The sequence below is a fragment of the Mobula birostris genome, chromosome 13 (genome assembly GCF_030028105.1).
Source record: "Mobula birostris isolate sMobBir1 chromosome 13, sMobBir1.hap1, whole genome shotgun sequence".
Lineage (NCBI taxonomy): Eukaryota > Metazoa > Chordata > Chondrichthyes > Myliobatiformes > Myliobatidae > Mobula > Mobula birostris.
The window spans coordinates 100,153,531-100,296,791 of NC_092382.1; the positions used below are offsets into that span (position 1 = coordinate 100,153,531).

The window sequence follows — 143,261 nt, forward strand, 5'->3', positions numbered from 1 at the left end:
TTCCAATGACGACAGAAGAAATTACCCAGGAAGTGTCAGACGTCACAGGGCCAATCGACATGTGCAATTATATCGGGCAGCGCAGAATACTTCTTTTGAAAGCTGGACTTGAACGGTTCTCCATCCCAAAGCCCGCTCGTATCTATCCTGTGAATGATGATGCGTGAAACATATTGTCTTCCGCTGATGGTGCCATTGATCCCGCGTAAGTCAGGATAACAATTGTTCTGGGGAAGGTAACTCAGGTTCAGAGAACGGGCAAACATTTGTTGAGATAAATGAGGCTGTAATGGAATTTCTCCCTTGCAGGGATTCTGGCCGTTGACGTGGAGCAGTCGCCCCCTTCCCTGTCAGTTGGATTTGGAGAGTCAAGTACCGTCCAATGTACGCTGCTGAATTCGGACTATGATCATATGTATTAGTACGGACAGCGACAGGTCGGAGCAATAGAAGCTCTTTTCTATTCTGTTGGGAAAGATATAGTCAACAGTTACACGTCGGAATCCTACGCGGCAACAAGATCCAACAGTACTTTCTTTCAACTGGAACTAAAGAACGCCTCGCATTCTCACTGGGCCGTCTATTTCTGCGCCTGCAGTAGCGCACAGGGGTTGAGAAGTCGAGCCGTCTCTGGCAAAAACTGTTCTGCACAATTGCTGAAGGCTCAGAACCCGCTATTTCCCACCAGTAGGGGTCGCTGCGCATTGAGCTTCACTGACCGGGTCGCGGCCGCATAACACTGCAATTGCATTTTGATTCTTCCCATTCGCACAACCCAGTACGTAATGTCTAGAAATCAGATTAGTGAAAAAGGCAAGGATCCCTGAAGTAATTCAGAAACGCTTCCCAGAAAAACTCATAATTATACTTTTACTGGCAGTAGTTCCTGAACCTCTGATTAATTACCCAATCGAAACAAGTGTCTTTCCTACGTCTGTTTGCTCAACAATTAATGAAACTCTCGTTCAACACCAACTGCACTTCCAAATTCGCTCTTCTTCCGTATGTGATCTGAAGTGATGATCGGGTATGACGCGCAGGAAGTGACGCAGCCGTCAACCGGACAGTAGCATAGTCGTAGTCCAAACAGACAAGGCAAAGTGCTTCTCCTCAATGCTGGCATTCTGCTACACTTGATAGCAAAGCGGCTGGTGTCTGCCTGGGGCTGATGTTGGCATGTTGGACACATTGAATGCTATTGATCCCAAGTCAGTCAAAACATCATAGAATCATGGAGAGGGCTGGTGTTCGGCGGAGTTACGTATCGCGACATTTGCCGAGGTTTAGCTTGATAAAGGTTCCGAAATTCGGATCCTCCTTTACTACTCATGTCTCTCAACTGCAAGATCAGACCATCAATGTGGACGGCCGTCCCAGGCCCCTCTGTGTTTTGTCATTGAAATGATACATCCTCTCCGGCGGGCGGGATTAAACTTGGAAGTGTCTATTTGTATGTTTATCGGAGATACCGCAAAGGGGGTTCACTTCCGGGTTCTAAACGCTGATCAAATTCGGGTAAGTTGTCAGATATAGAACATAGAACATAGAATAGTACAGCACAGAACAGGCCCTTCAGCCCACAATATTGTGCCGACCCTCAAACCCTGCCTCCCATATAAGCCCCCACTTCAAATTCCTCCATATACCTGTCCAGTAGTCTCTTAAACTTCCCTAGTGTATCTGCCTCCACCACTGACTCAGGCAGCGCATTCCACGCACCAACCACTCTCTGAGTAAAAAACCTTCCTCTAATATCCCCCTTGAACTTCCCACCCCTTACCTTAGAGCCATGTCCACTTGTATTGAGCAGTGGTGCCCCAGAGAAGAGGCGCTGTCTATCCACTCTATCTATTCCTCTTATTACCTTGTACACCTCTATCATGTCTCCTCTCATCCTCCTTCTCTCCAAAGAGTAAAGCCCTAGCTCCCTTAATCTCTGATCATAATGCATACTTTCTAAACCAGGCAGCATCCTGGTAAATCTCCTCTGTACCCTTTCCAATGCTTCCACATCCTTCCTATAGTGAGGTGACCAGAACTGGACACAGTACTCCAAGTGTGGCCTAACCAGAGTTTTATAGAGCTGCATCATTACATCGCGACTCTTAAACTCTATCGCAATATAAAGATAAAGATATCCCGGTGTAATTTTTCATTCTGCTCTAAGTTTGTCTAATTGGCGCACGGCGCGTTTCTTTGCTATGGTACTTTTCACGTGCTGTTCATTAGTCCAATGGATGATATCTCGTTGGGACTTAGTAAGGATGGCCAGTAATTTTTAAGGGCACGTGTTCCTTCTCTCTGACTTTGCAGAATACCTGGTCGATTACTGAGAGAAAGTAATAGTCTAATAGATTTTCCACCTTGCAGGCGTTCTGGCCGTGTAGGTGGAACAGGTGCCTCCCTCCTTGTCAACTGGAGTTGGCGAGTCAGTCAACGTCACATCACGCTGCTCAATACTGACGGTAGCAATATGTTTTGTACAGTCAGAGACACGGCCGGGCAACAGAAGCTCTTATCTTCTCCACTGGGCAAGGCATCGTCACGAAGTACACAACCGAGTCCGACGCGGCCACGAGAACGAGCAGCACACTGTTCAAACTGGAAGTGAAAGGCGCCTCGCCCTCCGACTTCGATTTCTTCTTCTGCATTGGTATCAGCTCACAGAGCTAGACAAGCCGAATCTGGTTTGACATAAACCTTCTGCCTTATCGCTGGGAGCTTCATAAGCTGATTCACACCACTAGGGCGGCAGTAGCAGATTGCGTTTCACAACTCATTTTGTATCTGGCATAGAATCCATTTTACTCTGGTCCGGTATTGCTCAGCTCCGAGGCACAGGACCGTGCCTTTTATACACCTTTCCTTGCACTACACGCCTTCGCGTGTTTCAGCCTTCTTTAATTATCTCTGATCCATTGATAATCACATAGGACCAAAGTGAAGGTTGAGTCACAGGTGGACTGTCCGACGTGGGAAACATTTGACAACCACGACTTCATCTGTCAGAGCTTTTATAGAGCTGGGATGTGTCACGGGCGAACAGAACAAGAACGAGAATGGAGTTCTATGATTAAACGTTTATATTCAGTCATTTTGGATTATTTATCTATCTATGTACCTGTACATCTATCTATCTAACTGCCAATCTGTCTATCAATCTATCTATCTATCTATCTATCTATCTCACTGTCTATTGATCTATCTGTACAGACAGAATCGTGATGGTCGTTGACGTTCCATGTAGATGGGACAAATAAAGAAATCATCGATCATAATTTGCGAATTGAGATCTGTTAATTCAGACATAAATACTCAGATACATAAAGATACATATCAAGATAAATAAATAAAGTGATACACCGATAAGGAAGTTATGAGAGGTGTGAGCATTAGTAGGAACAATAGTCGGTGGGGGGAGAGAGGGAGAGAGGGAGAGAGAGAGAGTGAGAGAGAGAGAGAGAGAGAGAGAGAGAGAGAGAGAGAGAGAGAGAGAGAGAGAGAGAGAGAGAGAGAGAATGAGAGAAAGATAAAGAGTGAGAGCCCCGGGCCAACAGCTTCGAGCCTGCACTCTGCTCTCTCTGTACTAATCATCACTCAGAGCACTTTTCCAATTGATAACACCGGAATAGGGGATCTCCGTTGGCCAGTTCATCGATTCCTTCTTAGCCCAATGCCAGGCACCTGACAGGAACAATAACCTGTCTACTTCTGCTGTCCGTGTTCAGTTCGATTTCAACGTTTCATTCCATATTGAAATCCACCATGGCCGGCATAGGAAGGGAGAGAGAAAGAGAGAGAGAGAGAGAGAGCGCAAGAAAGAGAGATAAGGAAGAAGAGAATGCGACGAGTCAATCAACACTTGTCTATCGATGGGAGACGGATTTGGTAAGTCAAGAAAGTGCAATGATAACATGGCAAATTATAACTCCACATGCCTCGATTGTGATTGGCCAAAAGAAGCAGAGGGCGTGGCCATCCGTATCACCAATGACCATTTAGGTTACTGAGTTACATGACAAGCTGGACTGAAGTGAGTGGATTCATTGCTCCTGGACACAACACTTTCACTTGGGACGGAATAAACCTCCAGGGAAGATGTTCCTGTTTCTGCAACTGATCTTCGCCTTCCACTGTGAGGGATATTTGCTAATACACTTTTTCCTATCTTTTACTAGGATAATCATCGCTTCCTCTCGTCCTGTGCCTTTTCTGTCTCATTCTGCGCTTTTCTCCGTCCATTTCCATTCTCACTCTGATCTTTCTTCCTCGGAACCTCTCCATACCGACGGCTGCCCGAAAATACCCCAACTTCAGTCCTCCCCCTTCTATACTGTACTGTCGAGAGGAGCAGCAAAGCGGCTGATAGAATGTTCTAGTACAGACAGTACCCGGGACAGGGGCTGGATATTGTTCTACTCTATGGTTGCCGGCAACGTACAACCAAAGGGGCCGCTGTCCGGCTTTACCGCAGAGAGACCGAGCACCTACATCTTCAGGCTGAGATCCGTCGCATTGGACGCGAATTCGTCAGCCGTGTACTTCTATGCCTGGAGTGATCACATTGACTGGGTCAGACGGAGGAGCTGAACAAAAATCTCACCGACCTGATGTCATTCGAAGCGCGGGTGTGATCCTGTCCGACAGATGGCGCTGCGATACGGCCACTGAGAGAAATAAAGGGCGATGATATCGCACCTGCTCTTCTCATGTATTTCTCTTGCTAGACATTAAAATAGCTGTAACGATTCTACACACATATCGTCTTTTTTTGTTGTTTCGGTGAAAGCTTCCCTCCGATGATCAGACTGGTGAGAATTCAGACTGCATATTTGTTCTTCGTTACATGACCGTTTTGATCATAACTTCCCAGTGAGGCCAACAGAATTGTGACTTCCAACTATATGCAGTCTCCCTGCACTTACATCATGCCCATTCATCGCTCTGTGCATCATTCTGGGAATTACGTCAGCTGCTCTGACTCAGGCCTATCTCTGACGTAACGCGCCCCTTCTCTCTAATAGCTCGTTGAGGCTGCCTGACAAGACGAAGTCATTCTGTAAACAAAGTACCAAACTGAAAAGGTCATGAATAGTTAACAAGATAGACGGATTGATAAATGGACAGACAGAAAGAATGATAGAAAGATGGGCAGATAGATAGAAAGAAAGATAGATTTTTAGACAGATGGAAAAAAAGGACGGTCAGAGAAGACAGTCACAGCTCAGAGGTGATAAATGGTATTCAAGGACAGTAGACAGAGAGAGCATTAGACTGACAGTGAGACAGACACAGAAGGAGATGTTCAGTGCGCCCGACAAACAACTTCAGCTTATTTGTGACTGAGAAGCGTGCATGAAGGTGTAGGGGAAGAGAGAAATCATCGGCGGGGTGGCGGGGGGGGGGCGGGGTAGAGCAAGAAAGAGAGAATTCCGCTGGGGAGAGGTTTACGTGGGTATTCAGCTAATTTTGATCGGACGTACGCATTCGTTCCACCTGGTTCAGAGAAGAGCGAAGCGCAACTAAAACCGAACACTGACTCTGGGAAGAGCTGGTTGAGAGACGTTACTCTATGCCCTGTTTCCAACAAACAAGAAACGCGGGTGTGATTCAAGACGTCAAGTATTATCTATGGAGGAGAATAACCAGTCAATGTTTAGTACCGAAACATCACATCGGAACTGGAAGGGACTCTAGAATAATAAAGTATGGAAGGAAAAGGACCACAAGACAGTTGGTGATAGTTGAGGCCATTTGAGCGGGCAGTTGAGTGCGTATTGGAGAGGACACATTTTATCGGAAGCTGGAAGGGGGTACAGTACATGGAAGACATAGACGGTGGAAGAAGATTTCCGAGATGAGAGCAGAGGGGACACGGAGGAAAGGGGAAAAGGAGTGGAACCAGAGGTTGTAGATGGTTGGTGAAAATCAACAGACTAAGAGGCATATACTACAAAAAAATCACAGAATGAGATATAGTGTGGAGAGGAAGAAGTATTGAGGTAGTGATACGGCTAGACACGAGAGTGTTGGGTGGTCAAACTCGTGCAGCGGAAGCAACGCATCCCTCGAATGGGGGCAGGATTATAGAAGGGGCGTGTCTGATCGCTACTTCCGCAAATCCACCTACGTCACTGCGATATGTAACAAGCGGGGATGAAGTGAATGGATTCGTCTCTGCTGTGCGCAGCGCCTTCATCGCTGAGAGAATAAACCCGCCAAGGAAGATGTTTCTATTTCTGCAGTTCATCCTCGCCTTCCACTGTGAGTGAATTTGAACAAAAAAATATTCTTTTCATTTCTTTGCTACTCTCTTACTTTCAGATTCCCCTTACTTGCTTTACCTTCCAGTAGTCTTTGGGAATCTTTTTATATTTAGTTAAGAATCGTCGCAACCTCCCACTATCTTCCCTCAGCCGCCGCCTCTAAATTCCGTCCACCTCTCCAGCTCTCCCAACTTCAGTTCTTCTCTTTTCCCTCAATGCTCCCTCTTTTTCCTCTTCCCTGTTGACCAGGGTCTCCCTGTTCGTTCACCGCATTTTGCCACCCCCATCTCTTTTCCAGACGCGACCTCGGTAACCATCCACCAGATTCCGGCTGTCTCGGGAACTCCCGGCCAGAACGTGACCCTGCGTTGCACAGTGGACGGTATTATCAGTGATACTAACTGGTTGTACTGGTACCGACAGTACCCGGGAAAGGGTCCGGAGAACATGTTTTACTCGAACGCAGCTAAGTACGTCCAACCAGATAAAATGGTCGACGGCTTTACGGCGGAGCGACCGAAGAGCAACGAATTCCTCCTAAAGTCCGACAAACTGGAGGCGAATTCGTCGGCCGTGTATTTCTGCGCCTGGAGTATTCACGGCGGCTCAAAGTGACGGGGCAGCCGAACAAAAACCTCGCCGTCAGAAGAGTCTGAGCTGTCAGCAAAACAGGAAATACGACTCCTGTCAATCATTGGGTGGGAGGAGGGTCTATCTGTCAGGTGCTGCGCCGTTGCGGCCAATCAGTGAAAAATGGGGTGGAGGTATTTTCCCGTGGCATTTAATTTCCTCCCCTTATTAAACATTCACATAGGTGAATGTGATCCCCAATGCTCTTCCCCACACCTTCTTTCCTTGATTCTGCAGCCTAGGGTCGGAGACAGCCGGATAGTTAAGAAACAGGGAGAGATGGGAGAACAGCCGTAGGACACACCCCGGGAATGACAGAGCATGGAGTCCGAGGAAGGAACAGAGGGATATTGACGTTCACCAATCTCTGAAGATGACAGAATATGAGGGTGTTGGCGGATCTTGGGGGTTCTAGCATAAATAGTTTTCTCAGGCGGAATTTGGGGTGCGCATGGTTTTGGGGTTGTCGGCGTATACGGGCTGCTAGCCGATTTGCTAGCGTGTGCAGATCTGGAAATTTTGGTGTATGTCAGCGTGCCGGCCGATATATAGGGACCTGCTCCATGCAGAACACAGGGTATTTCATGTGGATTAGCTGCGATCTGGAAGTGCTTAGAATACAGATTCCAAATGCTTCGTCTGACGAAATAGGAGAGTCAACATGTTCCCGGTGTACTCTGGAACTCTCCAGCTTTCTGAGACAGGAGCTCTGCGACATGGAACAGGCTAACAACGGGGAGTTGCCGACGGACTAAAATGTCACATGTGGTTTGGAGTGCTGTCATTATTCAGAAAGATTCGTGTTTTCAATAAAAACTTGGTGAATTGTGGCCCCTCTTCTCAAACCGGATCTCTAGTATTGCGAAAATCCGAAGACGAAGGAGCATTGAAAACCAGCAAGAGAGAGATGTTGGGCGTGGAGAGGGTGACGGAATTGAGTAGAGAGATAGATAGATACAGAGCGTGTATGTGTGTGTGAGAGAGAGAGAGAGAGAGAGAGACAGAGAGAGAGAGAGAGACAGACAGAGAGAGAGAGAGAGAGAGAGAGAGAGAAAGAGAGAGGCAGAGAGAGAGAGAGAAAGAATTGGCTGCTTTAATTGGTGGAGCGTAACAACACATCCCTGAGATCGGATAGGTTCACAGAAGGGGCGTAGCTGATCGCTACTTCCGCAAGTCCACCGACGTCACTGATATCAGTAACAAGTGAATGGACTCGTCTCTGCCGCACACAACACTTTCATCACTGAGAGAATAAACCCTCCAAGGAAGATGCTTTTAATTCTGCGGTTGCTGCTCGCCTTCCAATGTGAGTGATGTTGACAAAAATATTATTTTTATTTCTTTGCTGCTCTCTTCATTTCGGATCCCATTCACGTGCTTTACCTTCCAGTAGTCTCCGAATATTTCTAAATTTATTAACGAACCCTCGCGTCCGTGCACGATATTACCTGCCGCCGCCTCTAAGTTCCGTCCTCCTCTCCATCTTTCCCAACTTCATTTCTTCTCTTTCCTTCCCTCAAAGCACCATCTTTCTCCCCTTCCCTGTTGACCCGGGTCTCCGTGTTCATTCACTGCCTTTTGCCACCCCCGTCTCTTTTTTCCAGACGGGACCTCGGTGACGATCCACCAGACTCCGGGATTCTCCGGAACTCCCGGCCAGAAGGTGACCCTGAATTGCACAGTAGAGGGCAGTGTCAGTGCTAGCGACTGGTTGTACTGGTACCGACAATTCCCGGGAAACGGTCCGGAGTACATGTTCTACTCGAACACAGCAAAGTACGTCCAACCCGGGGGAATGGTCGATGGTTTCACGGCGGAGAGACCGAAGAGGAACGAGTTCTTCAAGAAGTCTGACAAACTGGAGGCGAAATCGTCGGCGCTGTATTTCTGTGCCTGGAGTATTCACGACGGAACAGAGTGTCGGGGCAGCTGTACAAAAACTCTCTCGATCAGAAGGATCGTTGCTGTCAGGAAAACAGGAAACACGACTCCTGTCAATCATATGGTGGGAGGTGGGCCTATCGTTCAGTCGTGCGCGGCGCAGCGTCCAATCAGTGAAATAAGAGGCGATACTATTGTACCGCAGCTTTTTATTTCCCTTCTCTTCTAAAGCATCCAGTTGGGTGAATACAATTCGCACACTCGCCTTTCCAGTCTATTCTTCCTTGTCATTTCCGGTCTTTCCACACATCATCGGTCCGGGAGAACCAGAACCATTGACTGCGCCAATAATGTTCAGTCCCCAAGAAAAATTTCCCGCTCATGTCTTTTTTGCCTGTTGTTGGAAACAAAGAATACGAAGAATACCGCACGGATCCGGAACAGGGGAAACACGCGACCTAAGTGTTGGACAACCGTACTGTACATGGTGGGGAATGATGAGGAACAGAGGGACCGCGGTGCACTTCGTAGTAAAAAGACCGTGAACAGTGGGGAGTGTCGAGGGACAGGAGGACCTCGGTATACAGAGTAGGACACACATCGTAAATGGTGGAGAGTGCCGAGGGACAGAGGCACTCTGTTTTCAAGGGTTGGACACACACAGTGAGTGGTGGGGAGTGTCGATGGACAGATGCACTCTGCTTTCAAGGGTTGGACACACACAGTGAACGGTGGGGAGTGCCGATGGACAGAGGCACTCTGTTTTCGAGGGTTGGACACGAACCGTGAGTGGTGGGGAGTGTCGAGGCTGACATGACGTCAGTGTCGAAGAGCAGCAGATAAGCCGAGAATGCTGGGAAATGCCGAGGGACAGAGGGACCTCGGTGAACAGGGTAGGACACGCGGCGTGAATGGTGGGAGTGTGAAGGGACAGAGGGTTCTCAGTGTACGAAGATTCGGGAGGACCGGATAATAGGGATTGTCAGAGAGGGGGAGCGATAGGATAACAAGGAAGGGGCACACACTCTGTGAAGGATAGAGCACCGCGTACTTTGCAGGAACGACGGGATATTGATGGACATGCTCACCAATCACTGAAGGTGACAGGTTCTGGGTGTGTCGGTGGATCTGGCGATTTAAAACAGAGGAGAATCGTCAGGTGCAGGAAACCCGCAAAGCATGCAAAAGCTCCGCAAGCAGAATGCCACGTTGGAAAGGACTACATGTTTACGAAATAGTTAGAGATATCTTTTAGTAGTGTAGTTCTCTCAGTAACACGAGACGGACTGTTAACTGCTAATTGCTTATAACCAAAATGGCTTCTCTGTGATGTTATATTAAAATTAGTCATAGTCATAGTCATAGTCATAGTCATACTTTATTGATCCCGAAGGAAATTGATTTTCGTTACAGTTGCCCCAACCAAGAATAGAGTATAGATATAGAAATATAAACCCATAAATAATTAAATAGTAATATGTAAATTATGCCAGGAAATAAATCCAGGACCAGCCTATTGGCTCAGGGTGACTGACCCTCCAAGGGAGGAGTTCTAAAGTTTGATGGCCACAGGCAGGAATGGCTTCCTATGACGCTCTGTGCTGCATCTCGGTGGAATGAGTCTCTGGCTGAATGTACTCCTGTGCCCACCCAGTACATTATGTAGTGGATGGGAGACATTGTCCAAGATGGCATGCAACTTGGACAGCAACCGCTTTTCAGACACCACCGCCAGAGAGTCCAGTTCCATCCCCACAACATCACTTGTCTTACGAATGAGTTTGTTGATTCTATTGGTGTCTGCTACCCTCACCCTGCTGCACACAACAGCAAACATGATGGCACTGGCCACCACAGACTCGTAGAACATCCTCAGCATCAGTACCTTCAGCTACTGTTACCTGCTGAGAGAGGGGCTCTTTGTAACAACAATGTTTGTGTAATACAATGTGATAATGGAAATTGTATACATTTGTTAACCAATGTTCTGCTGTCTTGTATATGTATGCTGAGTTGGGGAGCACGGGCTTTTTCGGGAGGCGAGCAGAGAGGCTGGACTTGTGAGGATCGGCAGCGGTCTCAGGGCGGCGGATACCGGACCTCTGGGGTTTGGAAGGCGGCCGGAGTCTCGGAAAGACGTTGTGGATGGAACCGGAGGCGTGAGCTCCAACGTATTAAAATATTATGTGCACAGGACTGATAAGTTTCTTATTTGGCGCCTTCTCTTTTAGTTGTTGCTACTAACCCACCATCAAAATTTGCTTTAAAGTATAATTCTTCACTCGCATTTGGTATATTGTTTCATATTATTGTCGTGGCTGATTATTGGGTCACTCACACCTTCTCCGCACCAAAGCATTTGCACTTCTTGGCGGGGTCGAGAGCTATTCAACCTAGGCAACGGGATTCAGTTGGCGCAAAGGCCGTTACTGTGGATTATAAGCTCAGCAACAAGATGGCCGACAGAACAGCCCGCACTGTACTGGTCTACCACAGGTTATATGTTCTATGCTGTGTAACCTAATCCCATTTGTTATAAGCCAGTTGTTCTGACCTCAGTGCTTGAGAAGATGTTGGAATCAGTGATTAAGGATGTGGTTTCGGGGAACTTAGAGGCCCATGAAATCACAGGTGGCAGTCAGAATGGTTTCTTGCAGTGAAAAGCTTGCCTGACAAATTAGTTGCTCTTCATTAAATAAATAACCTTGACCAAGGAGAATTTTACATACAGTGTACTTTGATTTTCAGAAAGCCTTCGACAAGGTGCCACACATGAAGATGCTTACCATGAGCCAATGGTATTGCAGGAACAAGGCTCGCGTTGATAGAGTATTGAGTGATTGGGAGGAGGAAAAGAGTGAGAATAAATAGAGCCTCTCTGTTTGGCTACAGATGACTAGTGCTGACTGTATTGGGATTACTTCTTTATAAATTGTCTTTCAATGATTTGGATGACGGAATTGAAGGCTTTGTGTTCAAGTTAGCGGATAGGAGAAAAGACAGATACTTCTAAGGAAACATGGCGTCTACAGAAGGACACAGCCTGGATGGTGAAGAGGCAAATAAATGGCAATCTCGGAAAGTGTGCTGTCATGCATTTCGGTACAAGAACTAGAAATATTGACGCTTTTCTAAATGCAGAGGAAATTCAGGAATTCTGAGATCCAAAGGGACTTGGAGGTCCTTATGTAAGATTCCATAAAGGGTTAATTTGCCGCTTAAGTCTGGGCTGTGAAAGACAAATACGATGTTATCATTGATTTCGGGAGAAGCAGAATCTAAAAGCAAGGATGTGATGTTGAGACTTTATAAAACACTGGTGAGGCTTGACATGTGTTGCTGTGAGCTGTTTTGGGACCCTTACCTGAGAATGGAAGAGCTGAAATTGGAGAGAATCAAAGGAGGTGCACGAGAATGATTCCGACGTTTCGGAACGAGCCCCTTCATCAGGCGACGTCTGCTGTCAATCAGCGAGAGGATGTCGGATTGACGGGATGACAGATCAGACAACGGGCGCATGCGCGAGATCGCATCTTCGCACTTCATGCCTGCACTTGCTTAGGGATTCAACTCACTGAACCCAACCTGCGGCCAAATTCGACCCCTAAATAGAAAGAGTTAAATTTGATTCATGCTTGGTATATATAGTCTTGTTTACAGATCTTCTCTCTATACCTCTCTGCCTTTGAACTTGATCTGAGGGCGTCATGTGGAGACACAGAAAGCTACCACTAGGGGGCGGAAATGTATGTTATATTTTTCGAAGAGTATGAAAAGGGACAAGTTATTGGTGTAAGGTGAATTTTATGCTCGGCTCCTCATTATGAGAAAATAGAGACCCAGAGACTTTAAACAGTGAAATAAAGGAGGGACACAAGCAAAATGGTCCAATGTTGCTCCTTTTGTTACGGCCTTCTGTTCCATGTTCTATGTAAGATAAACCAATTTCCAAACATATGGCCCATATAATTTAGAGGACAGATAAAAAAAAACGAAGGGGTGCGTTTGCATGAAATGGTCAGATTGATTGCTGATTAGGTTCAAAAATCGGCGGAAGATCGAGTGGATGCCGGCTAGTCCGATCAACTGACGAAGCTATACGGGATGTCGCAACTTCGCAATTCATGCCTTGGGTGCTTTGAAATTCAACTCACTCAACCCCACCAGGCCGAAATCTTCACATCCGGCCCTGACAGGAAGAGTTGAATTTGATTCATGCTTGGTTTATCTACTCAAGAGAGTATCACAGAATAGCAGTTTGTAATAAAAATGATTTTAGCCTGGAACCTGGTAAGAGCATCAAGATGTGCAGGGGCACATATCCTTTAGGTTAGATACATCAGGAAAATCTGCTCTTCCTTCTTGGCCTGCTCTCTCTACCTCTCTGCTATTGAGCTCGATTGGAGGCTGAGCGACATGTGAAGGCACAGCCTGCTACCACTAGGGGGCGGAAAACGATTAAAGGCAACAAATTGTTTGTGTAAAGTGACCTTCCCTTTCGGCAGGGTCGCAACAAGCGCTAAGAGCCAGAGCTGGAAGGAAGGACATCGATAGAGAGAAAGAAAGCCTGAGAAAGAGAGAGATTTTCTACGGAGGGCTGACCTTGCAGGATACAAAGTGTTTCAGATGGTACAGTATGCGGTGCTCAGACCGACAGAACGTGAGCTGTGATCCACCATCTTTCACCGGTTTGTGTAGATTTCCGAAAAACACACACACACGGTGATCTAAACGGGGAGAGGGAGAGAGAGGGAGGGACGGGGACAGAGACAGAGCGAGTCGGTTGTGTGGCCACGCTTCTGGACAGGAAGCAAAACACCCCACGAATCGGGTTGGAGTATGGAAGGGGCGTGACCAATTGCTGCGTCCTCAAATCCACCTACGTCACTGAGATACGTAACAAACCGGATGGAAGTGAATGAATTCGTCTCTGCCGTCCGCACCATTTTCATCACTGAGAGAGTAAACCCTCCAAGGAAGATGTTCCTGTTTCTGCAATTCATCCTCACCTTCTGCTGTGAGTGAAAGTTCCCAAATATTATTATTTTTTTCATTCTCCGCTTGTGTCTTCCTTTCACGTCCCTTCCACTAGCTTTCCCCTTCCGTAGTCTCGGATTCATTCCATATTTATTTACGAGCCCTCGCGTCCGCAGACTATCTGCCTTCTACCTCCGACATTAAATTCCGATCTGATCTCCAAATGTCCCCTACCTCAGTCATATTTTTTGCGTCCTTCAGTGCACCTTGTTTATCCTCATCCCCATTGATCCGCGTGTCCGTGTTCATTCACCCGTTCAGCCAAATCCGTCTCTTTTTTCCCAGACGCGACCTCGGTGACGATCAACCAGACGCCAGCTTTCTCTGGAACTCGCGGCCAGAAGGTGACCCTGAGTTGCACAGTGGAGGGTAGCAGCAGTGCAGGTAATGAGTTGTACTGGTACCGACAATACCCGGGGAAGGGTCCGCAGAACTTATTTTACTCGAACACAGCTGAGTACGTCCAACCAGAGGGATTGGTCGACGGTTTTACGGCGGAGAGACCGCAGAGCAGCGAGTTGTTCCTGAAGTCCGACAAACTGGCGGGGAATTCATCGGCCGTGTATTTCTGCGCCTGGAGTGATCACGGCGGCTCAGAGTGACGGGGAAGCTGAACAAAAACTCTCACTGTCAGAAGTGTCGCTGTTGTCAGCAAAACAGGAAACACGACTCCTGTCAATCACATGCTGGGACATGTGTCAATCATTTAGTCGTGTGCGCCGTGGCGTCTAATCAGTGAAATCAGGGGCGATGCCATTGTACCGTAGTTTTTAATTTCCTCCTCTTCTGAAACATCCATTTGGGTGAAGAGACTCCACACACTCACCATTCTTCTTTCTTGGTGCTGTCTTCCCACACATCATCAGTCCGGGTAACTTTCAACGTATCCAAAGTATCAGAAACTTTGAGTGCGCTAATAATGTTCAGCTTCTGTGATCAATTTTCCCGTTAGTGGAAACACAGAATACGCGGGGGACTGGACGATTCAGGAACAGAGGAACCTCGGGGCATTAGGTTTTGATAAAAACACCGTAACTGGTGGGGAATACTGAGCAACAGAGAGGTCTCGGTAGAATAGGGTAAGACACATACCGTGATGGGTGGGGAGTGTCGAGGGTCAGAGGGACATCGGCGTACAGGGTAGGACACACAACGTGAATGGCGCGGACTGTGGAGAGACAGAGGGTTTTCTGTGTATAAAGATAGGAGGGGGCCGGATAATGGGGATTGTTAAGAACGGGGACAGGAAGGAAAACAAGGCTAGGGCACGCACCGTGAAAGGTAGAACACGGCGTACACTGGAGGAACAGAGCGATTTTAACGGATAACTGAAGACCTGGGGGTGTCGGAAAAACGAGGGGTTTTAAAAGGAAGGGAATCGTCAGATGCAGAAACCGGCAAAACTTGCAAAAACATGCAAACCTTTACACGGTTCTTTATTTTCTTCCCACACACCGGTCCGCGAGGATTGGAAATCTGAGTGCGTCAATAATATTCAGTCTCCAGGATCAATACCCCGCTCGTTGTCTCATTACTGGAAACTCAGACTGCTGGGATGGTGCGGAAACAAAGGGACTTCGGTTTATAAAGGTGTGATCTCAGGGGAGGGTCGAGTGACAGAGGGATCCCAGAGTACAACGATGCGGAGTGTCGAGGGAAAGGGGAACCTCGGTGTACGAGGTTTGAACACACACGATCAATGGTGGGGAGTGTCGAGGGACAGAGCGACCTCGGTGTAGGAGGGTGGGATACACACCGTGAATGCTAGGGAGTGCCGAAGGACAGAGGGACCTCATGTACATACACTGTGAACGCCGCCGACAGTCGAAGGGCAGAAGAACTTCGGAGTACAAGGGTAGGAGACAGCAGGTTAATGTTAAGAGTCAGGAGAGACAGTGGTACACACACGGTGAAGGGTACAACACGGTGTACTTCGGAGTATCATAATCAGCGATCACTGAATGTGACAGACTACACAGGATTTGGCGAGGGTGGGAGCCGCATCTGGGGTGCATGCGTATTTGTGGGAATCGGAGGAAATAGGGCTGCGAGAAGTAGGTGTGAGAATTGGGGCGCGGTCCCAACTGGTCCCCGTCCTCCTTCACATTTTCCCGTTCTGCGCCCTCGTCTCCTATCAGACTGTTTCTTCTCCAGCCATTGAAATTTCCCACCCACTTGGCTTCGTCTGTCATCTCACAGGCTGCATCGTTCCCCGTTCCTCACCTTTCAATTCAAGCATCTCTCCCCTTCCTTCTCCGTCCTGACGAAGGGTCGGCCGGAAGCGTCCATTGTTTGCTCTTTTCTATAGATGCTGACTGACTTGCTGCGGGCCTCCAACATTCTGCGTGCGTCACCTGCAATTATTTTCCAAACGGTCTCTTCCAATAAAAGAAAAACAAGTTAAAAATAAATCTCTCACCAATTTCGTACCTTCTTCACCCAGACAGACTCTACCGAATCTACCTCCACTCACAATTCTAAAGTTCGAGCAATTACATTAGATCGAGAAAACCCGCAAAAGTGTCCGTGGGAGACGAAACAAGAAGAATTAGATTCAGATCTTTTGCGGATGACCAGTAGCTCAGCGCCGGCGATCGGATTTCAATTTCCCCTTCTGGCTCTCAGGTGTGGGTTTCCCTGTGGTGCTTTTGCATTGCTGACAACGCCTGAACCTAAAGCCGATAAGGGAGGACTGAGCGACATTCAGGGGAATACAAGTAAATAATACAAAGGGAAAAAAAATCTATAAGGTCTATATTGAGCTGTATCTTTCCTCTTTTTTTATACGTTTCTATGCTTCGCATGGGAACAGAAAATTGGCTTGACATTGGTGGTAGTTTCTGTACCTCTGATTCCCTAGCCAATAAAACCAAGTGTATTTCTTACGTATGTTTCTACAACACCTACTGAAACTCTCGTTCGGCATCAAATATGCTTCCAACTTTGCTCTGCTTTCGGTTTTGAACTGTAAGGACATCGATGCGCAGGTAGTGACGCCGTCGACAAAAGGCCAATGAGATTCTGGTATTTAGATAAGAGACAACGCGTTTCTACTGAATACCGGCATTGCGCAGCACTCGATGCCAAAGTGAGCCGTTATCTCCTTCGGGTCGATGATGGCTTGTGGAACGCACTGCATCCTCCTGATTCTGCCGTTGATCCCAAGTAAGTCCAACCATCAGAGCTACACGGAAAGCGGTGTGATGTATTTGTTCGACGTAGGCAGTGCGGCACTGGCCCTCGTTTAGCTTGTTAGAGGGTATTAAATTTCAAACCCCTCCCGAGCTCATGATGCAAAATTCCACGGTAAGACCATCGATAACTGCCGGCCCTTTGGGTTTCGGAATGTAAATGACGTCCTCTCCAGGAAACGGGATTGAACGCAGAAGAGGGGACATGTCTTTCTGTGCTGTGCTGGGGGGCTGAGGCCCTGATCCTAAATAGGGATCAAATACCAGTGAGCTGCCCGATATTCCGGTTCAATTACCCATTCTGATCCAACGTCGGCTGATGTGAACCATAGTGGTTCAGGACTGTGACATTTCTCGCACGTTACTCACTAGTGATTGGATATCATCCCGTTGGGTTTTGCTGAGGGTGGCCAGTGGATTTTCTATACGCAGGTCCCTTCCTTTACTACATTTCCACAAATATCTAGTTGTTTGTCGACAGAAATTAGAATTTAATTGAATATCTGTCTTGCAGGGATTCTGGCCGCGTAAGGGCAGCAGTCGCCTTCCTCCCTGTCAATCGGAGAGGGAGAGCCAGCCAGCATCTCGTGTACGTTGCTAAACACGGGGTATCCAGCCATGTTTTGGTACAGACAGCGATCCGATCGGGCAATGAATGCTCTCTTCAATACTGTTGGGCAAGGTTCGGTGACGAACTACACATCCGCTTCCTTCACGGCGACAAGGCCCAGCAGCACTCTGTTTAAATTGCAACTGAGAGGGGCATCGCCCTGCCCCGCAGCCGACTACTACTGCGCTTGTAGTAGCGAACAGAACTTCAGATACCGAGTCTCCCACTACAAAAACCTCCCAGCTCATTGCAGGCAGGTTGACAGTTCCTGTTTCAACACTAGGGGGCAGCACTGGATGTTTTTTGACTTCCACTCTCTGTCTCGAACGGCTCCAGTAACCGTCGATATAACAGAGACAAGCGTCTTATTTGATAGGGCAGCTGGTCTATAGTTAGCAACAAGGAACGCACGCACAGTTCAGCGGATCTTGGAAACCTCTCTCACTGACGTATCTTTACGTCAGAAGAGCAAACAACGCAATCAAAGACTCCAGCCACCACTCGGACAGGGGACTCAGAACCCCAGATATGCATACTAACAGTCCCAAAGACAGCCCTCTTCCCGTTGTGATCCACCGCTGGGGTGGCTATCTTTACGGTAGCATGTGACATCATTATGGACAGTTGACCTCTCAATCAACTTCATTCGCCTGCACTGGTTTTCTCTGCAGCTTTTAAACTTTATCGATGTGTTATATTCTTCATCGCTGCCCTGTGTTCTGATTGAACGGCATGAAAGACACTGCATCATAGATGCTGCTTGGCATGCTGACCTGTGTACGTGGATGTTTTCGGATATTTGGAAAATTCCATCTACCACATAACATTCTGGTGCAATGGTACTCATCTGTCCTTGACAGCATTCCCGTTTAATTTGTTAGAGTCTGGTTGCTGGAGCATCCTCTCCCAATATACGGAAACTACAGCGACCTGTCGGTGCAGAAGAGAAAGCCATCGGTTGCTGTCCACCATCACTCGGAACTTGCTTATGTCCAAGGCAAAGGATCGGGCAGTGAAAATAACTTCTTTTTGCAAATCGCAGTAGAGCTATAAAACTTCATTAGAGAGACTTTGAACTTTCTTTACTGTGCCATGGCCTGTTCTTCATCAAGTTATGGTATTGTTGCACTGTTGTAACTATATGTTATAATTTTGTGTTTTTGTTAGTTTTTCAGTCTTTGTCTGTCCTGTGTTTCTGTGATATCACACCGGAGGAATATTATATCATTTCATAATGCATGCATTACTAAGTAACAAGTGCTGCCACTAGGGGGCGGAAATGCACTACATTAAAATTTAAGTTATATTTTTTCGAAGGGTATGAAAAGGGACAAGTTATTGGTGTTAGGTGAATTTTCTGCTTGGCTCCTCGTTATGAGAAAATAGAGAGCCAGAGACTTTAAACAGTGAAATAAAGGAGGGACATAAGCAAAATGGTCCAATATTGCTCCTATTTGTTATGGCCTTCGGTTCCATGTTCTATGCAAGATAATCCAATTTCCAAACACATAGCCCATATCATTCAGAAGTTAGATTAAAAAACGAAGGGATGCGTTTGTATGAAATGGTCAGATTGGTTGTTGATTATGTTCAAAAATCGGCGGAAAATCGAGTGGATGCCGGATAGTCGGATCAAATGACGAAGGTATACGCGACAACGCAAATTCGCAATTCATGCCTTTGGGAGCTTTGGGATTCAAGCCACTGAACCCCACCAACGCCCAAATCTTCTCATCCGACCCTGACAGGAAAGAGTTGAATTTGATTAATGCTTGGTCTATTTACTAAAGAGAGTATCACAGAATAGAAGTTTGCAATAAAAATGTATTTAACCTAGAACTTGGTAAGAATATAAAGATATGCAAGGGCAAACGTCCTTGAGCGTAGATACGGGAGTAAAATCTGCTCTTCCTTCCAGACCTGCTCTCTCTAGCTCTCTGCTATCCAGCTAGATCGGAGCCTGAGAGACATGTGAAAGCACAGCTTGCTACCACTAGGGGGCGGAAAAACAAGGGGATAAAAGTTATCTTACTTTTCTCGAAAGTTTCGAAAGGCAACAAATTGTTTGTGTAAAGTGACCTTACCTTTCGGCTGGGTCGCGACAAGCGCTAGAAGCCACAGATAGAAATAAGGACATGGACAGAGAGAAAGAGAGAAAGAAAGCCAAATACCGAGACTGAGAAAGAGAGCGATTTTCTGCGGAGGGCTGATCTTTGCAGGAAGCAAAGTCAATCAGAGGGTACAGTGTGCGGTCTTCAGAACGACAGAATGTGAATTGTGATCCGCCATCTTTCACCGAGTGTGTGTATTTCCGAAATTACAAACACTTGGGAGCATAAAAAAACACACACACACGGTGAGCTAAAGGGGGAGAGGAGTAAAGGAAGAGAGTGGGACGGGGACAGTGACCGAGAGAGTGTGTCGCGTGGACAAACTGCAAGACCGGAAGCAGCGCACCCCACGAATCGGGTTGGGGCATGGAAGGGGCGTGGCCAATCGCTACGTTCTCAAATCCACCTACGTCACTGGGATATGTAACAACCCGGATGGAAGTGAATAAATTCGTCTCTGCCGCCCGCACCTCTTTCATCACTGAGAGAGTAAACCCTCCAAGGAAGATGTTTCTGTTTCTACAGTTCATCCTCGCCTTCCGCTGTGAGTGAAAGTTCACAAATACTACTTTTTTCTCCCTGCCTCTCTTTTCCTTCCACTTGCTTTCCCCTCCGGTCGTCTCGGACTCATTCCTTTTGAATTTACGAGCGCTCGCGTCCGCAGACTATCTGCCATCTGCCGCCGCCATTAAAATCCGATCTCCTCTCCAAATGTCCCTTTCTTCAGTCATCTTTTTTGCTCCCTTCAGTGCACCCTGTTTATCGCCATCCCCATTGATCCGCGTGGCCGCGTTCATTCACCCGTTCAGCCAAGCCCGTCTGTTTTTTCCAGACGCGACCTCGGTGACGATCCAGCAGACGCCGGCTTTCTCCGGAACTGACGGTCAGAAGGTGGCTCTGAATTGCACAGTAGAGGGTAGTACAAGTATTAGTAACGAGTTGTACTGGTGCCGACAACACCCGGGGAACGGTCCAGAGAACATATTTTACTCGTCGACAACGAAGTACGTCAGGCCAGACGGATTGGTCGACGGTTTTACGGCGGAGAGACCGCAGAGCAACGAGATCTTCCTGAAGTCCGACAAGCTGGAGTCGAATTCGTCGGCCGTGTATTTCTGCGCCTGGAGTGATCACGGCAGCGCAGAGTGACGGGGCAGCTGTACAAAAACTCTCACCGTCAGAGAGTTCGCTGCTGTCAGCAAAACAGGAAACACGACTCATGTCAATCATATGATGGAGGTGGGTCTATCACTAGGTCGTGCGCGCCGTAGCGGCGAATCAGCGAAAGAAGGGGCGGTGGTACAGCTATTCACGTCCTCCACTGAAGCATTCAGATGGGGGAAGGGAAACCGCGCACCGATCTTCCCACTCAGCCTTCCCTGTGTGCAGTCTTCTCTCCGATCTTCAGTACGGGTTTTTCGTCACTTTTGAGTGTGACCGATATTGTGAGGAGAAACACATCGAACATGAACTCCTGAACTGAAGAGTCCTCCGAGGGCTGGGTGATGGACGAGGGATGCGCATGGGACTCCCAGATCTATCACGGAAAACGCAGAGGTACATGAACGCCAACCGATTCTCCACTGTCCTCACACCAGGGAGAGGAATGTTCTTCGAAGATCGGCCACACCTGAGGACAAAGTGAACGTCTGGCTCAGGACAGGGGACTCTCTCGATCAGATGTCGGCGGCCGATGCACCTGAAAGGGTGACGGGGAGAAGTGAGAAGGTAAAGGATCTCTTAATGAGAAACAGGACATTCTGCCCTATTCTGTGTGATATCTATTACCCGATTCAATTGTGATGGATCAGGAAGAGAGAGGTAAAGGTACACCCGCTACGAATATTCGGGGATGTCTTCCGGAAGTATTTCCGCTCCCATCCTCATCTGAGTGACAGCCCCGCAGCGGCGAATGGCTTTGATTGACAGCAATTTCCTAATATGCTGAGTGCAGCGCCCCCTATCTGTCGTAGGTGTGAAACACCAGCCTCACGCTCAATTCCTTCCCAGATCCCGACTAAACTTCGCAAACTCATCCAGGCAAGGTCTGTCTGGAGTTTTTACGTTCTCCCCGTGAAGGGCGCGTGTTTGCTCCGGGTGCTCCGGCTTCCTCCCACAGTCGGAGCTCGGTGAATTGGTCCTTTTGCCTTGCCATGTTCTTGGTCTCGGGTTAGGTTGCTGGTGTTCTGAGCGCTGTAACTAGTTGGGCTGAAAGGATCTGTACTGCACGGTGTTTTCAATGAAATAAACAGGAAATAAATATTCTCCCCGGTCTGACTACAGACGCTGCCTGCTCACTGACTGACAAGCCGGAGAAATTCTGCTTTGCTGATGGGATGTCCATCCTCGGAAACTCTCAAACTGTGAGCAGCGATGCTCTTGACCAGCTCCACCGTCGTCTGCCTGAAAATCCGTTAATACGCCAGGCGCAGGTATCAACGGCCGACGGATTCGCAAGGAGGCTGGAGGACTTCTGCCTGAAGTGGTTGCTGTTCTGCTTAAAACCGTCCGCTGTGCCCTCGAATTGCAAGTACAGAGCAACGGACGAGTAGAACAAGTATATCCGCAAATCAGAGTAACACGGAATAGATGTTTGTAAGAAACAATGATTTCAACCTGGATCCAGGTAAGTGCAAAAAGCTGGGAATGGACACATATTCTTGTGGTTTAATAGTGGGGAAGAATATAGTCTTCATTACAGATCTGCTCTCCCTACCTCTTTACCATTATTCTTGATCGCAGGGCGAGCGACGTTTGAAGGCACGGTCTGCTACCACTGGAGGGCGGAAAAGCACTGTGGTAAAATCTATGTTATATTTTTCAAGGGGTTAGGGTTAGAGTCTAATACAAAGGGTCAAATTATTTGTGTAAAGTTGGATTTTCTCCTCGGCTGCTTTGCAAGAAATCTTTAGAGACCAGAAACAGATGCTCAGGCAGAGAGAGAAAGAGAGAGATTGAATGCTGAAGGTTTCTCTGTACGGAACCCATGATGTTTCATAAGGTTAATCATGTGACCACATTATGAGAAACTATTGTGTTCAGAAAAACGGAGGTGATGTGCCCCCGTCTTCTTTCACCTGTTGTGTAGATTTCCGAACTTTAGGAGAATTGGGAGCTTAAATAATCCGAGGGCATATGAAGAAAGGGACAGGGAAAGCCGGGAAGCGCAACAGAGAGAGAGTACAGTGAACGTAGCGCGCCCTGGCGAAGGTCTCGGCCCAAAACGTCGACGGTACCCCTTCCTAGAGATGCTGTCTGGCCTGCTGCTTTACAAGCAACGTTTATCTGTGTTGCTTGAAATTCCAGCATCTGCTCATTTCCTCGTGTGTGAGAGAGAGTGTATAGTGTGGTCGACATGGTAGAGCAGAATCAGCACATCCCTCGAAACGGGTTGGAGCATGGAAGGGGCGTGGCCAACCTTTGCTTGCGTAACACACCTGCGTCACTGGTATAAGTAACAAACGGGGCTGGATTGAATCGATTATTTCTCTGCTGCTCGCACTATCATGACTGAGAGAAATATTCCTTCAAGAAGGATGTTTCTGTTTCTGCGATTCATTCTCGCCTTGCACTGTGAGTGAAAATTGACAAATATTATATTTCTTCTATCTCTGCCTGTGCCTCGCTCTGTCGTAGCCCCTAAATTTCCAACTGCTCTCGGGATTTTCCGACTTCAATCCTCCTCTTTGCTTCCCTAAATGCACCCTCCTTCTACAATTTCCCATTGACTGGCGTCTCCGTTTTTATTCACCACGTTCTGCGTCCGCCGTCTCTTATTTCCAGATGCGACCTCGGTGACCATCCTCCAGACGCCGGCTTTCTGCGGAACTGCCGGTCAGAAGGTGACCCTGAATTGCACAATAGAGGGCAGTACCAGTGCTACTAACTACTTGTACTGGTACCGACAATACCCAGGAAAGGGTCCGGAGAACATGTTTTTCTCGTCGAGAGCTAAGTATGTCAGGCCAGAGGGATTGGTCGACGGTTTTGCGGTGGAAAGACTGAAGAGCAATGAGTTCTTCCTGAAGTCCGACAAACTGGAGGCGAATGCGTCGGCCGTGTATTTCTGCGCCTGGAGTATTCACGGCGGCTCAGCGTGACGGGGCAGCTGTACAAAAACTTTCACCGCCAGAGAGTTCGCAGCTGTCCGAAAAACAGGAAACACGACTCCTGTCAATCATATAGTGCGGGTGGGTCTGTCACTCAGTCGTGCGCGCCGTAGCGGCGAATCAGTGAAAGAACGGGCGGTGGTACAGGTTTTCACGTCCTCCACTGAAGCATTCAGATGGGTGAAGAGAAACCGCGCACGGATCTTCCCACTCATCCTTCCCTGTGTGCAGTCTTCTCTCCGATCTTCAGTACGGGTTTTTCGTCACTTTTGAGTGCGACCGATAATGTGAGGAGAAACACGTCGAACATGAACTCATGAACTGAAGAGTCCTCCAAGGGCTGGGTGATGGAGGAGGGATGCGCATGGGGCTCCCAGATCTATCACTGATAAGGCAGAGGTACATGAACGCCAACCGATTCTCCACTGTCCTCACACCAGGGAGAGGAATGTTCTTCGAAGATCGGCCACACCTGAGGACAAGGTGAACGTCTGGCTCAGGACAGGGGACTTTCTCGATCAGATGTCGGCGGCCGATGCATCTGAAAGGGTGACGGGGATAAATGAGAGGTTAAAGGATCTCTTAATGAGAAACAGGACATTCTTCCGTATTCTGTGTGATATCCATTACCCGATTCAATTGTGATGGGTCAGGGAGAGAAAGGAAGAGGTACATCCGCTACGAATGTTCGGGGATGTCTTCCGTGTTTCCGATCCCATCCTCTTCTGAGTGACAGCCCCGCAGCGGCGACCGGCTTTGATTGATAGTAACACACATAAAAGTTGCTGGTGAACGCAGCAGGCCAGGCAGCATCTCTAGGAAGAGGTGCAGTTGACGTTTCAGGCCGAAACCCTTCGTCAGGACTAACTGAAGGAAGAGCTAGTATTGGTCCCTTTACATTTCCATGTTCTAGTTACTAATAAATATTATTAGTTCATAGCAATACAGGAATCCCCAAAGTGTTTTCCATCTCTGCTGGTTCTTTATTCCCGTCACGGGGTACGAGACACCACAGTCCGAGCAGGCGCAGGTTAGTAGCTGAATTGGACATTTTACCTCGTAATGTTCTTGGTCCAGGGTTAGGGTGCTGATTTTCTCAGCTGTGTTGCTCTTAGGGCGGAAAGGGTTTCTTCCGCGGTGTATTTCTAAATTAAAAAATCGCGAAATGAATTTTCCCACCGCACCCTTCTCTGACTGGCCGCTACACTGCGTCCTGTGACTACAGACGCCGCCCGCTCACTGATTGACAAGCCGGCGAAATTCTGCTTTGCCGACGGTACGTCCATCCCCGGAAACCCTCCCCCTCGAGACTGCGAGGGGTCTTGATCAACTCCTCCGTCGTCTGTCTGAAAAACCTTTCATACGCCAAGCGCAGAAATAAACGGCTGACGGATTCGCAGGGAGGCCGGAGGACCTCTGCCTGAAGTGGTTGCTGCTCGGCCTAAAACCGTCCGCCCTGCCCTCGAACTGCACGTACAGCGCAATAGACGAGTAGAACAAGTTCTGATGCCCCTTACCCGGGAAGGATATGCACCCGAACATGTCATTGCTGCTGACATCACCGCCCTCGACCGCACATTCTGGGACAACCAGTGCTGACCAAGAATGTGGTCTGACGTTGCGTAACCTTGGAGATAAGTTGGTTCTTCACGCCTTTCACCTCCGTGAACCAATCAGTGACGATACGCAAATCCTGCACTGGTCCATTCTACTCTCCCGTCTCCGTGCTCTGATGATTTGTGGAGGTTGACTTTGCTTTCATTCATTCTCTTTGTCTACCTCTATCCTACTCTCTCGCTTTTTCTGTGGATTTCGATACCTATCGGTCTGCCTATACAGATACCTCACTATCCAGGCCATACAACGTGGACGATCACGACCGTGACTGTCCTCGTCTACTTACGGAAGTGTTTTGCCATCGCCTTCCTCTGGGCAATGGCTCTACAAGACGGGAGACCACACTCATGTAAATACTCTCCCAAGGTTGCCTGCCTAGCGTCAGTACGTCCGTTGTCAGGACGTGATATACACTGACTTCACGTACGATTATGCGTCCGTGGTTACACCTGATGCCGATCGGGGCTGATCGAGTGCTACACCTCCGCCAGGGTTGACCTGCAGGTTATCGGAGGGAAGGAGCGTCTTTACCTTATTTTATATAAACGTATCTCCAATCTATCACCAGATTCTCTATCTATCTGCCGATCTATTTATCCATCCAATTTCAATCTGTTAGCCCTTCTCCTTGTGTTATTCTGCGTGATAGAATATTCGCTTACTGTCCCTCTGTTTATGTCTGCATTTGTGGTGTCGTTTGGCAATACATCTGCATTCGTTGAACTTGACCTTATTTCCGTCTTTGTGTTCGAAAGGTCCTCCCGTCTCTCTCCCACCCTCGTTCCCTCCCTATCCGCACCTGTGTCTGCTCCTCACGTCACTTCCCCTCCGTTATAAGCAGCTCTGCTTTCTGAACGTGTGCTAAATGGAAAGCGAACCGTGCTGTGCGGCGGGAGGAGCGGAAGGACAGTTGCCCTCAGTTGAACTGTAGACTGCATCTGTGCCCTGCATTCCCATCTCTGCGGTTGCTGCTGGCGCCCGCGTCACACAAACTGTGCCGTCAGTGGTTGTAAACCACAGGGTACACTGAGCCCCGATATCACATCCATCGTAATCCGGCCCGGACGATTAGCTTTGCAGAAGTGGCTGTACAATATCGTAGCCAGGCGGAAAGGTGGAAGGACATACTGAGATATAGGTAGAGAGATGGACAGACACTGAAATGAATAGATAGATAGATAGATAGATAGATAGATAGACAGACAGACAGATAGATAGTTAGGTAGACAGATAGACAGAGATGAATAGATAGATAGTATAAATAGAGAGATCGATAGATAGACAGACAGATAGACACATAGATAGATAGACAACCAAACAGATGGATAGATAGATAGACAGATCGATAGAGAGAGAGAGAGAGAGAGTGTGTGTGTGTGTGAGAGAGAGAGAGAGAGAGAGAGAGAGAGAGAGAGAGATATGCAGACAGACAGACAAAGAAACTACCAAAGAAGAGCGTGGATGTGCGGTAGAGGGGCGACATAGTTCAGTTGCAACGTTGTACAGAGAGGGATAAAGTGAGGGGGATGACATCTCATCACCAGTCAGAGAGTGTTGATGTGCATCTGGACGGATAAAGAGGTTCGAAGAAGATTCGTCGACGGAAGAATTGGGCGTGATCATTTCTGATTGATAGGACGATGTATCTCAATGCGATGGGGGGCCGCGGGATTGAAGCCTCGTCGCTCTTGCACTCAGCACTTCCAGTACAGAGGGAATTTACCTCTAAGACAGATGCATCTGATACTGCGACTGATTCTCGCCCTTCACTGTGAGTGCAACGTCTCCGTTCTTTAATTGTCTTGGCGTTTAATCTTTCCCTTCGCTTGCACTCGCCCTGCACCGCCGACTGTTCATTTGTCATGTGGACGTACATCACAGTAAAAGGCTCTTCTGGGCCAACACGAACGTGCTGACCAATTACACCCACGTGACCAATTAAGCCGTCATCCCTCATGTCCTTGCAATGCGGGAGGAAACCGGGACACCCGGAGGAAAAAACTTGCTCGGTCTGGGAGAGAAAGTCAGTACGGAGTGCAGCGGTAATCGAACCCGGATTCAGCAGCGCTGTAAAGCGATTACGCTAACCGCTAATTCTCCGTCTCATTCTTTCCTTGTCTCTACGATTCCCGTCCTGTTCGCGCTATCTTCCCGCTGAAGAACCCTCTCCATTATATCTAACTTCAACCCTTCTGCTTCAATTCCCTCTCTTCGCCGCATCTCTCCCCTTCCCTGCCTCTCCGAATGCTCGAGTTCATACGGCCCCTTCCGCTTCTTTCTCAGGCGCGGCCTCCGTGACGATCCACCAGTCTCCGTCTTTCTCCACGTCCCCGGGTATGGAAGTGGAACTGAAGTGCGCACTCGAAGGCGCTGCTGGCTCTGGTAACCCGTTACTCTGGTACAGGCAGTACCCCGGCAAGGAGCTTCATAACCTGATTTACTCTACGCTTGCCGATCACCTGGAATCAGCGGGGCCGGTGGACGGTTTTACCGCAGAGAGGCCGAATAATAACGAGTTCTACCTGAGGTCCTCCGGCCTGGAGGCGGAATCCTCTGCCGTGTATTACTGCGGCTGGCGTGATCACGGCGACACAGAGAGGCGACAGAGCTGAACAAAAACCTTCGAGTCTCAGGTGGTCCCGGCCACCTGCAGAAGCGGAAGTGCGTCAGCTGTCAATCAGTCAAGGGGTGGGTCGACTAGGCATAAGCAGCAGCATGGCTGCCAATGAAATTTGGATGTGGTTGAACTGTGCGAGATGTGGGCAGATGCATGGCAGATGCAGTTTAATATGGATAAATGTGAGGTTATCCACTTAGGTGGTAAGAACGGGAAGGCAGATTATTATCTAAATGGAGTCAAGTTAGGAAAAAGGGAAGCACAACGAGATCTAGGTGATCTTGTACATCAGTCACTGAAAGCAAGCATGCAAGTACAGCAGGCAGTGAAGAAAGCTAATGGCATGTTGGCCTTCATAACAAGGGGAATTGAGTATAAGAGCAAAGAGGGCCTTCTGCAGCTGTACAGGGCCCTGGTGAGACCACACCTGGAGTACTGTGTGCAGTTTTGGTCTCCAAATTTGAGGACGGACATTCTTGCTATTGAGGGAGTGCAGCGTAGGTTCACAAGGTTAATTCCCGGGATGGCAGGACTGTCATATGTCGAAAGATTGGAGCGACTGGGCTTGTATACTCTGGAATTTAGAAGGCTGAGTGGGGATCTTATTGAAACATATAAGATTATTAAGGGATTGGACACGCTGGAGGCAGGAAGCATGTTCCCGCTGATGGGTGAGTCCAGAACCGGAGGCCACAATTTAAGAATTAGGGGTAGGCCATTTAGAGCGGAGTTGCGGAAAAACTTTTTCACCCAGAGAGTGCTGGATATATGGAATGCTCTGGTTTACTGGTTTTTACAGTAAGTCTCCTACCTCACCAGAGAAGATGAGGAACGTTTTTAAACCAGCGGTCTTGGTCGTCGTAATAACTCTAGATACAAATTAGAACAAGTTCTTACAGGGAAAAGTTCCTCGGCCAATAATGTTCGGTCCTACCAAATTTACTGATAATACACTAGGATTTCAGATAGAACTCATTGCTATTTGGCCCCTCTGACGTGAACTCATCCTTCGAATTTTAGGCCTTGCGATTCCAGCTGCTGTTCTACAAAACACGATCTCCAAACCCTTTTCCTTTCCCTGGTACTGGCCGCAACGCACGAACGTATCAACGGTGTGCTTACTGCCCCCTAGAGTCACTTTAGCGTTATATCTCTCTAGGGTCAAACACAATAAAGCGGTGGATCGTCACCTGGATCGGCTGAGGAAAAGGGAAGGGAGACTGTGGAGACGGCGGAGGGGATGTTGGGGAGTGGGGACAGACACCAATTCCTGTCGGAGTGGGGACGGGGAGAAGCCAAAATTGCACATAAAAGTTGGCAAAAAAAGGGGATAAAGGTGACAGAGTTCGACATTGTCGACAGGCGCATGAAGACGGAGCCAGCGAATTCAACGCCAGATACAATATCGAACAGCGACCATAGAACATAGAAGTCCCTTTGGACCTCCGAACTAGTTTTTTCGTAATCAAATACCGTAAAACCGGCCTTCTTGGCTGTTCTTCTGGAATACAAGTTCTCCAGCCCCGTTTTCTTGTCTATTGTCTGCAAAGTGTAGCTACTGCCCTCTAGTGTCCGTTTACCCTTACTTTCCCACCGGGCGATGCAGGGAAAACCAAAGGATGGAAATGAGAAGGGAGGCGGAAGGGAGGGGTGATTGTTTGATTGTATAGGCATCCGTAAGTCTCATGAATTCTAGGGCGCAGGCCTAGGCGAGGTTGTATGAAAGACCGGCAGTTGCCTATGCTGCAATTCTCCCCTCTCCACGACACCGATGTTGTCCAAGGGAAGGGCACTAGGGCCGATACAGCTTGGCACCGCTGACTCTGCAGAGCAATGTGAGGTTAAGTGCCTTGCTGAAGGACACATCACGCTGCCTCAACTCTGGCTCGAACTGGCGACCTTCCGGTCACTAGACCGACGCCTTAACCACTTGGCCACGCACCTGTGTGGGATGCGTGTGGAGGGGTGAATAACCAGGGATTCCTGGGGGAATGGGGGCGTCGAGAAAAGATACAAAATTAGGCTAAAAAAGGAGGACAACAGTGACACAGTTTGAGAGGAGTCCGGAGAAGAATTGTAGTGTGAGATTGCGACGAAGCAAAGACAAAGAAGGAGACTGATGGAGTACGAGGGCAGTTCAGGGAGAAGGAGAAGAAAACAGAGAATCGCAGAGATTCAAATTAATTAACTATTTCACCGAGGTCGGAAGCGAGGGTCAATGGCAGTAACAAAAAAAAACTCTTTATTCGGGGTTAGTTCGCTCAATAGTGAATCCACGCAGGTCACACCTGCCATTACCTATCCCTGTGTAAAACACAGTTTTGTCCACTGGATCAGCCACGGCACTTCCTTCCATTAACTAAAACCAATCGTGCTTCATGTCTCCCTCCCTGTCTCCCCGCTGCATCCGCTCCTTCTCTATATCTTTTGGGACCCCTGTCCCCGCCCTTCCTCGGCGTCTGGGAGTCACTGCCGAGGCGCCGTCTCCCTCGCCTTCCTTTTGACTCCCTTCGTTCTGCCTCGCGTGTTTCTGGCTTTGTCACCTTCGGTCAGAATCATCCCCTCTTTTTACTTAATTAAATATCTCCCCATCTATCTTTCTGTCTGAATATCATCCATTCCATCCCCAAATGCAGTGTCTGCAACCTTACCTTTACCGTCCATGTTTCCTTCACACGGATTTGAATTTGAGAGTCGGACTTCGGGTGGAGTGTAGGTTAGGGGCAAAAGAACCATCAAATTTGGAGGAAAATGAGCTCGCAGGTGTGCAAATACGGAAAGAGTAGGAGAGAGCGAGAGACAGGGCAAAGAAGAGAGGAAATGAGAGAGAGAAAGTTTTGGCGTGGGAGGTTCAGTGCTGTGCGAAAGACAGTCATAGGATTTCAAATGATATGACTCCACAGAGCCCTGATCAAAACTTTACGTCGTGCAGACAAAGAGCAAAGTGAGGTAATACCAGCGATTGGATACAGAGAAGGAGAGAGAGAGGGGAGTGAGAAAGAGGGGGAGAGAGAAGGAAAGGGTAGGAAAGAGAGAGAGAAGGAAAGAGAGGGAGAGAGGGAAAGAGAGAATGAAAGAGAGAAAGAGAGATGGGGAGAGAAATGGAGGGAAAGAGAGACAGATAGAATGAGAGGAAAGAAAGAGTGAGAGTGAGAAGGAAAGAGAGAGAGAAGACAAGAGAGAAAAGGAAAAGAGAGAGAGATAGAGAACGAAGAGAGAGGGAGGAAGAGAGTGATGGAAAGGGACAGACAGAGAGAGAGAGAGAGAGAGAGGAAAGAGAGCAAGGGTGAGACTGCGAGGGAGAGCGGGGAGAGATTCAACAAAAGAACGGGACAGAACGTGAGCGGCAGAGAGAAAGGGTCGACAGACATTAAATAGACCATGTCCTAAATAGGACAAAGTATCCATCCGTGGCCAAAATTCTTATTTGCCCTAACTCAGCACTTCAAATCGATGCAGGGTTGGTTTGAAGTGAATATATTTCTGCCTTCTTACCTCCCCAAAATTAACCTCGACGAAAGATGCTCGCCTGGCACTGCTCATCGTTCCTTTGCAGTCTGCTTTCTGACTGTTTTCATTTCAGTTGCTCTACGCCTTCCCCATTGCTCCCTTTTCAATAAAACGAAGTATTGTTTGTAAAAATGCTTGGAGGTAAGATTAAGAAGGAAGAAGCGCCCCCTCCCCACACACCCCTCACCACCACTACCGTGCGAAGAGTATCGACTACCGGAGTGGATCGTTAACTCTACTTGGTTTGGCAGCCCAGCCAATTTAATGGCGGACTATGGTGCACCGTTAGGGTGGGCGGGCAAGTAGGAAATATCCACGCCCTCCCACCCAGAGGGTTAAAGATGGGACAACATCCCGTGTCCGCAGAAAACTGGTAGTTTTTCAGCTTCACCAATGGGCTGGTCGAGCCAACGGCGCCGCCGATCGAGTGGGACGTGTAAGGTCCTGAGAGCGGCCGCGCTAGGCTAGTTAACTAGCGTAATGCTTGATCTGTTCTATCCGGTAAACGTATTTTATAGTTCCATGTTTATGTCTATTTTGTCTCATCTTTGGGATTCGAAAATACTGTTTTTCACCTGCCGTCTCTTTTCCATATGCGTGTTCGCTGGCAAGGCATAAGACTCCGGCTTTTTCCCAGTCTCCCGGCAAGGAATGCCCGGTAGAGGAGGACATCAGCAGCGACGATGAAGTGGTCATGGTGCACGCAATATTCCTGAGCGGGGCCTCAGAACTTGTTCTACTCTGCCGTCACCAACCGTGTGCAGCCTCGGGGCACGGCGGACGGTTTTGCCGCAGAGCTACCGAGTGGCAGACAATTTCAGGCTGATATTCTGCGAGCTCTATGTGAATTTCTTCGGCCGGATTTCACGGCAGCTCAGTCAGAATGGGAAGCTGAAAAAAAACACCTCACCGCCTGAGGGGGGCGCTGTCGGCAGCAAAGGAGAAATTGCGCCGTCTGCGCGGGTGGGAGGGCGGATTGCGAATTAGACGCCGCGGTGTAGTCGCCAATCTGAGAATGTAAGTGTACGTTCGTTGAAATTGCGTTGCATACTGTTTTGTTCCTCTATGTTGCTTTTTAGCCGTCGCGCATTGATGAGAAATTGATCTGCGTCGATACCGCTAGTAGAGCTAATATCAGCAGCCTACCAAAGCAAGAGGATTGCTCACCTCTGACCACCACCAACATTTTTCTACTCATCGTCACTCACTTGCGTCAGCCGAACGCAATCCCTTTGCCGTCCTCTCTTTCCTCTCTTCGTCACTGCCCCTCTCGCTGCTCTCCGTGTCGGCCTGCCTCTCTACCCCTTGCATGCCCTCCTCCATGTCGGTATATCTACCTATCGATGCAACTGCATCGTCTCTGGTCATTGTCTGTCCCTTCTCCAGTGAGGTCTGGATGACCCGTCTGCAACGATCCGCGCACCCGTCTCTGTCGGCTTCCTTTCCTCTGTCTCTCTTTGCCTCGCATTCTTTTTGACCTAGGTGTCTAATATTCGCTCTGCTCCTCTGTCTGTGTTCTCCCAAGCAGCCGGTCTCCCATTCCTCCCTCGGTGTCGGCCTGATCAATTCAGTGCCGCTGCCTGACGACTGTCTGCATGGAAGTGTGTCTGTCTCGGAATCTAAGCCCTTCCCGCTGTCCATCAATAGATATGTGCTTAGTTATCATATCAATCTATCTACCCAACTATCTGTGCATGTCTGTATCTTTCTATCATCTATCTGCATATCATCTATCTATCTATCTATGTACAGTCTATATCAATCTATCTATCAATCGATCGATCGATCGATCTATCCATCTATCGATCTATCGGTCTGCCTATTTATCTATCTATCCATCTGAATATTTTTCTCCCTGCATACACTCAGTGGACTTTATTAGGTACACCGGTACACCTGCCCATTAATACAAATATCTAATCAGCCAATCATGTGACAGACTTTTGGCAAGGTACCCCATGCAAGGCTTACTGAGAAAGTAAGGAGGCATGGGATCTAAGGGAACATTGATTTCTGGATCCAGAACTGCCTTGCTCCCACAGGGCAAAGAGTGCTTGTAGCCGGGCCATATTCTACATGGAGTCCGGTGACCAGTGGTGTGCCTCAGGGATCTATTCTGGGACCCCTGCTCTTCGTGATCTTTTACAAATGACCTGGATGAGGAAGTCGTGGGATGGGTTAGTAAGTTTGCTGATGACACAAAGGTAGCGGGAGTTGTGGATAGCGTGGAGGGCTGTCAGAGATTATACAGCGGGACATTAATAGGATGCAAAACTGGGCTCAGAAGTGGCATATGGCGTTCAACCCAGATAAGAGTGAGGTATTTGATTTTGCCAGGTCAAATATGATGGCAGAATATAGTATTAATGGTAAGACGCTTGGCAGTGTGGAGGATCAGAGGGATCTTGGGGTCCGAGTCCATAGGACACTCAAAGCTGCTGCACAGGTTGACTCTAAGGTTAAGAAAGCATACAGTGCATTGGCCTTCATCAAACGTAGGATTGAGTTTAGGAGCCGAGAGGTAATATTGCAGCTATATTGGACCCTGATCGGGCCCCACTTGGAGTACTGTGCTCAGTTCTGGTCGCCTCACTATAGGAAGGATATAGAAACCATAGAAAGGGTGCAGAGGACATTTACAAGGATGTTGCCTGGATTGGGGAGCATACCTTATGAGAATAGGTTGCGTTAACTCAGCCTTTTTCCCTTGGAGGGACGGAGGATGAGAGGTGACCTGATAGGGGTGTATAAGATGATGAGAGGCATTGATCGTGTGGATAGTCAGAGGTCGTTCCACCCCCCCCCCCCCCCACGGGCTGAAATGTCTAGTACGAAAGGGTGCTTCGAAGTAGGTACAGAGGAGATGTCAGTGTTAAGTTTTTTTAAGCAGAGTGCGTGGAATGGGCTGCCGGCGACTGTGGTGGAGGCGGATTCAACTGAGTTTCTGGCTTGCGTTATAGGGTTTCTGTCTTTCTATGTAATGTGGAAGAAAGAGTAAAATAACCTTTGGCGTTTAATCGCTTGTTTGTGCTTGCAGACGGTATATCTATTTCATATCGGGACTTCCTATTTCTTTGTATAATGTGGTTTTGTGAAGCCTTCCCACCCCTATTAATCGTAGGTGAGTTGTTGACGGATCCCCCGCCTCGTTTCTCCTTCCAGTCTTGTTAACTGTTGTTCCGCCCTTCTCTCGCTGATGGGTTGGTTGTCATTATATGTGCGCATTCTCATTTCCCTCCTATTTATTTCTCGGTTTTTCACTCGCCTGCTGCCTGCACCACGTTTGTACTGTCGCTTTCTTCTCCATCTTTCCGTCCATCTACCGATCTGCATGTCAGTCTCTCTTAGGAATCACGTACCTATCCGACTGTCCATCTGCCTGCCTTGAGTTCTGATTACAAAGTCTGCCCCTAACATTGCGTTCCTGCCCTCAACCACACTGTTTGGTGTCGGACATTTCTTCTGCTATCTGTCTATCCTCCACATAACTCTCTCTCTCTCTTTCTGTCTCTCTCTCTCTCTCTCTCTCTCTCTCTCTCTCTCTCTCTCTCTCTCTCTCTCTCCCCCCCCCCCTACTTTGTCCCTCCCTCTCTCCGGAATGCCTATGGCTGCAATAGCGTCGCGCTAAACACTAGGTATTGTGCAGTGACACCACATAAGCGAGAGGCATTGAAGTGAAAATGTGCGCCCAGAGGATAAAAATATCAGTGCGATTACACTACATAAGTTGCGTGTTTCAACTCAGCAGTCTGAACTCTGCCGTTCTTAATCGCACCCAAGACTGACATCACTGATTTCATTGGTTAGCCGTCGCTGTACGCGGTGACGCCAGACGTCGGCTGTCGACGGGCGACGCATTTCCCCTTCAAATGACGATAGGCACCCCACAAGCACAGTGAGGATTTTTGTTAGGCTCCTCCGTCTCTCTGAGGCGCCGTACTCATCCCCGGCGCAGAAATACACGGTCGACGAATTCGCCTGGATGCCGGAGAACTTCAGATAGAACTTGTTTCGACTCGGTCTCTCCGCCGTGAGGCCGTCCACTGTGGCCACTGGCTGCACGTACTTGGGTATGCTCGAGGTGAAAAGGAGCTGGGGTCCTTTTCCCCGGTATTGTCTGTACCAGTAGAGATAATTAGTACTGTCGCTGCTCATCCCCTCTTCTGCGCATTCCAGCACCACCTTATCGCCGGGAGGAACGGAGAATGCCGGAGTCTGGGGAATCGTCACTGAATTGGCATCTGGGAAAGAGACAGAAATCGGAAGAAGATGAATAAACTTATTTTGCGGTGAATGTTGGGAAGGGGGCGGGAAGGAAAGTGAACAGAAGGCATCGGTGAAGGGCGGTAGTGTGAATCAACTTGGAGACCCCGGGCAGTGGAGGAGAACGAGTCAATGAGGGCGATTGAAGAGCGGGGACTTGGAACGGTGGGAGATAAAGAGGGAAGATGAATTGAGTTCTACAGGAATTGCGGACAAAGTTGGAGTAAGAATGACACTAGTCAGTATACACGGGTTAGATCACGTAGGGAAATGGGCGACGAAAGAGAGAAAAATAACTAACTATTTGCAAGTTTCACTCACGCTGGATGGAGAGGGTCAGTTGCAGGAACAGCAACATATTTCTGGGGCGTTTCTCCTCTCAGTAACGGAAGAGGCGAGAATTACAGCGATGAATCTTTTGCCTTTCATTTCGGTGGTTGCGTGTTTCCGTGAGATAGGCAGTTGGGATAGGGCACGCCCTCATCCACTCTGTCCCAATCAACGGCACGGACGAAACCCCGCCCACCAAGCTCGCTGGAACTCCTTCTCAATCCTCGCAGGTTTCTCTCGGCGAGCAAGAAAATGAGAAATCGACGTTTTGGGCGAAAGCTGTTCATCGGAGCCCATCAGTAACATCGTCAGAAATTCCTTTGCCTTCGAACCCCTATTCTAACTCTCACGTTCTCCATCTGCCTCTGAGTCTCTCTCTCTCTCTCTCTCTCTCTCTCTCCCCCCCCCTTTCTTATCTGAATTGTTTCTCTATCAGTCAATTCAGTCCATCTGACTTTCTACCTGTCTGCCTGTGTGCCCCACTGTATCAGCTAGATATTTTCAGGCAACGCACAGATCACCCTGGAGGAACGCTGTAGCTCAGACAGCTTCTACGGAACTGAATGAGCAGCCGATATTTCGGGCCGGGGTAAAACGTTGGGCAGAGGGGCAGGAGGTTTTCCGGAAGATGATGGATTAAGCCAGGTGTGCAGGAAAGAGGAATGGCTGGCGTGGTTGCATCTGACAGGAGAGGAGAGTGAACCATAGAGGACAGGGTAGGAGAAGGTCATTCAGAGGGTACTGAACGGCAGGTTGAGGGGGTGAAAGGTCAGAGTGGAGAAGAGGGCAGGCGGGGTGGAAATCTGTTTACCGGAAGGAGCAATCGATATTCATGCCTACAGGTTGGAGGCCACACAACCGAGATAGAAGTTAGTGCGCCTCCAGCATGAGGCTGCCCACATCCAGGCACGGGAGGAGACCATGGGCCGACGAAACCGTCGACAGTTCGGGCCGAACCCTTCTTCAGGTCTAGAGGGGAAGGGGGGAAGATGCTAGAATTAAAAAAAAGGGGGGAGGCGGGAAGTAGAAGGAGGATAGCAAGAGGTTGATAAGTGAAGCCGGGTGGACAAGAAGGATGAAGGATGAAGGGCTGCAGAGGAAGCTAGGAGGGGAGAGCGGACCATAGGAGAAAGGGGAAGAGAGGGGAACCATGGGAGAGGTGATCAGTAGAATACAGTAGACTAGTAGAATAGAGGATACAGGAGGAGCCTAACGGAAAGAAAATGGTGGGATTGACCTCACTGAACAGAAGCCGAATGATTCCTGTAATTATATTAAACATAACTTTGTACTGTTGCATATCATTATGACGTCAGAAATATTGATAAATAGATACTCGAGAATTTAAAAGATTCAATTACTTGCTGTCAGACACACCATCACAGCCTTTGCCAAGCAGAATCCTGATTCTATCGTAGAAGAGTCTTGGAGGATGGAAGGGGAAGGGCAATTGACTTTGCTGAATCAGATCAAGTGGATCAGGTAATCCTTGGCAGAGCTGTTCAGTGTAACAAATGCTTCGTCTGCAACAGCCTGGGTCCATGCAGTCTGTTAAACCATCAAGAAGGAAGCAGAAGTGAAATATGAGGGACTGGTCAGTAACAGTCAGAACAATAAGTCTTCATTTGTACAATTCTCAGAACTGTATATCTGGATGCAAGACAGCTCTGCTCAGATGATAATAATGAGGCATTTACTGTTTGCAGGTCCTCTCCACCACTGACCCCCTGATGATCTCTAACTCATGGACCTCCACTTTCCTCAGCCCTGTAGTCAATAATCACCTCTCTGATTTTGATGGCATTCAGTGAGATGTTGTTGTGGTGGGACCATTCAGATGGATGTACAATCGCCGTCCTAGATGCTGATTCGGTCCAGCCTGCGATACGGCCAACGTCAGTGGTGTCATCAGCCGATTTAAATACGGCGTTCGAATTGCCCTGGAGTCTCACTGTCATTAGTACAAAAAGCAAAGAGAGAAGCCAGGCTTCCAGACCCACTGCCTTTTACTGCGGCTCTGCTGATGGTGATTATGGGGTAAATGTTGCGAATCCGAACTGACAGGGGTCTATAAGTGAGTAATTCAATCTTTCAGTTTCCCAAGCAGCTCTTGAGACCAAGAGCATGAGGCTTGTTGCTTAATTTTGAGGTGATGATGGTATTGAATGGAGAGCTGTAGCGAGAGAAGCGCATCCTCACGTATGACTCTGCCCTGTCCCGATGTTCCACAGTTGAAGGAGGAGCCTATAAAATGACATCATCTGTAGACCTGGTGCAAGGGTAGACAAGTTGGAGTTTAGCCGAATCTTTCATGTATTTCATCACCAACCTCTCAAAGCGCTTCATCCCGATGGACGTGCAGGCTGCTGGACGACAGTCATCGAGGTAGGTTATCAGTTCTTCTCGGGTGCCCGTAAAATTAAAACCTACTCGGAGCAAATGGGTTTCGCAGACTGCCGACTGGAATGCTTAAAGATATCGGTGATCTCTCCAGTAAACAGGCTCAGGTACAAATTCTCCTCTCTGTCCGCAAGTCGGACTGGACAAGTTCCTATGTTCGATGGACTTCTGTTGCTAATTCCATCTCTGTGTGACACTGAATGGGACGCTGTTTAAGGATTGGGGGAGGACAACGTGTGAATATTTTGTCACTAGTTAAAGTGGTTTATTCGGCTGCCTGTGACTCTGCAGTGACAGGGAAATGTAAATCTACGGGGAGACGATGGAAGTAACAGCTGCAATTTCGTGGCACTCGGTGCCCCATTCCGACTCAGGACATTACCTAATGCTTTGTCTCAATATTATTTTCCCATTGGCTACGTGGCGCCAAGCGCGGTGACGTCAGTAGTCAGGTGTCGACTTGTGACGTATACCCTCCGCAGCTGACGACAGCCAAACCCACTCACACTGTGAGGTTTTTGTTCGGCGTCTCCGTCTCTCTGAGTCGCCGTGATCTCTCCAGGCGCAGAAATACACGGCCGACGAATTCGCCCGGAGGCCGGAGGACTTCAGATAGAACTTGTTGCTACTCGGTCTCTCTGCCATGAAGCCCTCCACTCCGTCCGGCGGTTGCACGTATTTGGCTATGCTGGAGGTGAAAAGGGCTTGTGGTCCGTTCCCCCGGTATTGTCTGTACCAGACGAGAGTATCATCACCACCACTGCTGCCAGCATCTACCGTGCATTCCAGCACCACGCCTTCGCCGGGACGGGCAGTAAATGCGGGGGTCTGGTGGATCGTCACCGGGTTGGCATCTGGAAAAGAGACGGGAAGGGGAAGAGTGTGAATTAACGCGGTTCATGTAGTAATGGCGACGTTGAGGTGGGGACGAAGCTGAATGGAAGGATAAGAAGAGATAGATGGAAGGACGTCACCGAGACATCATCTGATAAAAGAGCGGAACGGGGTGAATAGACATGGATACCGGGGGCAACTGAGAATGAATGGAAAAGGTAGATTCAAGGCTGGGGGACATTAAATTGTCGACAAAGTTGGAATGGGACGGAGAACAATCCGTTTCGATGGGATAGATCGTGAGGCAAATGAGAAAAGAAAGGGAGAATAATAGATAAATATTTGGCACATTTCACTCACAGTGGAAGGAGAGGATCAGTGGCAGCAACAGCAACATATTTTTCGGGCGGTTCTTCTATCCGTGATGGAAGAGATGCGTACAGCAGCAATGACGCTACTGCCTTCAAATTCACTCTCAACTTACGTGTCTCTCTGAAATAATGTTTCTTGCGCATTGGGGATTTGTCACGCCTCCTTCCTCTCTGATACAATCGGAGTGGTGATGTGTGTTAATTCCACCGCCCAATCCCCGCCCCGAATCTCGCTGCTGTTATTTCTCTCTCCTGACATCCTTCCAAACTCCTCTCTCTGTCTCTCAGAGTCGGATTTGTCCTCACTTGCTTGAACACGAGCTCTCCGTCCTCTCAGCCTCCTTCTCGCGTCATTTTTAATACCATTCTTGCTGACCCGCTCCCTGCTCGACCTCGATGTCGCACTCGATTGCCTTTTATACTTGTAAATTGATGTACGACCTCTCCTGCTGGACATCCCTCCCGACATATGTGACCTACCGCTTTTGTCTGTGTGTTTGTCTGTCTCTTTCTTGGCCTGTGTGCCTCTCCGTCCATCCGTTAATCGATCTGTCTATCTGTCTGTCATAATAACTGTCAGTCTAATGGTCTGTTTGACTGACTGTCTATTTGTCCAATTTGCTGTGAGATGTCCCTAATAACCCGTCGCAAATCAGACTGAATGGCGACCGAATAAATCTCTCTTTCTGCCCTGTTCCATCTTGCTGTTCCTCATGCCCGCCGCTTCCTTGACATAGACACACTCCCCAACTCTTTATTCACCTCTTTCTCTCTGCATCCGTCCATCTGTTCGTCTGTGAGACTGTCATCTCGGAATCTGACTGACCATGAAGAAAAGAGATGGGACTCAATACTGGGGCCGACCACAGCGCCCTGATCTCCGCGGATGCCCATGAGTTCGGTCATTCATCAATTGACCTGCAGGTGGCGCAGCGAAACCAGCTGTCGACTGTCGGTTAACAGCATTTTGTTTATGATTTGTGTGCTGGGGGAGGAATGATCTGCTAGTGAGTGATCGGCTGTCGCCGGGCAACGCGTTTGCCCTTTAAACGACGACAGGCAACCCCAGCGCCCACCCAGCTGTGAAGTTTTTGATCGGATCCCCGGTCTATCTGAGTCGCTGTGCTCACTCCACGCGCAGAAATACACGGCGGACAAATTCTCCTGGAGGCCGGAGGACTTCAGATAGAACTCGTTGCTACTCGGTCTCTCAGCCGTGAAGCCGTCCACTGGGTCCGGCGGCTGCACGGAGTTGGCTACGCTCGAGGTGAAAAGGGCCTGCGGACCGTTTCCCCGGTACTGTCTGTACCAGAAGAGATAATTAATATTGTCGCTGCTGATCCCCTCGACTGTGCATTCCAGCACCACCTTCGCGCCGGGGGGTGCAGAGAATGCCGGAGTCTGGTGAATCGTCACCTGGTGGCATCTGGAAAAGAGACAGAAATCGGAAGAGGATGAATATTGCATTTTGCGGTGAATTTTGGGATGTGGGGGGGAGGGGGAAGGAAGGTGAACAGAAGGCATCGGTGAAGAGCGGTAGGGTGAATCAATTTGGAGACCCGGAGCACTGGAGGAGAACGAGTCAATGAGGTCGATTGAAGAGCGGGGACTTGGATCGGAGGGAGATAAAGAGGGAAGATGAATATAGTTTCAATAGGAATTTCGGACAATGTTGGAGTAAGAATGACTCCAGTCAGTATACACGGGTTAGATCACGTAGGGAGATGGGCGACGAAAGAGAGAAAATAAACAATATTTTGCGAGTTTCACTCACGCTGAATGGAGAGGATCCGTTGCAGGAACAGCAACATGGTGGGGCGTTTCTACTCTCAGAAATGGAACAGGTGGGAACTGCAGCGATGAATGTTTTGCCTTTCATTTCACTCCTTGCGTATTGCTGTGAGATAGGCAGTTGGGATTCTCATTCTCTCTCTCTCTCTCTCTCTCTCTCTCTCTCTTTCTCATCTGAATTGTCTCTCTATCAATCAGTTCAGTCCATCTGACATTATACCTATCTGCCTGTGTGCCCCACTGTATCAGCTAGCTATTTTCAGACAACGCACAGATCATCCTGGAAGGACGCTGTAGCTTAGACAGCTTCTACGCAATTGAGTGAGCAGCCGATATTTCGGGCCGGAGGAAAACTTTGGGCAGAGGGGCAGGAGGTTTTCCGGAAGATGATGGGTTAAGCCAGGTGTGCAGGAAAGAGGAATGGCTGGCGTGGTTGCATCTGACAGGAGAGGAGAGTGAACCATAGAGGACAGGGTAGGAGGAGGTCATTCAGAGGGTAGTGAACGGCAGGTTGAGGGGGTGAAAGGTCAGACTGGAGAAGAGAGCTGGTGGGGTGGAAATCTGTTTAACGGAAGGAGTAATCGATATTCATGCCTTCAGGCTGGAGGCTACACAGCCGAAATACAAGTTAGTGCGCCTCCAACCTGAGGCTGCCTGGCACGGGAGGAGACCATGGGGCCGAGAAACCGTCGACCATTCGGGCCGAACCCTTCTTCAGGTCTAGAGGGGAAGGGGGAAGATGCTAGAATTAAAAAAAAGGGGGAAGGCGGGAAGTAGAAGGAGGATAGCAAGAGGTTGATAAGTGAAGCCGGGTGGACAAGAAGGATGAAGGATGAAGGGCTGGAGAGGAAGCTAGGAGGGGAGAGCGGACCATAGGAGAAAGGGGAAGAGAGGGGAACCATGGGAGAGGTGATCAGTAGAATACAGTAGACTAGTAGAATAGAGGATACAGGAGGAGCCTAATGGAAAGAAAATGGTGGGATTGACCTCAAGAAAAGCCGAATGATTAATTATATTAAACAATAACGTTGTACTGTTGCATATCATTATGACGTCAGAAATATTGATAAATAGATACTCTAGAGAATTAAAAAGATTCAATTACTTGCTGTCAGACAGACCATCACTGCCTTTGCCAAGCAGAAACCTGATTCTATCGTAGATGAGTCTTGGAGGATGGAATGGAAAGGGCAATTGACTTTGCTGAATCAGATCAAGTGGGTCAGGTAATCCTTGGCAGAGCTGTCCTGTGTAACAAATGCTTTGACTGCAACAGTCTAGGTCCATGCAGTCTGTTAAACCATCAAGAAGGAAGCAGAAGTGAAATATGAGGGACTGGTCAGTAACAGTCAGAACAATGTGTTCATTTGTACAATTCACAGAACTGTATATCTGGATGCAAGACAGCTCTGCTCAGATGATAATACTGAGCTATTTACTATCTGCAGGTCCTTTCCACCACTGACCCGCTGATGATCTCTAGCTCATGGAACTCCACTTTCCTCAGCCCTGTAGTCAATAATCACCTCTCTGATTTTGATGGCATTCAGTGAGATGTTGTTGTGGTGGGACCATTCAGATGGATTTCCAATCGCCGCCCTAGATGCTGATTCGGTCCACTCTGCGATACGGCCAACGTCAGTGGTGTCATCAGCCGATTTAAATACGGCGTTCGAATTGCCCTGCAGTCTCACTGTCATTAGTACAAAAAGCAAAGAGAGAGGGCAGGCTTCCAGACACACTGCCTTTTACTGCGGCTCTGCTGATGGTGATTATGGGGTAAATGTTGCGAATCCGAACTGACTGGGGTCTATAATTGAGTAATTCAATCTTTCAATTTCCCAAGCAGCTCTTGAGACCAAGAGCATGAGGCTTGTTGCTTAATTTGAGGTGATGATGTTATTGAAAGGAGAGCTGTAGCGAGAGAAGCGCATCCTGACGTATGACTCTGCCCTGTCCAGAGGTTCCAGAGTTGAAGGAGGAGCCAATAAAATGACATCAGCTGTAGACCTGGTGCAAGGGTAGACAAGTTGGAGTTCAGCCGAATCGTTCATGTCTTTTATCACCAACCTCTCAAAGCGTTTTATCCCGATGGACGTGTGGGCAACTGGACGACAGTCATCGAGGCAGGTTATCACGTTCTTCTCGGTCGCCGGTGGAGTTAAACCCAGCTCGAAGCAAATGGGTTCCTCAGACTGCCGACTCGAGAGCTAAAGATATCGGTGAACGCTCCAGTCAAAAGTCTCGTGTACAAATTCTCCTCTCTGTCCGCACGTCGGACTGGGCAATGTTCCAGGCGCAGAAATACACGGCCGACGAATTCGCCTGGAGGCCGGAGGACTTCAGAAAGAACTCGTTGCTACTCGGTCTCTCTGCCATGAAGCCGTCCACTCCGTCCGGCGGTTGCACGTATTTGGCTATGCTGGAGGTGAAAAGGGCCTGGGGTCCGTTCCCCCGGATTGTCTGTACCAGAGGAAAGTATCATCACCACCACTGCTGCCAGCATCTACCGTGCATTCCAGCACCACGCCTTCGCCGGGACGGGCAGTAAATGCGGGGGTCTGGTGGATCGTCACCGGGTTGGCATCTGGAAAAGAGACGGGAAGGGGAATAGTGTGAATAATCGCGGTTCATGGAGTAATTGCGACGCTGGAGTGGGGACGAAGCTCAATGGAAGGATAAGAAGAGATAGATGGAAGGACGTCACCGAGACGTCATCTGATAAAAGAGCGGAACGGGGTGAATAAACATGGATACCGGGCGCAATTGTGAACGAAGCAATAAGGTAGATTCAAGTCTGTGGGACATTGAATTGTGGACAAAGTTGGAATGGGACGGAGAACAATCCATTTCGATGGGTTAGATCGTGAAGCAAATGAGAAAAGAAAGCGAGAATAATAGATAAATATTTGGCACATTTCACTCACAGTGGAAGGAGAGGATCAGTTGCAGCAACAGAAACATGTTTTTTGGGCGGTTCTTCTCTCAGTGATGGAAGAGATGCGTACAGCAGCAATGACGCTACTGCCTTCAATTTCACTCTGCATTTACGTGTCTCTCTGAAATAATGTTTCATGCGCATTGGGGATTTGTCGCGCCTTCTTCCTCTCTGATACAATCGGAGTCGTTTTGTGTGTTAATTCCACGGCCCAATCCCCGCCTCCAATCTCGCTGCTGTTACTTATCTCTCCTGACATCCTTCCAAACTCCTCCCTCTGTCTCTTAGAGTCGGATTTGTCCTCACTTCCTTGTACGCGAGCCCTCCGTCCTCTCACTCTCTTGCTCCCGTAATGTTTAATTCCATTCTTGCTGACCCGCTCCCTGCTCGACCTCATATATATATGTATGTATGTAAATCTGTCCTCCCACTCGTTGATTGCCTTTTTACCCTTGTAAATTGATCTACTACCTCTCCTACTGTATATCCCTGTCAACATATGTGACCTACACCTTTTGTCTGTTTGTCTGTCTCTATGTTGGCCTGTGCGCCTGTTCGTCCAACCGGTAATCGATCTACCTATCTGTCTGTCAGAATGTATCTGTCCAATTTCGTGTGAGATGTCCCTAATTACCCGTCTCAAATCAGACTGAATGACCACCGACGAAAACTCTCTTTCTCCCTTGTTTCTTCTTGCTGTTCCTCGTCCCCGCCGCTTCCTTGACATACACACACTACCCGACTCTTCTCTGTTTCTCTCTGCATCCGTCCATCTGTTTGTCTCTGAGACTCTGATCTCGGTAACTGACTGACATTCAGGAGTAGCGGTGGTGAGACTCAATACTGGGGCCAACCACAGCGCCCTGATCTCCGCGGATACCCCTGAGATCCGTCATTCATCAATTGACCTGCAGATGGCGCAGCGAAACCAGCTGTCGACTGGCGGGTCACAGCATCTTCGTTATAATTTGTTGCTGGGTGAAGAATGATGTGCTGGTGAAAAGGAACGGTGTGAGGAACAGGGACAAAAATGAAGGAGGAGTGGAGTAAGATGAGAGCGTATTGCGAGAACTACTGTTCCTCTGTTCCAGTGTACTCCCTGCCATAGAGTTGTAAATCGACATCCCTCCGAGCGATAATATTCCCCAGCATTCATATAATTTCTCCTACCATTATAAACTGGCGTGGATCTGCACCTCGATATACCCCCTCTCTCTAATTCTAACCTGTGTGCTTTTCTTGTTCACTGAGTCCACCCTGTCCCTGGACACTTTCCAACCTTCATAGTGCGCGTCCTAACTTTACAACCCGAGGACCCTCTGTCACTTGATTCTCCCCGCCATTCATGGTCTGTCCGTGGTCCTTCTACACCGTGGGCCCGACACTCCGCACCGTTCACGGTGTGTGTCTTACGCTTGGACCCCGAGGTCCCTCTGCTCCCTCAGCACGTCCCGTCATAATATGTGTCCTTTTCTCGTACCCCCTCCCCCAGTCCCACTGTCCATCGATGCACCCAACATTCCAGGCGCGCGCTCCACATTTGCACACAGCGAGGTCTCTGTTCTTCAACCCTCCCCGCCATTTTCCTTGTGTCTCTACCCTCATACACAGTGGGCTCGGGTACTCAGCGAGGAAATTTGCGTGTTTATCATTCTGCTCGGCCGCCTGTCCGTCTGCTCATCTCTGAAAGTGACCCAGACTCAGCGACACAGCCGTAGCTACAAACAAATACAAACAGCTATATAGAGATAAAGATAGAGGGCCAAGGGGCGGGGTGGGAGGGGATAGAGAGTGCAAATATCAGCCGTTAAAGAAGCAGCAGGAAGGCGTGCCAGAGATAGACATGGGGAACACAAGAGAGCAGCGTACAACCACCTTATTGCTCGGGGAAGGACAGTTGGTACGTATCAGAAGGAACCGAAATGAACCAGAAATAGTCGAACATAATTGGTCGAAGGATGAAGGGGCGTTATTATTCCTTCGTTATTATTTTCTTCTCTTCGTCCTCACTACTGCACACGTGGCCCGGCTCGCTTCTGACCCCTTCCGTCGGTCCGTCCTCAACCCTACACGCTCACACACAGCCAGAATTCTCTCTCTCTCTCTTCTCTGTCATGTTAACTCGTCTCGCGCTTCTTTTTGGCATCTTCCTATTCTACCTTTCTCCTCTTTCTCCTCTTTCTCTACGTCTCCCTCTCCCCTCCGTTCTCTCTGTTTGTCGCCCTCTTCTTTCCCCTTCACCGGTGCACATCTGCTCTCCAAGTTACATTTCTCCATTACTCTCCCTGTTTGCTGCCTTTACCGACTCTCTTCACAGTCTGTTGCACTGTCTCTCACGCTGACGCTCTCTCTGCCCCTCTAACCACTTCCTCGCCCTCTCTTCATTTCCCGTTCATGCGTACCCCTCTGCTTCTCTCGGCATATCTGCATTCTACCTTCCGCCGTTTTCAAGACTCCCCCTCCTTGCTGACCATCTGCATCTGTCCGTTTCCTTTCCAGATGTCGGCTCGGTGACTCGAGAGTCTCTCCATTTTTCTTTACATCCAACTCTCCCGCCGCTCCCCGCGCTCCGTCTGTCCCCGAGCCTCTGATCCCCCAAATTCCAGATGTGGGGCGAGTTAAGCGAATGGTTTACCAGACGATGAACGTCGCAACGTTCAGTATCCTGACCTCGGCCTCCAGCATGATCAAAGAGACAGATGTAGAACACTGCATTGTGTCGGAAATCTTCACCGGCAAGTCTGCGTTTCTGTCTGACATACTGTGCAAATTTATATAACTCTGAACCGTTATAGTTGGAGAGCCTCTGTCTTCACTCGCAATTCATACCTACCCTCCGCAAATTAGATTATCCGCTGAGGGCCACCTGACGTCTCGCACCATCGCCGACTGTGGGGTATAAAACATTAGAAGGCCGGATATGAGTCACCGGCGGCAAGTGGAACGGCAGAGATCGGGACGCGGGACTGTGACGCAATCGGTAGCGCCACGGCCCTGCGCCTGATCTTTCCGTTTCTCTCGCCGAACCGCTCGGTTTCACTGTGACCGTAACAGATCAGACAGATTGTGGCCTCCGATGCACGGAGAGAAGTGAAGAGCAGGTGAGGGAGGAAAGTGAGGACGGAGTTCAAGAGAGGAAGATAGAAAGCAGAGAGAGGGTGAGAGAGAAAGGATGAGATAAAGATGGAAGTCGGAAAGACGGAAAGCGGGTGTGCAGAGGAAAGAGATGGAGAGGAGATGCGTGTGGGTGCTCGAGGGTCGGCAGATAAAATGACAGAGGATGAGTGGATCAGTGAGAGGGAGAGTCCGAGAGAGACAGCGAGAAAGGGAGAGAGAATTTTGCAGTGCAGAAAGCCACAAATTATATTTTTTTCCGAATCGGATCTTGACTCCCAAACTCGGTTCGTCGTATATTGTTCAGGAAGAATGGAAGAAGTTGGGAAGGTGAAAGGAACTGTGGTTTTCGGTCTCCGTAAAATCTCAAAAAGCCGAGAGATTTTTCAAATAGATAGGTAGACAGGCAGACAGACAGATAGACAGATAAGGAGATAGATTGGGAAAAAGGGAAACGAAAATCTGTGTATGGGGAGTTGGGGGGGGTGGGAGAGAGAGGGAGGGAAGGGAGAGAATGGGAAAAGGGAAAACGAGAGACGAAAATGAGTGTGTCGTGGGCTAGGGGAGAGAGTGAGAGTGAGAGAGGGAGAGAGAGGGTGAGAGTGAGAGAGAGAGAGAGAGAAGGGGGGGGGGAGAGAGAGATGGCGCTTTGCATAACCAAAGTTATTCTCCACAAATAATATCTGATAGGGTGAGGACTTGGGCAGGGATGACGAAAGTTCTCCAGGATTTGCATATCGCTTCTGATTGGTTGATTGTGGTCACGTGCGCGTCCAGCCAGCTGCATCCGCAAGCGCACATGTAAAACGGACCGCTCAGTCAGTCCTCCTCTGGTCCCGCTTCTGACCCCAAAAAGCGATGTTACTGTTACTGTCAGTCGTGCTCGGGTTTGAATGTAAATTAATATTTACAACCGCGTTTCTCTTCTTCCTCTTTTTCGCTTTTGCGGGGTTTTCTTGATCGCTATTATTTTCAGATCACGAATTCGATTCATGGCTTCTCTCCGTCCTCATTACGGCTAGCGTGGTCTCGATTGCTTCGTTACTCGCTCCGTCCATCCGTCCTCTCTCCTACACTCTCTATCTAACTCTCTCTATTCTCTCCATCAAACACTCTTTTGTCTACCCTCCGGTCTCTTCCTCTCTTTTCTCTCTTGTTAACTCGTCCAGCCCTATTTTTTGACATCTTGTTATTCTACCTTTCTCTGCTTTCTCAATATCTCCTTCGATTCTCTCTGTCTGTCCCCCTCTCTTTTAATCTTCACCCGTGCACATCTGCTCTCTCCTGTATCTCTCCATATTGCAATTTTCCATTCCTCTCCCTGTTTGCAGTCTTTAGAGACTCACTACCCGCTCTGCTGCTCTCTCTCTCTCACACTGACGCTCTCTCTGCCCCTCTAACTCTCTCCTCCCCCTCTCTTCCCTTCCCGTTCACTCGCACCCCTCAGCTTCTCTCGGCAGATCTGCATTCTACCTTTCGCCGTTTTCCAGACTCTCCTTCCTTGCTGACAATCTGCATCTGCCCCTTTCCTTCCCAGGTGTCGGCTCGGTGACCGTTGACCAGAGCCCGGCGGCCGTGTCGGGACGGCCCGGGGAAGAGATCGAGCTGAGATGCACCCTGGACAGCAGTGACGACAGGATGTACCGGTACAGACAGCAGCCCGGCAGGGAGATCCATATCCTGTTTTACTCCCTGAACAGCGCTCACGTCGACCCGAAGGTCCCGGTGGACGGGTTCACCGCGCAGAAAGTGAGCGGCAATCAGTTCCATCTGAAATCTATCCTCCAGCGGGCGAACCAGTCGGCCGTCTGCTACTGCGCCTGGAGTCTTCACAGTGACGCAAAGACCGGGCGTCGCTCGACAAAAACACTCGGCGTTCAAGCCAGTCAATTCTCCCAGCTGGGCTGCAGGTGCCTCGGCTGTCAATCGGGGGCGGTATTTCTGAGCGTTTTGCCGAGAGCAGTTAAATTAGTTTATGTTTTCACATCTGCCAACACAAATAAAAGAAACTATCTTTCATATGTTTCATAGAGATTAAACCGTATTCTACCTAAAACAAGGTAGAATAAGTTGAAAAAATAACGGAATGCAGAACAAAGTGTTATAGTTACGGAAGGAGTGCAGTGCAGGCAGGCCAGGGTCACTCTGTAGCCAAGCGTCCATCTGATGGATCAATAGTTTTATAACAGCGGGGTAGAGGCTGTCCTGCGCCTGCTAGGAGCTGCTTTCAGTTTTCTCTGTCTTCAGACCGACAGGAAAGGGAGAATGTGTGAGCGTGTGGTGTGGGCGGGGTCTTACATCTCCTAGTTCCGTCACCCCGCCGCCCCCACCCTCCAAGCTCGTTAAATTTACTTCCCTGCCCTGGTAGCTTTCTGAAAGTAGCTTTCCATCTTCCAGCAATAGATTTGCCCTGACTTCTCTGAACGAATATCCTCCATTCTCTACGATCCCTCGTCACTTACTCCCAGGTGTTTTAACCCATTTCTCGCTGACTTACTCTCTGTTCCTTCTGGTTGTCGCACTCAGCAATCGGTCGCTCGGTCAGTCAGTCTGGTCCATCTGACCAGCTAACTATCCGCCTGTGAGCCCTGATATTTCCTTTTCAGCAGCACACACAACATACTGGGGGAACTGATCAGGTTAGGCAGCATCTATGGGAATGGGTACACCGTCGACTTCTCAGTCCGACATCTTTCTTCAGTGAAAGGGGAAAGACGCCAAAATTCAAAAGGTGTCTGGAGGGCTCGGAGGATAGCTATAGGTGATAGGTGAAGCCAGGTGGGACGAATGATAAAGGGATACAGGGGAATACATCTGATAGGAGAGGAGAGTGGACCATATCGGAAAGGAGAGGAGGGCAGGCCCAGGATGCGGTGATGGCAGCTGAGAAGCGGTAAGATGCGAGACAGGGTCTTCAATATAAAGGCACTCAGGTGTTGGAGGCAGGACAGATCCACTGAAATTACAATATGGAGGAATTTCCTGTTGCAGACTCTCTCCACGTCTGATCTCCTGATATGCTGTGGCTCACAGAACTCCAGTTTCCTCCTCCTGTGGTCAATCATCTCCTCATTGGCTTTGATGACATTGAGTGAGGTGTTTGTGTTGGGGCACCATTCAGACGGATTTCCAATGGCCATCAAAATGCTGATTCATTACCACCTCTGATTGGGCCAACATCACTGGTGTTGTCAGCAAATTATAATATGTCTTTAGTACACAAAGCAAGTAGAACAAGCAGCCAAGCGCGAAGACGTCAGTTGCCAGGTGTCAACAGGCGACGCATACCCTCCGCTGCTGACGACAGCCAACCCCACAAACGCTGTAAGGTTTTTGTTCGACTTCTCCGTCTCTCTGAGTCGCCGTGATATCTCCAGGCGCAGAAATACACGGCCGACGAATTTGCCTGGAGGCCGGAGGACTTCAGATAGAACTTGCTGCTACTCGGTCTCTCCGCCGTGAAGCCGACCACTGGGGCCACGGACTGCACGGAGTCGGCTATGCTGGAGGAGAAAATGGCCTGGGGTCCGTTTCCCCGGTATTGTCTGTACCAGAAGAGATAATTAGTACTGCCGCTGCTCATCCCCTCGACTGTGCATTCCAGCACCACCTTCTCGCCGGGAGGAGCGGAGAATGCCGGAGTCTGGTGGATCGTCACTGAATTGGCATCTGGAAAAGAGACAGAAATCGGATGAGCATGAATAAAGCAACACACATAAAAGTTGCTGGTGAACGCAGCAGGCGTTGTTGTTTGCGAGGATGAATAAACGCATTTTGCGGTGAATTTTGTTAAGTGGGGCGGGGGAAGGAAGGTGAACAGAAGGCATCGGGGAAGAGCGGTAGGGTCAATCAACTTGGAGACCCGGGGCAGTAGAGGAGAACGAGTCAATGAGGTCGATTGAAGACCGGAGACTTGGAACGGTGGAAGATAAAGAGAGAAGGTGAATAGATTTCAATAAGAATTGCGGACAACGTTCGAGTAAGAATGACTCTAGTCAGTATACACGGGTTAGATCACGTAGGGAAATGGACGACGAAAGAGAAAAAAATAAATAACTATTTGCAAAATTTCACTCACGCTGGATGGAGAGGATCAATTGCAGCAACAGCAACATGTTCCTGGGCGCTTCTTCTCTCAGTAATGGCAGAGGCTAGAATTGCAGCGATGAATTTTTTGCCTTTCATTTCGCTCCTGACGTATCTCTGTAAGATAGGCAGTTAGGATAGGCCACGCCCACATCCATTCTGGCCAATCGGAAAGCAGACCTGTATCAAGTGCACCGCCGAATCCCCGCACCTCCCCCACCGCCCCCCTCCCCCAAGCTCGGTGCAGTCTCTTATCTTTCCTGTTAGTTTTCGGTGATGGATTCTCATGCCTGTAATAAGACCCGTTATCGGAGCCCATCCGTAACATCGTCATAAATTGCTGTGCCTTCGAACCCCCGTTCTACCTCTCACGCTCTCCATCTGCCTCTCCGTCTCTCTCGCTCTCTCTCTTCCCCCGCCCCACAGGATTTCCTCGCCTTCCTAATCCATAGGCGCACTCCCACTTTCCTTCCTTCTAACAGAGCATTTTCTCTCTCCCTCTCTCTCTGTCTCACTCTCTTTCTCCCCACCCTCTCCTTCTCACCCCTCTCTCTCTCTCTCCCTCTCTCTCGACCCACTCTCTTTCTCCCCTTTCTCTCCCGCGCCGACTCTCCCTCCCCTCTCTCTCTCCCCTCCTTACTCCCTTTTTCTCTCTCTCGCTCTCTGCCCCACTGACTCTCTCTCTCTGCTCTCTCTCTGTCTCTCTCTCCACCCTTCTCTCTTCCCCCTCCCCTCTCTGTCTTCCACCCTCCCCCCTCTCTCCCTCTCTCTCTCTCTCTCTCTCTCTCTCTCTCTCTCTCTCTCCTTTCTCTCGCTCGCTCTTACCCCCCCCCGCCCCCATCTGAGTTGTCTCTATCATCCAGCGACGCGGGTTCTGTGTCAGGAGTTTGTGAGTTTTTCCCGTCACGGTACAGTTTTCCTTGTCGTGCTCCAGTTTCCTCCCAAATTCCAACGACCTGCAGTTTAGTAGATGGTTTCGCCTTGTCCTACTCAGCAACCAGTCTCTCTGTCAGTCAGTCCAGTCCATCTGACTTTCTACCCATCTGCCCGTGTGCGCAGGTATATATTTTTAAACAACACACATAAAACGCTGGAGGTCAGACAGCTTCTACAGAAATGAATGGACAGCCGATATTTCGGGCCGGGATAAAAAGTTGGGCAGACGATTAAGCCAGGTGTGATGGAAAGACTCCTGACTTAACCCTGGAGTGGTATCCTTTGACAGGACAACAGAGTGGACCATAGTGGACAGGGTAGGGGGAAGGCATTTCAGGGGCAGTGAATGGAAGGTCTGCAGAGGTGAAAGGTCAGAGTGGAGGACAGAGCAGGTGGGCTGGAAGGAGTGATCGATATTCATGCCGTCAGATTGGAGGCTACACAGCTGAAATACGACTTATTGTTCCTCCAAACTTAGAGAGACTTAGGGCCTTGCTGGCCAATTATGGTATAGTGTCGGGCTACAAAATAAATTGGAATAAAAGTGAAAATCTACCTTTCGGTAAAGGAGAATATGCCCAATATCAATATGGTACTCAGTTTAGATGGGTAAAATTCAACCTGAAATATCTGGGGATTAAGTTTAATCGTAATTTGGATGATCTTTATAAACGTAATTATCTCCCCTTGCTGCGGAATGTCGAGGAGGACCTACGTAGGCGGATAAACCTTCCCAACACACTGATGGGCAGGGTAAACTGTATAAAAATGAAGATAATGCTGAGACTTCAATATATTTTTTTTTCAGTCTTTACCTATCCCACTACACAATAATTTTTTTTTAGGATTCTCAATGGACATATTCGTTTACTGTTATGGTCGGGTAAAATATCTAGAATCTCCATGGAAACGTTGACCTGGGACTATAAATTGGGAGGGTTAAAATTACCAGATTTAAAAAAATATTATTCAGCTTCACAAGCACGTTTTATTGCTTCTTTTTTTGATGAGACAACTATTCCTTCTTGGGTTACAATTGGCTTACATATGGTAGGAGAAGAGATGGCAGAGGAATTTATATAGAACTGGGACGCCAAATTAAATAATAAGAAAACAAATAATTCTCCACTGAGACAGGTAATTTATATCTGGGAAATAAATTAAACAATTTATGGGTCTAAAAAAGGAATATCCTCAAGGACGCCCCTATCTCAGAACAGATTAATACCCATGACTCTGGGTAATAATTTTCTAGTCACCTGGTATCAACACGGTATCAGGCGCATTGAAGATTGTTATAATCAGCAGAAGAAATTTCTGTCTTTTGAGGGACTGAAAAATAGATATAATTTATCTAATAACACATTCTTCTGCGATCTCCAATTACGATCTGTTTTGAGGGACTGTTTGGGTCCATCACTGACCGTACCAAGGTGCTCAGACATGGAGGCTCTAATTCGAAAGGGGAATACGACTAAACTTATTTCTAATATGTATTCTTTATTCCAGGAGCAATGCCCAAAGTTTGGTATGCACAGATCGAAGGAGAGATGGGAGTCGGATTTGGGCATTGTGATTGATCATCAATGTTGGTCACATCCACGTTTGGACAGTGTTACCATTCTTATCAACTCTAGACACAGAATGATACGTATTAATTTTTTACATCAGTTTTACCTCACACTAGAAAAAAATACATAAAAATAAACCAGAAATTTCTGGCAAGTGTTTCAGGAGCAGTAAAGATGTAGGCACCATTTTACATTCCACTTGGCTATGCACGAAACTGAGATCTTTTTGGATAGATCTCGGGGAGGTAATGGGAAAGTTTCTGGGGGTTGATTTCCCTCTAGACCCAGAATTGCTTCTCCTGCGGAACTTAGCAGTTTTAAAAGTTAACCTCCTCAGAAATAAATCCAAATTTATCAATGGCGTTGTCAGTAACCAGGAAATGCATAGCGGTTACATGGCAATCCGATTCCCTTGGTACATATTGATCGTTGGAATAAAGAATGGAAGGATAAGAAGAGACAGATGGAAGGACGTCATCTGATAAAAGAGCGGAACGGGGTGAATAGACATGGATACCGGGGGCAATTGAGAACGAAGCAATAAGGTAGATTCAAGACTGGCGGACATTGAATCGTGGACAAAGTTGGAATGGAACGGAGAACAACCCATTTCGATGGGTTAGATCGTGAGGCAAATGAGAAAAGAAAGCGAGAATAATAAATATATATTTGGCACACTTCACTCACAGTGGAGGAGGAGGATCAGTTGCAGCAACAGAAACATGTTTTTTGGGCGGTTCTTCTCTCAGTGCTGGAAGAGATGTGTACAGCAGCAATGACGCTACTGCCTTCAATTTCACTCTGAATTTACGTGACTCTCTGAAATAATGTTTCTTGCGCTATTAGGATATGTCACTCCTCCTTTCTCTCTGATCCGATCGGAGTGGTTTTGTCTCTTAATTCCACCGCCCAATCCCCGCCCCAAATCTCGCTGCAGTTGTTTCTGTCCCCTGACATCCTCCCAAACTCCTCTCTCTATCTCTTAGAGTCGGATTTGTCCTCACTTCCTTGTACGCGAGCCCTCCGTCCTCTCACTCTCTTGCTCCCGTAATGTTTAATTCCATTCTTGCTGACCCGCTCCCTGCTCGACCTCATATATATATGTATGTATGTAAATCTGTCCTACCACTCGTTGATTGCCTTTTACCCTTGTAAATTGATCTACTACCTCTCCTACTGTATATCCCTGTCAACATATGTGACCTACACCTTTTGTCTGTTTGTCTGTCTCTATGTTGGCCTGTGCGCCTGTTCGTCCAACCGGTAATCGATCTACCTATCTGTCTGTCAGAATGGATCTGTCCAATTTCGTGTGAGATGTCCCTAATTACCCGTCTCAAATCAGACTGAATGACCACCGACGAAAACTCTCTTTCTCCCTTGTTTCTTCTTGCTGTTCCTCGTCCCCGCCGCTTCCTTGACATACACACCCTACCCGACTCTTCTCTGTTTCTCTCTGCATCCGTCCATCTGTTTGTCTCTGAGACTCTGATCTCGGTAACTGACTGACATTCAGGAGTAGCGGTGGTGAGACTCAATACTGGGACCGACCACAGCGCCCTGATCTCCGCGGATACCCCTGAGATCCGTCATTCATCAATTGACCTGCAGATAGCGCAGCGAAACCAGCTGTCCACTGGCCGGTCACAGCATCTTCGTTATAATTTTTGTGCTGGGGGAGGAATGATCCGCTGGTGAAAAGGAACCGTGTGAGGAACAGGGACAAAAATGAAGGGGGGGTGGCGGAAGATGAGAGAGTATGCGAGAACTACTATTCCTCTGTTCCGGTGTACTCCCTGCCATATGGTTGTAAATCTACATCCCTCCGAGCTATAAAAGTCCCCAGCATTCATATAATTTCTCCTACCCTTATAAACTGACGTAGATCTGCACCTCGATATACCCCCTCTCTCCAATACTAACATGCCTGCTCTTCTTGTTCACTGAGACCCCTGTCCCTGGACACTTTCCAACCTTCATGGCGCGCGTCCTAACTTTACATCCCGAGGACCCTCTGTCACTTGACTCTCCCCACCATTCCTGGTGAGTCCGTGGTCCTTCTACACCGTGGTCCCTCTGTCTCCGGACACTCCTCACCGTTCACGGTGTGTGTCTTACGCTTGTACCTCGAGGTCCCTCTGCTCCCTCAGCACGTCCCGTCATAATATGTGTCCTTTTCTCATACCCCCAAGTCCCACTGTCCATCGATGCACCCAACATGCAAGGCGTGCGCTCCACATTTGCCCGCCGAGAGGTGTCTTTTCATCAACCCTCCCCGCCATTTTCCTTGTGTCTCTACCCTCGTACACAGTGGGCTCGGGTACTCAGCGAGGAAATCTGCGTGTTTATCATTCTGCTCCGCCGCCTGTCTGTCTGCTCATCTCGGAAACTGACACAGACTCAGCGACACAGCCGTAGCTACAAACAAATACAGACAAACAACTATATAGAGATAAAGATAGAGGGCCAAGGGGCGGGGTGGGAGGGGATAGAGAAGCAGCAGGAGCGCGTGCCAGAGATAGACACGGGGGACACAAGAGACTATTTCTGGTTCATTTCGGATCCTTCTGATACGTACCAACTGTCCTTCTCCGAGCAATAAGATGGTTGTACGCTGCTCTCTTGTGTCCCTCATGTCTATCTATGGCACGCGTTCCTGCTGCTTCTCTAACGGCTGACATTTGCACTCTCTATCCCCTCCCACCCCGCCCCTTGGCCCTCTATCTTTATCTCTATATTGTTGTTTGTCTGTATTTGTTTGTAGCTGCGGCTGTGTCGCTGAGTCTGTGTCGGTTTCTGAGATGAGCAGACAGACAGGCGGCGGAGCAGAATGATAAACACGCAGATTTCCTCGCTGAGTACCCGAGCCCACTGTGTACGAGGGTAGAGACACAAGGAAAATGCCGGGAAGGGTTGATGAAAAGACACCTCTCGGTGGGCAGATATGGAGCGCACGCCTTGAATGTTGGGTGCATCGATGGACAGTGGGACTTGGGGGTATGAGAAAAGGACACATATTATGACGGGCCGTGCTGAGGGAGCAGAGGGACCTTGGTGTACAAGCGTAAGACACACACCGTGAACGGTGTGAAGTGTGGGGAGACAGAGGAACCACGGTGTAGAAGGACCACGGACACACCATGAATGGTGGGGAGAGTCAGGTGACAGGGGGTCGTCTGGTTGTAAAGTTAGGACTCGCGCTATGAAGGTTGGAAAGTGTCCAGACACAGTGGGGGGGGGGGGGGCGGAGGCTCAGTGAACAAGAAGAGCAGACATGTTAGTATTGGAGAGAGGGGGTATATCGAGGCGCAGATCTATGTCAGTTTATAATGGTAGGAGAAATTATATGAATGCTGGGGAATATTATCGCTCGGAGGGATGTCGATTTACAACTCTATGGCTACAGAGGAACAGTAGTTCTCGCATACGCTGTCTTCTTCCTCCACTCCCTCTTCATATTTGTCCCTGTTCCTCACACCGTTCCTTTTCACCAGCAGATCATTCCTCCTCCAGCACACAAATTATAACGAAGATGCTGTGACCCGCCAGTCGACAGCTGATTTCGGTGCGCCATCTGCAGGTCAGTTGATGAATGACGGCTCTCAGGGGTATCCGCGGAGATCAGGGCGCTGTGGTCGACTCCAGTATTCAGTCCCACCTTCTTTCTTCGTGCGCACCGCTACTCTTCATGGTCGGTCAGATTCCGAGATGAGAGTCTCAGAGACGAACAGATGGAGGGATGCAGTGAGAAAAAGGTGAATATGCAGTCGGGGAGAGTGTGTATGTCAAGGAAGCGGCGGGCATGAGGAACAGCAAGAAGAAACAGGGCAGAAAGATAGTTTTTTCGGTCGCCATTCAGTCCGATCTGAGACGGGTAATTAGGGACATGTCACACCAAAGTGGACAGATAGACAGTCAGTCAAACAGACCATCAGACGGAGAGTTGTTCTGACAGACAGATAGTTGGATCGATTAAAGGATGGACGGAAAGGCAGACGGGCCAACATAGAGATAGACAAGCAGACAAAAGCGGTATGTCACATATATGGGGAGGGATGTCCAGTAGGGGAGGGAGTACATCAATTTACAAGTGTAAAAGGCAATCAAGGAGTGGCAGGACTGATATATCAGAGAGCCCGCGTTCAAGGAAGTGAGGACAAACCCGATTGTAAGAGACAGAGAAAGGAGTTTGGAAGGATATCAGGGGCGGGGAATCGGCGGTGGAATTAACACACATCACCACTCCGATTGGATCAGAGAGGAAGGAGGCGTGGCCAATCCAAAATGCGCATGAAACATTATTTCACAGAGACTCGTAAGTTCAGAGTGAAATTGAAGTCAGTAGCGTCATTGCTGCTGGACACATCTCTTCCATCACTGAGAAAAGAACCGCCCAAAAAACATGCTTCTGTTGCTGCAACTGATCCTCTCCTTCCACTGTGAGTGAAATGTGCCAAATATTTATCTATTATTCTCGCTTTCTTTTCTCATTTGCCTCACGATCTAACCCATCGAAATGGATTGTTCTTCGTTCCATTCCAACTGTGTCCACAATTCAATTTCCCCCAGCCTTGAATCTACCTTATTCCTTCGCTCTCAATTGCCCGGTATCCATGTTTATTCACCCCGTTCCGCTCTTTTATCAGATGACGTCTCGGTGACGTCCTTCCATCGATCTCTTCTTATCCTTCCATTCAGCTTCGTCCCCACCCCAACGTCGCAATTACTACATGAACCGCGTTTATTCACACTCTTCCCCTTTCCGTCTCTTTTCCAGATGCCAACGCGGTGACGATCCATCAGATCCCGGCATTTTCCGGACGTCCCGGAGAGGCCGTGGTGCTGGAATGCACGATAGAGGGTAGCAGCAGCGGCAGTGATGATACTCTCCTCTGGTACAGACAATACCGGGGAAACGGACCGCAGGCCCTTTTCACCTCCAGCATGGCCAAATACGTGCAACCGCCGGACGGAGTGGACGGCTTCACTGCAGAGAGACCGAAGAGCAACAAGTTCTATCTGAAGTCCTCTGGCCTCCAGGCGAATTCGTCGGCCGTGTATTTCTGCGCCTGGAAATATCACGGCGCCTCAGAGAGACGGAGACGCCGAACAAAAACCTCACAGTGTGAGTGGGTTTGGCTGTCGTCAGCTGCGGAGGGTATACGTCACAGGTCGACACCTGACTACTGACGTCACCGCGCTTGGCGCCACGTAGCCAATGGGAAAATAATATTGAGACAAAGCGTCGAGGTAATGTCCGGAGTCGGAATGGGGCACCGAGTGCCACGAAATTGCAGCTGTTAATTCCATCCTCTCGCCGTAGATTTACATTTCCCTGTCACTTCAGAGTCACAGACAGCCGAATAAACCACTATAACAAGAGACAAGATATTCACACTTTGTCCTCCCCCAATCCTTAAACAGCGTCCCATTCAGTGTCACACAGAGATGGAATTAGCAACAGAAGCCTATCGAACATAGGAACTTGCCCAGTCCGACTTGCGGGCCGAGAGGAGAATTTGTACCTGAGCCTGTTTACTGGAGAGATCACCGATATCTCTGAGCCCTCGAGTCGGCAGTCTGCGAAACCCATTTGCTCCGAATAGGTTTTAATTTTACGGGCACCCGAGAAGAACTGATAACCTGCCTCGATGACTGTCGTCCAGCAGGTCGCACGTCCATCGGGATGAAGCGCTTTGAGGGGTTGGTGATGAAATACATGAACGATTTATCTCCACTCCAGCTTGTCTGCCCTTGGACCAGGTCTACAGCTGACGTCATTTTATTGGCTCCTCCCTCAACTCTGGAACATCTGGACAGGGCAGATTCTCACGTCAAGATGCGCTTCTCTCGCTAGAGCTCTCTATTCAATACCATCATCCCCTCAAAAATAAGCAACAAGCCTCATTCCCTTAGCCTCAAGAGCTGATTGCGCAATTGAATGATTGAATTACTCACTCGTAGACACCAGTCAGTTCCGATTCGCCACGTTTACTCCAGAATCACCATCAGCAGAGCCGCAGCAACACGCAGTTTGTCTGGAAGCCTGTCTTCCCTCTTTGCTTTTTATATAATGACAGTGAAACTCCAGTGCAATTCCAATGCCGTATTTAAATCGGCTGATGACACCGCTGACGTTGGCCGTATCGCAGGTTGGCCCGAATCAGCGTACAGGACGGCGATTGGACACCGTCTGAATGGTCCCAGCACAACAACATCTCACCCAATGTAATCATAATCAGAGAGGTGATTATTGACTACAGGGCTGTGGAAAGTAGAGTTCCATGAGCTAGAGATCATCAGGAGATCAGTGGTGGAGAGGACCTGCAGATAGTAAATCGCTCAGTATTATCATCTGAGCAGATCTGTCCTGCGTCCAGATATACAGTTCTCTGAATTGTACCAATGAAGCTTTATTGTTCTGTCTGTTACTGACCAGTCCCTCATATTTCACTTCTGTTTCTTTCTCGATGGTTTACCAGACTGCATGGACCCAGGCTGTTGCAGACGAAGCATTTGTTACACTGGACAGCTCTGCGAAGGATTACCTGACCCACTTGATCTGATTCAGCAAAGTCAATTGCCCTTCCTGTTCCATCCTCCAAGACTCTTCTACGAGAGAATCCGGTTTCTGCTTGGCAAAGGCAGTGATGGTCTGTCTGACAGCAAGTAATTGAAGCTTTTACATTCTCTAGAGTATCTATTTATCAATATTTCTGACGTATTAATGATATGTATAAGTACAAAGTTATCACTGTTTAATATAATTACAGGAATCATCCGACTTTTCTGCAGTTAAGTCAATCCCACAATTTTCTTTCCATTAGGCTCCCCCTGTATCCTCTATTCTACTAGTCTTCTTGTTTTCCTCTGTAAAACATTAGCTTACAGAGTTATTTCCATAAATCATTTTATTTGTTCTAACCTGCCATTAGAAAAAATACTCTGTTGGCCTTTCAGCTGCTGATCACCTCTCCCATGGTTGCCTCCTCGTCCTCTTTGTCTTATGGTCGGCTCTCCTCTCCTATCTTCCTCTCCAGCCCCATATCCTCTTATCCACCCGGCTTCACCCATCACCCTCTTGCTATCCTCCTTCTACTTCCCCCCTCCCCCATCTTTTTATTCTGGCATCATCCAACTTCCCCTCCAGACCTGAAGAAGTGTTCGGCCCGGATGGTCGACAGTACGTGCCAGGATGCGGGCAGCCTCAGGCTGGAGGAGCAATAACTTTTATTTCGGCCGTGTAGCCTGCAACCAGAACGCATGAATATCGATTACTCCTTCCACCCAACCTGCTCTGACCTCCACTCTGACCTTTCACCTCTTCTCACCTTCCTTTCACTGCTCTCGAAATGCCTTCCTCCTACCCTGTCCACTATGGTCCACTCTGCTCTCCTATCAAATGCAATCACGCCAGACCTTCGTCTTTCATATACACCTGGCTTAACCCTCTGCCCAACTTTTATCCCGGTCCGAAATATGGACTGTTCATTCATTTCCGCAGAAGATGTCTGACCTCCAGCGTTTTATGTGTGTTGTCTAAAAATAGATATCTGCGCACACGGGCAGATGGGTAGAAAGTCAGACGGACTGGACTGACTGACAGAGGGAGTGGTCGCTGAGTCGGACAAGGCGAAGCCATCTAGTAAACCGCAGGTCTTTGGCATTTGGGAGGAAACCGGAGCACCGCAGGGAAAGCTGCACCGTGACGGGAAAATCCCACAAACTCAGCACGAACAGCGTAGGAAATAGAACCCGCGTCGCTGGTGCTGTCAGCGTTAGGCTACGTTGGCGCCCTAATTTCTCCTCTCTTCCTTCTTTCTGTCCCCTGCACTGCAAGTCTACCCCCATGTATCTCATTCCTCTCCCTATCTGCACTCACTCCTCCTGACTTGCTCTCCTCCCTCTATCTCTCTTCACACTCTTCCCCGAAGTCTTATTCATTCTCCCTCCAGTTCTTCTCTCAGCTCTCTCACATCTCTACACGTCTACGCCTCTTCATCATTCCCCCTTTCCTCAATACCTTCTGTCTCTCACTGTTCTGTCCATTGCGACTCTCTGATTCTTATTCCCCAAATCGTCTACGCTCAGTCTCGGTTTCCCTCCTTTTTCTCGCCCTCTCTGCCGAATCTTTTAATGTCGTCCCGAAAAATGGACTCTTCATTCATTTCTATAGCTGCTGACTGGCCTGCTGATTTCTCCAGGAGTGTGTGGAAAGAGAGGGGGTGGAGAGAGGGAAACAGGGAGGAAGAGATAGAGATTGGTGAGAGAGAGAGGGCGAGAGAGGGGGGAGAGAGAGTGAGATGGAGAGAGAGAGAAAGAGAAGGGAGAGAAGGAAACGGGGGAGGGGGGAGATAGAGAGAATGCCATGTTATAAGGAAGGAAAGGGGAGGAGGAAGGCGAGGAAAGCCTGTCGGGGTTGGGGGGGGGGCATAGAGAGAGAGAGAGAAACGGAGAGAGAGAGAGAGAGAGAGAGAGAGAGAGAGAGAGCGAGAGAGAGACGGAGAGGCAGATGGAGAATGGAGAGCGTGAGAGGTAGAACGGGGGTTCGAAGGCACAGCAGTTTCTCACGATGTTACTGGGGTGCTCCGATAACGAGTCTTATTACATGCATGAGAATACATCACGGAGAGGAGATAGAAGTACAGAAATCTACCAGGATAGAGGAGCGACTGCAACGAGCTTGGGGGAGGGGGGTGGTGGGGGAGGTGCGGGGATTCGGCGGTGCGATTGATACAGGTCTGCTTTCCGATTGGGCAGAGTGGATGTGGGCGTGGCCTATCCTAACTGCCTATCTCACAGAGATACGTAAGGAGCGAAATGAAAGGCAAAAAATTCACCGCTGCAATTCTCACCTCTGCCATTACTGAGAGAAGAAACGCCCCACCAACATGTTGCTGTTCCTGCAACTGATCCTCTCCATTCAGCGTGAGTGAAACTTGCAAATATTTATTTTAGTTTTCTCTCTTTCGTCGCCCATTTCCCTGAGTGATCTAACCCGTGTATACTAACTAGTGTCATTCTTACTCCAACTTAGACCGCAATTCCTATTCAACACTATTCATTCTCCTTCTTTATCTCTCTCCGTTAGAAGTCCCCACTCTTCAATCGCTCTCATTGTCTCATTCTCCTCCACTGCCCCAGGTCCAAGTTGATTCACCCCACCGCGCTTTTCCGATGCCTTCTGTTCACCTTCCTTCCCCACTTCCCCAAACGGCCTGTCGTCGTTTGAAGGGGAAACGCGTCGCCCGGCGACAGCCGATCATTCCACCCTCAGCACACAAATCGGAAACGACGATGCCGTGACCCGCCAGTCGACAGCTGGTTTCGCTGCGCCATCTGCAGGTCAACTGTGGAATGACGGATCTCAGGGGTATCCGCGGAGATCAGGGCGCTGTGGTCGGCCCCAGTATTCAGTCCCATCTCCTTTCTTCATGCGCACCGCTACTCTTCATGGTCAGTCAGTTACCGAGATCAGAGTCTCAGAGACAAACAGATGGACGGATGCAGAGAGAAAGAGGTGAATAAACAGTTGGGGAGAGTGTGTATGTCAAGGAAGCGGCGGGCATGAGGAACAGCAAGAAGGAACAGGGCAGGAAGCGAGTTTTCTTCGGTCGCCATTCAGTCTGATTTGAGACGGGTAATTAGGGACATCTCAGACGACATTGGGCAGATAGACAGTCAGTCAAACAGACAATTAGACGGACAGTTATTCTGCAAGACAGATAGTTGGATCGATTAAAGGATGGACGGAAAGGCAGACGGGCCAACATAGAGATAGACAAGCAGACAAAAGCGGTATGTCACATATATGGGGAGGAATGTCCAGTAGGGGAGGGAGTACATCAATTTACAAGTGTAAAAAGCAATCAAGGAGTGGCAGGACTGATATCTCAGAGAGCCCGCGTTCAAGAAAATGAGGACAAACCCGATTGTAAGAGACAGAGAGAGGAGTTTGGAAGGATATCAGGGGCGGGGAATCGGCGGTGGAATTAACACACATCACCACTCCGATTGGATCAGAGAGGAAGGAGGCGTGGCCAATCCAAAATGCGCATGAAGCATTATTTCACAGAGACTCGTAAGTTCAGAGTGAAATTGAAGTCAGTAGCGTCATTGCTGCTGGACACATCTCTTCCATCACTGAGAAAAGAACCGCCCAAAAAACATGTTTCTGTTGCTGCAACTGATCCTCTCCTTCCACTGTGAGTGAAATGTGCCAAATATTTATCTATTATTCTCGCTTTCTTTTCTCATTTGCCTCGCGATCTAACCCATCGAAATGGATTGTTCTTCGCTCCATTCCAACTGTGTCCACAATTCAATTTCCCCCAGCCTTGAATCTACTTTTTCGCTTCATTCTCAGTTGCCCCCGGTATCCATGTTTATTCACCCGTTCTGCTCTTTTATCAGATGACGTCTCGGTGACGCCCTTCCATCTATCTCTTCTTATCCTTCCATTCAACTTCGTCCCCACCTCAACGTCGCAATTACTCCATGAACCGCGTTTATTCACACTCTTCCCCTTCCCGTCTCTTTTCCAGATGCCAACGCCGTGACGATCCACCAGACCGCGGCATTTTCCGCCCGTCCCGGCGAGGCCCTGGTGCTGGAATGCACGATAGAGGGTAGCAGCAGCGGCGGTGATTATCTCCTCTGGTACAGACAATACTGGGGAAACGGACCCCAGGCCATTTTCTCCTCCAGCATAGCCGACTCCGTGCAGTCCGTGGCCCCAGTGGTCGGCTTCACGGCGGAGAGACCGAGTAGCAGCAAGTTCTATTTGAAGTCCTCCAGCCTCCAGGCAAATTCGTCGGCCGTGTACTTCTGCGCCTGGAGATATCACGGCGACTCAGAGAGACGGAGACGCCGAACAAAAACCTTACAGTGTTTGTGGGGTTGGCTGTCGTCAGTAGCGGAGGGTATGCGTCGCCTGTTGACACCTGGCAACTGACGTCTTCGCGCTTGGCTGCTTGTTCTACTTGCTTTGTGTACTAAAGACATATTATAATTTGCTGATGACATCACTGACGTTGGCCCAATCAGAGGTGGTAATGAATCAGCATTTTGATGGCCATTGGAAATCCGTTTGAATGGTGCCCCAACACAAACACCTCACTCAATGTCATCAAAGCCAATGAGGAGATGATTGACCACAGGAGGAGGAAACTGGAGTTCTGTGAGCCACAGCATATCAGGAGATCAGACGTGGAGAGAGTCTGCAACAGGAAATTCCTCCATATTGTAATTTCAGTGGATCTGTCCTGCCTCCAACACCTGAGTGCCTTTATATTGAAGACCCTGTCTCGCATCTTACCGCTTCTCAGCTGCCATCACCTCATCCTGGGCCTCCCCTCCTCTCCTTTCCGATATGGTCCACTCTCCTCTCCTATCAGATTTATTCCCCTGTATCCCTTTATCATTCGTCCCACCTGGCTTCACCTATCACCTCTAGCTATCCTCCGAACCCTCCAGACACCTTTTGAATTTTGGCGTCTTTTCCCTTTCACTGAAGAGTGGTGTCGGCCGGAGAAGTCGACGGATTACCCATTCCCATAGATGCTGCATAACCTGATCAGTTCCGCCAGTATGTTCTATGTGCTGCTTAAAAGGGAATATCAGGGCGCACAGGCAGATAGTTAGGTGGTTAGGAAGACCGGACTGACTGACAGAGCGACCGATTGCTGAGTGGGACAACCAGAAAGAACAGAGAGTAAGTCAGCGAGAAATGGGTTAAAACATCTGGGAGTAAGGGAGCGAAGGATCGTAGAGAATGGAGGATGTTCGTTCAGGGAAGTGATGACAAATCCAACACTGGAAGATGGAAAGCTACCTTCAGAAAACTACCAGGGCAGAGAAGCGACTTTAACGAGCTTGGCGGGTGGGGGCGGCGTGGTGACGGAACTAGGAGATGTAAGACCCCACCCACACCACACGCTCACACATCCTCCCTTTCCCATCGGTCTGAAGACGCAGAAGACTGAAAGCAGCTCCCAGCAGGCGCAGGACAGCCTCAACCCCGACGTTATCAAACTATTGATCCATCAGATGGACGCTTGACCTCACAGTGACCCTGGCCCGCCTGCACTGCGCTCCTTCCGTAATTACAATACTTTAGTCTGCATTCCGTTATCGTTTCAACTTACTCTACCTTGTTTTAGAGAGAGTACGGTTTAATCTCTATGAAACATATGAAAGACTGTTTGTTTTATTTGTGTTGGCAGATGTGAAAACAGAAACTAATTTAACTGCTCGCGGCAAAACGCTCAGAAATACCGCCCCCGATTGACAGCCGAGGCACCTGCAGCCCAGCTGGGAAATTTGACTGGGTTGAACGCCGAGTGTTTTTGTAGAGCGACGCCCGGTCTTTGCGTCACTGTGAAGACTCCAGGCGCAGAAGTAGACGGCCGACTGGTTCACCCGCTGGAGGGTGGACTTCAGATGGAACTGATTGCCGCTCACTCTCTGCGAGGTGAACCCGTTCACCGAGACCTTCGGGTCGACGTGCTTGCTGTTCAGGGAGTAAAACAGGATATGGAGCTCCCTGCCGGCCTGCTGTCTGTACCAGTACATCCTGTCGTCGCTGCTGTCCACGGTGCAACTCAGCTCGATCTCTTCCCCGGGCCGTCCCGACACGGCCGCCGGGCTCTGGTCAACGGTCACCGAGCCGACACCTGGAAAGGAAAGGGGCAGGTGCAGACTGTCAGCAAGGAAGGAGAGTCTGGAAAACGGTGAAAGATAGAATGCAGATCTACCGAAAGAAGCAGAGGGGGGCGAGTGAACGGGAAGGGAAGAGAGGGGGAGGAGAGAGTTAGAGAGGCAGAGAGAGCGTCAGTGTGAGAGAGAGTGTAGCAGAGCGGGTAGTGAGACTCTAAAGACCACAAACAGGGAGAGGAATGGGAAAATGTAACATGGAGAGATACAGGAGAGAGCAGATGTGTACGGATGGAGGTTAAAAGAGAGGGGGACAGACAGAGAGAATCGAAGGGAATATTGAGAAAGTAGATAAAGGTAGAATAACAAGATGCCAAAAAATAGGGCTGGACGAGTTAACAAGAGAGAAAAGAGAGGAAGAGACCGGAGGGTATACAAAAGAGCGTTTGATGGAGAGAATAGAGAGAGTTAGATAGAGTGTGTAGGAGAGAGGACGGATGGACGGAGCGAGTAAAGATGCAATCGAGATCACGCTAGCCGTACTGCGGACGGAGAGAAGACATGAATCGAATTCGTGATCTGAAAATAATAGCGATCAAGAAAACCCCGCAAAAGCGAAAAAGAGGAAGAACAGAAACGCGGTTGTAAATATTAATTTACATTCAAACCCGAGCACGACTGACAGTAACAGTAACATCGCTTTTTGGGGTCAGAAGCGGGACCAGAGGAGGACTGACTGAACGGTCCGTTTTACATGTGCGCTTGCGGATGCAGCTGGCTGGACGCGCACGTGACTACAATCAACCAATCAGTAGCGATATGCAAATCCTTGAGCGTTTCGTCATCCCTGTCAGATATTATTTGTGGAGAATAACTTTAGTTATGCAAATCGCCATCTCTCTCTCTCTCTCTCTCTCTCTCTCTCTCTTTGGCTCTCTCTCTCTCTCCTCCCCACCCACCACACTCAGATTTTCATTTTCCTTTTTCCCAATCTATCTACTTATCTGTCTATCTGTCTGTCTGCCTGTCTATCTATCTACTTGAAATCTCTCAGCTTTTTGAGACTTTCCGGAGACCGAAAACCACCAGTTCCTTTGACCTTCCTAACTTCCTGAACGATATACGACGAACCGAGTTTGGCTGTCAACATCCGATTCGGTAAAAAGTAATTTGTGGTTTTCTGCAATGCAAAATTCTCTCTCCCTTTCTCTCTGTCTCTCTCAAGCTCTCCCTCTCATTCATCCACTCATCCTCTGTCAGTTTATCTGCCGACCCTCGAGCACCCACACGCAGCTCCTCTCTATCTGTTTCCTCTGCACACCTGGTTTCTGCCTTTCTGACTTCCATCTTTATCTCTTCCTTTCTCTCTACCCTCACTCTCCTTTCAATCATCCTCTATTGAACTCCGTCCTCACTTTCCTCCCTCACCTGCTCCTCACTTCTCTCCGTGCATCCGAGGCCACGACCTGTCTGATCTGTCAGGGTCACAGTGAAACCGAGCGGTGCGGCGAGAGAAACGGAAAGATCAGGCGCAGGGCCGTGGCGCTACCGATGACGTCACAGTCCCGCGTCCCGATCTCTGCCGTTCCACTTGCCGCCGGTGCCTCATATCCGGCCTTCTAATGTTTTATACCCCACAGTCGGCGATGGTGCCAGAGCTCAGGGGGCCCTCAGCAGATCATTCAATTTGCGGAGAGTGGGTATGATTTGCCAGTGAAGACAGAGGCTCTTCAACTATAACGGTTCAGAGTTGACCTTTGCACTCTCTATCCCCTCCCACCCCGCCCCTTGGCCCTCTGTCTTTATCTCTATATAGTTATTTCTCTGTATTTGTTTGTAGCTACGGCTGTGTCGCTGAGTCTGTGTCAGTTTCCGAGATGAGCAAACAGACAGGCGGCGGAGCAGAATGAGAAACACACAGATTTTCTCGATAAGTACCCGAGCCCTCTGTGTACGAGAGTTAGAGACATAAGGAGAAGGGCGGGGAGGGTCAATGAAAAGACACCTCTCGGCGTCCAAATGTGCAGCGCACGCCAGAGAATGTTGGGTGCATCGATGGACAGTGGGACTGGGGGGTATGAGAAAAGGACACATATTATGACGGGCCGTGCTGAGGGAGCAGAGGGACCTTGGTGTACAAGCGTAAGACACACACCGTGAACGGTGTGAAGTGTCGAGAGACAGAGGAACCACGGTGTAGAAGGACCATGGACACACCATAAATGGTGGGGAGAGTCAGGTGACAGAGGGTCCTCTGGTTGTAAAGTTAGGACTCGCGCTATGAAGGTTGGAAAGTGTCCAGACACAGTGCGGGGGGGTGGTGGCGGGGGCTCAGTGAACAAGAAGAGCAGACATGTTAGTATTGGAGAGAGGGGGTATATCGAGGCGCAGATCTATGTCAGTTTATAATGGTAGGAGAAATTATATGAATGCTGGGGAATATTATCGCTCGGAGGGATGTCGATTTACAACTCTATGGCTACAGAGGAACAGTAGTTCTCGCATACGCTGTCTTCTTCCTCCACTCCCCCTTCATATTTGTCCCTGTTCCTCACACCGTTCCTTTTCACCAGCAGATCATTCCTCCTCCAGCACACAAATTATAACGAAGATGCTGTGACCCGCCAGTCGACAGCTGATTTCGGTGCGCCATCTGCAGGTCAGTTGATGAATGACGGCTCTCAGGGGTATCCGCGGAGATCAGCGCCCTGTGGTCGGCCCCAGTATTCAGTCCCACCTTCTTTCTTCGTGCGCACCGCTACTCTTCATGGTCGGTCAGATTCCGACATGAGAGTCTCAGAGACGAACAGATGGAGGGATGCAGTGAGAAAAAGGTGAATAAGCAGTCGGGGAGTGTGTGTATGTCAAGGAAGCGGCGGGCATGAGGAACAGCAAGAAGAAACAGGGCAGAAAGATAGTTTTTTCGGTCGCCATTCAGTCCGATCTGAGACAGGTAATTAGGGACATGTCACACCAAAGTGGACAGATAGACAGTCAGTCAAACAGACCATCAGACGGAGAGTTGTTCTGACAGACAGATAGTTGGATCGATTAAAGGATGGACGGAAAGGCAGACGGGCCAACATAGAGATAGACAAGCAGACAAAAGCGGTATGTCACATATATGGGGAGGAATGTCCAGTAGGGGAGGGAGTACATCAATTTGCAAGTGTAAAAGGCAATCAAGGAGTGGCAGGACTGATATATCAGAGAGCCCGCGTTCAAGGAAGTGAGGACAAACCCGATTGTAAGAGACAGAGAGAGGAGGATATCAGGGGCGGGGAATCGGCGGTGGAATTAACACACATCACCACTCCGATTGGATCAGAGAGGAAGGAGGCGTGGCCAATCCAAAATGCGCATGAAGCATTATTTCGCAGAGACTCGTAAGTTCAGAGTGAAATTGAAGGCAGTAGCGTCTTTGCTGCTCGACACCTCTCTTCCATCACTGAGAAAAGAACCGCTCAACGAACATGTTGCTGTTGCTGCAACTGATCCTCTCCTTCCAATGTGAGTGAAATGTGCCAAATATTTATCTATTATTCTCGCTTTCTTTTCTCATTTGCCTCACGATCTAACCCATCGAAATGGATTGTTCTTCGTTCCATTCCAACTGTGTCCACAATTCAATTTCCCCCAGCCTTGAATCTACCTTATTCCTTCGCTCTCAATTGCCCGGTATCCATGTTTATTCACCCCGTTCCGCTCTCTTATCAGATGACGTCTCGGTGACGTCCTTCCATCGATCTCTTCTTATCCTTCCATTCAGCTTCGTCCCCACCCCAACGTCGCAATTACGACATGAACCGCGTTTATTCACACTCTTCCCCTTTCCGTCTCTTTTCCAGATGCCAACGCGGTGACGATCCACCAGATCCCGGCATTTTCCGGACGTCCCGGAGAGGCCGTGGTGCTGGAATGCACGATAGAGGGTAGCAGCAGCGGCAGTGATGATACTCTCCTCTGGTACAGACAATACCGGGGAAACGGACCGCAGGCCCTTTTCACCTCCAGCATGGCCAAATACGTGCAACCGCCGGACGGAGTGGACGGCTTCACTGCAGAGAGACCGAAGAGCAACAAGTTCTATCTGAAGTCCTCTGGCCTCCAGGCGAATTCGTCGGCCGTGTATTTCTGCGCCTGGAAATATCACGGCGCCTCAGAGAGACGGAGACGCCGAACAAAAACCTCACAGTGTGAGTGGGTTTGGCTGTCGTCAGCTGCGGAGGGTATACGTCACAGGTCGACACCTGACTACTGACGTCACCGCGCTTGGCGCCACGTAGCCAATGGGAAAATAATATTGAGACAAAGCATCGAGGTAATGTCCGGAGTCGGAATGGGGCACCGAGTGCCACGAAATTGCAGCTGTTAATTCCATCCTCTCGCCGTAGATTTACATTTCCCTGTCACTTCAGAGTCACAGACAGCCGAATAAACCACTATAACAAGATATTCACACTTTGTCCTCCCCCAATCCTAAAACAGCGTCCCATTCAGTGTCACACAGAGATGGAATTAGCAACAGAAGCCTATCGAACACAGGAACTTGCCCAGTCCGACTTGCGGGCCGAGAGGAGAATTTGTACCTGAGCCTGTTTACTGGAGAGATCACCGATATCTCTGAGCCCTCGAGTCGGCAGTCTGCGAAACCCATTTGCTCCGAATAGGTTTTAATTTTACGGGCACCCGAGAAGAACTGATAACCTGCCTCGATGACTGTCGTCCAGCAGGTCGCACGTCCATCGGGATGAAGCGCTTTGAGGGGTTGGTGATGAAATACATGAACGATTTATCTCCACTCCAGCTTGTCTGCCCTTGGACCAGGTCTACAGCTGACGTCATTTTATTGGCTCCTCCCTCAACTCTGGAACATCTGGACAGGGCAGATGCTCACGTCAAGATGCGCTTCTCTCGCTAGAGCTCTCTATTCAATACCATCATCCCCTCAAAAATAAGCAACAAGCCTCATTCCCTTAGCCTCAAGAGCTGATTGCGCAATTGAATGATTGAATTACTCACTCGTAGACACCAGTCAGTTCCGATTCGCCACGTTTACTCCAGAATCACCATCAGCAGAGCCGCAGCAACACGCAGTTTGTCTGGAAGCCTGTCTTCCCTCTTTGCTTTTTATATAATGACAGTGAAACTCCAGTGCAATTCCAATGCCGTATTTAAATCGGCTGATGACACCGCTGACGTTGGCCGTATCGCAGGTTGGCCCGAATCAGCGTACAGGACGGCGATTGGACACCGTCTGAATGGTCCCAGCACAACAACATCTCACCCAATGTAATCATAATCAGAGAGGTGATTATTGACTACAGGGCTGTGGAAAGTGGAGTTCCATGAGCCAGAGATCATCAGGAGATCAGTGGTGGAGAGGACCTGCAGATAGTAAATCGCTCAGTATTATCATCTGTGCAGATCTGTCCTGCGACCAGATATACAGTTCTCTGAATTGTACCAATGAAGCTTTATTGTTCTGTCTGTTACTGACCAGTCCCTCATATTTCACTTCTGTTTCTTTCTCGATGGTTTACCAGACTGCATGGACGCAGGCTGTTGCAGACGAAGCATTTGTTACACTGGACAGCTCTGCGAAGGATTACCTGACCCACTTGATCTGATTCAGCAAAGTCAATTGCCCTTCCTGTTCCATCCTCCAAGACTCTTCTACGAGAGAATCCGGTTTCTGCTTGGCAAAGGCAGTGATGGTCTGTCTGACAGCAAGTAATTGAAGCTTTTACATTCTCTAGAGTATCTATTTATCAATATTTCTGACGTATTAATGATATGTATAAGTACAAAGTTATCACTGTTTAATATAATTACAGGAATCATCCGACTTTTCTGCAGTTAAGTCAATCCCACAATTTTCTTTCCATTAGGCTCCCCCTGTATCCTCTATTCTACTAGTCTTCTTGTTTTCCTCTGTAAAACATTAGCTTACAGAGTTATTTCCATAAATCATTTTATTTGTTCTAACCTGCCATTAGAAAAAATACTCTGTTGGCCTTTCAGCTGCTGATCACCTCTCCCATGGTTGCCTCCTCGTCCTCTTTGTCTTATGGTCGGCTCTCCTCTCCTATCTTCCTCTCCAGCCCCATATCCTCTTATCCACCCGGCTTCACCCATCACCCTCTTGCTATCCTCCTTCTACTTCCCCCCTCCCCCATCTTTTTATTCTGGCATCATCCAACTTCCCCTCCAGACCTGAAGAAGTGTTCGGCCCGGATGGTCGACAGTACGTGCCAGGATGCGGGCAGCCTCAGGCTGGAGGAGCAATAACTTTTATTTCGGCCGTGTAGCCTGCAACCAGAACGCATGAATATCGATTACTCCTTCCACCCAACCTGCTCTGACCTCCACTCTGACCTTTCACCTCTTCTCACCTTCCTTTCACTGCTCTCGAAATGCCTTCCTCCTACCCTGTCCACTATGGTCCACTCTGCTCTCCTATCAAATGCAATCACGCCAGACCTTCGTCTTTCATATACACCTGGCTTAACCCTCTGCCCAACTTTTATCCCGGTCCGAAATATGGACTGTTCATTCATTTCCGCAGAAGATGTCTGACCTCCAGCGTTTTATGTGTGTTGTCTAAAAATAGATATCTGCGCACACGGGCAGATGGGTAGAAAGTCAGACGGACTGGACTGACTGACAGAGGGAGTGGTCGCTGAGTCGGACAAGGCGAAGCCATCTAGTAAACCGCAGGTCTTTGGCATTTGGGAGGAAACCGGAGCACCGCAGGGAAAGCTGCACCGTGACGGGAAAATCCCACAAACTCAGCACGAACAGCGTAGGAAATAGAACCCGCGTCGCTGGTGCTGTCAGCGTTAGGCTACGTTGGCGCCCTAATTTCTCCTCTCTTCCTTCTTTCTGTCCCCTGCACTGCAAGTCTACCCCCATGTATCTCATTCCTCTCCCTATCTGCACTCACTCCTCCTGACTTGCTCTCCTCCCTCTATCTCTCTTCACACTCTTCCCCGAAGTCTTATTCATTCTCCCTCCAGTTCTTCTCTCAGCTCTCTCACATCTCTACACGTCTACGCCTCTTCATCATTCCCCCTTTCCTCAATACCTTCTGTCTCTCACTGTTCTGTCCATTGCGACTCTCTGATTCTTATTCCCCAAATCGTCTACGCTCAGTCTCGGTTTCCCTCCTTTTTCTCGCCCTCTCTGCCGAATCTTTTAATGTCGTCCCGAAAAATGGACTCTTCATTCATTTCTATAGCTGCTGACTGGCCTGCTGATTTCTCCAGGAGTGTGTGGAAAGAGAGGGGGTGGAGAGAGGGAAACAGGGAGGAAGAGATAGAGATTGGTGAGAGAGAGAGGGCGAGAGAGGGGGGAGAGAGAGTGAGATGGAGAGAGAGAGAAAGAGAAGGGAGAGAAGGAAACGGGGGAGGGGGGAGATAGAGAGAATGCCATGTTATAAGGAAGGAAAGGGGAGGAGGAAGGCGAGGAAAGCCTGTCGGGGTTGGGGGGGGGGCATAGAGAGAGAGAGAGAAACGGAGAGAGAGAGAGAGAGAGAGAGAGAGAGAGAGAGAGCGAGAGAGAGACGGAGAGGCAGATGGAGAATGGAGAGCGTGAGAGGTAGAACGGGGGTTCGAAGGCACAGCAGTTTCTCACGATGTTACTGGGGTGCTCCGATAACGAGTCTTATTACATGCATGAGAATACATCACGGAGAGGAGATAGAAGTACAGAAATCTACCAGGATAGAGGAGCGACTGCAACGAGCTTGGGGGAGGGGGGTGGTGGGGGAGGTGCGGGGATTCGGCGGTGCGATTGATACAGGTCTGCTTTCCGATTGGGCAGAGTGGATGTGGGCGTGGCCTATCCTAACTGCCTATCTCACAGAGATACGTAAGGAGCGAAATGAAAGGCAAAAAATTCACCGCTGCAATTCTCACCTCTGCCATTACTGAGAGAAGAAACGCCCCACCAACATGTTGCTGTTCCTGCAACTGATCCTCTCCATTCAGCGTGAGTGAAACTTGCAAATATTTATTTTAGTTTTCTCTCTTTCGTCGCCCATTTCCCTGAGTGATCTAACCCGTGTATACTAACTAGTGTCATTCTTACTCCAACTTAGACCGCAATTCCTATTCAACACTATTCATTCTCCTTCTTTATCTCTCTCCGTTAGAAGTCCCCACTCTTCAATCGCTCTCATTGTCTCATTCTCCTCCACTGCCCCAGGTCCAAGTTGATTCACCCCACCGCGCTTTTCCGATGCCTTCTGTTCACCTTCCTTCCCCACTTCCCCAAACGGCCTGTCGTCGTTTGAAGGGGAAACGCGTCGCCCGGCGACAGCCGATCATTCCACCCTCAGCACACAAATCGGAAACGACGATGCCGTGACCCGCCAGTCGACAGCTGGTTTCGCTGCGCCATCTGCAGGTCAACTGTGGAATGACGGATCTCAGGGGTATCCGCGGAGATCAGGGCGCTGTGGTCGGCCCCAGTATTCAGTCCCATCTCCTTTCTTCATGCGCACCGCTACTCTTCATGGTCAGTCAGTTACCGAGATCAGAGTCTCAGAGACAAACAGATGGACGGATGCAGAGAGAAAGAGGTGAATAAACAGTTGGGGAGAGTGTGTATGTCAAGGAAGCGGCGGGCATGAGGAACAGCAAGAAGGAACAGGGCAGGAAGCGAGTTTTCTTCGGTCGCCATTCAGTCTGATTTGAGACGGGTAATTAGGGACATCTCAGACGACATTGGGCAGATAGACAGTCAGTCAAACAGACAATTATACGGACAGTTATTCTGCAAGACAGATAGTTGGATCGATTAAAGGATGGACGGAAAGGCAGACGGGCCAACATAGAGATAGACAAGCAGACAAAAGCGGTATGTCACATATATGGGGAGGAATGTCCAGTAGGGGAGGGAGTACATCAATTTACAAGTGTAAAAAGCAATCAAGGAGTGGCAGGACTGATATCTCAGAGAGCCCGCGTTCAAGAAAATGAGGACAAACCCGATTGTAAGAGACAGAGAGAGGAGTTTGGAAGGATATCAGGGGCGGGGAATCGGCGGTGGAATTAACACACATCACCACTCCGATTGGATCAGAGAGGAAGGAGGCGTGGCCAATCCAAAATGCGCATGAAGCATTATTTCACAGAGACTCGTAAGTTCAGAGTGAAATTGAAGTCAGTAGCGTCATTGCTGCTGGACACATCTCTTCCATCACTGAGAAAAGAACCGCCCAAAAAACATGTTTCTGTTGCTGCAACTGATCCTCTCCTTCCACTGTGAGTGAAATGTGCCAAATATTTATCTATTATTCTCGCTTTCTTTTCTCATTTGCCTCGCGATCTAACCCATCGAAATGGATTGTTCTTCGCTCCATTCCAACTGTGTCCACAATTCAATTTCCCCCAGCCTTGAATCTACTTTTTCGCTTCATTCTCAGTTGCCCCCGGTATCCATGTTTATTCACCCCGTTCTGCTCTTTTATCAGATGACGTCTCGGTGACGCCCTTCCATCTATCTCTTCTTATCCTTCCATTCAACTTCGTCCCCACCTCAACGTCGCAATTACTCCATGAACCGCGTTTATTCACACTCTTCCCCTTCCCGTCTCTTTTCCAGATGCCAACGCCGTGACGATCCACCAGACCGCGGCATTTTCCGCCCGTCCCGGCGAGGCCCTGGTGCTGGAATGCACGATAGAGGGTAGCAGCAGCGGCGGTGATTATCTCCTCTGGTACAGACAATACTGGGGAAACGGACCCCAGGCCATTTTCTCCTCCAGCATAGCCGACTCCGTGCAGTCCGTGGCCCCAGTGGTCGGCTTCACGGCGGAGAGACCGAGTAGCAGCAAGTTCTATTTGAAGTCCTCCAGCCTCCAGGCAAATTCGTCGGCCGTGTATTTCTGCGCCTGGAGATATCACGGCGACTCAGAGAGACGGAGACGCCGAACAAAAACCTTACAGTGTTTGTGGGGTTGGCTGTCGTCAGTAGCGGAGGGTATGCGTCGCCTGTTGACACCTGGCAACTGACGTCTTCGCGCTTGGCTGCTTGTTCTACTTGCTTTGTGTACTAAAGACATATTATAATTTGCTGATGACATCACTGACGTTGGCCCAATCAGAGGTGGTAATGAATCAGCATTTTGATGGCCATTGGAAATCCGTTTGAATGGTGCCCCAACACAAACACCTCACTCAATGTCATCAAAGCCAATGAGGAGATGATTGACCACAGGAGGAGGAAACTGGAGTTCTGTGAGCCACAGCATATCAGGAGATCAGACGTGGAGAGAGTCTGCAACAGGAAATTCCTCCATATTGTAATTTCAGTGGATCTGTCCTGCCTCCAACACCTGAGTGCCTTTATATTGAAGACCCTGTCTCGCATCTTACCGCTTCTCAGCTGCCATCACCTCATCCTGGGCCTCCCCTCCTCTCCTTTCCGATATGGTCCACTCTCCTCTCCTATCAGATTTATTCCCCTGTATCCCTTTATCATTCGTCCCACCTGGCTTCACCTATCACCTCTAGCTATCCTCCGAACCCTCCAGACACCTTTTGAATTTTGGCGTCTTTTCCCTTTCACTGAAGAGTGGTGTCGGCCGGAGAAGTCGACGGATTACCCATTCCCATAGATGCTGCATAACCTGATCAGTTCCGCCAGTATGTTCTATGTGCTGCTTAAAAGGGAATATCAGGGCGCACAGGCAGATAGTTAGGTGGTTAGGAAGACCGGACTGACTGACAGAGCGACCGATTGCTGAGTGGGACAACCAGAAAGAACAGAGAGTAAGTCAGCGAGAAATGGGTTAAAACATCTGGGAGTAAGGGAGCGAAGGATCGTAGAGAATGGAGGATGTTCATTCAGGGAAGTGATGACAAATCCAACACTGGAAGATGGAAAGCTACCTTCAGAAAACTACCAGGGCAGAGAAGCGACTTTAACGAGCTTGGCGGGTGGGGGCGGCGTGGTGACGGAACTAGGAGATGTAAGACCCCACCCACACCACACGCTCACACATCCTCCCTTTCCCATCGGTCTGAAGACGCAGAAGACTGAAAGCAGCTCCCAGCAGGCGCAGGACAGCCTCAACCCCGACGTTATCAAACTATTGATCCATCAGATGGACGCTTGACCTCACAGTGACCCTGGCCCGCCTGCACTGCGCTCCTTCCGTAATTACAATACTTTAGTCTGCATTCCGTTATCGTTTCAACTTACTCTACCTTGTTTTAGAGAGAGTACGGTTTAATCTCTATGAAACATATGAAAGACTGTTTGTTTTATTTGTGTTGGCAGATGTGAAAACAGAAACTAATTTAACTGCTCGCGGCAAAACGCTCAGAAATACCGCCCCCGATTGACAGCCGAGGCACCTGCAGCCCAGCTGGGAAATTTGACTGGGTTGAACGCCGAGTGTTTTTGTAGAGCGACGCCCGGTCTTTGCGTCACTGTGAAGACTCCAGGCGCAGAAGTAGACGGCCGACTGGTTCACCCGCTGGAGGGTGGACTTCAGATGGAACTGATTGCCGCTCACTCTCTGCGAGGTGAACCCGTTCACCGAGACCTTCGGGTCGACGTGCTTGCTGTTCAGGGAGTAAAACAGGATATGGAGCTCCCTGCCGGCCTGCTGTCTGTACCAGTACATCCTGTCGTCGCTGCTGTCCACGGTGCAACTCAGCTCGATCTCTTCCCCGGGCCGTCCCGACACGGCCGCCGGGCTCTGGTCAACGGTCACCGAGCCGACACCTGGAAAGGAAAGGGGCAGGTGCAGACTGTCAGCAAGGAAGGAGAGTCTGGAAAACGGTGAAAGATAGAATGCAGATCTACCGAAAGAAGCAGAGGGGGGCGAGTGAACGGGAAGGGAAGAGAGGGGGAGGAGAGAGTTAGAGAGGCAGAGAGAGCGTCAGTGTGAGAGAGAGTGTAGCAGAGCGGGTAGTGAGACTCTAAAGACCACAAACAGGGAGAGGAATGGGAAAATGTAACATGGAGAGATACAGGAGAGAGCAGATGTGTACGGATGGAGGTTAAAAGAGAGGGGGACAGACAGAGAGAATCGAAGGGAATATTGAGAAAGTAGATAAAGGTAGAATAACAAGATGCCAAAAAATAGGGCTGGACGAGTTAACAAGAGAGAAAAGAGAGGAAGAGACCGGAGGGTATACAAAAGAGCGTTTGATGGAGAGAATAGAGAGAGTTAGATAGAGTGTGTAGGAGAGAGGACGGATGGACGGAGCGAGTAAAGATGCAATCGAGATCACGCTAGCCGTACTGCGGACGGAGAGAAGACATGAATCGAATTCGTGATCTGAAAATAATAGCGATCAAGAAAACCCCGCAAAAGCGAAAAAGAGGAAGAACAGAAACGCGGTTGTAAATATTAATTTACATTCAAACCCGAGCACGACTGACAGTAACAGTAACATCGCTTTTTGGGGTCAGAAGCGGGACCAGAGGAGGACTGACTGAACGGTCCGTTTTACATGTGCGCTTGCGGATGCAGCTGGCTGGACGCGCACGTGACCACAATCAACCAATCAGTAGCGATATGCAAATCCTTGAGCGTTTCGTCATCCCTGTCAGATATTATTTGTGGAGAATAACTTTAGTTATGCAAATCGCCATCTCTCTCTCTCTCTCTCTCTCTCTCTCTCTCTTTGGCTCTCTCTCTCTCTCCTCCCCACCCACCACACTCAGATTTTCATTTTCCTTTTTCCCAATCTATCTACTTATCTGTCTATCTGTCTGTCTGCCTGTCTATCTATCTACTTGAAATCTCTCAGCTTTTTGAGACTTTCCGGAGACCGAAAACCACCAGTTCCTTTGACCTTCCTAACTTCCTGAACGATATACGACGAACCGAGTTTGGCTGTCAACATCCGATTCGGTAAAAAGTAATTTGTGGTTTTCTGCAATGCAAAATTCTCTCTCCCTTTCTCTCTGTCTCTCTCAAGCTCTCCCTCTCATTCATCCACTCATCCTCTGTCAGTTTATCTGCCGACCCTCGAGCACCCACACGCAGCTCCTCTCTATCTGTTTCCTCTGCACACCTGGTTTCTGCCTTTCTGACTTCCATCTTTATCTCTTCCTTTCTCTCTACCCTCACTCTCCTTTCAATCATCCTCTATTGAACTCCGTCCTCACTTTCCTCCCTCACCTGCTCCTCACTTCTCTCCGTGCATCCGAGGCCACGACCTGTCTGATCTGTCAGGGTCACAGTGAAACCGAGCGGTGCGGCGAGAGAAACGGAAAGATCAGGCGCAGGGCCGTGGCGCTACCGATGACGTCACAGTCCCGCGTCCCGATCTCTGCCGTTCCACTTGCCGCCGGTGCCTCATATCCGGCCTTCTAATGTTTTATACCCCACAGTCGGCGATGGTGCCAGAGCTCAGGGGGCCCTCAGCAGATCATTCAATTTGCGGAGAGTGGGTATGATTTGCCAGTGAAGACAGAGGCTCTTCAACTATAACGGTTCAGAGTTGACCTTTGCACTCTCTATCCCCTCCCACCCCGCCCCTTGGCCCTCTGTCTTTATCTCTATATAGTTATTTCTCTGTATTTGTTTGTAGCTACGGCTGTGTCGCTGAGTCTGTGTCAGTTTCCGAGATGAGCAAACAGACAGGCGGCGGAGCAGAATGAGAAACACACAGATTTTCTCGATAAGTACCCGAGCCCTCTGTGTACGAGAGTTAGAGACATAAGGAGAAGGGCGGGGAGGGTCAATGAAAAGACACCTCTCGGCGTCCAAATGTGCAGCGCACGCCAGAGAATGTTGGGTGCATCGATGGACAGTGGGACTGGGGGGTATGAGAAAAGGACACATATTATGACGGGCCGTGCTGAGGGAGCAGAGGGACCTTGGTGTACAAGCGTAAGACACACACCGTGAACGGTGTGAAGTGTCGAGAGACAGAGGAACCACGGTGTAGAAGGACCATGGACACACCATAAATGGTGGGGAGAGTCAGGTGACAGAGGGTCCTCTGGTTGTAAAGTTAGGACTCGCGCTATGAAGGTTGGAAAGTGTCCAGACACAGTGCGGGGGGGTGGTGGCGGGGGCTCAGTGAACAAGAAGAGCAGACATGTTAGTATTGGAGAGAGGGGGTATATCGAGGCGCAGATCTATGTCAGTTTATAATGGTAGGAGAAATTATATGAATGCTGGGGAATATTATCGCTCGGAGGGATGTCGATTTACAACTCTATGGCTACAGAGGAACAGTAGTTCTCGCATACGCTGTCTTCTTCCTCCACTCCCCCTTCATATTTGTCCCTGTTCCTCACACCGTTCCTTTTCACCAGCAGATCATTCCTCCTCCAGCACACAAATTATAACGAAGATGCTGTGACCCGCCAGTCGACAGCTGATTTCGGTGCGCCATCTGCAGGTCAGTTGATGAATGACGGCTCTCAGGGGTATCCGCGGAGATCAGCGCCCTGTGGTCGGCCCCAGTATTCAGTCCCACCTTCTTTCTTCGTGCGCACCGCTACTCTTCATGGTCGGTCAGATTCCGACATGAGAGTCTCAGAGACGAACAGATGGAGGGATGCAGTGAGAAAAAGGTGAATAAGCAGTCGGGGAGTGTGTGTATGTCAAGGAAGCGGCGGGCATGAGGAACAGCAAGAAGAAACAGGGCAGAAAGATAGTTTTTTCGGTCGCCATTCAGTCCGATCTGAGACAGGTAATTAGGGACATGTCACACCAAAGTGGACAGATAGACAGTCAGTCAAACAGACCATCAGACGGAGAGTTGTTCTGACAGACAGATAGTTGGATCGATTAAAGGATGGACGGAAAGGCAGACGGGCCAACATAGAGATAGACAAGCAGACAAAAGCGCCTTGTCACATATATGGGGAGGAATGTCCAGTAGGGGAGGGAGTACATCAATTTGCAAGTGTAAAAGGCAATCAAGGAGTGGCAGGACTGATATATCAGAGAGCCCGCGTTCAAGGAAGTGAGGACAAACCCGATTGTAAGAGACAGAGAAAGGAGTTTGGAAGGATATCAGGGGCGGGGAATCGGCGGTGGAATTAACACACATCACCACTCCGATTGGATCAGAGAGGAAGGAGGCGTGGCCAATCCAAAATGCGCATGAAGCATTATTTCGCAGAGACTCGTAAGTTCAGAGTGAAATTGAAGGCAGTAGCGTCTTTGCTGCTCGACACCTCTCTTCCATCACTGAGAAAAGAACCGCTCAACGAACATGTTGCTGTTGCTGCAACTGATCCTCTCCTTCCAATGTGAGTGAAATGTGCCAAATATTTATCTATTATTCTCGCTTTCTTTTCTCATTTGCCTCACGATCTAACCCATCGAAATGGATTGTTCTTCGTTCCATTCCAACTGTGTCCACAATTCAATTTCCCCCAGCCTTGAATCTACCTTATTCCTTCGCTCTCAATTGCCCGGTATCCATGTTTATTCACCCCGTTCCGCTCTCTTATCAGATGACGTCTCGGTGACGTCCTTCCATCGATCTCTTCTTATCCTTCCATTCAGCTTCGTCCCCACCCCAACGTCGCAATTACGACATGAACCGCGTTTATTCACACTCTTCCCCTTTCCGTCTCTTTTCCAGATGCCAACGCGGTGACGATCCACCAGATCCCGGCATTTTCCGGACGTCCCGGAGAGGCCGTGGTGCTGGAATGCACGATAGAGGGTAGCAGCAGCGGCAGTGATGATACTCTCCTCTGGTACAGACAATACCGGGGAAACGGACCGCAGGCCCTTTTCACCTCCAGCATGGCCAAATACGTGCAACCGCCGGACGGAGTGGACGGCTTCACTGCAGAGAGACCGAAGAGCAACAAGTTCTATCTGAAGTCCTCTGGCCTCCAGGCGAATTCGTCGGCCGTGTATTTCTGCGCCTGGAAATATCACGGCGCCTCAGAGAGACGGAGACGCCGAACAAAAACCTCACAGTGTGAGTGGGTTTGGCTGTCGTCAGCTGCGGAGGGTATACGTCACAGGTCGACACCTGACTACTGACGTCACCGCGCTTGGCGCCACGTAGCCAATGGGAAAATAATATTGAGACAAAGCATCGAGGTAATGTCCGGAGTCGGAATGGGGCACCGAGTGCCACGAAATTGCAGCTGTTAATTCCATCCTCTCGCCGTAGATTTACATTTCCCTGTCACTTCAGAGTCACAGACAGCCGAATAAACCACTATAACAAGATATTCACACTTTGTCCTCCCCCAATCCTAAAACAGCGTCCCATTCAGTGTCACACAGAGATGGAATTAGCAACAGAAGCCTATCGAACACAGGAACTTGCCCAGTCCGACTTGCGGGCCGAGAGGAGAATTTGTACCTGAGCCTGTTTACTGGAGAGATCACCGATATCTCTGAGCCCTCGAGTCGGCAGTCTGCGAAACCCATTTGCTCCGAATAGGTTTTAATTTTACGGGCACCCGAGAAGAACTGATAACCTGCCTCGATGACTGTCGTCCAGCAGGTCGCACGTCCATCGGGATGAAGCGCTTTGAGGGGTTGGTGATGAAATACATGAACGATTTATCTCCACTCCAGCTTGTCTGCCCTTGGACCAGGTCTACAGCTGACGTCATTTTATTGGCTCCTCCCTCAACTCTGGAACATCTGGACAGGGCAGATGCTCACGTCAAGATGCGCTTCTCTCGCTAGAGCTCTCTATTCAATACCATCATCCCCTCAAAAATAAGCAACAAGCCTCATTCCCTTAGCCTCAAGAGCTGATTGCGCAATTGAATGATTGAATTACTCACTCGTAGACACCAGTCAGTTCCGATTCGCCACGTTTACTCCAGAATCACCATCAGCAGAGCCGCAGCAACACGCAGTTTGTCTGGAAGCCTGTCTTCCCTCTTTGCTTTTTATATAATGACAGTGAAACTCCAGTGCAATTCCAATGCCGTATTTAAATCGGCTGATGACACCGCTGACGTTGGCCGTATCGCAGGTTGGCCCGAATCAGCGTACAGGACGGCGATTGGACACCGTCTGAATGGTCCCAGCACAACAACATCTCACCCAATGTAATCATAATCAGAGAGGTGATTATTGACTACAGGGCTGTGGAAAGTGGAGTTCCATGAGCCAGAGATCATCAGGAGATCAGTGGTGGAGAGGACCTGCAGATAGTAAATCGCTCAGTATTATCATCTGTGCAGATCTGTCCTGCGTCCAGATATACAGTTCTCTGAATTGTACCAATGAAGCTTTATTGTTCTGTCTGTTACTGACCAGTCCCTCATATTTCACTTCTGTTTCTTTCTCGATGGTTTACCAGACTGCATGGACCCAGGCTGTTGCAGACGAAGCATTTGTTACACTGGACAGCTCTGCGAAGGATTACCTGACCCACTTGATCTGATTCAGCAAAGTCAATTGCCCTTCCTGTTCCATCCTCCAAGACTCTTCTACGAGAGAATCCGGTTTCTGCTTGGCAAAGGCAGTGATGGTCTGTCTGACAGCAAGTAATTGAAGCTTTTACATTCTCTAGAGTATCTATTTATCAATATTTCTGACGTATTAATGATATGTATAAGTACAAAGTTATCACTGTTTAATATAATTACAGGAATCATCCGACTTTTCTGCAGTTAAGTCAATCCCACAATTTTCTTTCCATTAGGCTCCCCCTGTATCCTCTATTCTACTAGTCTTCTTGTTTTCCTCTGTAAAACATTAGCTTACAGAGTTATTTCCATAAATCATTTTATTTGTTCTAACCTGCCATTAGAAAAAATACTCTGTTGGCCTTTCAGCTGCTGATCACCTCTCCCATGGTTGCCTCCTCGTCCTCTTTGTCTTATGGTCGGCTCTCCTCTCCTATCTTCCTCTCCAGCCCCATATCCTCTTATCCACCCGGCTTCACCCATCACCCTCTTGCTATCCTCCTTCTACTTCCCCCCTCCCCCATCTTTTTATTCTGGCATCATCCAACTTCCCCTCCAGACCTGAAGAAGTGTTCGGCCCGGATGGTCGACAGTACGTGCCAGGATGCGGGCAGCCTCAGGCTGGAGGAGCAATAACTTTTATTTCGGCCGTGTAGCCTGCAACCAGAACGCATGAATATCGATTACTCCTTCCACCCAACCTGCTCTGACCTCCACTCTGACCTTTCACCTCTTCTCACCTTCCTTTCACTGCTCTCGAAATGCCTTCCTCCTACCCTGTCCACTATGGTCCACTCTGCTCTCCTATCAAATGCAATCACGCCAGACCTTCGTCTTTCATATACACCTGGCTTAACCCTCTGCCCAACTTTTATCCCGGTCCGAAATATGGACTGTTCATTCATTTCCGCAGAAGATGTCTGACCTCCAGCGTTTTATGTGTGTTGTCTAAAAATAGATATCTGCGCACACGGGCAGATGGGTAGAAAGTCAGACGGACTGGACTGACTGACAGAGGGAGTGGTCGCTGAGTCGGACAAGGCGAAGCCATCTACTAAACCGCAGGTCTTTGGCATTTGGGAGGAAACCGGAGCACCGCAGGGAAAGCTGCACCGTGACGGGAAAATCCCACAAACTCAGCACGAACAGCGTAGGAAATAGAACCCGCGTCGCTGGTGCTGTCAGCGTTAGGCTACGTTGGCGCCCTAATTTCTCCTCTCTTCCTTCTTTCTGTCCCCTGCACTGCAAGTCTACCCCCATGTATCTCATTCCTCTCCCTATCTGCACTCACTCCTCCTGACTTGCTCTCGTCCCTCTATCTCTCTTCACACTCTTCCCCGAAGTCTTATTCATTCTCCCTCCAGTTCTTCTCTCAGCTCTCTCACATCTCTACACGTCTACGCCTCTTCATCATTCCCCCTTTCCTCAATACCTTCTGTCTCTCACTGTTCTGTCCATTGCGACTCTCTGATTCTTATTCCCCAAATCGTCTACGCTCAGTCTCGGTTTCTCTCCTTTTTCTCGCCCTCTCTGCCGAATCTTTTAATGTCGTCCCGAAAAATGGACTCTTCATTCATTTCTATAGCTGCTGACTGGCCTGCTGATTTCTCCAGGAGTGTGTGGAAAGAGAGGGGGTGGAGAGAGGGAAACAGGGAGGAAGAGATAGAGATTGGTGAGAGAGAGAGGGCGAGAGAGGGGGGAGAGAGAGTGAGATGGAGAGAGAGAGAAAGAGAAGGGAGAGAAGGAAACGGGGGAGGGGGGAGATAGAGAGAATGCCATGTTATAAGGAAGGAAAGGGGAGGAGGAAGGCGAGGAAAGCCTGTCGGGGTTGGGGGGGGGGGCATAGAGAGAGAGAGAGAAACGGAGAGAGAGAGAGAGAGAGAGAGAGAGAGAGAGAGAGAGAGAGAGAGCGAGAGAGAGACGGAGAGGCAGATGGAGAATGGAGAGCGTGAGAGGTAGAACGGGGGTTCGAAGGCACAGCAGTTTCTCACGATGTTACTGGGGGGCTCCGATAACGAGTCTTATTACATGCATGAGAATACATCACGGAGAGGAGATAGAAGTACAGAAATCTACCAGGATAGAGGAGCGACTGCAACGAGCTTGGGGGAGGGGGGTGGTGGGGGAGGTGCGGGGATTCGGCGGTGCGATTGATACAGGTCTGCTTTCCGATTGGGCAGAGTGGATGTGGGCGTGGCCTATCCTAACTGCCTCTCTCACAGAGATACGTAAGGAGCGAAATGAAAGGCAAAAAATTCACCGCTGCAATTCTCACCTCTGCCATTACTGAGAGAAGAAACGCCCCACCAACATGTTGCTGTTCCTGCAACTGATCCTCTCCATTCAGCGTGAGTGAAACTTGCAAATATTTATTTTAGTTTTCTCTCTTTCGTCGCCCATTTCCCTGAGTGATCTAACCCGTGTATACTAACTAGTGTCATTCTTACTCCAACTTAGACCGCAATTCCTATTCAACACTATTCATTCTCCTTCTTTATCTCTCTCCGTTAGAAGTCCCCACTCTTCAATCGCTCTCATTGTCTCATTCTCCTCCACTGCCCCAGGTCCAAGTTGATTCACCCTACCGCACTTTTCCGATGCCTTCTGTTCACCTTCCTTCCTCCCTTCCCCAAACGGCCTGTCGTCGTTTGAAGGGGAAACGCGTCGCCCGGCGACAGCCGATCATTCCACCCTCAGCACACAAATCGGAAACGACGATGCCGTGACCCGCCAGTCGACAGCTGGTTTCGCTGCGCCATCTGCAGGTCAACTGTGGAATGACGGATCTCAGGGGTATCCGCAGAGATCAGGGCGCTGTGGTCGGCCCCAGTATTCAGTCCCATCTCCTTTCTTCATGCGCACCGCTACTCTTCATGGTCAGTCAGTTACCGAGATCAGAGTCTCAGAGACAAACAGATGGACGGATGCAGAGAGAAAGAGGTGAATAAACAGTCGGGGACAGTGTGTATGTCAAGGAAGCGGCGGGCATAAGGAACAGCAAGAAGGAACAGGGCAGGAAGCGAGTTTTCTTCGGTCGCCATTCAGTCTGATTTGAGACGGGTAATTAGGGACATCTCAGACGACATTGGGCAGATAGACAGTCAGTCAAACAGACAATTAGACGGACAGTTATTCTGCAAGACAGAAGATAGATCGATCGATTAACGGACGGACGGAGTGGCACACAGGCCAGCAAAGAGACAGACAGACACACAGACAAAAGCGGTATGTCACATATGTGGGGAGGGATGTCCAGCAGGAGAGGTAGTGCATCAATTTACACACATCACCACTCCGATTGGATCAGAGAGGAAGGAGGCGTGGCCAATCCAAAATGCGCATGAAACATTATTTCACAGAGACTCGTAAGTTCAGAGTGAAATTGAAGTCAGTAGCGTCATTGCTGCTGGACACATCTCTTCCATCACTGAGAAAAGAACCGCCCAAAAAACATGCTTCTGTTGCTGCAACTGATCCTCTCTTTCCACTGTGAGTGAAATGTGCCAAATGTTTATCTATTATTCTCGCTTTCTTTTCTCATTTGCCTCACGATCTAACCCATCGAAATGGATTGTTCTTCGTTCCATTCCAACTGTGTCCACAATTCAATTTCCCCCAGCCTTGAATCTACCTTTTCACTTCATTCTCAGTTGCCCCCGGTATCCATGTCTATTCACCCCGTTCCGCTCTTTTATCAGATGACGTCTCGGTGACGTCCTTCCATCTATCTCTTCTTATCCTTCCATTCAACTTCGTCCCCACCCCAACGTCGCAATTACTCCATGAACCGCGTTTATTCACACTCTTCCCCTTCCCGTCTCTTTTCCAGATGCCAACGCGGTGACGATCCACCAGACCGCGGCATTTTCCGGCCGTCCCGGCGAGGCCCTGGTGCTGGAATGCACGATAGAGGGTGGCAGCAGCGGCGGTGATTATCTCTTCTGGTACAAACAATACCGGGGAAACGGACCCCAGGCCATTTTCTCCTCCAGCATAGCCGACTCCGTGCAGTCCGTGGCCCCAGTGGTCGGCTTCACGGCGGAGAGACCGAGTAGCAGCAAGTTCTATCTGAAGTCCTCCGGCCTCCAGGCAAATTCGTCGGCCGTGTATTTCTGCGCCTGGAGATATCACGGCGACTCAGAGAGACGGAGAAGTCGAACAAAAACCTTACAGCGTTTGTGGGGTTGGCTGTCGTCAGCAGCGGAGGGTATGCGTCGCCTGTTGACACCTGGCAACTGACGTCTTCGCGCTTGGCTGCTTGTTCTACTTGCTTTGTGTACTAAAGACATATTATAATTTGCTGATGACACCAGTGACGTTGGCCCAATCAGAGGTGGTACTAAATGAGCATTTTGATGGACATTGGAAATCCGTCTGAATGGTGCACCAACACAAACACCTCACTCAATGTCATCAAAGCCAATGAGGAGATGATTGACCGCAGTAGGAGGAAACTGGAGTTTTATGAGCCACAACATATCAGGAGATCAGACGTGGAGAGAGTCTGCAACAGGAAATTCCTACATATTGTAATTTCAGTTGATCTGTCCTGCCTCCAACACCTGAGTGCCTTTATAGTGAAGACCCTGTCTCGCATCTTACCGTTTCTCAGCTGCCATCACCTCATCCTGGGCCTGCCCTCCTCTCCTTTCCGATATGGTCCACTCTCCTCTCCTATCAGATTTATTCCCCTGTATCCCTTTATCATTCGTCCCACCTGGCTTCACCTATCACCTCTAGCTATCCTCCGAACCCTCCAGACACCTTTTGAATTTTGACGTCTTTCCCCTTTCACTGAAGAGTGGTGTCGGCCGGAGAGTTGACGGATTACCCATTCCTATAGATGCTGCATAACCTGATCAGTTCCGCCAGTATGTTCTGTGTGCTGCTTAAAAGGGAATATCAGGGCTCACAGGCAGATAGTTAGGTGGTTAGGAAGACCGGACTGACTGACAGAGCGACCGATTGCTGAGTGGGACAACCAGAAAGAACAGTGAGTAAGTCAGCGAGAAATGGGTTAAAACATCTGGGAGTAAGGGAGCGAGGCATCGTAGAGAATGGAGGATGTTCGTTCGGGGAAGTGAGGACAAATCCAACACTGGAAGATGGAAAGCTACCTTCAGAAAACTACCAGGGCAGAGAAGCGACTTTAACGAGCTTGGAGGGTGGGGGCGGCGTGGTGACGGAACTAGGAGATGTAAGACCCCACCCACACCACACGCTCACACATCCTCCCTTTCCCATCGGTCTGAAGACGCAGAAGACTGAAAGCAGCTCCCAGCAGGCGCAGGACAGCCTCAACCCCGACGTTATCAAACTATTGATCCATCAGATGGACGCTTGACCTCACAGTGACCCTGGCCCGCCTGCACTGCGCTCCTTCCGTAATTACAATACTTTAGTCTGCATTCCGTTATTGTTTCAACTTATTCTACCTTGTTTTAGAGAGAGTACGGTTTAATCTCTATGAAACATATGAAAGACAGTTTCTTTTATTTGTGTTGGCAGATGTGAAAACAGAAACTAATTTAACTGCCAACCGTCGAGCACCCACACGCATCTCTTCTCCATGTCTTTCCTCTGCACACCCGGTTTCCGGCTTTCCGTCATCCATCGTTAACTCTTCCTTTCTCTCTCACCCCCTCTCTCCTTTCGAGCTTTCTCTATTGTACCCCGTCCTCACTTTCCTCCCTCACCTGCTCTTCACTTCTCTCCGTGCAACCGAGGCCACAATCTGTCTGATCTCTCAGGGTCACGGTGAAACCGAGCGGTGCGGCGAGAGAAACGGAAAGATCAGGCGCAGGGAAGTGGCGCTACCGATGACGTCACAGTCCCGCGTCCCGATCTCTGCCGACCCACTTGCCGCCGGTGCCTCAAATCCGGCCTTCTAATGTTTTATACCCCACAGTCGGCGATGGTGCCAGAGCTCAGGGGGCCCTCAGCAGATCATTTAATTTGCGGAGAGTGGGTATGATTTGCCAGTGAAGACAGAGGCTCTTCAACTATAACGGTTCAGAGTTGACCTTTGCACTCTCTATCCCCTCCCACCCCGCCCCTTGGCCCTCTGTCTTTATCTCTATATAGTTATTTCTCTGTATTTGTTTGTAGCTACGGCTGTGTCGCTGAGTCTGTGTCAGTTTCCGAGATGAGCAAACAGACAGGCGGCGGAGCAGAATGAGAAACACGCAGATTTTCTCGATAAGCACCCGAGCCCACTGTGTACGAGAGTTAGAGACATAAGGAGAAGGGCGGGGAGGGTCAATGAAAAGACACCTCTCGGCGTCCAAATGTGCAGCGCACGCCAGAGAATGTTGGGTGCATCGATGGACAGTGGGACTGGGGGGTATGAGAAAAGGACACATATTATGACGGGCCGTGCTGAGGGAGCAGAGGGACCTTGGTGTACAAGCGTAAGACACACACCGTGAACGGTGTGAAGTGTCGGGAGACAGAGGAACCACGGTGTAGAAGGACCACGGACACACCATAAATGGTGGGGAGAGTCCTCTGGTTGTAAAGTTAGGACTCGCGCTATGAAGGTTGGAAAGTGTCCAGACACAGTGGGGGGGGGGTGGCGGGGGCTCAGTGAACAAGAAGAGCAGACATGTTAGTATTGGAGGGAGGGGGTATATCGAGGCGCAGATCTATGTCAGTTTATAATGGTAGGAGTAATTATATGAATGCTGGGGAATATTATCGCTGGGATGGATGTCGATTTACAACTCTATGGCTACAGAGGAACAGTAGTTCTCGCATACGCTGTCTTCTTCCTCCACTCCCCCTTCATATTTGTGCCTGTTCCTCACACCGTTCCTTTTCACCAGCAGATCATTCCTCCTCCAGCACACAAATTATAACGAAGATGCTGTGACCCGCCAGTCGACAGCTGGTTTCGGTGCGCCATCTGCAGGTCAGTTGATGAATGACGGCTCTCAGGGGTATCCGCGGAGATCAGCGCCCTGTGGTCGGCCCCAGTATTCAGTCCCACCTTCTTTCTTCGTGCGCACCGCTACTCTTCATGGTCGGTCAGATTCCGAGATGAGAGTCTCAGAGACGAACATATGGAGGGATGCAGTGAGAAAAAGGTGAATATGCAGTCGGGGAGAGTGTGTATGTCAAGGAAGCGGCGGGCATGAGGAACAGCAAGAAGAAACAGGGCAGAAAGATAGTTTTTTCGGTCGCCATTCAGTCCGATCTGAGACAGGTAATTAGGGACATGTCACACCAAAGTGGACAGATAGACAGTCAGTCAAACAGACCATCAGACGGAGAGTTGTTCTGACAGACAGATAGATGGATCGATTAAAGGATGGACGGAAAGGCACACAGGCCAACAAAGAGACAGACAGACACACAGACAAAAGCGCTATGTCACATATATGGGGAGGAATGTCCAGTAGGGGAGGGAGTACATCAATTTGCAAGTGTAAAAGGCAATCAAGGAGTGGCAGGACTGATATATCAGAGAGCCCGCGTTCAAGGAAGTGAGGACAAACCCGATTGTAAGAGACAGAGAGAGGAGTTTGGAAGGATATCAGGGGCGGGGAATCGGCGGTGGAATTAACACACATCACCACTCCGATTGGATCAGAGAGGAAGGAGGCGTGGCCAATCCAAAATGCGCATGAAGCATTATTTCGCAGAGACTCGTAAGTTCAGAGTGAAATTGAAGGCAGTAGCGTCTTTGCTGCTCGACACCTCTCTTCCATCACTGAGAAAAGAACCGCCCAACGAACATGTTGCTGTTGCTGCAACTGATCCTCTCCTTCCACTGTGAGTGAAATGTGCCAAATATTTATCTATTATTCTCGCTTTCTTTTCTCATTTGCCTCGCGATCTAACCCATCGGAAGGGATTGTTGTTCGTTCCATTCCAACTGTGCCAACAATTCAATGTCCCCCAGCCTTGAATCTACCTTATTGCTTCGCTCTCAATTGCCCCCGGTATCCATGTCTATTCACCCCGTTCCGCTCTTTTATCAGATGACGTCTCGGTGACGTCCTTCCATCTATCTCTTCTTATCCTTCCATTCAGCTTCGTCCCCACCTCAACGTCGCAATTACTCCATGAACCGCGATTATTCACACTCTTCCCCTTCCCGTCTCTTTTCCAGATGCCAACGCGGTGACGATCCACCAGACCGCGGCATTTTCCGCCCGTCCCGGCGAGGCCATGGTGCTGGAATGCACGATAGAGGGTAGCAGCAGCGGCGGTGATACTCTCTTCTGGTACAAACAATACCGGGGAAACGGACCCCAGGCCATTTTCTCCTCCAGCATAGCCGACTCCGTGCAGTCCGTGGCCCCAGTGGTCGGCTTCACGGCGGAGAGACCGAGCAGCAGCAAGTTCTATCTGAAGTCCTCCGGCCTCCAGGCAAATTCGTCGGCCGTGTATTTCTGCGCCTGGAGATATCACGGCGACTCAGAGAGACGGAGAAGTCGAACAAAAACCTTACAGCGTTTGTGGGGTTGGCTGTCGTCAGCAGCGGAGGGTATGCGTCGCCTGTTGACACCTGGCAACTGACGTCTTCGCGCTTGGCTGCTTGTTCTACTTGCTTTGTGTACTAAAGACATATTATAATTTGCTGATGACACCAGTGACGTTGGCCCAATCAGAGGTGGTACTAAATGAGCATTTTGATGGACATTGGAAATCCGTCTGAATGGTGCACCAACACAAACACCTCACTCAATGTCATCAAAGCCAATGAGGAGATGATTGACCGCAGTAGGAGGAAACTGGAGTTTTATGAGCCACAACATATCAGGAGATCAGACGTGGAGAGAGTCTGCAACAGGAAATTCCTACATATTGTAATTTCAGTTGATCTGTCCTGCCTCCAACACCTGAGTGCCTTTATAGTGAAGACCCTGTCTCGCATCTTACCGTTTCTCAGCTGCCATCACCTCATCCTGGGCCTGCCCTCCTCTCCTTTCCGATATGGTCCACTCTCCTCTCCTATCAGATTTATTCCCCTGTATCCCTTTATCATTCGTCCCACCTGGCTTCACCTATCACCTCTAGCTATCCTCCGAACCCTCCAGACACCTTTTGAATTTTGACGTCTTTCCCCTTTCACTGAAGAGTGGTGTCGGCCGGAGAGTTGACGGATTACCCATTCCTATAGATGCTGCATAACCTGATCAGTTCCGCCAGTATGTTCTGTGTGCTGCTTAAAAGGGAATATCAGGGCTCACAGGCAGATAGTTAGGTGGTTAGGAAGACCGGACTGACTGACAGAGCGACCGATTGCTGAGTGGGACAACCAGAAAGAACAGAGAGTAAGTCAGCGAGAAATGGGTTAAAACATCTGGGAGTAAGGGAGCGAGGCATCGTAGAGAATGGCGGATGTTCGTTCGGGGAAGTCAGGGCAAATCCAACACTGGAAGATGGAAAGCTACCTTCAGAAAACTACCAGGGCAGAGAAGCGACTTTAACGAGCTTGGAGGGTGGGGGCGGCGTGGTGACGGAACTAGGAGATGTAAGACCCCACCCACACCACACGCTCACACATCCTCCCTTTCCCATCGGTCTGACGGCGCAGAAGACTGAAAGCAGCTCCCAGCAGGCGCAGGACAGCCTCAACCCCGACGTTATCAAACTATTGATCCATCAGATGGACGCTTGACCTCACAGTGACCCTGGCCCGCCTGCACTGCGCTCCTTCCGTAATTACAATACTTTAGTCTGCATTCCGTTATCGTTTCAACTTACTCTACCTTGTTTTAGAGAGAGTACGGTTTAATCTCTATGAAACATATGAAAGACTGTTTGTTTTATTTGTGTTGGCAGATGTGAAAACAGAAACTAATTTAACTGCTCGCGGCAAAACGCTCAGAAATACCGCCCCCGATTGACAGCCGAGGTACCTGCAGCCCAGCTGGGAAATTTGACTGGGTTGAACGCCGAGTGTTTTTGTAGAGCGACGCCCGGTCTTTGCGTCACTGTGAAGACTCCAGGCGCAGAAGTAGACGGCCGACTGGTTCACCCGCTGGAGGGTGGACTTCAGATGGAACTGATTGCCGCTCACTCTCTGCGAGGTGAACCCGTTCACCGAGTCCTTCGGGTCGACGTGCTTGCTGTTCAGGGAGTAAAACAGGATATGGAGCTCCCTGCCGGCCTGCTGTCTGTACCAGTACATCCTGTCGTCGCTGCTGTCCACGGTGCAACTCAGCTCGATCTCTTCCCCGGGCCGTCCCGACACGGCCGCCGGGCTCTGGTCAACGGTCACCGAGCCGACACCTGGAAAGGAAAGGGGCAGGTGCAGACTGTCAGCAAGGAAGGAGAGTCTGGAAAACGGTGAAAGATAGAATGCAGATCTACCGAAAGAAGCAGAGGGGGGCGAGTGAACGGGAAGGGAAGAGAGGGGGAGGAGAGAGTTAGAGGGGCAGAGAGAGCGTCAGTGTGAGAGAGAGTGTAGCAGAGCGGGTAGTGAGACTCTAAAGACCACAAACAGGGAGAGGAATGGGAAAATGTAACATGGAGAGATACAGGAGAGAGCAGATGTGTACGGATGGAGGTTAAAAGAGAGGGGGACAGACAGAGAGAATCGAAGGGAATATTGAGAAAGTAGATAAAGGTAGAATAACAAGATGCCAAAAAATAGGGCTGGACGAGTTAACAAGAGAGAAAAGAGAGGAAGAGACCGGAGGGTATACAAAAGAGCGTTTGATGGAGAGAATAGAGAGAGTTAGATAGAGTGTGTAGGAGAGAGGACGGATGGATGGAGCGAGTAAAGATGCGATCGAGATCACACTAGCCGTACTGCGGACGGAGAGAAGACATGAATCGAATTCGTGATCTGAAAATAATAGCGATCAAGAAAACCCCGCAAAAGCGAAAAAGAGGAAGAACAGAAACGCGGTTGTAAATATTAATTTACATTCAAACCCGAGCACGACTGACAGTAACAGTAACATCGCTTTTTGGGGTCAGAAGCGGGACCAGAGGAGGACTGACTGAACGGTCCGGTTTACATGTGCGCTTGCGGATGCAGCTGGCTGGACGCGCACGTGACCACAATCAACCAATCAGAAGCGATATGCAAATCCTTGAGCGTTTCGTCATCCCTGTCAGATATTATTTGTGGAGAATAACTTTAGTTATGCAAATCGCCATCTCTCTCTCTCTCTCTCTCTCTCTCTCTCTCTCTCTCTCTCTCTCTCTCTTTGGCTCTCTCTCTCTCTCCTCCCCACCCACCACACTCAGATTTTCATTTTCCTTTTTCCCAATCTATCTACTTATCTGTCTATCTGTCTGTCTGCCTGTCTATCTATCTACTTGAAATCTCTCAGCTTTTTGAGACTTTCCGGAGACCGAAAACCACCAGTTCCTTTGACCTTCCTAACTTCCTGAACGATATACGACGAACCGAGTTTGGCTGTCAACATCCGATTCGGTAAAAAGTAATTTGTGGTTTTCTGCAATGCAAAATTCTCTCTCCCTTTCTCTCTGTCTCTCTCAAGCTCTCCCTCTCATTCATCCACTCATCCTCTGTCAGTTTATCTGCCGACCCTCGAGCACCCACACGCAGCTCCTCTCTATCTGTTTCCTCTGCACACCTGGTTTCTGCCTTTCTGACTTCCATCTTTATCTCTTCCTTTCTCTCTACCCTCACTCTCCTTTCAATCATCCTCTATTGAACTCCGTCCTCACTTTCCTCCCTCACCTGCTCTTCACTTCTCTCCGTGCATCCGAGGCCACGACCTGTCTGATCTGTCAGGGTCACAGTGAAACCGAGCGGTGCGGCGAGAGAAACGGAAAGATCAGGCGCAGGGCCGTGGCGCTACCGATGACGTCACAGTCCCGCGTCCCGATCTCTGCCGTTCCACTTGCCGCCGGTGACTCATATCCGGCCTTCTAATGTTTTATACCCCACAGTCGGCGATGGTGCCAGAGGTCAGGGGGCCCTCAGCGGATAATTCAATTTGCGGAGGGTTGATATGATTTGCGAGTGAAGACAGAGGCTCTTCCACTATAACGGTTCAGAATTATATAAGTTTGCACAGTGTGTCACACACAAGCGCGGACAGGCGGGTGAAGATTTCCGACACTTTGTAGAGTGCTACATCCGTCTCTCTGCACTTCTTGCTCGAGGCCGAGATCACGGCACCGATCGTTTTGACAGTGTGAAGTTCCATCTTCCAGTAAAACATCCCATCTTCTCGCGTCAGAGATACATTTTGGGGGATGAGAAGGTCCGGGACAGGCGGGGGCGGCAGGAGGGTGGGATGTAGGAGAACATGAGAGCAGACATGCAAAGCAGAAAATAGAGACTCCCTGAAGCGGCCAGCAGCATCAAAGACCCCATTTACACCCGACAGTCTCACTCCCCTCCTCTCCAGTGGGCTGAAGATACAAAGACTGCAACCACGACCCACCAGGCTCAGGCTTCTAACCCGCTGTAATCAGAGTATTGAATGATAAGATGGACTCTTATCCTAAACATCTACCTCTCTATCTGTATCTGTAACACTTTATTCTGCATTCTGTTACCGTCCGACCTTGTTCCACCTGGATACTGACATGAGATTTAATCTGCAGGAACCATATGCAAGACGTTTGTTTTCATTCTGTGTTGGTAGATGTGGAAATAAGAATCCAATTTAACTACCCTCGGCAATTCAGTTTGAGACCCCGCCCCCTCCGGTTGATTGACAGCCGGGAACCCGCAGCCCAATTGGGGGATTTGACTGGGTTGAAAGCCGAGTGTTTTTGTTAAGCGAAGCCCGGTCTTTGCGGCACCGTGAAGACTCCAGGCGCAATAGTAGACGGCCGACTGGTTTGCCCTCTGGAGGGTGGACTTCAGATGGAACTGATTGCCGCTCACTCTCTGCGCGGTGAACCCTTTCCACTGATTCCTTCGGGTCGACGTGAGCGCTGTTCAGGGAGTAAAACAGGATCCGCATCTCCCTGCCGGGCTGCTGTCTGTACTTGTACATCCTGTCGTCAGTGCTGTCCACGGTGCATCTCAGCACGATCTCTTCCCCGGGACGTCCGGACACAGCCGCCCGGCTCTCGACAACGGTCACTGAACCGACATCTGGGAGGGAAACGGGCTGATGTGGGTGGTCAGCGGGAGTCTGGAAAACGGAGGAAGACAGAATGGAAAGATGCCGGGAGAAGCACTGGGTTGCAAGCGAACGGAAAGGGAAGAGAGAGTAGGAAGTGAGAAAATTGGGAGGTAGGGTACAGATAAAGGTAAAGGTAGAATGGAGAGATGCAGACAAAAGCAGCGAGGTGCCGGTGAAATGGAAGGTGAAGAGAGCGAGAAGGGAGAGAGAGTGAGAGAAGGAAGGCAGGCAGAAAGGCGGGAAATGAGGACAGAATGGGAGACAGCAGTGACTGACGGTAGAGACGTCAGAAGGAGGCAGAAGCGGGTGAAGCCACCCGTGCGTTTATGAGGACGTAGAGAAGGCCTGAATCCAAGACATCACAAAAGGGTCGCGAGCTGAAAATAATATCGAGCAAGAAAGCAAAGAAATTTGAAAAAAAAAGTAGGAAATAAAACGCCGTTGGAAGTAATCATTTACATCCAAACCAGAGCACCGCCGCCAGGAACAACAGCATCACGCTTTGGGTTTCCAGAATATGAGCGGGTCCGGAGCAGGACAGGCTGAACAGGCATGCGGTCCATTTACCGGTAACCTTGAGGATAGTGTAGGGTGTTGGCGCTCGTGGAGACAATCAGCCAATCGGGAACGATATGCAAATCCGAGAGAGTTTTGTTCCTCCCTCTCTGAGTCCGCATCCTCTCAGCCATTGATAGTGGAAAATAACTCGCGGCCTGCGAATCCGTATCATTTCTCTTTTATCAGGCCGTCCCAAAAGCCAAATGGCGCGGTACGGTAGTTTTGCACTGTCGAAGCCAACCCTATTGCCTTACCAAGGCAATATTCCGCTATGTCCCATTTCTCCAGGTAACCCATACGGATACAGCCCCTGTGCTCCTTGACGCGATTTTCCACCGTGCGTCCCGTCTGGCAATGATGCACGATATCAGCTGGTAGCACTCAATCCTTTTTCACTGCACTCGTTCAACCTTTTGTACACCTTTCCTGTAGGTGACCAAATCCGCACACAATACACCTTTCCTGTAGGCGACCAAATCCGCACACAATACACCAAAGTAGGCCTCATCAATGTCTTATAGAACTTCAACATAACATCCCATCTCCTGTCTTCTCCGAAAAGTAAGGTGGTTGTACGCTGCTGTCTTGTGTCCTCCACCACCCCCATGTCTATCTCTGGCAGGCATTCCTGCTGCATCTCTATCGGCTCATCTTTGCACTCCCGATCACCTCCCACGCCTTGAATGTTGGGTGCCTCGATTGACAGTGGGACTGCGGGGTACGAGAAAAGGACACATATTATGCATGGCGGGAAGTGCTGAGGGAACAGAGGGAGCTCAGAGTACAAGCGTACGACGCACACCGTGAAGGGTAAGGAGTGTCTAGGGACAGAGGGACCTCGGTGTACAAGGGTAGGACACACACCGTGACTGGTGATGAGTGTCGAGATACAGGGGGACCACGGACACACCGTGAATGGTGGGGAGAGTCAAGTGACAGAGGGTCCTCGGGTTGTAAAATTAGGACGCGCGCTATGAAGGCTGGGAAGAGTCCAGGGACAGGGGGGACTCAGTGAACAAGAATAGCACACGTGTTAGTATTGGAGAGAGGGAGGATATCGAGGTGCAGATCTACGTCAGTTTATAACGGTAGGAGAAATTTTATGAATGCTGGGGAATATTAGAGCTTGGAGTGATGTCGATTTACAAGTGTTTGTGGCAGGGAGTACACCGGAACAGAGGAACAGTAGTTCTCGCATACTCTCTCATCTTCCTCCACTACCCCTTCATTTTTGTCCCTGTTTCTCACGCCGTTCCTTTTCACCAGCAGATCATTCCTCCCCCAGCACACAAATTATAACGAAGATGCTGTGACCCGACAGTCGACAGCTGGTTTCGGTGCGCCATCTGCAGGTCAATTGATGAATGACAGATCTCAGGGGTATCCGCAGAGATCAGGGCGCTGTGGTCGGCCCCAGTATTCAGTCCCATCTCCTTTCTTCATGCGCACCGCTACTCTTCATGGTCAGTCAGATTCCGAGATCAGAGTCTCAGAGACGAACAGATGGACAGATGCAGTGAGAAAGAGGTGAATAAACAGTCGGGGAGAGTGTGTATGTCGAGGAAGCGGCGGGCATGAGGAACAGCAAGAAGAAACAGGGCAGAAAGAGAGTTTTCTTCGGTCACCATTCAGCCCGATCGGAGACGGGTAATTAGGGACATGTCACAGCAAAGTGGACAGATAGACAGTCAGTCAAACAGACAATCAGACGGACAGTTATTCTGACAGACAGATAGATAGATCGATTAACGGATGGGCGGAGAGGCACACGGGCCAACATATAGACAGACAAACAGTCAAAAGCGGTATGTCACATATGTGGGGAGGGATGTCCAGTAGGAGAGGTAGTGCATCAACTTACAAGTGCAATAGGCAATCAAGGAGTGGCAGGACAGATATATATATATACAAACGTTTGTATATATATAATTATTGAGTACACGGGTAGATTGGTAGACCGTCGGATGGGACGAACTGATTAGCTCCGAGACTCGGCGCTGAGTGCAACATCGAGGTCAAACAGGGAGCGAGTCAGCAAGACTGGAACTGATGCAACTGATCCTCGCCTTCCACTGTGAGTGAAAATCGCTCAATATTTATTCATTATTCTCGCTTTCATTTCCCATTTCCCTCACGATCTAACCGATCGAAATGGACGGGACCCGTCCCATTTCCACTCTTTAACTCTCTCTTTACAATGTCGCCAGTCCATGTCTATTCACCTCGTTCCGCTCTTTTCCAGATGACATCTCGGCGACGACATTCAATCTATCTCTTCTTTTCCTGCCATTCACCTTCGCACCCATCCTTCGTCCCAAATACTCCATGAACCGCGTTTAATCACCCTCTTCCCCTTCCCGTCTCTTTTCCAGATGCCAACGCGCTGACGACCCACCAGACCCCGGCATTTTCCGGCCGACCCGGCGACGGCGTGTTGCTAGAATGCACGGTAGAGGCTAGCAGCAGCAGCGGTGATTATCTCTTCTGGTACAGACAATACCTGGGAAACGGACCCCAGCTCCTTTTCACCTCCAGCATAGCTAAATACGTGCAGCCGCCGGGCCCAGTAGACGGCTTCACGTCAGAGAGACCGAGTAGCAACGAGTTCTATCTGAAGTCCTCCGGCCTCCAGGCGAACTCGTCAGCCGTGTATTTCTGCGCCTGGAGATATCACGGCGACTCAGAGAAACGGAGAAGCCGAACAAAAACCTTTCAGTGTGTGTGGGTTTGGCTGTCGTCAGCAGAGAGAGGATATGCGTCGCATGTCGGCACCTGACAAATGACGTCACCGCGCTTGGCGTCAAGTAGACAACGGGAAATTGGTATGCGAGACAAAGCTTTGAGAAAATGGTCCTGAGTCGGAATGGGGCACCGAGTGCCACGAAATTGCAGCTGTTACTTCCATCGTCTCCCCGTAGATTTACATTTCCCTGTCACTTCAGAGTCACAGGCAGCCGAATAAACCACTATAAAATGCAGTCACGCCGGTCCTTCGTCTTTCCTACACACCTAGCTTCACCCTCCGCCCAGCTTTTTATCCCGGCCCGAAATATCGACAGTTCATTCATTTCTGTAGAAGCAGTCTGACCTCCAGCGTTTTATCTGTGTTGTCTGAAAATACATATCTGCGCGCACAGGAAGATTGGTAGAAAGTCTGATGGACTGGACTGACTGATTGAGAGACTGGTTGCTGAGTACGACAAGGCTAATCGATCTACTAAACTGTAGGTCTTCAGAATTTGGGAGGAAACCGGAGCACCGCAAGGAAAACTGCACCGTGACGGGAAAAGCTCACAAACTCGCAACAAACAGCTGGGGGAAATAGAACCCGCGTCGCTGGTGCTGTACAGCGTTAGGCTACGTTAGCGCCCCAATTTCTCCTTCTGTCCCCTACACTCCACCTCTAACCCCCTGTATCTCATTCCTCTCTCTACCTGTAGTCACTCCTCCTGACTAGCCCTCCTCTCTCTTGCTCTCTCTTTCTTTCTTCAGACTTTTCCCCGAAGTCTTATTCATTCTCTCTCCGTTTCTTCTCTCACTTCTCTCACATCTCTACACGTCTACGTCCCTTAATCATTCCGTCTTTCCTCAGTACCTCCTGCCTCTCCGCTGCGCAGGCCATTGCGTCTCTCTTAATCTTTTTTCCGTAAATCGTCTACGCTCAATCTCGGGTTCCCTCCTTTTATTCGCCCTCCCTGCCGAATCTTTTAATGCCGGCCCGGAAAATCGACTCTCATTCATTTTTATAGATGCTGCCTGGCCTGCTGATTTCCTCCAGGAATTTGCGAGTCCGTTGCTTAAAAATAACTAGCTGGGCACGCAGACAGATAGGTAGACAATCAGATGAACACCGGACTGATTGATAGAGATAATTCATATCGGGGGGAGAAGGAGAGAGCGAGAGAACGGGAAAGGGGGGGGAGAGGGGGGGAGCGAGGGAGAGAGAGATGGAGGGAAGAAGAGAGAAAGAGGGGAGAGAATGGGGGAAAGAGAGAGAGAGCAACAATTTCTGACGATGTTACTGATGGGCTCCGATAACGACTCTTATTACAGGTATGAGAATCGATCACCGAGAGAAGGAAAGAGCAGTACAGAAATCTACCAGGATAGGGAAGCGACTGCAACGAGCTTGGGGGCGGGGGTGGTGGGGGAGGTGCGGAGATTCGGCGGTGCGACTGATACAGGTCTGCTTTCCGATTGGCCAGAGTGGATGTGGGCGTGGCCTATCCTAACGGCCTATCTCACAGAGATACGTCAGGAGCGAAATGAAAGGCAAAAAATTCATCGCTGCCATTCTCACCTGTTCCATTACTGAGAGAAGAAGCGCCCCGCAAACATGTTGCCGTTCCTGCAACTGATCCTCTCCACCCAGCGTGAGTGCAATTTTGCAAATAGTTATTTATTTTTCTCTCTTTCGTGAACTCTATTCACCTTCCCTCTTTATCTCCCTCCGTTCCAAGTCCCCGCTCGTCAATCGCCCTCATTGACTCGTTCTCCTCCACTGCCCCGGATCTTCAAGTTGATTCACCCTAACGCTCTTCTCCGATGCCTTCTGTTCACCTTCCTTCCCCGCTTCTCCAAATTCACCGCAAAGTGCAATATTCATCCTCTTCCGATTTTTGTCTCTTTTCTAGATGACACTTCAGTGACGATTCACCAGACACCGGCATTCTCCGCTCCTCCCGGCGCGAAGGTGGTGCTGGAATGCACAGTCGTGGGGATGAACAGCGGCAATACTAATTACCTCTTCCGGTACAGACAATACCGGGGAAACGGACCCCAACTCCTTTTCACCTCGACCATAACCAAATACGTGCAGCCACCGGGCCCAGTGGACGGCTTCACGGCGGAGAGACCGAGTAGCAACAAGTTCTATCTGGAAGTCCTCCGGCCTCCAGACGAATTCGTCGTCCGTGTATTTCTGCGCCTGGAGAGATCACGGCGACTCAGAGAGACGGAGACACCGAACAAGAACCTCACAGTGTGTGTGGGGTTGGCTGTCGTCAGCAGAGGAGGGTATGTATCGCATGTCGGCATCTGACTACCGACGTCACCGCGGTTGGCGTCAAGCACCCAATAGGAAATTGGTATAGGGGACAAAGCGTCGAGGTAATGTCCTGAGTCGGAATGGGGTACCGAGTGCCACGAAATTGCAGCTGTTACTTCCATTATCTCGCTGTAGATTTACATTTCCCTGTCACTTCAGAGTCACAGGCAGCCGAATAAACCACTATAACTAGAGGCATAGTATTCACACGTTGTCCCCCGCCAATCCTTAAACAGCGTCCATTCAGTATCACACAGAGATGGAATTAGCAGCAGAAGCCCGTCGAGCATGGGAATTTGTCCAGTCCGACTGGCGGACAGAGAGGGGAATTTGTAGCTGAGGCTTTTGACTGGAGTGTTCACCGATATTTTTAAGCCCTCGCGTCGGTTCACCGGGGAAGCCATTGGTTCGAGAAAGCTTTAAATATAAAGTCGCTCGAGAAGAACGTGCTTCCATTCTGAGAGATGGATTTGTGAAAAGGGAGAGAAAGAGAGAGAGAGAGAGAGAGAGAGAGAGAGAGAGAGAGAGAGAGAGAGAGACGAAAATTTGTTGAGGACTGGAGAGTAAGGGAGAAGAAAATATAATGGTGCCAAATAATCGCAAGCGGTAGAGTGCTAATATTCTCCTCCATCTTGTACGGCTAATGTGTTGCAGAGCTGAGGGTATTGTGGAAGAGATTTTAAATACTGTATCTGTCTGTACGACGGCTGGGGAGGTTGAATCAGCTCCGGCTTCCCTCTTCCCATCCCTGCAATGGCGCACAGTCGGTAAATAGAAATATAGATGATAAATCGGTATGTAGGCACATAGATAGATATAAGCATGGATCAAACTTGGGGTTCCGCGTCGTGCTGCACCTCTGCCCCATCCGCAAAAAGCTTGAATTCGCGGTGCCCAAATATTTTAATTCCAATTCCCATTCCCCTACCACAATTCCGTTCCATGGCTTTCCTCTGTGCCAAGATGAGGCCACCAGCAAGCAGTAGGAGCAGATCTCATATCCCGTCTCTGTAGTCTCCCTGCTTCACTCTCATTCCACTCCCCACTCTGGCTTCTGACCTCTTCTCCGCTACTTATCAACTCCTCCTGGATCACTCCTTCATTCCCCTTCTCTCGTGGTCCACTCTACCCTACTGTTAAATCCTTTTCTCCCCAGACGTTTATCTTTCCGACCCACCTGACATTACCAAATACCTTGTGTTGGCGCGTAGCCAGGTGGTTAAGGCGTTCGTCTAGTGATTCGAAGGTCGCTAGTTCGAACCTTAGCTGAGGCAGTGTGTTGTGCCCTTGAGCAAGGCACTTAATCACGCATTGCTCTGCGACGACACCGGTGCCAAGCTGTATGGGTACTAATGCCCTTCCCTTGGACAACATCGGTGGCGTGGAGAGGGGAGACTTGCAGCATGGGCAACTGCTGGTCTTCCATACAACCTTGCCCAGGCCTGCGCCCTGGAAACCTTCCAAGGCGCAAATCCATGGTCTCATGAGACTAACGGATGCCTATATGATCATGGATGCCTCCAAATAATCCTACATCCTAGCTCTCTACCTGTTCAATCTTTCCTTTCCAGTCTCGGAACGTCGACTGTTTATTCATTTCCAAACATGCTGCTTCATCCTTGGGTTCCTCCTGAAATTTGCGTGCGTTGATGCAACGTGGACAGCTGCAAACACAGGCACAGAGGCGGACAGTCCGATAGACTGATAAAGTGACGGATTGCTGGGGGCGACAACACCGAGACCGAGTAGCAACAAATTCTATCTGAAGTCCCCCCGGCCTCCAGGTCGATATGTCAGTGTATTTCTGCTCCTGGCGTGATCACGGCGACACGGAGAGACGGAGACGCCGAACAAAAGCTCACAGTCGTGTGCGGCGGTTGGTTGACGTCAGCAGAAGCGGATGTGCGTCGTACGTCGGCACCTTACCACTGACGTCACCGAGCCCGGCGTAGTGAATACACTGAGATCATGGTATGAGTCTCAAGGCGCTATAAAGATACAGAGAGATAATGGTGCTGAGTTCGAACTCTCACCCTTGGGTTACACTTTCTGGTCCTTCACCTCCAAAGAAGACATGTTCGGAGTCAGACATGAAGAGATCAAGCAGCAGCGGAAGAGGGAGAGGGAGAGAGCGAGTGAGAGACAGAGAGGGGGGAGAGAGAAAGAGAGACAGAGAGAGAGAGAGAGAGTGAGAGAGACAGAGAGAGAGAAACAGACAGAGAGAGACAGATAGTGAGAGACAGACAGTCAGACAGAGACAGACAGACAGAGGGAGAGAGACAAAGGGAGAGAGACAGAGAGACAGAGAGACAGAGAGAGAGAGACAGACAGACAGACAGAGAGAGAGAGACAGAGAGGGAGCCAGAGAGAGAGAGAACAGAACGTTGAATAACAATGGCAAGCAGTGTATCGGGGGAGAAGTGGCGGAGCGTCCATGGAGAGAGACTGGGGATTGGTAAAAAGACCCCGATTGACACTGGTGAATAGAATTGGAGGCGGGAGGAAGGTTGTTGGGAAATAAACATTGTGACGAATCGGCATCTGGGAAGATGATGGAAAATCTGGAATAATGGTGTGAAGAAAACAATCTCTCAACCAACGTCAGCAAAGTCATTCAGCTGTTTATTGACGACGGCAGCGAGGAATGTATTCACGTCCAGCTGCCTCCGTATATCTGCAACATAGATGGCTATGGCCAATTGGCCACGCCCATCCTTCCATCGACCAATTATGTTCGATTATTTCTCTGTCATTTCCGCTCTTTCGAATATTTCCTCTCCTGTGTCCTCTATGTCTGTCTCTGGCTCACGTTCTTGCTGTTTTTCTAACCACTCTCCTTTGCACTCTCCATTCTGCCCCTTGGCCCTCTTTCTACATAGAAACATAGAAACATAGAAAATAGGTGCAGGAGTAGGCCATTCGGCCCTTCGAGCCTGCACCGCTATTCAGTATGATCATGGCTGATCATCCAACTCAGAACCCTGCACCAGCCTTCCCTCTATACCCTCTGATCCCTTTAGCCACCAGGGCCATATCTAACTCCCTCTTAAATATAGACAATGAACTGGCCTCAACTGTTTCCTGTGGCAGAGAATTCCACAGATTCACCACTCTCTGTGTGAAGAGGTTTTTCCTAATCTCGGTCCTAAAAGGCTTCCCCTTTATCCTCAAACTATGACCCCTCGTTCTGGACTTCCCCAACATCGGGAACAATCTTCCTGCATCTTGCCTGTACAATCGCTTTACGATTTTATACGTTTCAATCAGATATAAGCCTAGTTCATCCAGTCTTTCATCATATGAAAGTCCTGCCATCCCGGGAATCAATCTGGTGAACCTTCTTTGTACTCCCTCTATGGCAATGAAATATCTCTATATAGTTGTTTGTCTGTATTTGTCAGTAACTCTGGCTTAGTAGCTGTGTCTAAATCTATCTATCTATCAATTTATTTATCTATGTATGTATGTATGTATGAATGTATCTATCTGTCTATCTATATATCTACCTATCTGACGGTGGATGGATTAATTGAACCGTCTCTCTGTCTCTGTCAATCTTTGGCTCATTCCTGCTGATTCGCTAGCCGCTCTCCCCCGCGTTATCCCTCTCTCTCTCTCTCTCTTTCTCTTCCTTTCTCCCTGTCAGTCTCTCTCTTCCTCGCTCTCAGTTCCTCACTTACTGTCTCTCAACCTCAGAGCCCTGCACCCCGGTTCCTCTCGGGTACTGAGCCCTCATCGGTTACTCACCGCAGGACTGGCTAACACTAGGCGTCAGGTAGTGATCCGCGGTGACCCGCCGCGCAGCATTAACTTTGCGAAAAGAGGGAAGTGATTTGCAGGACAAGAGAGCGGCCTTTCAATTGTTGAGGAACCGCAGTGAATATCCTGATCGGTTTTCTGACGCTCGGGCCGGAGGACGAGAGGGAGCACGTGGTTTACGTTTCTCTTGTCAACATAACCTTCCACATGTGAAGAGAAGGAAAAAAGCCTTGGGAACCGAATGCAGGATGTGATCGGAATAAATACATCAGAGAAAAGACACAGAAATGGAGAGATAACTAGGGCTGCAGATGGCGTAGCAGAACGATGAGAGAACAGTGAACAGGAATAGGACACGTGTAACTATAGGGGAAAGGCCGATGTCGAGGTGCGGATGTACGTCAGTTTATAAGGGTAGGAGAAAACACATGAATGATGGGGAATATTACCGATCGGAGGGATGTCTATTTAAAAGACTAAGTGGCAGCCAGTACATTGGAATAGTGGAACAGTAGTTACCTCAGCCGCTACCATCTTCCATCACTCCACCTTCATTTCTGTCCTTGTTCCTCACGCCGTTCCATTTCACCAGTAGATAAGCCGACCCCCCCCCAACACCAACAGAAAAATTATAACCGAGATGCCGTGAGTCGCCACTCGACACCTGGTGTCGCTGCGCCATCTGCTGGCGAACTAATGAATGACGGATCTAGTGAGGATCTGCGGAGGTCAGGGCGCTGTGATCGGCCGCCGTGTGCAGACCTATCTCGTTTCTTCATGGGCACCGCTACTTGTCATTGTCAGTCAGTTACCGAGATGGGAGTCTGAGAAACAAACAGGTGGACGGATGCAGAGATAAAGAGGTGACCAGACAGTCGGGGAGTGTGTGTGTGTGTGTGTGTGTGTGTGTGTCTTTGTGAGAGGGAAGCGGCGGGCATTAAGACAGCTTTACAGTAGCAAGACGAAGCTAGGAAGAAGGAGGTGGCCATTGAGCCTGATGCGAGACGGGTAATTACAGACATCTCACACGAAATGGGACAGTTAGATGAACAATCAAACAGACAATTATTCTGACAGACAGATAGATAGATAAATAGAGAGACGGACAGGCAGACAGGTCGACAGAGAGAAACAGACAAAAAGTTACGACACATATATGGGGGGGGGGGGGTGGCGGTGAGGATGCCTGGTAGGAAAAGAACTACGTTGATTTATCTCAAAGGGATTCAGACAGGAGTTGGGAAGATGTCAGGGGAGTTTGAGGGAACGGCCGCGAGATTGGGGGCGGGGCTTCGGCGGTGGAAGTGACACGGGCCACCATTCCGATTGGATCAGAGAGGAAGGGAGCGTGGCCAATCCTAATTGCGCGTTAAACGTGATTTCAGAGAGATGCGTAATTTCAGAGTGAAATCAAAGACAGCAGATTCATCGCTGCTGCACCCACCTCTGCCATCACAGAGAGAAGGAACGCCCAACAAGCAGGTTACTGTTGCTGCAACTGATCCTTGCCTTCCACTGTGAGTGAAAATTGCCTAATCTTTGTTTTTTTATTCTCGCTTTCGTTTCCCATTTCCCTCGCAATCTCACCCATCGAAATGGACAGGTCTCCGTCACAATCCAATTTTCTCCGCAATCCTCTTAAACTCATTCAACGTCCCTCATTAATTTCCCTCCTTTCAATGTCCCCAGTCTCTTGAATCTACCTTATTGCTTCGCTCTCAATTGCCCCCGCAAGACATGTTTATTCATCCCGTTCCGCTCTTCTCCAGATGATATCTCGGTGACGACATTGAATTTATGTCTTCTTTTCCTTCCATGCACCTTCGTCCCCACCCCGTTGTCCCAATTGCTCTATGAACCGCGTTTATTCACACTCTTCCCCTTTCCGTCTCTTTTCCAGATGCCAGCATGGTTATAATACACCAGACTCCGGCATTTTCCGGCCGTCCCGGTGAGGGCGTGGTCCTGGAATGCACAGTAGAGGGTGGCAGCCGCGGCCGTGATTATCTCTTCTCGTACAGACAATACCGGGGAAACGGACCCCAGGCCCTTTTCACCTCGAGCGTAGCTAAATACGTGCAGCCGCCGGGCCCAGTGGACGGCTTCACGGCGGAGAGACCGAGCAGCAACAAGTTCTATCTGACGTCCTCCGGCCTCCAGCCGAAATCGTCGGCTGTGTATTTCTGCGCCTGGAGAGATCACGGCGACTCAGAGAGACGGAGGCAGCGAACAAAAACCTCACAGTGTGTGTGGGGTTGGCTGTCGTCAGCAGAGGAGGGTATGTATCGCATGTCGGCATCTGACAACTGACGTCACCGCGGTTGGCGTCAAGCACCCAATAGGAAATTGGTATAGGGAACAAAGCGTCGAGGTAATGTCCTGAGTCGGAATGGGGCACCGAGTGCCACGAAATTGCAGCTGTTACTTCCATCGTCTCCCCGTAGATTTACATTTCCCTGTCACTTCAGAGTCACAGGCAGCCGAATAAACCACTATAACTAGAGATAAAGTATTCACACATTGCCCTCCGCGAATCCTTAACAGCGTCTCATTCAGTATCACACAGAGATGGAAAGAGAGATGGAATTAGCAACAGAATCCCGTCGAACATGGGAACTTGCCCAGTCCCACTGGTGGACAGAGATGAGAATTTCTACCTGTGCCTTTTGACTGGAGGGTTCACCGATATCTTTAAGCCCTGGCGTCGGCAGTCTGCAGAATCCATTTGCTCCCAGTAGGCTTTAATTACAAAAACGTGGTAACCTGCACTCGATAACGGTCGTCCAGCAACCCGCACGTCGATAACGATGAAGCGCTTTGAGAGGTTGGTGATAAAAGACATGAACGATTTGGCTCCACTACATCTTGTCTACCCTTGCACCAGTTCTACAGCTGACGTCATTTTATTCGCTCCTCCCTCAACTCTGGAACATCTGGACAGGGCAGATTCATACATCAGGGTGCGCTTCTCTCGCTACCGCTCTGCATTCAGTGTCAACATCCCCTCAAAAATAAGCAACAAGCCCCATGCCCGTGACCTCAAGAGCTGCTTCGGCAATTGAAAGATTGATTTACTCACTTGTAGGCCGCAGTCATTTACTCCAGAATCACCATCAGCAGAACCGCAGTAAAAGGTAGTGGGTCTGGAATCCTGCCTGCTCTATTTGTTTTTTACACTAATGACAGTGAGACTCCACCGCAACTCCAACGCCGTATTTAGGTCGGCTGATGACGCCACTGACGTTGGCCGCATCGCAGGGTGGACCGAATCAGCGTATGGACGGCGATTAGACATCCGTCTGAATGGTCCCACCACAACATCATCTCACTCAATGTAATCAATATCAAAAGAGGTGATCATTGACTACAGGGGTGCGGAAACCGGAGTTCCATGAGCTAGAGATCATCAGGAGATCAGTGGTGGAGAGGGCTTGCAAACAGTAAATCCCTCATTTGAGCTGATCTGTCCTGCGTCCAGCGGGTACCTGCCATTAGGAAAAAAATGCCCCGTCTCGCCTTTTCAGTTGCTGATCACTTCCGACATGATTCCCTCCTCTTCCCCTTTCTCGATTGATTCGCTATCCTCCCCTATCTTCCTTTCCAGCCCTTTATCGTCCCAGCTCATCTGAGAGAGAGAGAGAGAGAGAGAGAGAGAGAGAGAGATCGCACGCGTGCAGAGCCCTTCTTTCGAAAGCATCGCCCACAAAGACCCAGAGTTCGAGCTGTAGCTGTCGATATCAGGGATTCAGCCAGCTTGAAGAAAAAGAGACGCGAGATGAGAATTAAACTGCTTCGTGGGGAAACTGGGGTATTCTCGAGATCCGCAAAATCTCTGGCGGCATCTTTCTCTCCTCCCACACTAATTGCATCATCTTTGCTGAACTCATGACCTTCACAAATAAAGTTCTCGTGTCTTCCGCCTTCCTCAACACCGTATCGGTCACTTTCAGGAAGGTGCGGACCGAGACGCTGCCCTTCACTGCGTTCTGTCCCTTTACTTTTGATCTCCCAGTCTGCAACACGTCTCTCCTAACCCGGATGAACATCTTTCCCGCCTTCGCAAACAGATAAGCTCCTCTTTTTACCGGCCTTCCTCAGCAAGGAAACAAAAATGGGGGAAGCTGTATTAGGGAGGTGAGGATAGAGTAGAATTGGATGGGAGGGAGCGGAAAAGGCGAAATAGTAAATTAGCTCGCAGAGTAGACACTAACCAGGGGCTTGGGAGGGGGATAGGACCAGGGAACGTCCATAGAGGCAGAGAGGGAGGGTGGTAGTGAGGGAGAAAGTGTCACGATGTTTTAACCATATAAACATATAACAATAACAGCACAGAAACAGGCCATCTCGGCCCTTCTAGTCCATGCCGAACTCTTACTCTCACCTAGTCCCAGCGACCTGAACTCAGCCCATAACCCTCCATTCCTTTCCTGTCCATATAGCTGTCCAATTCAACTTTAAACGACAACATCGAACCTGCCTCAACCACTTCTGCTGGAAGCTCGTTCCACACAGCTACCACTCTCTGAGTAAAGAAGTTCCCCCTCATGTTAGCCTATCCACGTCAACTCTATCTATCCCCCTCATAATTTTAAATACCTCTATCAAGTCCCCCCTCAACCTTCTACACTCCAAAGAATAAAGACCCAATTTGTTCAACCTTTCTCTGTAACTTAGGTGATGAAACCCAGGTAACATTCTAGTAAACCTTCCCTGTTCTCTCTCTATTTTGTTGTCATCTTTCGTATAATTCGGTGACCAAAACTATACACAATACTCCAAATTTGACCTCACCAATGCCTTGTACAATTTCAACATTACATCCCAACTGCTATACTCAATGCTCTGATTTATAAAGGCCAGCAAACCAAAAGCTTTCTTCACCACCCTATCCACATGAGATTCCACCTTCAGGGAACTATGCACCATTATTCCTAGATCCCTCTGTTCTACTGCATTCTTCAATGCCCTACCATTTACCATGTAGTTCAGGGAACTACCGCGTCTCTGTTCTAAATCCTGAAGTCGTGCCCTCTTGTCCTTGACTGCAAGCTATCCTTCAGGGAATCCCGCACCAGGGCTCCCAAGCCCCTTTGCATCTCAGGGTTTTGGATTTTCCTTCCCGGTTGGAAAATAGCCTCCGCCTTTCTCCTTTCCATCCAGGTGGATAACCGTACACTTCCCGGCAAAGTGTTCCACCCGACACTCCTTCACCCGTTCTCTCAATCTGTCTGAAGTCCTGCGGAGTCCCCTGCTTCTTCAACACTGCCCGCCCCTCCACCTGCCTCCGCGTCGTCTAAATCAAACCAGGCGACGGCGTCGGCTGAGCGGAAACTGGCAGCTCTTGGACGGTATTCCCTGGAGCTCAGGAGAATGGGATCTCGTAGAAACACTCCGAATGCTAAGAGGCCTGAACAGATTAGATACGGCTGTGTGGAACGAGCTTCCAGCAGAAGTGGTCGAGGCAGGTTCGATGTTGTCGTTTAAAGTTAAATCGGATAGATATATGGACAGGAAAGGAATGGAGGGTTATGGGCTGAGTGCGGGTCGGTGGGACTAGGTGAGAGTTGGAGTTCGGCACGGACTAGAAGGGCCGAGATGGCCTGTTTCCGTGCTGTAACTGTTTTATGGTTAAATGAAACCCAAGCAACATTTTAGTAAATCTTCTCTGTACTCTCTCAATTTCATTAACATCTTTCCTATAATTCGGTGACCAGAACTGTACACAATACTCCACATTTGGCCTCACCGATGCCTTGTACAATTTCAACATTACATCCCAACTCCTATACTCAATGCTCTGATTTATAAAGGCCAGCAAACCAAAAGCTTTCTTCACCACCCTATCCACATGAGATTCCACCTTCAGGGAACTATGCACCATTATTCCTAGATCCCTCTGTTCTACTGCATTCTTCAATTCCCCACCATTTACTATGTATATCCGTCTTTGATTGGTCCTACCAAAATGTACCACTTCACATTTATCAGCATTAAACTCCATCTGCCATCTTTCAGTCCACTCTTCTAACTGGCCTACAAAGCCAGTATCCGTAACCCACTTTAATTTGGAATGTTGGAGGAACCGGGGAAACCCCGAGGAAACTCACATGGTCACCGAGAGGACGTTCGCAAAACAAAAAACTTCACAGACAGCAGCCGGGAACGGAACCCCGATCGCGAAGGCTGCAGAGCGCTGCGCCGGCCGCTGCGCTCCCGGGAGCGGGGCAATTGTTTCCCTTCGGCCGCCATTTATCTTTTAGCAGCGGCCTCCGATGAAAGGAGAGCTGGGAAGGGAGGATCTCCGCGAATAGAGCAACTTCTTTCACGGTGAAAGTGACTGAACGACTCTTCCCTTAGATCGATCCCAGTCCCTGATGACAAAGGACGGTCCGGACCTGATATCCAGCACGCAATCAGAGGTCACTGTAGTGTCGGGAAACCCCCTCAACCCCTATAACCCCTTCCGTCCCTTTACGCCCCTCATCCTGGTCAGTCTGTAGAGGGTTGGACTCTCGGATGCAAAGAGAACTGCCCTGGATTAGAAGGACGTCCCTTTAGCACCACAGATGAGGGAGAATTTCCATCGATAGAAGATGTTGAATTTGCGTGTCCACGTTCACCCTCGCTAATTCTTACCAATGCACCTCAGACTGGGTCCTATCCGGACGCTTCACGGCCTGGTACGGCAAACGCTCGGCCCCCGACCGCAGGAAACCCCGGGGACAAGTAGACACCCCTCAGCACATCACAAAGACCATCTTCCGCACAAACTCTACCTATAAGTCCTCTGCCTCCGTAAATTTAAAATTAAGGCATCCAGACCATGGATCTGCTCCTGGAAAGTCTTCACTCTCCAGGGCGCAGGCCTGGGCAAGGTTGTATGGAAGACCGGCAGCTGCCCATGCTACAAGTCTCCTCTCTCCACGCCACCGATGTTGTCCAAGGGAAGGTCACTAGGGCCGATCCAGCTTGGCACCAGTGCCGTCCAGAGCAATGTGTGTGGTTAAGTGCCTTGCTCAAGGACGCAACACGCTGCCTCGGCTGGGGCTCGAACTCACGACCTGCCGGTCGCTAATCCAATGCCTTAACCACTTGGCCATATGTCCACATCCGGAAAGCAGTCGGCATGATCAGAAACCCCCACTGATACCGGATTCTTCTCTTTCCCCTTTTCCCTCTGGTCTCTCTCCCTCTTCAAGATGGCGCCGAGCACCATCCCAAACTCACTACACGGCAGCATTAAACAATTTGGGCTACGCAGTAAATCTCCAGAAAGCCACAATACTAAATACAACCAAAATAGTCTAAAAACTCCTAGCAATTGATAAACGAGTGTGCTTGGCGATGTTCATACCACGGATATTGCCAGCCTGAGCCGTGAAAAACAGAAATAGTGCTCACGGTGAATCGGGAATAAATATCGAGAGCATGAGATGAATCCTTAAGTTCATTCTTCAGAAGGAAGCTGTCACATCGGACCCAGAAATCACAGCTCCACTGAGGCCTGCGGGAGCTCGTAAAGACCCTTCCATGTTTTGACTGTCAAAGCGAGCAGGGAAAGTGTCGCGGTCGACTGAGATCAAATCCTCTTTATAACTTACGTCTCTGGGTTTAAATTTCTGATGGCATTTAAGCCCTGCCGCGGTTTTCGGGTCTCCTTCGGTGATTCGTGCTTGGTCCAGAATTACCAATTCGCAGTTGATGTGGCTTTCCGGAACCCGGACCGGGAACCTCTTCCATCTGATTTGGTCGCCTGAATGTCACTGTGGTGACCCACAGCAGATCTTATGGCTCATCTCGGGCTTCTGGTTGGGGTAGACTCGAAATAATTTTCTGTGGACACACCCGTACACGGTCATTATTTTTAAAAAAAATCCGTGACAACTGATCCGTTTCACCATGACTTCGGTTCTTTGCGGGAATGTAACCCGCTCTAGGGATTTCACGACTGGCCGTTATCCTACATGCCAAAGGCGCGGCCTGGGATCTCGGGGCTCTGGGGACGAAGGGATCGAAGGTCGCAGTCCCGACAGACCGGTGTGACGTGGGAATCGGATGATATTTGGCTGCGTGCCCAGATACCTGAGTTCTTTGGGCACAGAGCGCGGAAAAAGCGAGGCAACTGACTTTTAACCTCGTAACCCAGCGAGTTTTTGTTATGTCTCGCTGTGAAACGGAGACATCTCTTTCTCCCTTATTAGGGAGAGAGCGCGCCTGTGGCTTGTCGAATACCGGGTGAAAAGCGAAGTCTTTGGAGTACTGCAGGTCTGTGTCTTTGCTGTTGCTTTTGCTGCAAGCTCGAGTTCTCAGTGGTGGGTGCCGATACTGTTTTTGCTGCTGGAAGGGGGGGTTGGGGATCGTTGCTTGCTGTCGCTTACGCGCGGGAGGGAGGGAGGCTGGGGGGATTTTGGCGTTCTATCATTTAACTGCCATTCATTCTTTGTGGCTCTCGGCCGTTTCGCTGCCCATGTAACAGTAAATGAGACGTTTAATATTCACTGGACAATGGGGTGACCCGTTGGGGCACCCTTTGAGTGAAGGGTAGTGACCAGAATGAACATTAAATTTTCCTGAATGCTATTGCTATCTCTTTGGTTTGGAAATTAAAGAAGAAAAATTCAGCTTATTGAAGAAGAAAGACGCATAGCAAGACAAATAGGTGAACAGCGTGAACATTAAGTATCCATGAAGTAAATTTGAAGGAATCGGGCTTGCTGGGTCGGGTCTGGAATTAAGTGTCCGATGTAATGATGGATTTGAATAATCACTGAAGGATTCCATTGATTCCTAGTTGGTATGACTTCTTTGGCACCAAAGTGAAGGATTCCATCGAATCTAGTTGGAATGACTTCTTTGGCAACACTTCTGATGTTCCTCCTGAGCTCGTTCATCATTGATTTCATCATTGCTGTACAAATTGCGGAGTTCATTCGGTGGAGGTTGCCAATTGCCTATCCTGACCTTTCCCTTCATACAGCAGAAATGTGCGGTTTCTCCAGTGAACAGGGAGGCACGACTGTGAGGGCATACTCTGGTCACCGAACCAACATCAGCAGAAATGTGCAGTTTAATGTGGACAAATGTGAGGTTATCCACTTTGGTGGGAAGAACAGGAAGGCAGATTATTATTAAGTGGAGTGAAGTTGGGAAAAGGGGAAGTACAACGAGAAGTTGGTGTTCTTGTACATCATTCACTGAAAGCAAGCATGCAAGTACAGCAGGCAGTGAAGAAAGCTAATGGCATGCTGGCCTTCATAACAATTGCTCTTCATAATAAGAGCAAAAAGGTCCTTCTGCAGCTGTACAGGGCCCTGGTGAGACCACACCTGTGTACTGTGTGCAGTTTTGGTCTCCAAATTTGAGGAAGGACATTCTTGCTAATGAGGGAGTGCAGCGGAGGTTCACAAGGTTAATTCCCGGGTTGGCGGGACTGTCATATGTCGAAAGATTGGAGCGACTGGGCTTGTGTCTGACCCTGGGAATGTGTGATGGGACGGAAACAGCGAGAATGTGCTACAGAGGCTGAAGGAGAGAGGGCTGGACAATTTGCGAAAGCACTTCAATTTCAGAGAAAGATAGATTGATAGAGTGACTGTGTGTATGAGTACACGTGAGAGAAAGAGAGAGAGAGAGAGAGAGACAGCGAGAGAGAGAAAGAGAGAGTGTGCGTGGGGCAGAAAGCGGAAGAGGGGACGGAGCGAGGAAAAAAATGAAAAACTACAGCCAGCATTTGAGAGAGTGATACGGCGAGTGGGAGATAGAGATATAGCGATAGAGGCCGAATATAATATTAATCTTAAGACTCTTGGCAGTGCGGAGGATCAGAGGGATTTTGGGGTCCGCGTCCATAGGACACTCAAAGCAGGTGCGCAGGTTGGCTCTGTGGTTAAGAAGGCAGACGGTGTATTGGCCTTCATTAATCGTGGGATTGAATTTAGGAGCCGAGAGGTAATGTTGCAGATGCATAGGACCCTGGTCAGACCCCACTTGGAGTACTGTGCTCAATTCTGGTCGCCTCACGACAGGAAGGATGTAGAAACCATAGAAAGGGTGCAGAGGAGATTTACAAGGAAGTTGCCTGGATTGGGGAGCGTAGTTTATGACAATAGGTTGAGTGAACTCGGCCTTTTCTCCATGAAGGGACGGAGGACGAGAGGTGACCTGATAGAGATGTACAAGATGATGAGAGGCATTGATCGTGTGGATAGTCAGAGGCTTTCTCCCCAGGGCTAAAATGTTTGCCACAAGAGGACACAGGTCTAAGGTGCTGGGGAGCAGGTACAGAGGAAATGTAAGAGGCATTTTTTTTTTGCTCAGAGAGTGGTGAGTGCGTGGAGTGGGCTGCCGGCAACGGCGGTGGAGGCGGATACGATATGATCTTTTAAAGAGAATTTAATATAGGTGCATGGAGCTTAGTAAAATAGAGGGCTATAGGTAAGCCTAGTGACGTCTAAGGTAGGGAGATGTTCGGCAAAGCTCCGTGGGCCGAAGGGCCTGTATTGTGCTGTAGGTTTTCTATGTTTCTATGTTTCTATAAAGAGAGAGAACGACAGAGAGAGAGAGAGAGAGAGAGAGAGAGAGAGCTACAATAATTGGGACGCTCAAAGATTAGTGGGTGCGCAGGACACTCTGGCAGGGATGGTGTTCTGGAGGCGGAAACATTAGAAATAATTCGAAGACTCTTATATACGAACATGAATGAGAGACAATTGAAGGGATATGTCGGAAGGAAGACTAAGTTAACGGTTCGGCCCAATAACAAGGGCCATCACTGTGTTGTGAGAAAGAGGAAGGCACAGAGTAATGATGCCCTCCACAGGAAATGGTACAGACCGGAACTTGCAACAGCATCTTCATTCTGATTGCTTAACCTACAAGAAAGGGCCGGTTTAACGCCCATCGTTTTGCCCCCAGATTCCCCACGCTAGGAGAAGAACGCCTGTGTCTCCTTGCGGACAGCCCAACGGTAAACGTGGAGAAAAGATGCTTCTGTTCCTGGCATTAATGGCTCGCTTTCACTGTAAGTCGCGCTTATCGAATGTCCGATGTTGATTGGTTCATTGTCTCGCTGAAGTATCTTTTGCCCTCATTCCACCTTATCCCTGCGTCCCGCTCTACCCCCTCCCTCCCTATTAGCTCTACCCTTTCTCCTTTAATGACTTCTTGCTCATCCACATCATTTATAAAAATCACAAAGAGTAAGGGTCCCAGAACATATTCCTGAGGCACACCACTGGTACACCGACGTCCATGCAGAATATGAACCGATTATCGGGTAAATTCGCTCTCTTCCTCTCTCCCCCCATTTTCCAGGTGTCAACTCTGTCACCATCGAGCAGACGCCCGCCGCGTTCTCTGGATTTCCCGGGAAGAGCGTGGAACTCTCATGCGCCATGCAGGGTAGCACAGATGCCTTGTTCTGGTACAGACAGCCCCACGGGAAGGGGCTACAGTACCTTTTCTCCTCCCGGACCACCGCTCACAGCGACCCAGATGGGGAGGTTGACGGCTTCACCTCGGAGAGACCGACCGACAGCAGCTTCAAGCTGATGTCCTCCGGCCTGGTGGCGAATCACTCGGCCGTGTATTATTGCGCTTGGAGTTCACACAGAGGCCCAGTGAAATGGAGAAGCTGAACAGAAACTCTCAGGCTTCACAAAGGCACATCAGTCATTCTGCAGGTGTTTCCTCCGTCAAAGGGGAAAGGGCGGGTCTGGTCCCTCAAAGCGGAAGTGGCCGCGCTGTCAATCACGAGCATGAGCACAAAGGTATGTCTGCACAGTCAGACAGAAGCAAGCGCTCTTCATTGCCACTTGCCACCTTCCAGGCTGCATCGCCGTCTTCGGCGGCGTTTCAATCCTTCTCATACCCTAGATTCTCGCGAGAAACATGTCCGAGCTGTTAATTTTAGAGGAGATCAGGGAGCGCTGCCGGGAGTGGCGATAGAGGCACAGCGACGACAACGCTCTCTGTCTGCCTTAGTCCACTTTTCTGGGGAAGAGGATCAGTAATGCATTTAGCCGCAGCTATTTCCAGCTCACTGCTTTCGAGCCGCACTGACAGCACTAGTTCCTGCTTGCTTTTAAGAGTTTTCAGTTCGTGGTCCTGATTGCCAGCGTTCATTTAATCTGTACAATTCCTACTAAACCTCAGTAAACTGTTCAATCGGGGTGTCTGTCCCTCTCCCTACAAGGTTGAGCCACCACTGAACACGTGTCCGTTGCATCTTCACACCCGATGTCGGTAGCTGTCACATTTGGAGCATTGCATTGAGTTTCGGTCGCCCCATTCTAACACAATGACGCGGAGACTTTAGGGAGGCTGTGGAAGAGCCTTGCCAGGCCGAGGTTTGGATTACAAGGCAGATAGAGCAAGGAGTGGTGGGTCATTCAGTTGGTTTCCCTGGAGCGCAGGGTGCAGGAGCAATTTTTCTTTTCACATTGAGAGCGCTGCGTGCCTACAACCTGCTGTGTGGGCGGTGGGGAAGTTGGATACCATGCAGGCATTTAAGAGGCCGTAGACGGACACCTGAATGTTCGGACCTTATGAGGGCATTAAGTTAGATCAGCCGGCGGGACCGGTCGAGGTATACCCCGGACTACTGTGGGAAGTGTGGGAGCAGATTGTTACTGAGCCTCCAGAGAATGTCTTTGCATCATCAATAGGGAGGGGAGAAGTACCCGTGGATTGGAGTGTTGTAAATGTTGCACCCTTGTTCAAGAAAGGGAGTAGGAATAGCCCAAGAATTTATAAACCAGTGAGACTTTCTTTAGTGGTGGGCAAGTTCTTGGAGAAGATTCTGAGAGGCAGGATTTATGAACATTTGGAGAGACATAACCGGAATAAGGAAAGTCAGAAGGATTTTATCAAGGGCACATCGTGCCTTACGAGCTGACTGAATTCTTTTGAGGATTTAACAAAACACATTTATGAAGGTAGAGCAGTGGATGTAGTGTATATGGATTTCAGTAAGGCATTTCAAAACGCTCTTCATTCAAGGCTCCTTCAGAAAGTAATGAGGCATGGAATCCAAGGAGAACTGGCTTTGTGGATCCTGAATTGGATTGCCCACAGAAGGCAACTGGTAGTTGTAAATGGTTCATATTCTGCATGGACGTCGGTGTACCAGTGGTGTGCCTCAGGAATATGTTCTGGGACCCTTACTCTTTGTGATTTTTATAAATGATGTGGATGAAGCAATAGTAGGCTGGGATAGTATTTTTCGGATTATAGAAAGGTTGGGGTGCTGTGGATAGTTGGAGAGCTATCAGACATTGCAGAACGATATCGATAGTATTCAGAACTGGGCTCAGAAATGGCGGATGAAGTTCAACTTAGATAACTGTGAAGTGGTTCGATTTGAAAGATCAAATTTCAAGGCAGAGTGTAAGATTAATGACAGGACTCTTAGCTGCGTGCAGAATCAGAGGGATCTTAGAGTCCGTGTCCATTGGACACCCAACGCTGCTACGTCAGTTGATAATGTTGTTAAGAAGGTGTATGGTGTGTTGGCATTTATTAACGGTGGGTTTGAGTTCAAGAGCTGTGAGGTAATGTTACAGCGATATAAGACCACAATTAGAACTCACTTGCGTACTGTGCTCAGTTTTGGTCACCTCTTACCGAAAGGATATGGGTACTACAGAGAGAGTGTAGCGGAGATTTACAAGGATGTTTCCTGGATTGGAGAGCGCGTCTTATGAAAGTAGGTTGAGTGAACTTGGCCTTGATTCCCTGGAGCGATACACACACACACACACACACACACACACACACACACACACACACACACACACACACAGAGTGACAGAGACAGAAAGAAAGGGGAGAGAATGAGTTCAAGAACTTCGAGAGAATATTGTTAAGTGACAGAGGCTAGAACACAGACCGTAGAACCCGAAGACCAAAACAGGACGTTTGCCTTTTCCCCCACTATTTCTAAGTTAAAAACAATGCCAAATTTCGTTGAGTGACTTCGGACGGATCTCTGCTGATGGACACGTCGATTCCGATCTGTGAAATCCAGGGAAGAGGCTGGACGAATTTCTAATGCCTGCCAGTGAGCGGTGAACAGCGAATCTGTCTGATCGCATTTAGTGTGTTTCCTCCTAACAGGACAACAGTTCAAAGAAAGATAATTTTTTACTGGGGATCGTGGCCTGGATTGCCTGTGAGTAGTTTTGCTAAACATCTTACTCCCCTCTCGCTTGAATTTCTTCTGATGTCTTGATCTCCCAAAGCTTTCTTCCTGATCGGCAACAGAAGGGAACACTGTCCGTCAGGGGATCGTTGCTTATGCGTCTCTGTCCGTCGGTCGCTGTCCGTCCACACCGGGGTCTCCAACTTCCCTTTCCCTTTTCAACTAACCGCTGTTCTCACCTGGACGGCTGCAACCCTCTCCCACTCTCATCCGGCTCTCTGACTGCTGGTGAGAAGTCGGTGACAGTGCGCCCAGATTCCGGACCCTTTCGCCGCACCGCCCGCCGCCAAAATGAAATTGCACGCACAGCGGAAGGAGGGAGCAGCCCTGGTTGCAGCCGATGGTGCAGGAAGCATCCGGGAAAGGGGGTCCCCAGAACCTCATTTATTGGATGGTCAATATGCATCGAGAACCGAAGGGGAATGCGGGCGGATTAACGCCCTAGAGGCTGAATAAACAGCTGAAGTTGACTTCCAGCGACCTAACTGCCAATCCCTTCGCACACTATTTGTGCGCTTGGAGCTTACACGGCCACAGTCGTATAACACGACAAAATTGATCCTATAACCGCTGCCGACTGTTAGACATTCTATCATCTATAATGCAATCCGGTTAACATGTTTATATTTTCTTGTTCCTCAGTTATACCCATTAGGCCTGATTCGTCGAGCTGTCCAGTGTGCCCTGTCTGAGCATTGCTGTGACCTTCCCCCCGACACGTCGTGCCACGCAACCCCGTTAATCCTTCTCGCTGTACCCCACCCACAACAACGGAACACCGGAATACAGAGCTGCCGGTAGTTCACCAAGTCTCCTACAACCAAGTCTCACTGAAGGCGACAATGGGGTAAATCCACGGGCGGACACAAACTATAACTCCGTCACATTTCCCATGATCCTCCTAGCGTTGAAGCATACGCAGCTCAGAACTTTAGACCCACCATGCCCAACCTATGTTTATTCCCGGCCTTGTGTGTAGAATTAACAAAACCTCTCTCCACAACCACTCTACTGTCTGCAGCGCTGGGTTCGTTCTCCCCCCGCCACTCCAGTTTAAACACCCACCCCTACCCCCGCACCTGCGCTGCTATTGACAGTCGCGGCTCTCCTCAGAGTTGCAGGTTTTCGCTCGTTTCACCATCCGCTCGGGCGTCTGTGTAAACTCCAGGCGCAGAAATAACGAGCCGAGTGATTCGCAGTCAAACTTTTAGAGATCAGCTTGAACTGGTTGTCCTGCCTCTTGGCTGTTAACCTGTCCGCCGTCTCCTTCGGTTCCAGATGCTCGTTGTTCGCCTAGTAAAGCAGGTACTGAGGTCCGTTCCCCGGGTACTGTCTGTACCAGTACATATAATCAGTATCACCCCCTCCTTCCGCCGTACAATGCAACTCCATTCCGTCGCCGGGCAGTGCGGAAAACGCGGCGGGAGTCTGGCGGACGGTCACCGATGTCCCGCCTTTGGACCGGGAGGGGAACAAAAAGGAAGGAGGAAACACTGAGTGACCGGCGTCCGGAGGAGGGCGGCGGAGAGTGGAACAAGAAAAGGGAAATGAAGGGAGACGTAGGGAATGAAACAGCAATTGAGGGAGAGACACGACGGGTGCGGTTACAGAGAAAGAAATATAGTCGACATCTGAACAACGTTAGATGAGTGAGATAATAATAATAATAATAATAATAAAGACGAAAGGTAAACCAGGCCGTGACGCCCAGTAAGAGAAATGCTTGTCTGTGGTCCATCATAACACAATACTGAAAGAGATGGTGACGATTCGTGGATGTAGGAGCAGACGTCTTCGCCCTTTACGGGTTAGGAGACACATCAGACGTTAGTCACACCCCTTCCGCCGTGTTAACGAATCGGAATCGAAGAGGTGGTTAGTACGAACCCCTCCGTCGCATCGTAAATTTTTAAACATCATCATTAACGCCAGAGATCCCGCAGGTGCAGGATATCCAAAGAAACGCTTCCGAAATACTGCAGCAGGTCAGCACACCAGGCAGCATCAATGGAAATGAACGTTTCGGGCCGAGACGCTTCTCCAGGACTGGGAAAGAAGGAGGAAGATCACAGAATTAAAAGATACTGGGAAGAGGAAGAGGGCTTGCGAGGAATGGATAGGAGAAGACATGTGGGTGAGAAAGGCGATGAAAGAATCTGTTATGGGAGCTGAGTGAACGAAAGGAGAAAGGAAAGAAGGATGGGGTAGAGGGTGATAGGCAGGTGAGAAGAGGAAAGAGGCCACAGTGGGGAAGGAAGAAGAGGGGAATGGGAGGGATTTTTTGAAACCGTAAAGTGAAATCGAAATTGATACGACCAGGTTGGAAGCTGCACAGACGAAGGGAGAAGAAGCCAGAAGTAAAAGATAAGGGGAAGCGGAAGAGGGATTGCACGAAATCGATAGGAGAAACTAGGTGGGTGAGAAAGTTGAGGGTCAGGTGATGAAGGGCTCTGTACGGGAGGTGAGTGAACGAAAGGAGAAAGGAAAGAGGGCCGGCACTTGGGGTATAGGGTGATCGGCAGGTGCTGGACGGAACGCCTGTTGTTCTGCTTGTCACCACCAGGGGTCGCTGTGAAGAGAAACAGAAAGGATTGTTTTTCTCCAGTTGGTATGTGGATTGTAGTATCTAGATGTAACCTCGGGGGCATGCGCAGTTCCTTCGACCGTTCACCAATTCTGACTATTTGTTTATGTTTGGACTAGCTCTGTGTTTTCACTGTGGTTCGAAGGAGTCCCGTTCGGTATCGTGGGGTTTTGAAGCTCTCTGTGTATTTAACAGTTTTATTTAACTTGCAGGGATTAAATGAACACGATATTCTCAATCACCGTCATTGCAGTTGTTAACTTTGGGGATCGTTGCTTCGACTGGACACTGGTGTTCCACGAGTAGTCCTCAATTCCAACGTGGGTTCCTACGGGATTATTTCGAGCAGGATGGTCTTTCTTATCCCTCTTTGCTCGGTCGCACTGGATCCTTGTCTAACCAAGGTCCTCTTGTATTGGGAATGCTTTCCATTCTTTAAGATTCTGTAGTTTACCTGAGCTCTAGTTATTCTTGTTGGTTAATTTTTTTAATGTATCTTTTCTTTTGTTTTGAATTGCCGATGTCCCTGTGATTCCTGCACCGGAGTGAATCGTGACAACTATTTGTTTTCATTTCATTTCAGTTCATATCGAGTTTTCGGACTGAGCGGTGAAAACAGAGCACCTGGGTGGGTGGGGGCGGGGGGAGTAAGCACACGTAGTCAGGTGGAGAAAGTACAAACTCCTGACAGCCGGCGCCGGAATTCTGCTCCGAACTCCAGAACTCCCGGAGTTGTAATCGCGTCGCGCAAACCGCGATTACAATCGCTACGTAAATGTGCGACCTGTCATTCTGCTCTTCCCCGTCTCGCTCCCGCTCCTCACCCTCTCTTTGTCTCTGTCTGTGTCTCTCTCCCTCTTGCCCGTCCCACCTCTCCCTCCCACCTCTCTCTCACACCTGTCTCTACCCTTCTCTCTCTCTCTCTCTCTCTCTCTCTCTCTCTCTCTCTTTACTTGTATCTCTCATCCAGTCAGCTACTGCTTTCAGACAGATGACGGTATGATACAGCAGTGAATCGAGGGAAAACAACAACAGAATTCAGAATAGAGCGGTACCGTCAAAGGAAAAGTACCGAGCAGACAGTCAATATTACAACTGTGTAGACTGTGAAGGAAGAGTCCACGCCACGCTACTGGGAACCGTTCTATAGCCTTTTAAAAGCGGGTTCGACCAAACGCCTCTGAGGCGTGCTTCTCGGGGCATGCGCCACGGGCCGTCAAGTGGGAGTAGTGTATATGGATATCTTGGTCGGCGAGGATCAGATGGGCCACCAAGTTTCTTCCTGTGTTGTGTGAGCTTCACTGCATGTACCCGATTCAAGCTAATCCTAATGGTCAATTTGGTCACCTCTATCGTAAACGCAACGACAACTGGCCCGGCTTTCCACTCCAGAGGCACACCACTTTTTCAGCAAGAAAAACGTTCCTTAAAACATTCCACACTCTCACCTAAAGCCTATGATCGCCAGGACCTGACATTTATTTACACCGTGGACGCGTCTCTGAGTATCGACTCCATCAACGCCTCTCATAATTACATAATCATCGGTCTATGACGGCCGTATCGTGTTCATTCCCATTTGTGCGAAATTCGCTTATTATCCTCCGCAGAAAAAGCACGTTAAACGCTGTAACCCAGGCTAGCAACAGGGGGCGCTATGTCTATCCTTGCTCTGACCGGAAGACCCGCCCCATCATTTGACTGACAGCCTCTGTCGTATCGCACCTCAGTGCGGTGGGCGCCTGCCCTCTTTTTATTGACAGTCGCTCCCCTCCCCCAGCGTTGGAGGTTTTTGTTCGGTTCCACCATCTGTTCGGGCGGCTGTGTAGACTCCAGGCGCAGAAATAACGAGCCGAGTGACTCGCAGTCAGACTTTTGGAAATCAGGTTGAACTGGTTGTCCCGCCTCTTCGCCGTTAATCCGTCCGCTGTTTCCTTCGGTACCACATGCGTTTTGGTCATCGAGTAGATCAGGTACTGAGGACCACTCCCCGGGTACTGTCTGTACCAGTACATAGTATCAGTATCACCCCCTCCTTCCGCCGTGCACTGCAATTCCATTCCGCTGCCGGGCATGGCGGAGAGTGCGGGCGGAGTCTGCCGGACGGACACCGAGTTCTCACCTGCGGACAGAGAGCGGGAAACCGGTGAGGAATAAGAGACGTGTTGACCGAGTGGGGAGCAGCGACTGGCGGAAAGAGACGGAAATGTAACAGGGCAGTGAGACTATCAGTCAGCGGCTGGGCGGTGGGACCCGGGAAGAAAAAATACTCGAGAATAGAGTATCTGATGAATGTGGAAGCGAGAGAGGGGAGAAATTAGACAGCGAACAAAATCAACTGACAGCCACTCCAGGACATGATCCACAGTAACAGAAACATCTTTCCTCGGTTCATTCTTTCGCAGTATTGAAGGAGAAGAGATGATAAAGTGGAGGTAGGATTAGGCAGATTCGCTCTTTACCGATGGTTGTGACGTTATATATCGGAGATAAGCCACGCCCCTTCTCTTGATGTAACCAATCGGAATCAAAGTGACAGTCAATATAATTCGGTCCGAAGCACTACAATGTACTCTGTTAAATTTCCTTTTAGGCTCTCTCTCGCCCTCTCTCTCGCCCTCCCCCGCCTCTCTCTCTCTCTCTCTCTCTCTCTCTCTCTCTCTCTCTCTCTCTCTCTCTCTCTCTCTCTCTCTCTCTCTCTCTCTCTCTCCCCCTTCTGTATCTGGCGCTCACTTTCCTCTCTCTGTCTTTCCCTCTCTCTCGTTTTCTCTCTCTCTCCGTCTCTCTTTCTCTCTCTCTCTCGTTATCTCTCTCTGTCTTTCTTTCTCTCCCACTCTCTCTCACACTCCTCTGTCTCCTTTGGTCCCTCTCTCACTCGCTCTATTCCTCTCTTTATTTCTATCTCTCATCCACTATGCTGCTGAATGCAGGCAGATTCCAGGCATGATACAGCAGTAAATCGAGGGAAAACACGAACAAAATTCAATGGTACCGTCATAGGAAAAGTACCGATCAGGCCGTCCATCAGACAACTGTGTAGACTGTGAAGAGACGAGTCCATGCCACACTACTGGGAACCGTTCCATAGCCTTTTAAAAGCGGGTTAGACCAAATACCACTGAGTCTCATGTATCGTGCTGTTCGGGGCATGCACCACTGGCCGTCAAGTGGGAGTAGTGTATATGGACAACCTGGTCGGCGAGGATGAGATGGGCAACCAAGTTTCTTTCTGTGTTGTATGAGCTTCACTACATGTACCCGTTTCAAGCTGATCCTAATGGTCAATTTGGTCACCTCTATCGTAAACGCATCCATACCTAGCCCGGGCTTTCCGCTCCTGAGACACACAGTCCACTGCGGAAGAAAAACGTTCTGTAAAACATTCCACACTCTCACCTAAAGCATACGAACACCAGGACCTGACATTTATTTACACTGTGGAAGCGTCTCTGACTATCGACTCCATCAACACCTCTCATAATTACATAATCATCGGTCAGTGCCGGCCATATCGTGTTCATTCCCATTTGTGCGAAATTCGCCTATTATCTTCCGGTGCAAAAGCACATTAAACGCTGTAAGCCAGGCTAACCACAGGGGGGCGCCATGGCTATCCTCGCTCTGACCGGAAGACCCGCCCCATCATTTGACTGACAGTCTCTGTCGTCACGCCCCTCAGTGCGGAGGGCTCCTGCCCTCTTTTTATTGACAGTCGCGCCCCTCCCCCAGCGTTGGAGGTTTTTGTTCGGTTCCACCATCTGTTCGGGCGGCTGTGTAAACTCCAGGCGCAGAAATAACGAGCCGAGTGACTCGCAGTCAGACTTTTGGAAATCAGGTTGAACTGGTTGTCCCGCCTCTTCGCCGTTAATCCGTCCGCTGTTTCCTTCGGTTCCAGATGCGTGTTGGTCATCGAGTAAAGCAGGTACTGAGGGCCACTCCCCGGGTACTGTCTGTACCAGTACATATTATCAGTATCACCCCCTCCTTCCGCCGTGCACTGCAACTCCATTCCGTTGCCGGGCATGGCGGAGAGTGCGGGCTGAGTCTGCCGGACGGTCACCGAGTTCCCACCTGCGGACAGAGAGCGGGAAACCGATGAGGAAGTAGACACTTGTTGACCGAGTGGGGAGCAGCGACTGGCGGAAAGAGACGGAAATGTAACAGGGCAGTGAGACTATCAGTCAGCGGCTGGGTGGTGGGACCCGGGAAGAAAAATAATCGACAGTTCAATATCTGATGAATGTGGAAGCGAGAGAGGGGAGACATTAGACAGCGAACAAAATCAACTAACAGCCAATCAAGGTCATGATCCACAGTAACAGAAACATCTTTCCTTGGTTCATTCTTTCGCAGTATCGAAGGAGAAGAGGTGGTAAAGGGGAGGTAGGATTAGGCAGATTCGCTCTTCACCGATGGTTGTGACATTACATATCGGAGATAAGCCACGCCCCTTCTCCTGATTCAACCAATCCGAATCAATGTGACAGTCAAAGTAATTTGGTCCGAAGCACTATAATGTACTCAGTTGCATTTCATATTATCTGTCGTAGCGTTAGCGCTCTCTCTCTCTCTCGCTCTCCCTCTGTCTTTCCCTATCGTTTTCTCTCTCCCACTCCATCTCTTTCTCTCTCTCACTATCACTATCTCTCTGTCTCTATCTATCTCTCACCTCCTCTCTCACTTTCTCTCTCCCTCTCGCTCTCTCTTTCTCTCTCTCTCTTTCCCCCGTTTCTATCTCTCTCCCTCTCCATCTGTTGTTCTGTCTTCTCTTTCTCTTGTTAACTCTCTCCCTCCCTCTCTCTCCTTCCTCCTTCTCTCTCTCCTTTTGTCTCTCTCTCGCACCCTCTGTCACTCTCTCTCTCCTACTCTCTCTATTTACCGGCTGTGTAGAGCAACGCCCTGTAGTTCACCAAGGAACAATCAGGTCCCTACAACCGTCTGGCTCCTGAACTAGCGCGGATGTCTTCACTCAGCTCCACCGTAACCTCCAAGCTGCGCGGGTGCACGGCCGGGCTGTGACTGAAATGCCCCCGCGCACATCGCCTTTTGGGCGCGCAGCTGGGAAGTTGTTTTATGAGAATGCCTTATTAAAGCACCGTTCGCTTTTTCGGGCCGCGTGAAAAAAAATCCTGTTCAGGGGAATGCCTGGCCCAGCAGCTGTAATAAAATGAACGGACCGCTTCTCACCTCAACACTAAATTGACTCCCCACGCAACGGACTCACTTTCAAGGACTCTACCAATCAGGTTCTTAGTATGATTTATTTACCTCTGTTATTTACATGATTTCTCTTCGTTTTTTCATTAGTTGCCTTTCGTCTTTGTTTATATATGGTGTTCCGTAAATTCTGTTTTATTTCTTTATTATCGTGGAGATATGTGTACGAAAATGAATCTCAAGGTAGTATCGGCTGACATATTCCAGTACCTAATGATGAAATTATTTTGAAAAATAATTTTTGAATTATAGACAATAGAGAATAGACAATAAGTGCAGGAGTAGGACATTCGGCCCTTCCAACGAGCATCGCCATTCACAGTGATCATGGTTGAACATCTACTATCAGTACCCCGTTCCTGTCCTATATCCCTTGACTCCGCTATCTTTACGAGCTCCATCTTGAAAGCATCCAGAGAATTGGCCTCCACAGCCTTCTGGGGCAGAGCATTCCAAAGGTCCACAACTCTCTGGGTGAAAAAAGTTTTTCCTGAACTCCGTTCTAAATGGCCTACCCCTTCTTCTTAAACTGTGGCCTCCGGTTCTGGACTCCCCCAACATCGGGCACATGTTTCCTGCCTCTAGCGTGTCCAATCCCTTAATAATCTTATATGTTTCAAACAGATCCCCTCTCATCCTTCTAAATTCCAGAGTATACAAGCCCGGTCGCTCCAATCTTTCAACATATGACAGTCCCGCCATCCAGGGAATTAACCTCGTGAACGTACGCTGCACTCCCTCCACAGCAAGAATGCCCCTCCTCAAATTTGGAGACCAAAACTTCACAAAATACTCTGGATGTGGTCTCACCAGGGCCCTGTACAACTGCAGAAGGACATCTTTGCTCCTATACTCAACTCCTATGCTTACATGTTATATCTCAGCAAGTTTTGTCCCGATAAGGAAGCCAAGGATGTACCGTCAACCAACTTTATTTCGAAAAAAAAAACCTGCTTGAATTAAGTCAATCTATACCACTCATGATCTTGTTTCCCTCGATCAAAGCTCCCTTCGTTATTCTGCAATCCAGGAAATAAAGTCCTCACGTATTCAATCTTTCTTTGTAACTCAGGTCAAGTCCTGGCCACGTGGTTCGGTTTTTGCTCTGCACTATTTCAATCTTATTGATAGTTTCTTGTAGGTAGGTGACCAAAATTGCACACAATGCTCCAAATTAGGCCTCCTCTACATTTGTATAACTTAAGCATAACATCTCATCTTCTGTACTCAATTTATGAAAGCTTTCTTTACGACCTTCCTGCATAGAGGTGACCTGATAGAGGTGTATAAGGTTATGAGAGGTATGGCTCGTGTGAATAGTCAGAGAGTGAAAGGGACAATATGAGAGGGCGCAGTTTCATGGTGCTTGGAAGTAGCTACAGAGGCGATGTCAGGGTTAAGTGTTTCATGCAGAGAGTGGAGAGTGCGTAGAATGGGCTGCTGGCGACCTTGGTGGTGGCAGAAACGATAGGGTCGTTTAAGAGACTGCTGGATAATTACATGGAACTTGGAAAAATAGAGGGCTATGGGTAACCCTAGGTAACTTCTGAAGTAAGAATATGTTCGGTGCAGCTTTGTGGGCCGAAAGGCCTGTATTGTCCAGGAGGTTTTCTGTCTCTCTTTGATTCTACATAGGGTAAGGATTTATAAGATTACGGAGTGCACAGACAGAATAGACTTTCACCTCTAGGGTCAAAATGTACAATACATTTTTAAGGTGGAGGGGGGAGTGAAAAGGAGATGTGAGAGGCAAGTCTTCCCACACAGTGCTGGGTGTCTGGAATGTGCAGCCTGGGGTGTTGGTAGAGGCAGATACATTAGAGGCTTTCGGTGATGCTTAGAACATAGAAATCTACGGCACATTACAGGCCCTGCGGCCCACAATGTTGTACCGACCATGTAACCCACTCTAGAAACTGCCCAGAATTTCGCCCCCGCATAGCCCTCTATTTCCCTCAGCTCCGTGTACCTTTCTAAGAGTCTCTTTACGCCCGCAATCTGCCTGTGATGCCTCTTCCCATGAATTATGGACCTCAACAATGCAAATTTCAACATGATATTCGAACTCCTGCACCCCAATGAACTCATAAATTCGTCAGATGCTGAAAATCCAAAGCAACGGACATGCGAATTGCTGGAGGAACCTATCCAGGGTAGTCAGCATCTATGGAAATGAATAAGCAGGTGACGTTTCGGGCGGAGACCCTCCTTTCGGACTGGAAAACTGGGGGTGGGAGAGACGCCAGAATAAAAAGTTAGGAGTGGGGAAGGAAGTTAGCTAGAAAGAGATGAGTGAAACCAAATGGAGGGTGGGGGGAGAGAAGCGGGGAATCTGATTGGAGAGTTGAGTGGAGCACATAGGCAAGTGCCTGATTTCTGAAAGGCAACCTGCTAAACGTTCCCTTTCCTACCTGTGAAGCCATTTTGAAGGAGTTGGGGATCCGTATTCCCAAACGATTGTCCTCTACCGCATTCCTAGATGCTGGTCCATTCGCTATGTGGTTCACGTCCTGCTTTGCCCTGGCAAACTGCAACACCTTCCACTGGTATGCGTTAAATTGTGTCTGACATTTTCTTCCCGATTTTCTCAGCTGGTACAGATCCCGCTGCAATCTCTGAACCGCTCTACTTTATACACTCCGCACCCAATGTTGAAATAGCCTCATCTCGTTCAACATGTTAAAATCTTAGTCAACCTCGCCTTGCCTTGACGATAGATAGATAGATAGGTAGGTAGATGGATAGATAGATAGATAGATAGAAAGAGAGAGAGAGAGAGAGAGAGAGAGAGAGAGAGATACGAGTACTGTGTAAGCGACAATAAGATTCGTTCAGAAGGTGATAGAGAGTGAAAGAAAGAAGCAGAACGAGATGGAGAGAGGAACAGGAAGAGGGGAAATGGAGGTCAGAGACAAGGGGGAAAATGGCGAGAGAGCGAGGCGGAGAATGGGAAAGAGAGGAGAGAAACTGTGGAGTGGAACTGTGCCGGCAACGGTGTTGGAGGCGGATACGATAAGGTCCTTCAGGAGACTTTTGGATAGGTACACGAAGCTTTGAAAAATAGAGGGCTGCGGGTAAGCCTAGTAATTGGTAAGGTGGGGACATGTACGGCACAACTTTGTAGACCGAAGGGCCTGTATTGTGTAGTAGGGTTTCGATGTTTCTATGTTTTCTATACAATCGAGAGGGAGAAGGAGAGGGGGAGAGAGAAAAGAAGACGCCGATGACCAGGGAGGCAGGCAGACAGACTGAGACAGAAACAAGGGTAAGTGAGCAGATGCAGACGCACTGCGACATTAACGGAGTCATTAAGAGGTAACTCCCTGAATGAGCGAGGTTCCGCAAACAGATGGAGATGGATACTAATATATGTGTAACAGCAACACATTTCTAAAGAGGGAGCAGTCACCGGCGGAAAGCGAGAACGGGAGATGTGTGCAGAATATAAATCCGAATGAAGTCATACGTCACGGCGGGACTGACAGCGCCGTCGAATCTGATTGGTTCACTACGATGCATGGGCGTGGCGAACCCGTGTAATCCTTCGTCGTGTTTCCAGTGGAGCCGTACACGGAGTTATTGCGTCTCGCTCCCTGTCTCGACGGCCGGGGTTAAGTAATCGCTAGAAAAGATGCTTCCATTGCTACCGCTGCTAGCTTCATTCTACTGTAAGTCATCTTTAAAAAGATTTATCTTACGTTTCACTCTCACCTTCTGCTCTCTCTGTTTACGATCGCCCTTTCGCCGCCGCTTTCCCTCGCTGCCTCTCGGGGTCTCTCTAAATCTGCGCACCTCTCCATCTGCACACGCATCGGCGGTCCATCTTTCTTCCTCGGCCCCACGGCCGCTCTCTGCCGCTTGTTTCCTATCCGATTCACTCTGACCCTTTTGTCCAGAAAGCGGCAGCCATGATAGTGCCGGTGAACCGCTTCGGCACCCGCTCCTAAGCAGGGAAACCCTTCCCTGCGAAGTGGCGACCAGAACGATACACGACACTTCAGATGTTTGCCGGAGCACAGGGGAGACTCGTTCACCCGTATCAATAGTAGAGTGGCTGAACTGTGAAGACTGTGCCCTTCGTGGTTTTACACACCTCTGTAAGGTCACCCATACGCTCCAAGGAATAAAACCCCAACCTTCCCGACCTCTCTCCGTAACTTGGTCCCTGGAATCCCGGTAATATCCTCGTATATCTCCCTCTGAAATCTTTTCAGCTCGGTGGCATCTTTCCTGCAGCAGGGCGACCAACACTGAACGCCGCACCCCAAGCGTGGTCTCACCGACGTCTTGCCCAATTGGAACGTGACCTCCCGACTCCCGTACTCAGCGTCCTGACGGATCAAGGCCAGCGCGCCAAACTTCGCCACGCCTGGGACCCACTGTACCACAACACTCCCCGGGGGTCCTGCAAGTCCTCCCTCTGCGGTGCATATTTCTATCAGGATCATTTCTACCCACCCTGTGCAAGCGAAATTCTCCATGTAGCGTCACGAACAGATCTGCGCACAATTACCTTTGTAACTAAACCCTAAGCCCATTGTCATAACCGGTACTGGGGCAGACTTGAGAGATCGACTCCTGCAAATCGGTAGCTAATTTCTTGCATTCTCATTTTTTTTTCCTCTAGGGGCGAACGCAGTGACCATCCATCAGATCCCGGACACCTTCTCTGGGAGTCCCGGGGAGAAAATATCCCTGAAATGTGTTGCGCAGGGTGCCGGGACTAACACGATGCTTTGGTACAGGCAACGCGCGGGGAAGGCGCCGGAGAACCTCTTTTACTCCACAACCGTTGGCCACGCTGTCCCGGCAGCGGAGGCGGAAGGCCTCTCGGCCGAGAGACCGAACGGCCGGGAGTTTAATTTGAAGGCCTCCGGCCTGGGGATGAACCACACGGCCCTGTACCTCTGCGCCTGGAGTCTACACGGCGACGCAGAGATTCGGCGCCGTACAACAAAAACTGCGAGTGCTAAAAGGGGGGCGGGGCGTGACTCTCTGAGAGACGGCTGAGATCTTATCTGTGATAAGATCAGCTTTTCTTATCACGTGCGTCGTTTTGTGTCGACGTCTGAGGATTGTGGAGTTGGGGAGGAGGCGGAGACTGACAGTGTCACGATGTTTTAACTATATAACCATATAACAAAAACAGCACAGAAACAGGCCATCTCGGTCCTTCTAGTTCGTGCCGACCTCTTATTCTCACCCAGTCCCAGCGACCTGCACTCAGCCCATAACCCTCCATTCCTTTCCTGTCCATAGAGCTGTCCAATTTAACTTTAAACAACAACATCGAACCTGCCTCAGCCACTTCTTCTGGAAGCTCGTTCCACACGGCTACCACTCTCAGAGTAAAGAAGTTCCCCCTCATGTTACCCCTAAACTTTTGCCCCCTAACTCTCAACTCATGTGCTCTTGTTTGAATCTCCCCACCTCTCAATGGAAAAAACCTATCCACGTCAACTCTATCTATCCCCCTCATAATTTTAAATACCTCTATCAAGTCCCCCCTCACCCTTCTACACTACAGAGAATAAAGACCCAACTTGTTCAACCTTTCTCTGTAATTCAGGAGATGAAACCCAGGTAACATTCTAGTAAATCCTCTCTGTACTCACTCAATTTTGTTGACCTTTTTCCTATAATTTGGTGACCAAAACTGTACACAGTACTCCAAATTTGGTCTCATCGATGCCTTGTACAATTTCAACACTACATCCCAACTCCTATACTCAATGCTCTGATGAATAAAGGCCAGCAAACCAAAAGCTTTCTTCACCACCCTATCCACATGAGATTCCACCTTCAGGGAACTATGCACCATCATTCCTAGATCCCTCTGTTCTACTGCATTCTTCAATGCCCCACCATTTACCATGTATGTCCTATTTTGATTAGTCCTACCAAAATGTAGCACCTCACATTTATCAGCATTAAACTCCACTTGCCATCTGTCAGCCCACTTTTCTAACTCGCCTACAAAGCCAGTATCCATAACCCACTTTGTTTTTGGAATGCGGAAGGAACCGGGGAAACCCCGAGGAAACACCCACCGTCACGGAGAGGACGTTCGCAAAAGAGAAAACCTCTAGACAGCAGCGGGAATGGAACGCCGACCGCGAGGGCTGCAGAGCGCTGCACCGGCCGCTGCGCTCCCGGGAGCGGGGCAATTGTTCCCTTCAGCCGGCATTTATCTTTTCGCTGCGACTCCGATCAAAGGAGAGCTAGGGAGGGAACCACAACTTTCACGGTGAAAGCGACTGAAAGATTCTTCCTGTAGATCGATACCAGTCCCTGATGACAAAGGACGGTCCGTATCTGATATCCAGCACGCAATCAGAGCTCACCGTAGTGTCGGGAAACCCACTCAATCCCTGTGACGCCTTCCGTCCGTTTATGCCCCTTATCCTGGTCAGTCTGTAGAGGGTTGGAGTCTCGGATGCAAAGAGAACTGCCCTGGGACAGAAGGACGTCCCTTTAAAACCACAGATGAGGGAGAAATTCCATCGATAGAAGGTGTTGAATCTGCGTAGAAGACTAAAGGCAGGACTCTTGACTGTGTGCAGAATCAGAGGGATCTTGGAGTCCGTGTCCATAGGACACTCAAAGCTGCTACGCAAGTTGATAATGTTGTTAAGAAGGCGTATGGCTTGTTGGCATTCATTAACGGTGGGTTTGAGTTTAAGAGCCGTGAGGTAATGTTACAGCGATATAAGACGTCAATTAGAGTTGACTTGAGTACGCTGCTCAGTTCTGTTCACCTCATTACAGAAGGGATATGGGTACTACAGAGAGAGTGCAGTGGAGATTTAGGAGGATGTTTCCCGGGTTGGAGAGAGCGTCTTATGGAAGTAGGTTGAGTGAACTTGGCGTTGACTCCCTGGTGCGACACACACACACACACACACACACACACACACACACACAAACGCACAGTAACAGAGACACAAAGAAAGAAAGGGGAGAGAATGAGTTCAAGAACTTTAAGAGAATATTGTTAAGTGACAAACAGAGGCTAAAACACAGACCGTAGAACTCGAAGACCAAAATAGGCCGTTTGCCCTTTCCCCCACTATTTCTAGGTTAAAAACGATGCCAAATTTTGTTGGGAGAGTTCGGACGGATCTCCGCTGATGGACACGTCTATTCCGAACGGTCAAATCGAGGGAATAGGCTGGTCGAATTTCTAATGCCTTCCAGTGAGCGGTCAACCGCGAATCTGTCTGATAATAACCCCAACATCGCATTTAGTGTGTTTCCTCCTAACAGGACAACGGTTCAAAGAAAGATAATTTTTTACTCGGGATCATGTTCTGGATTGCCTGTGAGTAGTTTTGCTAAATATCTTACTCCTCTCTCGCTTGAGTTTCTTCTGATGTCTTGATCTCCCAAAGATTTCTTCCTGATCGGGCACAGAGGTGAACACTGCCCGTCAGGGGGTCGTTGCCTCTGCTTGTCTGTGCCTCGGTGGTTGTCCGTCCACACCGGGGTCTCCGACTTCCCTTTCCCTTTTCAACGAACGCCTTTGTCACTGGGACGCCTGTCATCCTCTCCTACTCTCATCCAACTCTCTGACTTCTGGTGAGAGGTTGGTGACAGTGCGCCCAGAATCCGGACCCTTTCGGCGCACCGCCCGCCGCCAAAATGAAATTGCAGGCAAAGCGGAAGGTGGGAGCAGCCCTGGTTGCACCCCATGGTTCAGGAAGTATCCGGGAAAGTGATCCCCAGAACCTCATTTATCGGATGGTCAACATGCATCGAGAGCCGAGGGGGAATGCGGGCAGATTAACGCCCAAGAGGCTAAAAAAACAGATGAAATTGACTTCCAGCGACCTAACTGCCAATCCCTTCGCACGCTATTTGTGCGCTTGGAGCTTACACGGCCACAGTCTTATAACACGACAAAATTGATCCTATAACCGCTGCCGACGGTTAGACATTCTATCATCTATATTACAATCCGGTTAACGTGTTTATATTTTCTTGTTCCTCAGTTATACCCATTAGGCCTCATTCGTCGAGCTGTCCAGTCTGCCCTGACTGCGCATTGCTGTGACCTTCCCCTTGACACGTCGTGCCACGTAACCCCGTTAATCCCTCTCGCTGTACCCCACCCACAACAACGGAACACCGGAATACAGAGCTGCCGGTAGTTCACCTCCTACAACCAAGTCTCACTGAAGGCGACAATGGGGTAAATCCACGGGCGGACACAAACTATAACTCCGTCACATTTCCCATGATCCTCCTTGCGTTGAAGCCTGCGCAGCTCAGAACTTTAGACCCACCATGCCCAACCTATGTTTATTCCCGACCTTGTGTGTAGAATTAAAAAAATCCCTCTCCACAACCACTCTAGTGTCTGGAGCGCTGGGTTCGTTCTCCCCCCGACACTCCAGTTTAACCACCCACCCCCACCCCCGCACCTGCGCTCCCATTGACAGTCGCGGCTCTCCTCAGAGTTGCAGGTTATTGTTCGGTTTCACCATCCGGTCGGGCAGCTGTGTAAACTCCAGGCGCAGAAATAACGAGCCGAATGATTCGCAGTCAGACTTTTAGAAATCAGCTTGAACTGGTTGTCCTGCCTCTTGGCTGTTAACCCGTCCGCCGTCTCCTTCGGTTCCAGATGCTCGTTGTTCGCCTAGTAAAACAGGTACTGAGGTCCGTTCCCCGGGTACTGTCTGTACCAGTACATATAATCAGTATCACTCCCTCCTTCCGCCGTACAATGCAACTCCATCCCGTCGCCGGGCATTGCGGAAAACGCGGCGGGAGTCTGGCGGACAGTCACCGATGTCCCGCCTTTGGACCGGGAGGGGAACAAAAAGGAAGGAGGAAACACTGAGTGACCGGCGTCCGGAGGAGGGCGGCGGAGAGTGGAACAAGAAAGGGGAAATGAAGGGAGACGTTGGGAATGAAACAGCAATTGAGGGAGAGACACGACGGGTGCGGTTACAGAGAAAGAAATATAGTCGACATCTGAAGAACGTTAGATGAGTGAGAGAGAATGATAATAATAATAATAAGCAGAAGAAGAGGAAGAAGAAGAAGAAGAAAAAAAAGATGAAGAAGACGAAAGTAAGAAATTAAATAAAACCTACATACACGTAAACCAGGCTGTGATCCACGGCAAGAAAAGTTCTTGTCCGTGGTTCATTTTAACGCAATGCCGAAAGAGAGGAGGGTGACGAATCGCCGAGGTAACAGCAGAGGGCTTTGCGCTTTGCGCGTTAGGAGACACATGGGATATCAGTCACACCCCTTCCGCCGAGTTAACCAATCGGATTCGATGACGTAGTTAAAGCGGCCCCTTCGGCGCATCATAAAGTTTTACTTGTTATGAACGCCAGCGATTCTGCAGAGTCTAGAAATCCAAAGCAACGCCTTCAAAATGCTGGTGGAGCTCAGCACGCCTGGCAGCGTTAATAGAAGCATATCTTGGTGTTGAAATTAGCACGGATCTTAACTGGGCATCCCACATCAATCAGAGTGCAGCCAAAGCAAATAAAATGGCGTGTATGCTGAGAAGGCACCTCCACTCATGTGGTAAGTCCGTCAAGGACATGGCGTACGAGACACTCGACCGTTCAAAGCTTGAGAATTGCGCGGCCATGTGGGATTCCCATCAAGCTGACTATAAAAGTTCATCGAAAAATATCCAACGTCGTGCTGCTCGCTTTGTGTGAAACAATTACAGCAGGAAATCCAGTGTCAACAACATGCTCTCTAACCTTCAATGAGAACCACTTGAAAACCGGCGTATTAAACTACGGTTAATTTTCATTTTCGAAGAAGTGCACACCATCACTCCATCAAACATCCAAATTCGACACAGGGTCAGTTCTACTCGACAGGAAACTGGACCTCACATATTGGAAACCCCTTCATTGAATAGAATTTGCTACCAGTACTCCCTGTACCCAAGATGAACAAAAGAGTGGAATCTTCTGCCGCCAGACCTGAGCAGTATTTCTGATATGACTAATTTTAAGAGATAAACTAAATCAAATCGATTTTGGGGATCCAGTCAACAAAGCTTATTTTACAATGCAACTGTAAAATTTTGCGCAGTACCAAGCAGAAACAGAAGCGGAAATGAACGGTCCGGGCCGAGACGCTTCTCCAGCAGCTGGGAGGAAGCGAGAAAAAGCCAGAATTAAAACCTAAGGGGACGAGGAACAGGAATTGCGAGAAATGGATAGGTTAAGCCAGGTGGGTGAAAAAGGGAAGGGTAGGGTGATGAAAGAATCTGCTGTTGAAAGGAGAAAGGAAAGGAAGCCCGGCATTTGTGGGGGGGGGAGGTTGCCGAGGTGATAGGTGAGAAGGGGTAAGAGGCTAGAGTGGGCGGAAGAGGCGAGTGGGAGGAATTGTTTAAACTCGAAAGTGAATTCGATATTGCTGTCACCAAGTTGGAGGCTGCCCATACGGGATATAAGCTGTCGCTCAGCACCCTCCGAATCGCGGTCTAATTTCCTGTAACTAAGATCATAATCTCTCTCTCTTTCTCTCTCTCTCTCTCTCTCTCTCTCTCTCTATCTATCTATCTATCTCTATCTTTCGCTCTCTGATTTACAAGCGCATGTGAGACGAATGAGACAGCAGAATCTCTCTCTGACTGGAACCTAGATGCACTGGTTACGGAAACTTCCTTCAACACATTTGAGAAAAAAACTGCTTCCTATCTCGGCATTTTTACAGAACGGAGTCGCAGTCAATATTTGGACAGTTAAAATCTCCTGTTATCACCACCTTATGTTTCTTGCAAAAGTCTCTCAAGAAAATTACTCCGGTAACTTTCGCGTACTGTTGGACGTTCTATAATCTGATCCAGTTAACGTGGTTATACTTTCCGATTAATCACTTCTATGCATAATGCCTCAGTGGTCGAGCTCTGCAGTCTGTTCTGACTGAGCATTGCAGTGATATTTCCCCCGACAGGTCGTGCTACAACCCCCCCCCCCCCCGTTAATCCCTCTGGCTTTATCACGCCCACAACAGCGAAACCCCGGATTACAGAGCTGCCGGTACTGCACCTCCTCCAACGAAGTCTCACTGAAGGCGGCAATGCGGTAAATCCACGTGCGGACACAAACTATAACTCCGTCACACTTCCCATGATCCTCCTTGCGTTGAAGCACACGCAGCTCAGAACTTTAGACCCACCATGCCCAACCTAATTTATTCCTGACCTTGTCCGTAGGTTGCACAAAATCTGTCCCCAAAATATAGTCGACATCTGAACAACGTTAGATGAGTGAGAGAGCATAATAATAATAATAATAATAATAGGACGAAGAAGAAGAAGACGAAAGTAAGAAATTCATTTAAACCTACGTAGAGGTAAACCAGGCCGTGATCCCCAGCGGGAGAAATGCTTCTCTGTGGCCCATTTTAACGCAATACTGAAAGAGAGGGTGACGAATCGCGGCGGTAGGAGCAGACGGCTTTGCCCTTTGCGCGTAAGGAGACACCAAGGACTGTAGTCATACCTCTTCCGCCGAGTTATCCAATCGGAATCGATGACGTAATTAGTGCGACCCGAGATGCCGCGGAAGCTGGAAATCCAAAGCAACGCACTCAAAATGTTGGGGGAGCTCAGCGCCGCAGGGAGGATCCAAGGAAATGAACGTTTCGGGCCGAGACGCTTCTCCAGGACAGGGAAGACAGGTAGAACAAGCCAGAATTAAAGTATAAGGGGAAGAGGAGAGCGGTTGCGAGAAATCGATAGATAGAAGCCAGGTGGGTGAGAAAGGTGAAGGTCAGGTGATGAAAGGATCTGTTGTGGGAGGTGATTGAAGGAAAGGAGGACCGACACGTGAGGTGGCGGGGGTGGTGGTGATAGGCTGGTGAGACGAGATAACAGGCTAGGGTGGGGAAGATAAACAGAGAGGAGTGGGATGGATGGCTTTTTAAACCGGAAAGTGAAATCGATATTCAAGCTATCAGTTTGGAGACTGCCGAGCCGGGACATAAGGTTTTGTTTACCACTCTCCAATATCGCGGTCTGACCCGATGTAATATAACTCTTCATCTCTTTTACTCACTCTCTCACTCTCAATCTCTCTCTCTCTCACTCTCACTCTCTATCTCGCTCTCTCACTCTCAATCTCTCTATCTCGCTCTCTCGATCTCCTTCTCCCTCCCTCTCTCTCTCTCTCTCTCTCTCACTCTCTTACTCTCTATCTCACTCTCTCGATCTCCTTCTCCCTCTCTCTCTCTCTCTCTCTCTCTCTCAGACACATGCGAGTATAAATTTGCAATCCCCATCAATTAAATCTTCCTCCGATCCCATCCGCCGACAGCATCGAGGGAGAGCGAGATCACACGAACGCGAGGGCCTTCCCTCGGGAGCAACGAGCGAGCGACCGCCACACGCAGCCACCTTCTCCGGCAGAGCAGCGAGCGAGAGGCCGCTAGATGGCGCCGAAGGCCCGCCCCCGCGCCCGCTGAGACGATTTTATTCTTCCTCGGCGCTTTAATCGGCGGGATCGCTAGACAGTCGATCATGGGATCGCGACCCGTCCGTCTCCCGGAACCCCTGGCCTCCAGGCCGCACGCTTTGGTCACAACCTCCTGGAGCACTCTCGGAACCTGCAAAGCGCCAGATCGCCCGATCGGCCTGAAATCACACACCAGAGTGTAGCTAACAGGCTCTGCCAGGAAAAGAAGGATATCTGAACTAAAATGAAGATGTAAAAGAAATGCAAGGCATTGTTTTGTGAACCGTCTTCAGGATGTCGCCCAAAACCGCCCGCACTCTCACCCTATAAGCCTATGAACGCCAGTACCTGAACTTTACACACTTGCCGACTGTCAAACCTATGGACGCATCTCATAACTGAATAAGCATCTATCGGATTTCCCCCACGGCCCCACATGGAGCAGCAAGTTCGCCCACCGTTTTATTGTCGATAGAACCATAGTACCATAGAGCGAACAGCACAGAAACAGGCCTTTTGGCCCTTCTTGGCTGTGCCGAACCATTTTCTGCCTAGTCCCACTGACCTGCACACGGACCATATCCCTCCATACGCCTCCCATTCATGTATCTGTCAAATTTATTCTTAAATGTTAAAAAAGAACCCGCGTTTACCACCTCGTCTAGCAGCTTATTCCATACTCCCACCACGCTCTGTGTGAAGAAGCCCCCCCAACGTTCCCTTTAAACTTTCCCCCCTCACCCTTAACCCATGTCCTCTGTTTTTTTTTTCTCCACTTGCCTCAGTGGAAAAAACCTGCTTGCATTCACTCTATCTATACCCATCATAACTTTATATACCTCTATCAAATCTCCCCTCATTCTTCTACGCTCCAGGGAATAAAGTCCTAACCTATTCAACCTTTCTCTGTAACTGAGTTTCTCAAGTCCTGGAAACATCCTTGTAAACCTTCGCTGCACTCTTTCAACCTTATTTATATCCTTCCTGTAATTTGGTGACCAAAACTGAACACAATACTCCAGATTCGGCCTCACCAATGCCTTATACAACCTCATCATAACATTCCAGCTCTGATACTCAATACTTCGATTAATAAAGGCCAATATACCAAAAGCTCTCTTTACGACCCTATCTACCTGTGACGGAACTTTTAGGGAATTATGTATCTGTATTCCCAGATCCCTCTGTTCTACTGCACTCCTCAGTGCCTTACCATTAACCCTGTTTGTTCTACCTTTGCTTGTCCTTCCAACGTGCAATACCTCACACTTGTCTGTATTAAACTCCATCTGCCATGTTTCAGCCCATTTTTCCAGCTGGTCCAAGTCCCTCTGCAGGCTCTGAAAACCTTCCTCACTGTCTACTATACCTCCAATCTTTGTATCATCAGCAAATTTGCTGATACAATTTGCCACATTATCATCCAGATCATTGATATAGATGACGAAAACAATGGACACAGCACTGATCCCTGTGGCACACCACTAGTCACAGGCTCCACTCAGAGAAGCAATCCTGTACTAGCACTCTTTGGCTTCTTCCATTCAGCCAATGTCTAATCCAATTTACCTCCTCTCCATGTATACCTAGCGACTGAATTTTCCTAACTAACCTCCCATGCGTGACCTTGTCAAAGGCCTTATTGAAGTCCATGTAGAAAATATCCACTGCCTTCCCTTCATCCACTTTCCTGGTAACATCGTCGAAAAACACCAACAGATTGGTCAAAGATGACCTACCGCGCAGAAGGCCATGTTGACTCTCCCTAATAAGTCCCTGTCTATCGAAATGCGTGTAGATTCTGTCTCTTAGTACTCCCTCTAATAACTTAACTACTACCGACGTTAAACTTACTGGCCTATAATTTCCCGGATTACTTTTCGATCCTTTTTTAAACAACGGAACAACATGAGCCATTCTCCAATCCTCCGGCACCTCGCCTGTAAACAGCGACATTTTAAATATTTCTGCCAGGGCCCCTGCAATTTCAACACTAGTCTCCTTCAAGGTCCGAGGGAACGCCCTATCAGGTCCCGGGGATTTATCCACTTTAATTTTCCTCAAGATAACAAGGACCTCCTCCTTTTCGATCTGACAGTTTCCATGATCTCGCGACCTGTTTCCCTTAATTCCATAG

General features: G+C 49.2%; 2 protein-coding genes and 11 gene segments (V, D, J or C); 9 read left to right on the forward strand and 4 right to left on the reverse strand.

Annotated features, from left to right (window-relative positions):
- Positions 1–13,637: 13,637 nt before the first annotated feature.
- LOC140208086 (T cell receptor beta variable 30-like) lies at positions 13,638–14,416 on the forward strand. The segment is given in 2 exon segments: positions 13,638–13,794; positions 14,100–14,416. Coding segments are annotated over 2 exon segments (426 nt in total).
- Positions 14,417–22,315: 7,899 nt separating this feature from the next.
- LOC140208087 (T cell receptor beta variable 30-like) lies at positions 22,316–23,826 on the forward strand. The segment is given in 3 exon segments: positions 22,316–22,352; positions 22,469–22,525; positions 23,510–23,826. Coding segments are annotated over 3 exon segments (411 nt in total).
- Positions 23,827–25,375: 1,549 nt separating this feature from the next.
- LOC140208088 (T cell receptor beta variable 30-like) lies at positions 25,376–28,064 on the forward strand. The segment is given in 2 exon segments: positions 25,376–25,457; positions 27,736–28,064. Coding segments are annotated over 2 exon segments (411 nt in total).
- A 22,812-nt stretch (positions 28,065–50,876) lies between these two features.
- LOC140208089 (T cell receptor beta variable 30-like) lies at positions 50,877–51,758 on the reverse strand. The segment is given in 2 exon segments: positions 50,877–51,289; positions 51,699–51,758. Coding segments are annotated over 2 exon segments (450 nt in total).
- A 6,803-nt stretch (positions 51,759–58,561) lies between these two features.
- Positions 58,562–59,403, forward strand: LOC140208090 (immunoglobulin lambda variable 2-23-like). The segment is given in 2 exon segments: positions 58,562–58,652; positions 58,991–59,403. Coding segments are annotated over 2 exon segments (450 nt in total).
- A 6,990-nt stretch (positions 59,404–66,393) lies between these two features.
- LOC140208091 (T cell receptor beta variable 30-like) lies at positions 66,394–67,615 on the reverse strand. The segment is given in 2 exon segments: positions 66,394–66,887; positions 67,528–67,615. Coding segments are annotated over 2 exon segments (531 nt in total).
- Positions 67,616–70,276: 2,661 nt separating this feature from the next.
- LOC140208092 (uncharacterized) lies at positions 70,277–71,788 on the forward strand. The gene is made up of 3 exons (XM_072276599.1): positions 70,277–70,377; positions 70,716–71,063; positions 71,538–71,788. Exons 1-3 carry the CDS (start codon positions 70,341–70,343, stop codon positions 71,786–71,788), a joined length of 636 nt encoding a protein of 211 aa, XP_072132700.1. The 5' UTR covers positions 70,277–70,340.
- A 4,267-nt stretch (positions 71,789–76,055) lies between these two features.
- On the forward strand, positions 76,056–76,886 carry LOC140208093 (T cell receptor beta variable 30-like). The segment is given in 2 exon segments: positions 76,056–76,136; positions 76,477–76,886. Coding segments are annotated over 2 exon segments (447 nt in total).
- A 1,226-nt stretch (positions 76,887–78,112) lies between these two features.
- Positions 78,113–79,331, reverse strand: LOC140208095 (T cell receptor beta variable 30-like). The segment is given in 2 exon segments: positions 78,113–78,606; positions 79,247–79,331. Coding segments are annotated over 2 exon segments (531 nt in total).
- A 2,672-nt stretch (positions 79,332–82,003) lies between these two features.
- On the forward strand, positions 82,004–83,515 carry LOC140208096 (uncharacterized). The gene is made up of 3 exons (XM_072276600.1): positions 82,004–82,104; positions 82,443–82,790; positions 83,265–83,515. Exons 1-3 carry the CDS (start codon positions 82,068–82,070, stop codon positions 83,513–83,515), a joined length of 636 nt encoding a protein of 211 aa, XP_072132701.1. The 5' UTR covers positions 82,004–82,067.
- Positions 83,516–87,662: 4,147 nt separating this feature from the next.
- Positions 87,663–88,488, forward strand: LOC140208097 (T cell receptor beta variable 30-like). The segment is given in 2 exon segments: positions 87,663–87,738; positions 88,079–88,488. Coding segments are annotated over 2 exon segments (447 nt in total).
- Positions 88,489–91,948: 3,460 nt separating this feature from the next.
- LOC140208098 (T cell receptor beta variable 30-like) lies at positions 91,949–92,772 on the forward strand. The segment is given in 2 exon segments: positions 91,949–92,022; positions 92,363–92,772. Coding segments are annotated over 2 exon segments (447 nt in total).
- A 34,308-nt stretch (positions 92,773–127,080) lies between these two features.
- On the reverse strand, positions 127,081–127,837 carry LOC140208099 (T cell receptor beta variable 30-like). The segment is given in 2 exon segments: positions 127,081–127,541; positions 127,762–127,837. Coding segments are annotated over 2 exon segments (513 nt in total).
- Between the last annotated feature and the right edge of the window lie 15,424 nt (positions 127,838–143,261).

Excerpts from the sequence above, each read along its gene's own strand:
- LOC140208092 (XM_072276599.1), top strand. The coding sequence starts at position 70,341 with ATGTTGCTGTTGCTGCAACTGATCCTCTCCTTCCAAT. Across the intron at positions 70,378-70,715 it reads ACTGATCCTCTCCTTCCAAT|ATGCCAACGCGGTGACGATC; the intron begins GTGAGTGAAATG and ends TCTCTTTTCCAG. Across the intron at positions 71,064-71,537 it reads CCGAACAAAAACCTCACAGT|GTTTTAATTTTACGGGCACC; the intron begins GTGAGTGGGTTT and ends TGCTCCGAATAG.
- LOC140208096 (XM_072276600.1), top strand. The coding sequence starts at position 82,068 with ATGTTGCTGTTGCTGCAACTGATCCTCTCCTTCCAAT. Across the intron at positions 82,105-82,442 it reads ACTGATCCTCTCCTTCCAAT|ATGCCAACGCGGTGACGATC; the intron begins GTGAGTGAAATG and ends TCTCTTTTCCAG. Across the intron at positions 82,791-83,264 it reads CCGAACAAAAACCTCACAGT|GTTTTAATTTTACGGGCACC; the intron begins GTGAGTGGGTTT and ends TGCTCCGAATAG.